Raw genomic sequence first — 144,179 nt, 5'->3', positions numbered from 1 at the left:
AGAATAGCATCCCACCCATTTCACTGCAGATGTTTCCATTCACTGTACAAATGTTCAATGAATTTTTCAATCCCACCAGAATTCCTGGCCTCAGCCATGTCAAGAGACAAAGGACTCCACAGGTTTTTGTCAACTGTACAAAACCCAGTTCTTTTTAAGCGTTTTCAATGTACTGCAATTCACCTTCTCTGCTCCTTTTTAGTATTTACTCCTGTGCTCTCTCATCTGAACAATCTCTTTCAAGAAATTATTCTTTTGAGCACTTTTGCAGGCCTCTAATTATTTCTGTTGTCTGTCTCCCAGCGGTTTCCATTTATTCTGTGTCCTTCTTGCCCAGGAGTGACCAATATCATGGGACACTGATATAATATCTTATATTTTCAATATCATGTTCCACACTAGTTGGTGGTTTTTTCCTACCACTTCACTGGTGTTTTTTTAGCCACTGCTGCAGCTTGAACAGTGATACCATTGAACTGTTCAGTTACAGACCTCTTTTTTTCCCCTTTTAGTGATAACTTAGACAGATATGGGCTGTCCAAATATTCTTTTGAAGAGTCCCTTGGTGTTGTCAGCCGGGAATTTCCACCCCTGCCCTTCAAGTTTTCCCTTTTACTGTGCAGGGTTCCATTAAAACCATTCAGCCACCTCCAGCTTAGCCCAAAAGTCACTTTCCCTGCTTCATTATTCATTTTTCCTGCCTTATTATTCACTTTTCCTGCCTTATTTTTCACCTTTCCAACCCAATGGTAAATATATTTAAGCAACTGGGCACAGCAGTGAATTTTCACCATGGTAAAAGAGGAATATTTCCTTCCATCTTGGGGTGCATGTGGGGATAGGAGGGACTTTTTACTCCCATCTAAACCACATCAGTGCTTTTCCAGTCAGTCCTTGGCTGCCTCAGTACCCCCTTACCAGGGACTTTGTCCCAAGACTTTCTGCACATCTGTATAAATTATGTCAACCAGTTCTCCTTTAGTCACTGGTTTGTTGACCTGCTCCCAAGTGGTTGTTATAGACATGAATTTTAGAGAGGCAGGAGCTGCACTGGTTCATCTGTGTCATGTCCCACCGTTGCTCCTGAAATCCATTTCCAATAACCACCTCCTCCAGCCTGCCCAGGGCTTAATTAAGCCTTGCTGATTTGCACTGTGCAGGATGAACATCTCCAAAGGGGCAGCCTTTGCAGGCTTCCCATGGAGCAGCAGGTTTCAGCAGGATTATCACTTTTTTTTCTCCCTGTCAATAACTCAGCCACGTCTTTCACAAATCCCAGGTTTGTGCTTTTGCTGCTCCTTGCAGCTCAAAGCTCCATCCCTGCCTCAGTGCTCCCTTCCAAGGGTTAACAGGTACATAAGGCTTTTGTTTCTCTGCAATATTATTCTTTCTCTTAAGTGTCCTTCTAACTTTCCTCAAGTGTGACAACTGTTTTCTTCACTGGTTCTCACAAATCAATAAATTCTCTGCAAGCTGTTTGCGTCTTCCCGTGCTCTTCACATTCCCCATTAGCCTTCCTGATTTCCAGCTTGTATTTTAGCCACTGTTGTTTATATTCTACCCTGCTGACGTCACTGGGGTTGTTTTTTCCACTTTCTGGTGGTATTTGTACCGTGAAAAGCACAGCCTGACGGGATTACTGCCCCTTTTTTAAAGTGCTGCTGAAGTCTGAGGGCTGAATGGCTGATGGTGTTAATCCAAATTGTCTGCCACAATCCACGGCAGAGAGGAGCACCAGGAAAATTTGGTGGCTTGTTATTAATTAGATCAGCCCTCCCTTTACCACATAACCTGTGGGAGTCAGATTTCTTCCATCCTGGAGCCACAATAACAGCAGTAACCTCAGGGTTAAAGCTTTCTCCAGCTCCACAGAGCCCCATGATAAGGCTTCAGCATATCCTTATATCATTTTATGCAAGCCAGACAAGGTGATTTATAAGTTATTCTCCCCGAGCTTCAATTAATTTCACTTAGGACATTTTCACAGTTGTACAATAAATGTTTAAATTAAGACATTTTGCTGCTCCCCACCCTGCTGTGGAATGGAACTGCATATTAACTGGTTATTGGGTGCCATTCATGGCCTGTGCAATTACAGATAAGAACATCGATCTGGCAGAAAAACAAATTGGCTCTTAAAAGAGGCTGGTTTGGATCTGACAGGTTAAGATGATTAGGCATCTCTCTAATGGATTCTGTGGGTTACTCCTGGATGCTTGCAGGAAGCAGACACCCACCCCACTCCTGGGTACCAGACACTTCCCTGCCCCTCACGCAGGAAACCCGACTGGAAAATTACCTGCGAGGTTTCAGGCTCCTTAAATTAACCTTCCTGGTCATCCTGCTGCAATGGAGGTTTAGAGTACTGGGTAGATAAAGCAAAATTTAAAGGGAAAGGAATTGAGTTTTCTGCAGATGTGACATAACCCAGGGAAGCCTCTCTGATTTCCAAGTAAAACCCTGGAGAGCTGCTGAAAACTCCGACTCTCAGGCTGGAGAAACCCATCAGTTAATCTGATCCAAGAGGTTGTCCCAGACCTGGCCCCTCCAGGTTTTCACAGCAGTAAACCCTGGAGATAACCTTGGGATTAATTCCAAATAAAGGAGGACACCAGACTCTGGGATCTTTACTCCCTAATAAAGTATGAAGTAACCAAAATGCTCAGAACTTCTGGGGACCTGAACTATCATCATTCTCCCAGATCATAACAAAAAAATCACATATCTATGGCAATATATGTGTGTGTGCATATATACATACATATTTTAAAAAGTAGAAAAGTGAGATTCTTCAGTTTTTAAGGACAACAGAGACTTTAAAGTTCCCTTTAGGAGAAGCTCTGTAATGCAGAAGCTCCAGCGTGGCCACCAGCAGCTGCACCTTTGGCAGCCATAGCGAGGCATTGTTCTCGTTCCTCAGCTGTATTTGGATTTAACCAGACTAAACTATACCCACACTGAGCCTGCACTGGCCAAAGATGTGACCACAACAAAGATGGGGCTGAAAATAACCAATCTATAGTTCTGCCCAGCTCCTGGGTAGGACAATCAATTCCACGCATTTCTTGTCTCCAGAAAGGTCACCAGTCATGTTATTAATGTGCTACAAGCACAGGCTACAGATTTCCTTTGCAACTGCTGGCTGGGCTAGTTTTTCATTTTCCCACAAAGCAGAGATGTCTTCTCCCTGGTAAATGTTCTGTCATGGAGCTGAGAGGCTTTTGCTGTAAGGGCTTGAAAAATGAGATGAAGTCACCCTGGGGAGCTCAGTAATGTCATTCACAAGACCTGAGGATGGTGCTTAGATCCACATTTCTGGTGGTGATCCCATCACTATCAAGAGCTCCACTTCAGCCTGGACAGAATTATACACACAGACGGCTCTCTATCAAAGGCAGAATTGGCCCAGATTGGAAATTATATCACATGGAGCACTGACTTTCTTGATCACGGCACTAGACCTTAATTTGATAACTTAATCTTACACAGGGAGATATCCTGTTCCCAACCCAGTGCCACTATCCCTGCTATGCTTTCTCTCTGCCCACCCACCCACCTCTCCCTCCAGCCTCCGTGGGATTAGCAATACAGTCAGCAAAAAGGCTGCTATTTTGATTTTGATGATAGTCATAATGAAGCATGACTCGTCAGAGGGGAGCGTGAATTCCCGTGACACCAGATATGCAGCAGCCTCACCACAGCACATCAGGAATCAAATTCCTCACGGGGGGAAAACCTCGTGGAGAACCACCAAAACAAATCAGAAATCAAATATCATCAAATTGCTGCTTTCCACTGCCCGAAGTTCAGAGCTGGGTTTGTAATATTTCCATTTTATTTGCAAGGTGGCTCGCTAGATTTCCTTCAAGTATTAACTTCTCCTATATATATATATATATATAAAACCACATAAGGCTTGAATTCTTTTCCCCCACGTTCATATTTTTAAAATGAGAAATGCACTCAATGTTTTCTGTTAGGGAAAACACGAGATGAAAACAAACGAGGGAATATGAAAAATAATAATTCTCCATCTCCTCTCTCATTTTATGAACAATCTTGCTCAGAGCTTTGGAAAACCTAATGAAGTTGCAAAGACAAAGAGGTTCTGATTTTTTTTCTCTCCAGATTCCTCCCCTGTGTTGTGGGCCATCTGTAGCTACAATGAAAGACATTTTCCACTCAGTTAATCCGGAGACTAAACCTTCCAAAACTCTCTACATGTTTTGTGTTAAGAATACATAGTGAGATCCTGTTATCGGTGCAGCTTGAGATACTGCAGTGACATAAAATCTTGCAGATAATACAAGCTGAGCTGCATTCAGAAAGCACCTGATAAAACCAGCAGAAATTCAGAAAATCCACTTTTTTAACCGAATGACCTCCTTCTCCCTCCCCAAATCTATGTCTAGTCCTTGACTTTTTATGAGCAGCTTGGCTTTAGGTTTGATCCAAAGCCCCTTGAAATCATTTGAAAGATCCCTATTGACCCCAACAAGCCTGACATCAATCCTGGAGACTACAAAGGAGCTGTTGCATCTTTAAAAACACAAAGATGAAGATTTGTGCCAAAAACATTTCTCATTTCCTACGTACAGCTGCCACTCGGCCCCTGATTTTTCCATGGTGCTCTGGAAACCAACTGCAGCATTTGGCCATAAATCCCTGCCTTGTCCTCAGTGGTAAACTCGTGTTTGATCAGCCTCTGGCTCTGCTCTGGTAAAACCAGTGGCAGGTTTTCCAAAGAGGTAAATGGGAGGAGGATCAAACCTTTAATGAGCACCATTTGTTAAGTCCTCCAGCTTTGCAGTGCTGTGTGTGCCACCCTAAAGAAATGGCTGCTCTTGCTGCAGCAAAGCGAACAAAACAGTTCTAGTGCAGAATAGCCAAGAGGAAAAGCAGATTATAAACTCTACCAGTGAAATGTGACTGTGAGAGAACCCACAAACAGACCCAGGATGGGTTGTGGCAATTTTGGGCAGATTCATTAAAATATGATATTACACTATATTACAAGTTTGGGATTGTGCTGAGCTGGACTTCAAACTGTTTTAATCCCCCCATAGGGCTACACCAGGTCATATATCCACCTGAAAACCCCGTGACACCAGGTAGGAGCCCCTCTGATGGACATCACCTTCACTGAGCTGCCTCACAGCCCTCGCTGCCAGGAGCAGGGTTATCCCTTCCTTAGCTCGAGTCCAAATTGGGCCTGATAGTTACCCAAGTTATTTATTTTTTTTAATTGAGCTGGTCCATTTATATAAGTAGATTCAGCACTCCCTAAAGCAGGAGTATTGATCAAACCTGACCTATTTTCTTGGTCTACCCACCGCTCACGTCCCTCAGCACGAGCCTCCCCTGCCCTGCTCCATCAATACCCTTCATTTGCTCCAGCAATGACAAGATGCATGCTCAGACTTTGAGGCCTGTTCAGCCATTGATCTTATTAATAAAATTGTCAATGGGAATAGGTGGGTGAATTATTATCAATTGCAGGGACAGCTTTTGGAACACAGACACTCAACCTGGACCGTGCTCCGAGGGCTGAAAGCAGCCACTTGTTTTTTCAAAGGTCACAGAGCAGCCAGTGATCCCTCCCTCTGGCTGCAATTCTGCATATTCAGATGAAGAGTGGAGAAGTTAAACATCATGATTTCATTTACCTGCAGAGAACTCTGCACTGCTTAACTCTGTGGTACTTGAGCATTTCAAAAGAGTTTAAAAAAAACCCATCCCCGACATCTCGATGAAGAAAAAGACTATTAATTTTAACAGAACTGGGCACTAATACACCAAGAGACTCAATAATTCCACTGAAAATTCAGATTCTCCTAAAATATGTGATAGAGATGTAGTGTTTTGCTCCTTATTCTATCCAATGCCCTTTTTTGGAGGGAAACATTGGGAAAAAGCAAGGCTGTTCAGGGACAGAGCTGTACAGCTTCTTCTCCCTGTTCCAGGCCCCATGGTCATCCCAGCCTTCTTTAATATATTTCTGTCTTGAAAAGCAGCCCCCGTGTTCTGAGGGATGGAGCTCAACATTCTGTGTGACACTCTTTCTTCCGAAATAATATTGCAGAAATTTGGTATTTATCAGAAGAGATTAATTGAATCCCAACAGTACTGTACATCAAATGGAGGAACAGGGCCCCTATTTATCTCTTAAAGTTCTGAAAATGAAAAACATCTAATCACTAGTTCCCTTTGATGAATGCCTCATTGTTCTCCTCCACGGAGAGGCATTTCATATGGCACTGGCAATACAGTGCTGCTGGGGAAGGGGGGTTGCAAAATTGCTTGGAAAAGTATAATTACATTTACATCCAAGCAGAAAGTATAAGTTTCCATGATACAGTATTTTTTTTTTTCTCTCTGGGTTTTTTGTTGTTTTGTGGTTTTTTTTTTTCCTTTTTTTTTTTTTTCTCTTCCCTCCCAAGTTAAAAAAAAAAATGTTCCTAAGGCGGAGCAAGCGGAAACTAATACAATTAAATACTTTGCTTTGCCTGCCAAGGACATTTGACTGCTACTGTGCTACATCAGGTATGTAATGAAAGGCAAATGGCAACGAATCTTAATGTGGTGGGGAGCTTGGGTAACTGTAGTTTTATGTCAGGGATAGCTTGCTGGAGAAAAGCTGCATTGTACCCAGGATTAGCAGAACTGCAGGATTTCATTAATGACCGACCAGCTTTTTAGCAAAACAAAGATAGTTAGGGAGTAAAAAGAGAACATGACTAGAATGTGTGCCACTAATTGGAAATGTATATTATCTTCCCTTAGCCAGGGAGGAGGCGCTGGGCTGCTCTGCATTGTCATCTGGAGAATGTCAGCTCCTACAAAGGTTTTTCCCAGGTTGGGCTGCTGGAGGATAAGGCAGCAACAGTTGGAAACGATGAAGGAGACACATTGAACAGGAAACACGCTGGAGTCAGGTGGGAAATGGGTTCCCATCCCTCAAATCCCCACCTCCTCCTCACCCAAGAAGAAAGGGGCAACCTCAGCAGGTTTCCACACACACGGGTTGGATTTCTGCCTTTTAAAAACCCATCCCTCTCTTTCCAAACTGCAAATTACGTTTGCAAAAAGCCAAGCAGGCCTTTCAGAGCAGAGCAGCAGATTTGCTCCTGCACGGCCACGTTTTTCTCCTCAGGCTCATCAGCGGCACTTTCTCACAGGCAGCTCCACTTCCAGTAAATCATCGTTTTCATGTGCAAAACAAAACTTCACTGGAAAACTACAACTCTTTCCATGTCTAGCACAGCACAAAGTCGATTGAAACCAGCAGGAGTTGCTGCACTGCTCGTTCTGTCCCCAGCTTTGTGCTGGTCACATTGCTCGGTCCTTAATTCTGCTGCCACCGAATTCGAGGGTTTTTAGGGTTTTTTTTTTAATACCCACAGAACATACAAGATGTCTGCAGTCATATCCAGCAACTGGTTACCCAGGACAGTGAGAAAAATAAAGGGGAAGGCTAAAAAAACTCCCCTTTTTTATGCACACCCTGAGATTATTAATGGGACAGACCCTCCCTGTACACTAAGCTCCCGTTGCAGGGCTTGGGGCTGTGATATTTACACCCACTCAGATGCTTTTCTACATGGTCAAAGTGGTGTAAAATAGCTCAAGTCAAATGACAATTAAGCTTATTACTTGAGACAGCTTTTTTTTTTTTTTTAAAAAAAAAAACAACCAACAAAAACCTGCTTGCCCTTGACCACTAGGCATAAGGGAGGGGGAAGGGAGAGAGGGAGGGAGGGGAGAGAGAGACTCCTTAAGACAATTTTGAAACAGTCCAGTACTTTCCTGCTCACTTTGCAAAGTTGAAATATGATTACAACCTTTTTGCATACAGAGAGAGAGAGAGAGAGAGAGAGAGAGAGAAGCCATTTAAATGAAAAATTAGCTGCCTTAACAGGTCAAGCACACAGTTACATTAATGTTGTGTAGAACAATAAATCAACTTCGATCCCCAATTGAAAAAATGCTAATTTGAGCCCAGTGATTCACTGATTGTACTTCCCAGCGATGGAAATCTTTTCTTTTTTTTCTTTTTTTTTCCTTTTTTTCTCTTTTTTTTTTTCATTTAATGCGAGGCAGTGATTTGACGGCCCCTCCTAATGGCGCTCGCAGACTATCAGCATTTCAGTGGAATTCTGATCATGGTTTTAATATTCCATGCAGCTTTGCCCCCTCTGATTTCATGCTGAAACATTAACAAGAGCTGACACTGGAGATTAGAAGCAGACAGCTGGAATGCCAGGTCTTTGTTGCAGCATGGACATGAGCCAACATCGTTCAACCGCAGCCAAGAGGGACCTGGGAAAGTCTTCTTAAGAAGGGGAGGTAGAAAGGGGGAGACAAGGTAGTTTACTGAAGGGCATATACAAGTAGATAATTGCAGAGTCCTTTCATCTCTTAAAGCCAAATTCTAATCAATCCCGGTTTATTAAGGGGAGAGAGGGGTCGTTAAAGGTGAATTTTTTGCGCCGGAAAAAGTAAAAAAAAATAAAATTAATTTTAAAAGAAGTCACCGTTTAAAATCACTGAGCATAAAAGTTTGCACAGAAAGGTGCCTCTAATTTGTCTGGCTAAAGGTTATTTGCAGTGGTCCTGGTTGAAAATGCAGTGCTGGTCTCCCTTTAAAAAAAAAAAAAAAAGGAAAAATAAAAAAAGAAGATTTAATCCACTTAGTTCCAGGTGAATAAATTGAGAAATAAAACTGGATTTATGTGCTGGTGCAGTGTGTGAACTGTAAATTCCCAGGCAAAAAGGAGGAGGTAGTATAACATAACATTCTTGTGTCTAATAAATTGTTTCCCGAGAAGAGAAACCTAATAAAGATACATAATTTCATCCAAACCATGAAGCAACTCTTATTCTTCATACATTCTTCAGGGAGAAACTTAGGGAGAAGACAACAGATGCTCTATGGCAATGCTGTGTGGGTTTTGTGGGTTATTTTGGGTTGGTTTGGGGGGTTCTTTTAAATAAGCACTTCTGAAGTTCTAATTATATGATGGATGGATGTATATAGTGTGCAGATACATAGATATATATATATATAAATAGTGCAGATATTCAGACAAACTCTGGCTGTGATAAATTCAAATGAATCAGTCAAGAAAGGAATTTCAGAGGAAGGCAGGAGTGGGGGAGGCTCCTGGGGAAGCAAAAATACACCTGGGAAGGTGTGGGAGGGAGGTGTGGGTTCCAGCAGGGTTTTTGTCTTGACCAAATGTGTCACCTTGGGCAAGTCACTTCATTTCTGCATCTCCCCTTCCAACTTTCTTCTCTTAAGCACAGGAACTGTCTCATTTTCTACAGGCTGGCTTGGCTTCCCTCAGCTCCAGCCCACAGGAACACTGATTATTTCCCAAAAAACCTTCTCTCTCTTCCCCTACATGATGAAACTCAGTCAGGCCGTGTGCCATGCTCGGTGCTGCCCAAACACACAGGAGCTTGCAGCTTAAAACTGTAAAAATTAGGGGCAGATGCAGATGAAGAGCCTGGTCCTGCAGCAAACACATCCTGCCACTGGCTCCCTCCACTCCAGTGCTCCAGGAAAGGGGGTTCACCAGCTTGGGGATCTTTCCAGCCTGGGGACTGCAGTGATTCATGTGCTGACTGGCCTTTTATTTACCTATTTAATAATTCCCATCTGCCCCTCTCCTCCTTCCCTTCCTCTTCAACCTCAAAGAGATGCAGAATAATAAACAAAGAGCAAATATTTGCACTTAATAATCAGAAGGTGATCTACAGGCTCAAAATATTAGTGAAGAATGTGTGAATGGAAATCATTCTGTTTAATGCATTTCCCTTTTATACCTCCTTCCACCAAAGGCATGAAACTACTTCCTGAAAATGATTTACAATTACCTTCTGCCTCCTTTGATTTCTGTACGAGCCCAGAACAACTCTCTGAACTCTGGAGAGTCAGCTCAGATTTAAAAAAATCTCATTGTTAATTATTAATCCTCAGCACAGCACCTGGCAGGTCAGGATTTCCAGCAGAATTGGGGCTGCTGAGCAGAGGGGGAAACCAAGGCACGGGGAGAATCAAGGGGAGCCTCCCCAGCAAGGATGCAGTTTGTGCTCCAGGGGATGCTGGAACATCCAGGATCAACCTGGGAAAAGCAACCTGCAGGTCAGGGAGAGCAGGACAGCTACACACAGAAAAGAAGGTGAATTTTTATGGCTCATATCTAAGTAAAGCTGGGCAGCAGAGAGCCCAGAGGTGAGGCTGGGCCAGGTCATTCACACCTGCTGCTGCTCTGGAGTCCCTCACCAACTGCAGGAGGCAGTTTATTGATCCACTGCTGAGTTTCTTCCCCTGGGTGATCACCCTCACTTTAGGGGAAAGAAAAAAAAAAAAGTGCACTTTATTTCCATTTTGAATTTGCCTGGCTGGGTAATAGGCTTTTATGCTTATCTCTAGTAGATTAAATGGCCTTTTGGTATCTCATGAATGTACCAGTGCAGTGCCAGCACGGAGTAATCAAGCCATCTCTCTCTAGCCTTTTTCCTAAATAGACAGCTCTGTGGGTCTATCACTGAGAGACACTTGCTTTACCCCTCAAACTGCTTCTGTGGCTCTTCAGAAAAACAGAGTTCATATCAGAATCACACCCTGTAATAGGGTGGAAATTCCCTTCCTCTTGCTGTGCTCTGCCTCCTGTCTGCCTCCTTCATGTGTCATCCTGCACTGAGGCACTGCCTGGTGTGACCTCTGCACCCTTTCCAAGCTCTCCCAAAATTTTGTGCCCCTTTGGAAAACCTTGTCTGTGGGAAGTTAGTGCTGCACTGACTCCTGTGGGCTGTGGGCCACAGTCCCTGACCAGGCACAGGGATACACAGGAAATCCATCAGTCAGATTTCTAAGCCAGCAAATGCCCACTTAACAGCAATATGAACATTTAATATTTGTATACAATTTAATCAAAAGTTCAGGTGTGACTGCTCCAGACCTTGCTGTCACACCTGACCTTCCCAGCTCCATTTCTTGCCTCCCTGTAGCACCTTTCTGTGTCTGTCTGATCTCACCTCCCTCCTGCATCATCCTTTGCACATCCAATGTTCCTTGTGGTGCCCAGACCCCTGTTTTGGGATCTTCTGGGGAAATGTTTTGCCATGCAAATGCAAACACTGTCATTGTGTAGTGCCTCCTGTTGTTTCTGCTTTCCTCCTGCTAATTGATTTGTTCTTGTCTAGACTCGAGCTCATTACAAGGAGCACTAAGGCTCAGCATCATTTATTTCATGGCTAAGTCAATCTGTGAATCAAGTGGTGGGGCTCTAGATTGGATAAGGAACCTGTTCCTGCAGATCTAAATGGCCTGGGAAGGGAAAATAAAAGCTGAACTAGGTAATGAACGGAAATGGGATGGCCATCATTGAATCCACGAATACCATTGACCTTTCTCAGATTTACATCATTATCTAAAGTTCACCAGAGACCTTCCATGCTTGTTATCATTATCCCTCATTAGAAGTCACTCTAGAAGCATTAACAAGCTTCTGAAATGCTTGGCTAATTGCTTTAATAAGGCAATATCAATACTAAGCAATAGTTCCCATGATTAGATATAGGCGGGGACCCTCGAGGCTTTGCCTCCTTGGGTTTAAATGCTGGGTTGGGGGCCTGGGGGAGAAAAGAAAAAGACTTTCCTTTGAGAATAAAGCACTCAGAGTGGAGGTAAAATGCTCTGCTGTTGCAGATTGCAGCTGTATTTTAAACAACAGGGGCTACACCGTTTCAGTCAATAGAGGATGGGAACATTGTCTGGGAGATGCTGCACGGTCCTTCAGCTTTGGCACATGAAAGCACTCCAAATTTAGGCTGGGAAGGCTGGTGAGCTTCCAAAGCAAGCCATTGCTCAGACAATTTTACAAAATAGATAAACCACACACTCACATTTCTCTGGGCTTGATGCTCAGCCAGCACATCAAGCAGCACAGCTCAGTTTTACTCCAGCAGAACCTCCCTGATTCGTTCCAGGTAAGCCCAAGAGTCCTTATGGTTTCTCTTAAAGATGGAGCACATGTGCAAACACATCCATGTCAGCACATCAAGCTGCTGTCAGGCAGTTGAGCTCAGAGCCCAGGACTAAGCCAAACCAGATCTGGGAGCACAGGAACCCCACAGATGAGCCTGGGGAAGTTCCCCCCTGGATCCTGCTACTGTCCTGCTGGGCTGCATGTGGGAACAGATCGTGCTTCCCAGGAGCTGCCAGTCCTGCTCCTCTCACCTGTGCTCAGTTTAGACATAAACACTGGATAACAAACATTTCTCCCCCTGTGCTCCACTCCCCACACTGTGTCCCTAATTCCCATGAATGCTCACAGGGGAGGACACAGTCCTGTCACCAGGAGGATGAACCACTTCTGTGCTACCTGTCACCTTCTGCCTCCCCAAATGGAAGGATGAAACAAGTAGCAGGAACCAGTGAACCAACATTATTTGTCTGCAGGCTCCTCATCCCCCCTCATTTGCTGATCTGCATTCAGGGCACAAACTCGGAATTGGTTTAAATGGGGGAAAAGGGAAAAAATACACATGCAACAGCCATCAATAAATATTTAATGAGCTTCGATGGCTCTAAATTTGCTCAGATCGATCTCAGCAGGGAAAGGCTGACTGTCCAAACTTTACAGTAACTTCAGGAAAACTGCATGAGGGTGCACAAATCCACAGTTTCCGTGGACTAGGAAAACTCCCAGGTCTGCTGTGACATTTAGGAGCTGTGAGCAAAAGCAAAGGATAAAATAATGGAAGGTTTTCCTTCTGTGGAACCATGACTAAGCTTACCAGACCTCATGGGTCATTCTACCAGCCCCCAGTCCACTTGTCAGTCTGATTATAAGTCCCCAGTTTTGGGAGGGATGTCTCTATAAGCACACGAGGAGTTTTGAAAAGCCAGGAATTATTTAGAAACACACAAGAAAAAGGAAAAAAAAAAAAACTAAAGAAAGGAGTTTCTTTTAGGCATCTCCACGGGCTCAAATAAATTTTGTTAATTATCTTGTAGGGTTGAATATTAATATCTCTTTTTTTTAGAGTATAAAGGCAGAGAACAGCAGAAATTACATGACTAATCCAGAGCCTCATCATGATCCAGAATGTTAACAAATATCCAAAATATTAACATCAGTCTCCAACAACCACAGGGCCTACTGGTAAAACCAGGCAAGGGGAAATATCCTTTTCCTCTTGATGTTCTCTACTTCTCATAACCCCATAAAATCCCTGTGTGCTTGGTTTCCTCTCCAAAACAGGCCAGGGCTAGAATTACCTTACAGATAACTGAATACATCACTAGGTCATCGATTTACCTGGAATTATTAACTTAAATGAAGCAATATTACAGCAGGAACTGACATTTTGTCAAGGATCAAAGGTGATCTGAGCAGATGATGCAGCTGTGGAGCCAAGGATGGGTCTGAACAGGGAGAGCAAGACAAAACATGGGCATTTTGGGGGGATGGACAAGCTCAGGGCCAGGGGTCTCCTGCAGGAATGAGGAATCCCATGGGAAGTGCCCAGCTATTTTTGCAAAAGCATTAAAACTTGGATTTGGAGTCCTCTCTCGCTGAAGATCTCACTTTCCATGGTGAAAGAAGTGGAGAAGTGAACCAGTGACATGGAGAGCACACCAATAGCTCATGTTCCTCTTCCTTCCACGTGCATCATGTTATTAGCTTTGATGGCATGACCTTGTCTTCTGGGAGAGAAAGGAGGGCAGGATCAGGCCATGGGGGAGCAGGAGAGACACAGCAACCCCTCCTATTTAATGGCAGCAGTGAGTCAGCTTCATTATGGGGACAAAACTACCTTATTTCAGGAAATTAAAAGACTTCCACCAGCTGGATATTTAGTGGTTTATATCCTCCTTCAGTGCTAAATGAGATGTTGCTCTGAGAAGTAGCAAAGAAGGTGAGATACCTCCAGGACAGGCAGGGCTGCTTCTAAAATGGGTTATAAAAGGGGTGATGAGCATCAGCTCTGCTGGGCAGCTCTCACTGCTCCTCCTTCCCACAGGCAGCAGGGAATGCTGGGGCTTCCCTATGGATTCCAGCTGTCCCCAAGGCTCTGGATGGCGGGAGGACACACTTCTCCCCTCTCAGTGGGGCCAAACCTCCAGCTTTTCCAGCAGCACCAACAACTTCTGCAATGAATTCCGCGTTTTCCGAGACACGAGCCTGCAGCACATATAAAATAGGAACAATGGGGCCCTCCCAAAATAGCCTGGATTTCATAACAACCTCAGGACCCAGCTATTGTCAAAGAGGGCCATTGTATAGGGCCATGGCAGAGCATTTGGCTCCAGCACTCAGGTTTTGAGGGCCATGCCTATTGCATTAGAAAAAATGCCACGGCATCAGTTTTCACTCTGGGATGGTGTTTACTCGGCAGATAATAGCAGATAATTCCTGCAGCCCTCCTGACAGCTCCAGCTGACCAACACATCCCAGGGCAGGCTTTGTACCCATTGCAAAGAAGAGATTTCATTATTTTCGTTCCTGTTTGTTTTTATCCATCGAATGTCTGATGGGAATTTTAGGGGAAGAAGGAGCTGTAAAGGAGATGATGGACCTAAGGGACCTAAGAGCATCTTTAATATTGATCAACTTTATAAAAATCAAAAAAAGTTGGCTTTTAAACATAAAGAAATTAGTTAAAGTCTTCTTTTTTTGAGTTTTGGTGTTGTTTTTTTTTTGGCAAGAGATCCTCTATTAATATCTTCATTTCAGCTTCTACAACTTTATATTAACATTCCTGAGGTCAAGTGGTCAGAAGCTGTAAAACAGTGAGCAATTCCCTCCCAGACAACGGATCTGCTTGGAATTCAGCCTGGCAGGATTTGAAAGGTACCAGGGAGGAAGAGCATCACTTTTAAGGGAATCCTGCTGGAATGGGATGAGCTCAGAGGAAAAGGTGTCACCGAATGTGATTATCCACAAAAACCAGTGCCTTCCACTGGGAAAAAAAAGCAGAAGCCTGGAACTGCATCCAAAGCCATCAAAAGACTCAGTGACCACAGATTTTAGTGACTTGGGATTAACCCCTATGTTTTTAATTATCAGCAGCAAAAGAACATCATTTTACCTTCCCAATAATCCTAAATCTTTCTTGCAGCTATTTAACAAAGCAAAAATAGTCGCCAGGACCTTTTTTTTGTTTCTGGATCATCCCACCCCACAGTCCATGAAGTGGATTATTGCTGACCTTGTTTGTGCAGCTCCATTCTGGAAGCGAAATAGTTACCAAAGTATTTAAACTATTGTGTGTGGGGAGGATCAAACCAGCATTTTTGTTCATCAATTCAGATTAAAAATTTAATTTCATGGTACAATGAACCCATACAGAGTTATATCTATTAAGGTCACCTATTTCTTGTACTTCAGCTTACTTTAGGTATTGATGACTGCAAAACTCTTTAGAAGATAAGAATCACAGCTTCAGCCTCCTCAGCTCTCACAGTTTTAATGTTTAGACACAATTTTCCTGACTCTCAAATACCTTGAACTTTATGTTTGAGAGTGAGGGGAAGAAAAATGGAACTCACACTCTCTCTCTCTCTCTCTCTCAGTTGCTGCCTGGAATTTTTAAATAACAGAGATCTGGCTTTAATTGAGGCTTTCATTGTTTGAAAAGGAGCTGCAAGTATTTCTAAACTAAAATATTTGCATAGTTTCTTGTTCACTCTGCTAAATGCTGAGAAGTGCTGGACATCTCACTGAGCTGTCCCTTCAAGAGAACACAATTACTATCCTGTTACTGTAAGAGAAAAGATTTGAAGAAAGGTCTTCTGAATACATATTTAACATCTAAATGTTTTCCTTGCTGTCTTTGGGCCAAGTCCTTATTCGATTGTTACTCAAACAAAACTCCCATTCATGTCAAAGCAAGCCAGCCTTTCATTAGCTCAGGAATTTAGCAAATTTGTGGTTAGGGCATCCAGAAATTGGTAGCATTTAATTGATCGAATAAAATAATTTTTAAAAAGGGGGATTTTCACCACTGAAACAAAGATGTGTGGCCATTTGGAAACACTTCAGAATAAACCCACTGGTTTAGCCAATCTTTTTTGTTGTTGTTGTTTTGTTTTAATCACTGGCTCTTGAGTGCTTGTTCCTGGTACTGTCACACTCATTTCCTGGGAGGAGTGGAGTTGTCCCAGTGATCTGTGAGTCAGGAGGTGATTTTTGGTACTCAGGAGGGGATTTTGTTCTTGAGGAACAGGTCCTTGTGCTGTCCTGATAGTGAAATGGAATCAAGCCCAGGGAAGTGTGGTATTGGAGGCAAATATTACTATCATCTTTGTGCCATAAAGAGCATCCCACATAACCTGCCTGTTAATTTAGCTATAAATCCAGATTTTACTAGGATTTAATTTTGGGCATCCCTGCCTGACAAATCCCTGCTGTCTCGTTCTCTTCCTCATTATCCTTTAGGTGTGAACAGATACTTGGTTCAATAGGGTTTTTTTTCCCCCCAATAATTTCCCATTGGCTGGCACTGAAATGACTAGTCCACAATTCTCCACTTCCTGGACTTCACACCTCCCCTTCACAACTCTTTTTTGGAGCTCAGCATCACGCGTGTCCTTTCGGAGACGTTCCTTCCCCCACCCTCCTGCTGCTCTCAGAGCTCCCTGTTAACAGCTCAGAGGCTGCACCCAGCAGCCTGTAACTGTTAGAGGATGAAGTTCATCAGCCCAATCACCATTTCAGATGTCTCATTTTCCAACATCATTCAAAAAAAAAAAAATAAAACAAAAAAAGGCTCTGTGTTCAGATTTTTCACCATCATCACTCTTCCTTCACTGCACAAATCAACTTTTCCCTCGGCCTTTCTCTGGTTTCTAATGAGTTTGCAGTCAAATTTTGTGTTGAACTGCAAACAGAAAATAAGGGGAAATAAAAGGATGACTTGACTAGACAGATACAAGTGGCTCAGCAGCCAGTGGAAGAGAGAGAACAAGGAATTAAAAGGGCAGGAGCAGTCAGCCAGGTTTACCTTCAAGTACCAGGGTCTGAAACTTTTATCTATGGGGCAGTCAGCATCTTGCAACTGAGTTGATCAGGAATCAACAGCAGAGAGGGAAAGTGAGAACAACCCAACCCAAACCCCACTTTGAGTAATAACCTGAGGCTGCAAACTGGCAACAACAGCCAATACCATGGGAGGGGGAAAACAAGCTCACTTGGTTTCATAAAGCCTGTTACTTGAGAAATAAATAAATAAATAAATAGGTGACTATTTAGAAAACACTTGACTTCCACTGCAAGGCAAACAAAAGGTGGTGTTTTCCATGGGTTTAGATGAAATTTCAACCATCCCTGTGTCTGAGATGCTGTGCTGCACTAGTATGTGTGTGTTCATACGTGTCTTGTGCTGCTCAGTTCTGGCAGGAGGGAAAACACGACGCAGACCCCGGCGAGGTTGTGGAGCTGCTGGACCTGCATTTTCTCTTGTAAATCAGAAGTGACTCCACTGAAATCACGCTCTCAGACCCAGTGGCATTAATCTCCACCTCTAATTGCTGTCATTCCACCCTGGCTGTGACTCCCTGCTCCAGAGCGGGGCAGACCTTTCTCCTCCGCACACCTACGGACTCCCCTCCCCGTCCATATGCCAGGACCTGTCCTGTGAGCAGATACACCAGCAAACTTGATTCTGCAGTGGATTCAGAGCAGAAACATATGGTTGTTTCTTATCTAATCTGTGCCAGCATATGTGTCTTTTATCCTCTGGCCTCGGAGCTGGAGCGTGTTCGTGCCATGCGCGGCATTTCCTTCGAGAACGTCTCTGAAAGAGCCCCCTTGTCTGCAAACTGGGGGGAGATATTTTCACTGCTCGGCTGGAGCAGCCTCCATTCTTCCCTTCCAAAGGGGAATCTACAGAGATAGCGTTCTCCAGCAGCTGGAATGACTCATGGCAAGGGATGGAGCCACGTCGTCTGGGCATGGGCAGCTCTTCATGGTCCTCCCCTGGGCTCGGTAACAGGATTAGCCACGCTGCTGTATATCAAGTTCATCCTGGGAATGGGGAACCCAGAGATGAGTTCATCCAGGGATGCCAGAGGGAATGAATAAAAGCCCCCAAGAAAGGTACAAAGTGCCTGGGATTCGCAGGGAGGATGAATTCATCCGCCCCTGGGAGATATGTTAATGTTCTTTTGAACTGTGCTGCAGCCAGGTAAAACGAGAAGGACAGCAACAGTGTGTTCAGGAAGGATGTGAGACACAAGCAGGAGGGCTTTTTTTCAAGGAAGATTGGAAGGCCAGGGTGGAGCTCCACAGGTACATGCCTTTGGAAGGACTCTGGACTCTCGGGCCTGTCCTTACTGTGGCTGCAGATTTCCCTGTCCAACATTGACACTACACCTCTGCTTTTCAGCTTCCCTGCCTCTCAAACAGGTCAAGGAGGAGCAGAGGATATTCCCTGTCTCCCAAATCCTTTAACTACACCCATCCCTCGCCCCCTCACTCAAGGAACGATTCCTGACACTTCCCACCATCTGGGGGATGTTGCAGGATAAAATGCAATAATGGAAGATGCTGGGAATCAAAGGGAGCAGAGAGCTCTGGAAACTTGCTTTGCAATCTGATCTGAGTGCTTGGAAGGACAGTGCCCCTAAGATTTAAGGAGTCCCTTGAAGAGTAAGAACCAATAAGTTCACTGCTGTCAATCCCAAAGTTATTAAACACAGGGGCTGTGTGACGTGACCAGCAAGGAGCAAGATAGAAGGCAGGTTTTGTAGAGAAATAAGTCACCCTGTACCATGCCTTTGCCTCCTGTTCATCACCTGCATTGCTCTCAGCCCAGTCTGTCAAGGACTGGGATGGATTTACAGCAGGGATTAATTTAGGTCCCATCTCACAAAGTGCTCACTCCCTAAAGCTCCTTCATTTTCCTGGGAGTGTTGAGCTCATAAGCTGTTCCTCCCTTGGTGTTCAGAATATGGGTAGGAAGAGTCAGTGGGGCTAAAAAAAAAGAAATACAGATTTAACCTGGCTCTAATCACAGCAATTTGACATCTTGTGTTAGCAATAAATCTCTCCTGTATTGTCTCCCGAAATCAGAGGAAACACAGAAGAAAGAATTTGTAGGAAAGAAACGGAACAAAGGAGGAGCAGCTTTGCTTTCCTCAGTGTTCTCACACATGGACATCACTTCAGCCAGCTCAGACTGTAAAATATATATGTAAAATACATATATCTCTACCTGCAGTCTTCTGCCATCACACAGTGAAGGAAAAGGTGGTGCCAGATGGCAGTTTATCCCATCACAGGACAGAATAAATCACCCTCTGGAAGTGCTCATCTCTCTCCACCAAGACAACTCACTGCTGAACAGGTGGTTAACTAAGACAAGGTCCAGAGCTCTTGGGCAGACAGACCTCTCTGAAATGTGTCCCCTTCCCTGTGACACTGTCAGGTTGTCCTGAAGCTTCCCCCTCCTCAGGTACAGGCTCTGCAGCTCTACATCTGCTAAATGTTTAGTGGGTATTCAGTTACACAGAAGGAAAGGGGTGAACAGGCATCAATCTTCGTGAAAAAGGTGGCAGGAGGTGACATCTGCCCCCTTACTGCTGGAGGCTGGGGTGGTGTAGCTGAATGTAGGGAATGAGACAAAAACATGGATGTTTCAACCCTCATGGAAAAATGACCCTGCAGGAAGAGGGAGATTGAGTTGCATTCAACTGGCAGTTCACTATGGAAGGCCATACACAGGGCTGAAGCATTAGGAAAAGGAATAAAACCAATTATCTGGGGCTGGATAGCGAATTCCCAAACAAATCCAACCAGACTTCATAAGAATTGGGCAATTGCAAGACTGAAATGTGGTTCCAGCCTGCAGTGACCATCTAGAAATGAGCTGTCCCACCAGTGAGCTGCAACCCCTGGGCACACAGGAATTCCAGCTTTCCCTGTGGCACAGGATGGGTTAAGCCCAAGCACTGGACAGTGACCATGGAAATACCAGGTGCTGGGTTGTTTTGGCACAAACTGTCCAGGCCTGAAGCAAAACATCTTAAGATGCCAGTCTAAGGAGAGGTGATTCTGATTTTTTTCAATGCTCAAGTGGGTGGTGAATGCCTGGAACCTGCTTCAAACACTGAGCTGCTGAGGGCTGGTCAGGGACAGGACAGCACCCGGGGCACAAATAACACAGACCCTTCCACCTGCTCTCCCAAACATCCAGGAGGGATAATTAGGAAACCAGTACCTGGACATCACAAGGTGCAGCCTGGCTGACAAGGCAAAAAAAAGAATCAAACCAGGTAATGAAGGATTTGGACTCAGACTGAGAAAAAAGGGCTGGATTCAAACCAGAGGTGCCTAAAGCAGGACGTAAAGAGGTTCTGCTTTTATAGACCCTATTCCAGAGGCTACACCAGCCTCCAACCAGCAGGAAATCCAGATTAAATCCCATCCTCACCAGTGTTGCACGAGAAAGGTGATTTCAGGGAGAGACTCCTCAAATCTGGAGGCAAACCAAAGGATGCAGGGGCTGAGCTGGGCGTGGAGATGTGTTTGGGTCTGGTTTTCCCCTTCCTTCATGCAGGGACTGGGGAGATATTTGTATTTCTTGCTGCCTGGCCATGGCCATGACCTTGCAGGGCTCTCAGGAAGGAGCTGTGCCCAGAACATCAGAAGGACTCATAAAGCAAAGTGGAGCAGTCGATACGGGGAGAGGATGGAGACCTGAGCGAGGCAAATGGTGTTGACAGGACTGGGGGGGAAGGATTATTTCTTAGGTGATAAAAAGGTGTGCTAAGGCTAGAATCCAAGGCAGCAGGGATGGGACAGAGACAACCAAAATCATGGCAAACAGGCCACGAATGAATCAGCAACTGCTACAAAACCTTGTGCTCAGGTTTTATCCCCTCTCAGCCAGGTGTTTGAAGCGAAGAGTCTGCAGGGGTTTGAGTTCAATAAGACTTTGCTGTGACTAAAAATCGTCCCTGTGACTCCCCTGATGAGGAATGACAAGAGGGATACACCCTCTGCTCTGCTGAACAAGCTTCAGTTGCTCTTAGACAACAAAATAACGAAGGTCAGGATTTTTATTAGCCTGCTCTCAACCTGTCTCAAAGTGACTAATGAAAGATCCCTCGAGCTTCACCTTGACCTTGGCTTGTCCTGCACATTCTTTAATTGTGGGTAATTATTTTCTACCCTTTGGGTTACACTGAGTCTCGTGAAGGAAAGCTCTAAGAAAGGAGAGGACTGATTTCCAGCTTGATTAATGAAGAGAACCAAACTGATTCGTAATAACACGGAGCTTCCTCCTACATGTTATTTAGGTTTTATTCTTCAATTATGTCCCTCTGCTGCTGGTAGGCATGTAAATTTGAAGTAGGACATCCATCTAATTCCTGTGATAAATTCAGGTATCTCAACTTCAATACAGTGATATGTCCCTGAGCACCTCCTTGCAGCTCAGGAATTTTTACTGTTCTGCAGGAGGGGTAATAATAAGAAATATTAGATATTAGGCCATGATACTTTCAGAAGAAAACCAGTACTTTAGCACTGCTTCAAATCTTCCATCCTGCAGCTGAGAGAACAGAATAAAACACTACTTTAAAAATCTCTTTTTCTCTCTTGCTGATTTTGCTTCACCAGGGGAAAAAGGGAGCACAACTCACAATACTCTACTTGCAGTTTTTAACAGGCTTCCTCTTAAAGTATTCATGTAATACCTCTTTTCATAATTTTTTTAAAGGAAAAGAGTGAAAAACTGAGCAGAGGTAGGATATTTGAAATGATAGTTTGAACGAAAACAGCACTGAATCTTGTTGTTCCTGTCCTGCAGACACAGCAAGGCAGGAAAGGCATTTTGTCTGGAAAAACCTGTAAAGAATACATGCCTTTTTTTATAAAATAACAAGTCTGTGGGTTGCTTTGGGTGAGGAGGGAATAGGAGAAAGAACACAACTTTCCTTGAAGGTTAGAAAACACATCTCTACTCCTCGAGCTGTGCTTGCATATCACCTGTCTGCGCATCCGTCTCCGCTGTACACTGGATTATCCTGACCTTTTCCTCGCTCTGCAGGCTGATTATCCAGCAGCTCCCTTCCTCCCGTGATTGCAGCCCCCTCCTCGTGTGGGGAAGGGCTGGGACAGCCACTCACTCAAAGTGCAGAACCACGAAAAGGTCAGAGCAGCACCAGCCACACTTCAGGGGCTGCGTCAGCCACCACGTTTTGGTGCCTCATCATCATAAGAGAGGCTGTGATGAGCTCAGGAATCAGCACCAGAGGAAGGACTGGCCTAGGCAACCAAAAATCCAACACCTGCTGCCCTCCTGAATTCCTTCAGAGCTTTAGTTGCCTGAATCCAGATCACACCTCTGGTTTGTGCTGAGGATGTGACTCCCCAGTAATAAAATGGGAAGCAAAACTGAGAAAACTCTACTAGGTGTGTTCAAAATTATAAATTTTCCTCTGACAGGAAAAGAAAGGAAAGCAGAGCTCAGTGATGGCTTAATCACAGGCTGGCTTGTCCCAGCAGAACAGGGTGGGGATTTTTTCCACAAATTACTGAAATATTCCCAAATCTTCGTTCGCAAAGCCCAGCCATGATGATGATGAACTGAAATATTACTGTGATTCAAGCACAGGTTGTTGGGAAATTAGAAAGTCCCTCTGCAGGCTGAGCTCAAGACACTGGGATATGGCTGGACACTTTAATTATGACCTGTGGAGTGGGGTGTGCAGGACCCTACACCAGGCACAAGGAACACAGGGGTCACAAAACAGTTCCCAGCAAACGAGTACGTCTTCAAAGGAATGTCAGGAGTTACCTACTAAGGAGGCTGATGAGATTCAAGCAAGTTCTTGGGCTGAAAAACACCAGTATCACCTGAATATATCTATAATTTGGCAGTATTCCACATTACAGCCCTGCCTTTCTCATCCTCTGTGCCTTTTTTACAGCTGCCTTGTCCCCTACCACGGTTCCCTCCTCTTCATCCCCTCATCCTTTGTTGGCAAAGCTTCCCACTGCTGTGTCCTCTTTCCCTTCTCCTCACCACAGGATGGTTTGGGTTGGAAGGGATCTTAAAGATCATCCCATTCCACCCCCTGCCAAGGGCAGGGACACCTTCCACTAGCCCAGGTTGCTCCAAGCCCCGTCCAACCTGGCCTTGGACACTTCCAGGGATGGGGAGTCCACAGATTGTTCCACAACCTCCCATCCACCCTCAGACACCACATCCTGAGGGAAGGATCTGCCTGTTACTTTGTGCCCTGAACTGGCTCTGATCCTCAGTGCTGATCCTAAACATCGTGGAACAACACACAACCAACAAAATGCTCCAAGCCTTTCCCACGTCAAAGAAAAAAAACAAATTAGAGGAAAAGAAAGAGAAGTGGAAAGTACAAAGGGGATTTCATGGGATTTGAGCACCAAACTCCAGCAGGCTCTTCTGAAAATCCCAGCTTAAAGCAGTGGACTTGGGCTCTTGCATTTCTTTCTCCTGATGTCAATAATAATGACTGCTGAATTAAAGATCTCACATATTGCTCCAGGTTTTGTTTGTTCATTTATTTTCTGCGTTTTATGCTCAAAAAGTTAATAAAGGGAAAATTCCCCTGAAAAAGAAAGGAGGAAAGAAAAGATAAAAATCGGAAAGAAAAGACAATTTTCATCCCATTTAAATCCACAGCTGACAATTGAAGAGGAAAGCTGTTTTAAATGAAGGATCTACTGGAAAGGTTTTGTTTCTGTGTTCCCAGTTATGACCTGTGTGTATTCCAGAAACAGGTTCAAGTGCAGGGCTCTGGCAAAAGCCAAGCTTAAAATTCAGCACAGGCTTCAAGTCCACTCACCCCAACGTGACTTTTTTATTTGCTAAAATTTAAGCCTGAGCCACGGTCAGCAGAGCTGAAATCAAGTGTGTAGCAGAGCATCTGCTGAAGTGCTTTGCCTGGTCAGAGGATTCATTGCTCAGCGTGGTGCAGAAGGAGGCTGGGGAGACACTAAACCTGCTGCAAGACTGAAATCTTCCTCACAAAAAGTTCTGGAGGCTTCCTTGAATTTTAAATCAAATCGGTGCCGGGTCCACCCAAGAAAGGACTATGAGCTGTACTCTGAGTTTCATCCCAGTGAGACATCCAGGAGCTGAGAACTCCCTGCTCTGTTTGGAGACCCTGATTCATCCTGAGGTGTCCAGCTCACCCCTTGCCCTTCACTGCACACTCATTTTTCACTTCTGAATTGCAAGCAGGACAAAAACCAAATATGCCATAAAACCACACGAGAGGCCTGGAGTTCGGCGTGTCAGGCTTTGATGAGAAGGAAAGGCCTTCCAGAAAACCAGCAGGGAATTTCCCTGTGGGATTTTTTTTCTCAGTCCACTTGAAGAGACTCAAGACCTCAAGAGGAAGTCCATAGTCCAGCAGTTAAACCACAAGCCTGGCCATCAGCTCAACCCTAACCTTGCCCTTCCTGAATTACTCCTTGAGACCTCAAGCAGATCCCTCCAGTCAGACCTTTCCAGCTCACAGCCCCCAAATCCCTCTTAGCTGAGGAGGGGACTCTCCAAGTGCCAGCACAGCATCAGGAATGTCCAGGCACTCCTTTGCCTGAGGTTTTCAAGGGAGGGTCTCACCCTTTGTGCTGTGCAAACCCCTGAATGCTTAAAAAAATGCAGACAGGGGTCCGAATGATATAAAAACTGAGTGTGTTATTAGGGCTGTCAATTTAGCCCAGAATGTTATGGCATGTGTGTCACTAAGAGAGACAGAAGCTATTATTGAAATGAGATTAGAATCGTTTTGAAACATCAACAGTGGCATTATAGTTGGTAACATTTCCATCTAAAATAGATGACACTGATGCTATACAATCAACAATGCCACTGGGAATACGATATAGAACTGAAGACTAGATTGTTTTACTCTATATTGATTTTCCCTTAGTAGTTTTTGATTAACTGTCAAATCAATTAGCTTTCCCCACCCAAACATCACATCCCATCGCTGGATTTTTTGGTGTCCCCCCCTCAGAAACTCCCTGTTCCACAGCAAACAGGGCAGAGGAGCCTGGGCTCCAGTGGTCAGAAGTGCTCTGAAGCAGAGGTTGTGCAGGCACAGATAAGTCCCCACAGCAAGTCTGCTTCTCCTCATCGTGCTGGAGCCCAGCCATGTTTTTATTGAATCAGGTTCTGAAGCTGTCTAAGGCACTAAGAGATCTGATTAAAGCCTTGCCATGATGTCCTTTTAAAATAAAATGCGTGGCATTTTCACGGTGACATAATGTTCTCTTGGCTCAGCAGAGACACTGTGTCTACAAGTCTTTGACCAGCTTGGCCTTCCCATATTACAGAGAGAACACATCCATCAATCTATCCATCCATACATCCACCTATCCATCCATCCATTACAGCTTCCCAGTCTCTGTACAGCCAAACACCTTGGTAGTTTTATTTTTATCCCACAACAGCCCTAAAATGATGTTATCAAAGATGGGGCATTAAGGGGAACCAGTGAGACACCAGGGAGTCCCAAACCCCACCTTGTTTACTGAGGGCCTCCCAATTACAAACCTTTCACCTAGAATGGAATGATTAGGAAAATTAAGGGATACATGAGCATGGAAAAGAGGGTTTCAATCTGCAAAACAGAAGCTGAGAGCTCATTCAGCTGCTGCAATAGCTTCACACCTCTGAGGCAGTGACTGGTACTGCAGCACCAGAAAGCTCAGATCCAGCCTGAGTCTAGATCCCAACTTTTCAGAAGTTCAGACACTTGCTGGGCCCTGTTTTTTGCTGCACTTTTTATTCATTAACTGCCACGTCCCCTCTACACCTTCCCTTGGCTTTTCTAACTCAAATGGTGTTCGTTGCAGGCATTAAAAAATCCCCTGGGGATGCTGTAGGATCAACCACATCTACCAAGGCTGACAAACTGGACAATATATATGACTCTTTGCATTGCCCTGATGCTTATAGGGCCCAGCTGGGACCCCTTTTCTGTGGGTTTGTACACACGTGTGGCTGTGCCAGCTCCAGCTGTGACATTCTGGCAGCCTGAATGGGGATGGCAAGGAAAGGCAGGGAAAACTCCCAGTCACACAGCAGGTGAGTGTTTGGGACAGACCCTGGGTGTCCCCATTCCCAGTCACACAGCAGGTGAGTGTTTGGGACAGACCCTGGGCGTCCCCATTCCTATTCCTGTGTCCCGTTGTGACAAAGGCTTTGGGGCAACACACCATAAATAAACACCTCTAATAAAGACTTACAATGAAACCAAGCTCAGCCAAACAACCTCACAGGACTTCACTTCCCTCCTGCTTCTCCCCAGACCCCCTAACAAGGGGAAAGGGTCTTTATCTCAGCCAAGGCTGCCCCAGTGTTAGGTGTGGGAGCCACAGTGGAACCAGCTGCTGCTGCCACGCCGCCAGCCAAGACTCTCATTTGTTTTGGCTAGCGCTGAGGAATCAGCTTTTAGGCATCTTTGAGAACAAAATGGTGCATGGAATGGGTCCAAGCTGCAAAAGATAAGAAGCAATAAGAGCTGCAACAGATTATTTGTCTGGTGAGACAGAAGGAGAATTCTATCGGGGAAAAACGCGAGCGGATCCCGGTCCGGAGCCGCCGACAGGAGTTCTGTTTGTGTGGCTCCTCTGGGGCTGCACAACAGGTGCTGAAGCTGCAGCTATTTCTGGAGAATAACAAATTGCTGCTGCCGAGGAGGAATGGGAGAGAAAAGCGGTTTCTGCACAACTGCTGGGAGGAGGAAGGCTCTGCAGTGACATAGCAACGCTCCGGCCGCCGCGCCGGGGCTGCAGGGGAGGGATGGGAGCCCCGGGCCAGAATAAACACAAGGAACAGCAACTTAAAATAACTGGTTTGCCCTCCTGTGATGTTGGGAAGGGAAGCTGGGTTGAAGATTAGCCACAGCATTCCCTACCTGGTCCTCAGCAAGGCAATTAACCTCTCTGGAACCGGGTCCAGGGTAAATCTTACCACCTCCTCACACGTTTCAAATACACCAGGCTCATTTTCTCCGTGGCCTTTACACAGGAGGGGAGGAGAGAGTGGAGCATAAGTGAGAGGGTTTTGCACCCAAAGGGATAATATAACCAACCAGATCACAGATCCACAGAATGGTTTGGGTTGGAAGGGATCATAAAGCTCGTCCAGTTCCACCCCTTCCACCAGCCCAGGTTGCTCCAAGCCCCATCCAACCTGGCCTTGGACACTTCCAGGGCTGGGGCAGCCACAGCTTCTCTGGGCAACCTGTGCCAGGGCCTCCCCACCCTCCCAATAAGCAGTTTCTTCCTAATATCTGATCTAAGTCTACCCTCCTTCAGCTTAAAGCCCTCCCCTCTTTTCTTGCCACTCCCTTGTAAATCTGATCTGAAGGAGAAGAAGAAAAAAAAGGGAATTGAGCAACCAGATATATGCTCCATAAGCAATGAGTAGACAGGCATAAATTCTAGGTTGTGCTCTCACCTGACATACCCTCCTCTTGCTGAAATAGCCTTAAAGGACCTAAAGTAATTTTGATTATGTAGGGTCTATCTCCCTTTCTTAGTCAAATGTAAACTTCAAAGGTAAGTTTAAAACTTAAAACTACTGGTCTGCTTTTTAAGGAAACAATTTAAAAAAAAAATAAGATTTAACACCATGTTCATTAAAAGTGGGATAATCTTCTGAATTCCCTTTCAGATCCAGGTTCATTCAAAGCCAGCCCTGAACTGGGAAATGAATCCCAGAGAGATGGCTCAGAACAGGCACCAAACAACACCCACCTTCAGCCTAAACAACTGAATTTGATATATTTTGTGCTAAAAACAAAAAGGAAAATGCAATAGCAGTGTCCATCTTGGTTCTTGAGCTCCATGAGAGGATGCAACAAGACACTGCTCCTCCCTATGAACCCTGACTCCCTTAGTGTACAGCATTTTTAAACATTTAGGATGTTAAAGTCTTTATGATAAACACGTCCCTGCAGCCAAAGGGGTTTTCAATCTCACTTGATTTACAGGCATTTCATTGCATTTGGGCATAACTTATTTTAATGGCACGGTGGAAATTGCAGCGGGGGCTTAATTAGAGCGACTAAGTTAGTTAGATTTCTGTGCATTTGGAAAACAGGCTGCTTCTTTTTAATAGGATAATCTAAATGGATCACCCCGACCTGCAGAGTGGCTCTGTAGGTACCAGGAGCACTTCTGCCTGGAGCCTGAATGGAGGGAACCCTCTGGAAATGAGACAAAGACAGTTTCTCCCTGCAGCCCGTCCTTAGGGTCACATCCTGCCAAGTGCTGGGCACTTCACTTCCCACACGAGTAGTGGGAGGTCTGGGCAGCTCAAAACCTGGCAGGGCTGAGCCCTGAGAACAAACCCCTCTGCTTTCACTGCCAAGTTATTAATAGATGCTCAGCTTGCCAGCAGGACCCACTGTTTGGGATTTTTAAGACTCACAGTCATGGTCTTAAACTAAATTACGAACCATTTGGCCTCAGCCAAATTTGACTTGCTTCAATACCATCAAGGCTGGTTTGAATTTTTCTCAACTTGCAGTCACAGCCTACAAATAATTTGAAACACATTGTGAAGGTCAACAAACCTGTCCCTGGCTCTCCCTCTTGCCCTGTTCCTCAAGGTAAGTTCTTTTGCTCTTAGATCTAGTCATCCTGGGTTCCTGCTACACATAAAGGAGAGGAACAGCCATAATTTGGGGTACAACCCATACAACCCACTTTCACATGCACTTTAGGATAAAATGAATCACATCCTACAAGTACCATTTATTTATTCATTTCACAACCAGAACAGAGAAACAAATAAAGGATTGACCAAACATCACTCCTCCTGCCCTCTGCCACCATCCACTGACCTTCCTAAGCCTCAGTGGACCCAATCTTATTCTTATTTGTATCAAGAAAACTATCTGACTTCCAACAGTTACTTGATTTAAAGAAAGAGAGGGAAAATTATACCTGCTTTCTGCACAAGGGCTTTTCCAGGGGTTCCCTACCTTACACTGGAACTAGGAAATGTTCCACCTGGGCTCTGGTTAAAAGCTGGGGAGCATCTTTGATCCCCTTTGAAATTTCCACAGAAGGATTTCATTTAATTTTCCAGGCTCCTTCGCCTTTCTCCTGCAATAATAGCTGATATCATTTAGTGCAAAGCACAACAACAGCCATTAAAAATGGTTATTAGTCTGGAACTGCCTTCTTAATAGGAAACACACATGCCACACTCTGGGAGTTCAATGTTTTTTAATAGACTTCGAGGTAAATGCCACTGTGACCCTTATTTTTCAGGAGGGAGGCAGAGGGAGGGAACATGTTTCTTGGGCTGAGATTTTGCCCTCAGGCAGAGCCTTGGGCGAGAGGTGGAGCAGCTCCACGTGCCCCTCACTGCTGCCCTGGGGAGGGACCCTGGCTCTGAAAGTCCCCTCTGAGGATCTGCTCCTCTGCAGGACTCGTTTGTGCTGGAGGGGAGGAAGATGCATTAGCACTTGAGCATCCTCCCTCCCCAGCATCCAGCTGGTGCAGGGCAGCAGAGCCGTGTGCTGACAGCCTTCTCCTCCCTCTGCTCGCCCTCTCCCTGCTTCCTCTCCTTCCCACAGGCAGGACCAGACCTTTGCAGGACTGGGGTGCCCACCGAGGCGACCCTGGCACAGCTCAGATAGGCAAGGAATTTGCAGGTTCTTGCCCTGATCCCAGTCTTGACTTAATGCTCTGGCCACATGCCCCTTCTAGAGCAAGGGGAACTAAAAATTCCTGCCTTGGGGAAGAGTGAAATAGTATATTCAACCTTCAACAGACCTAAATATTTCGGTGGGATGTGCAACTACACATCTAATATTTAGGAGCAGCATCAGGATTTTCTTTATTTACCTTCCCTTCTCTCCTCCCACACCTGAACCTTGTGTTTAAAAGCAGAACTTGGCACCTCTTAACTGAAAATAGTAACAGCACCATCCCCACTGCAGGATAAGGACAAGAGAGGACCTGGGGGCTGCTTGACCTCACAAAGAAAGTCTGAACCCACAGCATACCCACTGCTTTCAGCTCTTTACCTCACCTAATAAAGATGTCCCCAATCCTTACAAGCCTATTTCCCTAACAGGGCATTATATTTGCACTGTCAGGGAATCTCTAATGCCTATCTGATGTTTGCACTGGGGTTTTGTTGTTGTTTTTTTGCTCCTTTCATCACCTTATAAAGGGCCACACGACGGTTGCGTGACGTTGAGACTTTTGACAGATGTAACATATGTGCAACAATATTTATCATTTATTTAGCATGCTGGGTATAGAGGCTGGCAAGGCTCTGCCATGCCTGACTTAAAGGCTGCTGGCATTTCCATTAGACAAAATCCCATCATGCAGGGGGTTAAGAATTCAGGCATTTCAAATCGCATCAGGCTGAATCATGATTCAAATCAGAAAAGCCAGTTTTTGGTTCACTAAGGGCTGACAAAGTGGGGATAGGGGGAGGGTCAGGAGGAGCAGGAACGGATGGCAGGTCACGAATATGTTCCCCTTTTTCAACGGCTGACCAGGCTAACGCTGTCTAGCTCATGTTTTCAAATAATTGGGGGCGAGGGGGGGCTCTGCCCGATTCAGATGTAGCTCTCAGATACACGGCATTTCACGGTGGGATTTTCAAAGGCAGCCGTCTCCTGGCCTGGCTGTCTTGCTGCTACAGACAATTTCGGTGGAAGCAGACATAAGCCAGTAGTCATCCCCTTTGAAATCCCACTGCAAAGTGTCTGACAGTTGCATTTTAAGGACCACATGCCTGCCAGACACAGAAAGCCTCCTGCTACGCACCGAGGTCCTGCAGCTCTGGGGAACAGAGAGGAATATCTGTGCTGACTGTGCTGATGGCCAGACCACGACAGCCAGAGCCCCAGGTCGAGCTCAGGAGCTCAGCAGCCAAACCCCCTGTGCTGTTCTCAGTGTCTGTCAGGTGTGACAAACAGTAGGAACACTTCGGTGCTGGAAAGGTTTGCTCTGTGCAAACCATCCTCACGACCAAGATGTGGCTTATGGGTTTAACAATCATTTTGATTTTTTTTCTCGTTTTTCGCCTTCTCAAGGAGATGGGAATTAAAAAAAAACCACCCAAACAAGCACAGACTGCCAGTTTATCCTGACCCTGACTTGCCTGAAGAAGAGTCCTTTAACTTCTGCCCAGTTGCAGCTCTCTCTGTTCTCATGGAGCAGCAACATACCACACATTTCATAATTAGGGCGAGAGTGAGAGATAAGGCCATCGGTCTGTGCACATGAAAGGAATGTGCTGGGTGTGGGGAGATGGTGCTGAAAGGAAGAAGAGTTTTATATGGGCTGGAAAAGGCTCTGGGAGAGCAGGGTTAGGGAAGGGGGAGCTGTGTGTGCCAGTGGGAAGGCTCACGTGTGTCGGGAAAATGTGCTGTTTCCCTCCAAGTCCTGCCTCACAAGGCTTGAAAAAAAAAATAAAAAAGGCTGGTAAAAATACTTCAGTCCAGATTTATAAGCACTTGGGAGGGAGGTTTGGCATCCAGGTAAAAGGAGCAAGGGCTCTGCAGTGCTGCTCACCCCGGAGGGACACAGCCCTGAGGTCCCGCAGACCTGGTTTGGGGAGAAGGGAAGTGTTGGGTTATTATTCCCCCTACGACCATTCTGCACAAATCCACCTCAAGGTAATATTTACGAAGCCCACTCTGCTTTTTTGGAGGGCCTTTGTGTTTGTTTGTTTTGAATAGCCTTGGGTTTGGCAGCAGAGCCAAGGAAACCACACGTTTTTATGAGCTCCCAAAGCAAAAAGAGACCTCAGCGCTCGGAGCACAAAAGCACAGGACTGTGTCAGAGGGAGAAAACATCCTTATTTGCTGAATAAAACCAGGGGGGGAAAAGCCAGAATATATGAAACTGCAGCAAAATGCAGAACCTGCTAATTCTGGTCTCCAATCTGGTCTCTGCTACCTACGACTGCCGTGACCTTTGGCGAGTCGCTTGGTGTCTTTGTGCCAGTCTTGCTCCTCAGACCTTGGGTTTGCTTCCTCCCGTTAAAACTCTGGGCTCTGAGCCCACAGCACTGGGCCTACTGCACTTCTGACCTTCCTGGGCACTCACAGCTGCTTCTGAAACACCAATAAATGCCTGAATTCGATATTTCACTTCCAGCTCCCTGGCCAAAGGGGAGGTTGAGGTACACCCAAGTATCACCCTGATATTAATCCTGTTCAGATTCCTGGGTGTGAGGACATACACGTTAACCACCAGCCTAAAAACCTCCCCATTCCATTTATTGATATTTTTTTCCCTCGTTTTAGTATTAAAATTCAGGTTGGCTGTGCCAGAGGGGCTGGCCCAGGGCATCAGGTGCAGGAGCTCCTTTGTCTGGGATGAAAGGAACTCTCCTGGTTTTCCACCACTGCAGCGTCCAAGGCTTCGCTGCAAAGAGCCTCCCGGAGATTTCTGCCAGTGATAAACTGGGCAGAGATGACCTAAAAGCAGCCTGCTGCTCCTTTTGGTTTTTAATATCTATTCAAATGCCGTGTTTCTACCTGCCAGCCGTGGTGCTGGGTGTTTGCTCCTCTGGGCTGAAGCAACCCTGGAGCAGCAGCAGCAGCCTCACTACAAAGAGCTCTCACCAAAGCCTCCCATTTTCCTAACAAAAGCAGCACATGAACCCCCCCCTGTATAAATGGTGTGGAGCATTTTCCTCAAATCAATCAGGCTCCATTATTCGGTTTAAGCCCAATCTCATTGTCTCCTTCTTCCTCCGGAGGCCGATTTCTGCCAGGTAGAAAATTAAGTTTCCTTTACTTTTCTTCCCCACACAATTTTTCAGTGTTTCAGCACCGTTGTTCGGTGTGGGAAACCGACTTCCTGTCTCAATAAACAAGTGCACACAAGGCTTTTCTGGACAGATAATGGGGTCCTTTTTTTTTTTCTTTTTTTTTTCCCCCCTCTCTCTTTTTTTTTTTTTTTTTATTTTATACAAAAATCATTCCACACTTAACACATCAATGAAGCCACTTAAGCTCTACTGCATCTGAATTAAAGGGGGAATTGTGTGATCAAAGAGTGTGAAGGAACCACACATGGAGTTCTTCAGACACTTTACTTTTGTTACATTTGATACATAACAAACCCAATAAATATGCTTATCCCAGTAGCCTGTTTCATTATCTCATATCCTTATGTTTAAGAGCATTTCCTTTAAGAGCTGTTCTTTCCCCTTTGTTTTTCAGCATCATAGTTTTGAGGCAGTTTATTTTAAATGAAGATGCTAAAAAGACAGAGAAAAGCATTTATTTTTTTTTTCTCTGGATATGCTCAAAGAAGACCAAAAATCCCTCTATGCTGAGTCTTTCACTGGGCTTCAACTAAGCAGAATATATTTATTCCATGGCAGAATACAGATACAAGTGCAATAACCTCAGTTACAGGTTATTAGAGACAAGACTTGCACAAGGAATGTTTCCTAAAATTCTTCACAATAATTCTCCACATATTCAGCCCTTTCCCTACACCAGAGATCAAATCATTTGGAAAAACAAAGGTTTCATGTACCTGATGCCTTAGTTCTGGAAATAATTGCTTATTCACAGCTAAATTATTAAAAATAATGAAGATTAGAGTCTGCCCCTTTTTTTCCTGTTGTTTCACATGGAAGGAACCGGTTTCTCTGTCCAACAAAGAAGCTGCAAGGTCTGATTTTTTTTTGGAATTGCTCATCATTTGTAGCCAACAGTGATGTGTGGCTGGTCAAAGAGTTGTCAGGACTGAGCCAAAGAGGGACCTTGTTCAACCCCTACAGGGAGCAAAAGCTTTGGGGTGTGATTTACCCCCACAGATGGACAAACCCACTGCTCCTGTGAGGAACCTGCATTTACACAAGGAGTTTCATTGGGGTTTTTGCTGGAAACTGTGCCCAGAACTGTATATAACACAGCCCACCACAAATAACCACTGCTAAGCACCCACCACACCTTATTTGGAAGTAAATGACAGGTCCTTTCAGCAGAGTTGCTCATGAAAAGGCATTTTAAAACATCATTTTTGAAATTGCCTTTGTATCTTTTTGTTTTTCCCCCTCATTTTCCCCAAGTCCTGCCAGAAAGGCTCAAGGCAGGAGATTTTATATCCACCAAAACAGTGAGATCTGAACCCCTTTGCTGCCACACAAGACTGGATCCCTTCTTTTTTAAAACTGAAGCAGAAATCATCCTGCCCTAAAATCCTAGATTGGATGCATCTAAATGCTTCTCACAGACTCACGTGCAGCAAAAGCAGTAGGGAAAAAAAGCACCTGAACCACCAGAAAAACAAACAAAAAACAAAAAAAATGTATTTTCTGCTCTGTTTAATCCCTATCAGTAAATATCTTTACAAATGTGTTGGTGTTTTTTTTTTTTTTAATGAGCAAGGCTTGGTTATAAATGCCTTTGTTTCATGGCTTCCCAAATCAAAACAACTAAACAAAACAATCCCCTGCCAGCAGAACTTTAAGTAGGACAAATCTTCACCTCCTCACTCCCACCCATGTCAACCAGGACTCAGCTGAGGTAAGAATTGCAATATTTGACCTCTTGTCCCTCAGCTACCATCTATAAATGCTTTTTGCAGCTCTAACTCGCTGGTAAGAGGGTTCTTACCGCTGATTTAACAACATTTTTATGGTGTGTGCCATGAAAAACAGCCCCTGAAAACAAGGAAACCTGTGACAACAGCAGTTTTCATTGAGAGGGGGGCTAAAAATGCTTTTAACACTCGTGGTTGAGGAGGAAAATCTTGTCAATAGAACCCAAAGAGAACCAAGAATTTCCAAGGCTACAAGGCAATGAGAAGTTTTAGGTGTTACTTTGCTCATCTCATCATTTTAAGGCTCGTGGTGTTGGGCACCTGTCACCTGAGTCTGGAATTGCTTCAGTTCCCAATATTGCACCAGGATCTCGCTGCCACAAAGGGCACAAAGAAAGGGCTTGGCCAGGAGGAAAGGGAGGATCAAACCCAGCAGCCTGGCAGATGAAAACCACGACTCCAAAGCAGGAAGAATTAAGGAAAGTCAGAGCCAGAGTCAATGTGTTGGTGTGAAGTGAGTAGAGAGCAGCACAGTCCTTAGGGACATGGACAACATCCCCTTCCCTGATGGAAAACCCTATTCCACACTGGATATAAATCCCTCGTGGCTCTGTGGCACAACCATCCCATGGCAGTAGCTGAAAATCAGCCCTAAAATCCAGAGGTCATGACGTCAGTGACTAAAATGATGGAGCTGCACACCAGAGAGAAACACTGAAAACAGACAAGTCATGTTTCTTGTTGCACATCAGAGAGGAACACTGAAACCAGACAAAAATCCGTGTTTCTTGATGCAAATGATCCCAACAAGCTCCTGGATTTCCATGGTGGTACCACTGGGCTGTTTCCACAGCATCCAACAGAAAAAGCCCCTGTCGCCACAGCATCCTTCCTCTATGCCTTTCAACTGTCCAGCTACATCCTTCAAGTGCTTTCACCCCATTGTAACTAATTAAAAATAAAATAATAAAAATAAAATAATTAAAAATGAAATAATTAAAAATGAAATAATTAAAAATGAAATAATTAAAAATAAAATAATTAAAAATAAAATAATTAAGAATAAAATAATTAAAAATAAAATAATTTAAAATAAAATAATTTAAAATAAAATAATTGAAAATAAAATAATTGAAAATAAAATAATTAAAAATAAAATAATTAAAAATAAAATAATTAAAAATAAAATAATTAAAAATAAAATAATTGAAAATAAAATAATTAAAAATAAAATAATTGAAAATAAAATAATTAAAAATAAAATAATTGAAAATAAAATAATTGAAAATAAAATAATTGAAAATAAAATAATTAAAAATAAAATAATTAAGAATAAAATAATTCCAAATAAAATAATTAAAATAATTCAAATAAATTCCAAATAACTGTAAAAGGTTTCCTGGCCTCCAGAGGAAGATCACGGCTGTCACCTTTGAAATAGGATGTAGAAAATGTGGTATTTGAGACCCTCCCTCAGATCTAGACCTTAACCTTCAGTGCAGCCCCTGAAAAAGCAAATCTATGTGCAAAAAGAGTACAGAAATGTCTATTTGACACACACGTGGAGCAAGGAGACAAGTGCCACGAGCCCTCCTCAAGCTGTTCCACAACTCCAACCCCACTTGCAGAAAAGCATCGGTCACTGCAAGGAAAGCTTTGCAGCCCAGGATATAACTCATCATGAGCTAAAGTGGGAATCTGAGCCGTGACATTTTAATTTCAGACATATTCCAAGGTAGGAGAGTCGCTGTGTTCTGACTGAACTTTGGAGAAGCACAGTCTGTGCCATGATTTTGGTCTACTCGCAGCATTCCTTGGATTTTCACTGCAGTAGGAGGAAAGAGAGAGAAGGGAAAGCTAAAAAAAAGAAAATAAGGGAAGAAAGGGGCAGAGAGAGAGAGAAAAAAAGAGTTGGGTTTACAGGAGGTGTTTTATTGTGTCGATACCCAAAGGCTGGATTCAATAAAACCTCCATCTGGCTCTCACAGAGAGCAACCTCCTCTCAGACCTCACAGCACCTCCACAGGCAATTTTGGGAGGCTTTTTGGGAGCCTCTGCCTGGGCTTCCCTCCCACCACAGCAGCACAGGGGGTTTTGCTGGGTCAGGCCCCCAGAGAGCACCCCTTGGACTTGCACCTACTCTGGGGGGTGAGGGTGACCCCAAACCCAGGGGATGTGCCAAGAGCTCTTGGACAACTGGAGAATCAGTGATTCCCCGTGGGCCAGAGGGCAAACAGAGCTGAAGCAGCTGCTGAAACACCTCCTGGAGAGTTCACTGAGAGAGGTGCTCCTGGTTCCTCTTAGAGAGGGGGCCAGACAAGCTCTTATGAGGCTTCTCTCATGGCCTGACCATCCACAAATACATTTCCATCCACCCAAGTGATGCCTTTTTGGTGGTTGAATCAGAGCACAGGGTTAAAAACGCTCAGAGATACACAAAACTCAGCCCTGCTGCCCTTATTTTCTGATCTATCACCTACTCAGGTACCAGGAATATAAGCATAAAATAAGAGCCTGGAAAGCCAGAGAGATAAAGGATCACACATCAACAGACAGAACCAATTAATTAGATATAGCTGATAGATGTTCAGCCCTTTCCCAAGTAAAACAAATATCAATTCCCAGGGACTTGGGGTTTTTTCTCCTGTATTGTAAGATTTGATCAATTAATCTTGGTTAAAATACCTTTTTTAGGAAAATCAATCAGCACTTTAATTTTTGAGTAAGTTAATTCCTTCTTTGTTAGCTGCCATATAGCCTTTTCTCCTCCCCAAAGTTCATTTTCTGGCTGGCATTTTGGCTCCCATTTTGTTTCACAGCAAAGACACACAGACAGACAACAACAGAAAAACCTATTCCCTTCTTACCAGATAACACTCGTGTCTTGTTACAGAATTTTTCAGGCTGTAAATCAACTTGAAAAGCTAATTTAAGGATATTCACTTGCACTATTCGGGGCTGTATAAACATTCCAAATTCCAATTTTTCATAAAGACGCACGCCAGCCTTTAAAAGGGATTTAAAAAGAGCCATTTTGCAAGCTAAGAAGCTCCAGATCTAGCATTTTATTTTTCTTTGGCGAGATTATCATGCAATATTAATATAGAGAAGAAAATATTTCCAGTGCCTCTATGTATTTATGAGGTCCTGAGGGACAGCAGAGTTCCTTGAGCCGAGGGGAAGGCTGGAAGAGACTGCAGGAATAAGAACCCACTGTTGAAACATCAAATACGAGGCAGAAATTGCAGTGTAGGAACGAATTCTGCCAGAGTGCTGTGGTGTTGGTTTTCACTGTATCTGCTGGTTTAATTGTTTCTGCCTGTTCATTTCTTTGTCTGCCCAAACCACTCGCCTAAGGGAGGTTTAAAAAATCAAAAGGTAGGACGGAGGTTGGACAGGAAATGAACGCCGGTGTCGCGGCGTTATTAAAGGAGAAAGTTCACAAGTGGCTCTAAGAATGGGTGTATTTATCCACATTTTGGGGTCATCTCCCTCTCTCCCTGCCCTGCTCTTTTTGTTGGCTCTGAAGAACCCCAGAATTCACGGGGTGAGCAGCCCTGTAGCTCTGGAAGGGTCTGGATGTGTCCCGGGAGCCTTTCCCAAGGATGACAAAAACATGACAAGACCTTTGCAGCTGCTTTGGTGCCACCTCAACCCCGGGTTTTTCCCCCGTGGATCCCTTCCCACGTGGGAATTGGTGTGGACAGAAAGCTCAGGAGCAACACCCAGGTTTCTATTTTCAGTGGGGCAGAGTGAGCCAAGTGAGCTCCCGAAGTTCAGGGCTGGTACAACACCCAGGACACGCTCCATGAAAATAAACAGAGCTGGCCTTACAATCTAGGGGAGGAATTCTTTTTCCCCCCTTTTTTAAGTGCACTCTATCTTTCTCTCCTCCACTATCTCTCTTTCTCCTTTTTTTTTTTTTTTCTTCTCTCTGATCTCCCTGGGCAAAAGATTCAACAATCAGAGATTCAAACCCCAAAGCAAGGAGGATACGTACTTAAAATGCCACATGGCCAATAAAACCTATTTTACAACATATCTCACCTTTAACAAGCAAACTGACCACTGTAAGCAAAAAAAACTGACCCAAAATCCTTTTATAAAACAGCCCCCAAACACCCAAACCCTCAATTAGAGCTATTTAAGCAATTATGAGAAAAATACCTAGATTTTCAAAATACCACAATCCTGGGAGTTTCAGGGCTCACTAACCAAAAGGTATGAGGCCACAGATCTCAGGAATTAATTTGGGTTAATTCAAATGGCAAAGATGAGGTAGGCAAAATAACAAGCAATTACCTTTTCCTGCCTTTGAAGAACAATAAATTTGGGACTGGTCCAACTTCAGAAAGAGTGATTACAGATTTTTCTGCTCAGAGAAACCTCTGCCTCCTTAACACATACAACACATGTGTCCACACTACATATGTACTTTTTATGTACATACACTTATCTGTATTCCATAACACCCTGCACTTGCAGGATTAATTAAAGATAAAATTCAATTATTTATTACATACCCTGCTAATTATTTTTGAAGCTCCATAAAGGGAGCAGGAAAGCTAACCAACACAAGCCATAATTAAGCAGAAAGGCAGCATTTGTGTGGTCACTTGGCCAATTCAACATGCAAAACGTTTATCATTTAACCATTTCCTTTATATTGTGCACCAGGGTGGAAGGGTTTGAAAGCTGGGCAGAATGACAAATTCGACTTGGAGCTATTTTTTTTTTGAGGAGGAAATATCTATTTCTACGAGTATCGACAATCACTTTAGCGGATAATAAGCAACCTTAAATAAAACATGTAGCTAAATAGGCATTAAAGGCCTTTTACATACTTGGAAGAAAAGAAAACAGTTTTTTTCCTCTTTTTTTTTTTTTTTTTCTTTCCCCCTTTTTTTTTTTTTCCCTGCTGCAGACTGCAGGCATTTTGGTCTATCTCTGTCAAGTGCAATTCTTTCTTGATGAATGACAAGGTACGATAATAGGCTGCCGTTACCAGGGCAACCAGACAGCAGAGCTGTGTGCCTTGAATTTTGTCATCTGAAAATGAAACCAGAAGCAAAAGAAAAGCTGCGAATCGAGCGACAGATTAACTCGTGGAAGGGGAGGGGAGGGGTGGGGGGGACTGGCGGGGGGAGAGAGAGAGCAGGAGGAGGAGGAGGAGGAAGGAGAGAGCAAGGAGGGGGAGAGGGGGCTGCATTATGAGCAATTAAAATTACACATATACCACACACACCAGTAGCTGGGCTGCAATTTCTGAGAGCATTTATCAATAAGCTTTTAGGCCTTTTTTTTTCTCCCCACACCACCAGTCTCTTTGTTCCAGAAATGCAGAGAAGGCTTTAAAAAGTACCTTTCGGGGCGGGCTCTCCAGCTCACACACACCTTTCCAAGAGGTGGCTCTGCAACCTTGCTCTCCACACTCCTCACCCAGCTGCTCCCAGTTCCTCCCAGTCCCACTCAGCCCCTAAAAAGCTGCACCTGAGGGTGGTGTGGGACTTTACCAGCCCTGGAGTTGTTCAACCCATGGCTAAATAATGACACCCTGAACCCAAGGATTCCCCAGGGTTTGGCCAGTTGGGCTGGGAAAGTCTCTGCTTTGGTCCCTGGGAAGTCTTCATGGATCAGACCCATCCAAAGGGGAACTGGTTTTGTTTTACAGGTGCAAAGTTCGGGGACATTCAGCAAAAAGTTGAAAGCAGCCAGTTCACAAACTCCAACCTGTGACCATAATTTAAACACCAGCTTTCCCATGTAAAGACATGTATGGGTTATGAATTTTTATTTCAAGATCTGGGCTTAGTTCAGCTTGGACCTCGTGGAGATGAGCTAAAACTGTCTTCCCCTTTGTACCCCCAAAATTCAAATAAGTAGAATCAAATCACTCATAAACCTCGGGTTTATATAAAACACACAACCTGCAAAGCTCAGACTGGAGGTGCACAGTGTAACACAAGCACTGGCCTTCCCAAACACACAATAATGTTCATAGCTGGGACAAAAACTCTGCCTGCTCAAGCCCTATTAACTAAACCTGTAGCAAATTTCCTCAGCCACATAACCTAAAACCTCAATATTCCTGTTTCTCTCCCTTCCATACCCTCCCCAGATTTTTACAAATGTCTTCCCTTCCCAACCTCTTGGGTTATAGCAGATTAAACCTCGCTCCTACAATTTTGTGGAAGAACTGTTGATAAAATAAACCCTCTGTAATTTCTCTGCAGCCCCTCAGGCAAAACTCCCCGTGATCCTTGCACAGTGTGGGTGAATCATTAGGCTCCCATACCTCAGGAACTGGCATTTCTGCCAAGTTTAAAGAGGAGGAAACACAGAGAAAAGCTGCCTGAGTCAGACCCTTGAAGAGTCCAAGGGGCTCTTTCCTTGTACTTCAGCTGGGTTTAGACCAGGCTTTAACAGCACTTGAAACAGGACCTTGCACTCCTGGCTCACAGCTCCAGGCCTCAAAAAGCCAAATTTCTTCCCCACCAGCTCCCTCCCAGCATCCCCATTCAAAATGCAGTTCACTCAATTAAACAAGAATGCCAAGCAATAAATGTTGCCTAACCAAAATTACTCCACCTTTGCACGGGGAAAATTACACTCTTGAGCACGTCAGCCATAAAGATGTCATGCCCTTGAAATAAAAATTCATAACCTGTGCATGTCTTTACAAGGGAAAACCAGTTACCTGATTTTTAAGGTATCTGGAGGAAGTGATCATCCCTAATGTTTCTCCACAGACACCCAGGATAATGGACCATAGAAGAATGACTTAATTTTTTTGGCATCTTGACCGGCTTGGAATATATTCCATGGAAAAATGAAGTGATTTTTCTCAATATCATCACTTGCATGATTGACTTTTTTGCCATGACAAGTCCAGGACGTTTCAGTTGCCCTGATTTATTGTTCCTTGACTGGGATCCCGTGACTGTGTCTACGTGGCACCGAGCAGAGGAACCCCTGCTAGCTCTGGCATCAGCACCAGTCCAGTTGCATCAGCAGCCTCATTCCACATGGACTAATTAGCTCTGGGTTTTGGGAGAGAAAATTGCATTTCATACACTTGGGAGAAGTTTTGGAGCCAGGTCAGTGTGATCTCCATGTTACATGCACAGGTACAGGGAAGCCAACAACTTTTGGGGCCGAAGGAGTAATCTGGCTGCTTCTCCAGTCTCCAAGTGGTCACTGGGGCAATTACAAGCTTGTCTTTATTGCAAGTTGCTTTCCAAGCCCTTCATTTGAAAGCTGGAATGTTCCTCCTGCACGTCTTTTCCATTCAGTTTTCAAGAGGTAGCAGGAACCTTCATTAAAATTTGTCTGTAACCGACCACGGTTAGGAAACGTGAAGGTGTTACTCCTGATGATGGGATGTTGTAACTCCCAAATCAGTTTTGTCCAGTGTAAAAAGCAGTATTTAGGTCTTTTTAATTCCCTGCTCTTCCCATCCTTTCTGCATTCTCCTGTTTCTGCACTGTGAGAAAGGATGCAAATGTTTTACTTTATCTGACCCGCTAATTCACAGTAAAACACAGCCCTTCTCCAGCTACTACACACCAATTCTATTTTCACCTTATCACACACCACATGTGCCTTTTGTCATATGTGGGGTCCCACAACTGAATGGCAGAACTTTGCACACCATTTGAGAAAGGCTCCTTTAAACCTTGGGCAGTCCCTCTACCTGCTCTGGCCAAAGGGAAAAGCAATCACGTTAAAAGAAAACATCTACACATCAGTCATTTTGACTAATTCTAAACTGCTTTCCCTAAGCCCACAGTTGGGTGAGGCAGCACAGAGTGCAGCCATCATGCCTGGGTGTTATTTTAAAGATGGGAGTTGAATTAAGGCCCTCGGAGCTGTGTCTTAACCCACCCTCCTGCTTTTTAATCTTCCTTCTGTGCACCTCTGGGTTGGCTCAAGCTGAAGCTGAATTATGGCTCCCCTTATCCCTGATAAGGCCAGGGAGCTGTGGCAGAGGGAGCTGGAGTTTGCTCAGCCTCCTGCATCCATCAGCAGCGTGTCAGGGCAGCTCTTCCAGTCGTGGAATCCTTATTAGCAGGGATGATGGAAGAGGCTCCGTGGAAAAGAGCGGGGTTTTCAAACCCCTGGGCTGAGCACGGGAGAGGTGACAGCCCCACTAATCACCTTCAGATTTGTGAGCTCAGCAGATTGTTCCTGGAAGTCGTGGAGAGAAAATAAATATGGAAAACCACAATGTCATTGCTAAGAGTCACTTTTCAGAGCCTGACCACATTTTAAGTATCTGCTAAGTGATGTCCTTTCTCCTCCCCTGCTCCTGGCCAAACCCAATGTTGTATCAATCTCCTGACAAAGACAAGTTTGACGTTGGGATTGCAGACACCAAAACAAATAATACCACCTACAACCCCTGTGAGTCACAGAACTCATGTGATTTAAAAAAATAAATAAATTTAAAAAAAAAAAAAAAAAAAAAAAAAAAAAAAAAAAAAGAAAGAAAGCTCCAGCTAATTCTTAATATGGGAGACTCAAAAAAGGGAAATAATTCAGCAAGGCTTTCCCCCTTTGTGAATGATTTGGTGTTCAAAGGAAAGAGAATGATTTATAAATGTGAAATAACCCAAACAACACGTCTTTATATAATAAATGAAGTTTTTATCTGGACCCAAAACCACCCTTCATGGTCTGACCTTGTGGACAATGTCTGGGAGAAGGTGCACAGCTTCCTTGGATTTCCATGGAGTTTGATGCTCCTGCATTCCTGTGCTGTGGATCTGAAGCAGTTCCAGCCCTAGTTTATTGATCCCAACATGTAAGAGTGGCTTCCAGAGCACAGCCAGCTCTGTTTGGCCAGCTCTGGACACAGGCAAGAGCAGCTTTGGTCTCTGCACCTGCCTGTGTAGGTAAATCCTATTTGTGGAGAGCCAGGTACATCCCTTGGCTCAGCAAACAACTCCAGCTGTCCTTCCTGAAAACTCTCCCTGGGACAAATGCAACTTTTATTGGGGAAAATGGTCCTTTTGAAGAGAAGGATAACACTAAGCTTATATACATGGCATCTGGATCCTTAGGTTCTGGGGACATTAAAATGTATTTAAATACTGGTATTAAATGAAAGCTTCTTACTCAGAGTGCAGTTGTCCAATAAATTATTTCGGAAATGGCTTTGGACTTTTGCAATAATAGGTTTTTGGCAAGCAACAGGACTCTTAAAAGAACCACTTTATCATTATGAGAAGATCATAAATGAGAGTTAACTCGTAGATATGGTCGTTTGCAAACCCATCAGAGGTAATAACAAAATATGAGCCACTTCTAAATGGACTGCAGAGGAGGAAGCTGGGGAAAAAAAACCTGTCACCAACCCACAGCAGGCCAACAAATGCAGGCAAAATGTATTACACCCTGCAGTCCAGCAGATCCTCTGTCTGTCAGAGAGACTGGATTGGCACAATGCAGTTTTTTCCTTTGGGAAGGATCACAGAGCTGTCTGGTGGGCCCCATCTCCAGTGGACATGGAGAACAATGTACTCCCAGCTCTGCTTCTTCCTTTGATGTGTCTGAAGGCAATTTTCAAGTTTCACTTTCAGCCTTCTGTTCTCTTGAATAAAAGAATAAACAGTTCTCTGGGATTTTTTTTCCAGCCTCCCCCCCTAAAAAAAAAAGTCATTACTCATAAATCTCTAACCACTGTTGCTGTTTTTCCTGCAGAATGATTCTTCATATCCTTACAGAAGCACAGACCCAAGAGGAGATTGTCCTGCACCAGAGGCTCTAGATGGTGGAGGGGCAAGTTTATTAGTCATGCACAACATCCCCAATGATGGCATTGCTGACTCATGCTGAGATAGCTGCCACCACATATGCAGGGTAAGAATATAGTCATTATTAGGCTTTTACACAGGATAAAGTGGTTCTAAAATCTCTCCTCTCTCTGCGAGCAGTGACAGCACCCAGGGAACGGCTGGAGCTGTGTCAGGGAAGTTCAGGTTGGATATTAAGGAAGGTTCTTCCCCCAGAGGGTGGCTGGGCACTGAACAGGCTCCACAGGGCAGTGGTGATGACCCCAAACCTGCCAGAGCCCAAGAGGATTTGGACAACACTCTCAAGGACAGGGTGGGATTGTTGGGGTGTCAGTGCAGGGCCAGGAGTTGGACTGGATGATCCTTGTGGGTCCTTCCAGCTCAGGGTATTCTATGATTCAAGAGCAAAGCAATGCCCAGCAAAATGTGAGCCAAAATCAGTCCATTATCCATGGAAATGACACTACTCTGAAAACCCCCCCTCAGATGCTCTGGAGGTGCAGTGATGGAGAACTGAGGGCCTCGAGCCGCGGTGACAAAGGACACCAAATATTTGCAGTGTGACAAGAAGCAGCTTAGTCAATTAACTTATCTGGTTTCATAACAGTTGGAGAGTCTCCTGCATCTCCACTGGCAAGTGGGAGGGGGGTTAAAATATCTGTCACACTTTGATAAGTAGGGCACTCCATTATGAAAGATTAAGGCCAGGGATGCGGATGCAGCTGAGTGTAAATGAGACTCCCAAGAGGGAAGATCAAAGTTGGTAGGAAAACCATAGTAAAGCATGAAAACCAAACTTCCTACCAGGAACTGAAGCATGAAAGGGCCATGGTAGCTTCCAGCTTCAAGGCCAGAGGCTGAAGACCTTACTGAAAGCGGTTGGAGGCTCCCTGTGCCAAGCTTAGATAGTCCTCACTGAAAACAGGCAGGAAAAGAGGGGTTTCTGCATGGCCAATAAAAAGAACCAACTTTGCAGGCTGGGGAATCGTGCTAACAAACCAAGACAAGATACAGCTTTGATACTTCTTGGCATTTTTCTCCTACAAATATGAAGACCACAAGACTTTATAAAAAGCCCGGAGGGTTCTTGTCTGTTTGTAGTCATGTAAACCACTGCTCACCAGAGAGTCCTTCTGGCCAAAGAATTAAAGCTGTTTCCTTCCTGGCCCCATTTGTGAAAGATTTTTACCTCTGCTGCTTCAGTACATCACAACTGGCTGGGACTTCACAGGATGTGAGAGGTACTGGAGAGCTCTTCCTCAACAAAGTCACGCACTGTCAGCTGGTGCAGCAGAAGGTGCACCAGTCTGAGTTCCATATTCTTCTTTATTGCAGTAGCTCTGCACACTCACTACCCCACTGTCAGAGCCTACAGCTGCCTGACGAAACCCCTTTTTTCACTGCTTTTAATATAGCCACGTTGTTCCCTCAGCCATTTCCCTCACTCTGGGAATGACTTAATGTCAGATTGGGGGTAAATAATCCAATTTCCCTGCACCTGTAAAAGAGGAGTTTAATAATAATTGTACTTACCCTGCAAGCTGCAACTCAGCCATTAGATCCATCTTATCTGAGCATCTGATAATCTATTGCTCTTTCCCACATTGTAACCATTAAGTTTGTGGAAATATGGTATGTAAGGAGTAGGAGTGAGGTCTGTGCTCATGTTCTGGTCAGAGGGAGCAATAAAAGGAACACTGAGGAGCTGGTTTGGCAACAGTTCTTCTCACTTTTCAGATCTCAGCCTCCTTTAATTAACTTCTCTAAAGTATGAGAGGAAAGAAGGGTGGAATATTAAGCTCTGCTCATGGGGGCTCATGTGCTCTGACTGCAGCAGAGCTTCTCTCCAGGGCTATTTCCAGCAGCTGCTGCTCATTGCAGCTTTCAGAGGAGGGGGAACAGGGGAGGGATCTCCCACTAAACATGCCAGCACTACTGCATGCACTGTCACTTCTAAATTTGGGGTTAAAAGGGACAGTTTCACGTGCAGTGGAGCATGTTAAGCAGCCTAAGGGGAAGCACAACTGCAACCTGCACCAGGGCTGGGCAGCTGGAGGTGAGGAAGGAAACTCTGCCCTCCACTGTAGTTGCACTGCAGGGACTTCCATCCCCATGGTCACCTCCTGGAGGGGCACTTGGAGTGCCTGGGCAGTGACCCTGCACTGGGTGAGCTCCACAGAGGGGCTGATGCTGTGCAGCACCTTCCCTTCTTCAGCTGGGCTCAGAGTTGGTACCACGAGACAGATCCCTCGCTGGTTTATTTTCCCCCTTTCCCACCTTTTTCTCCTCTGGTTACCCATTCCATCCTCATTTTTCTGATCAAGTCACTGCCTCTCTTGATCTCATGATACCACTTTTACACTGGGGGACAGGTGTGACATTCCCCATCCTCACACCTCAGCTCTGTCCATCACAAGCTGGAACCAACCTCAGCCCCGAGGGGTTTCCCTTGGGCCACTGTAACTCTGCAGCAATAAACTGGGCAGAATTAGCCAGGGCTGAAGTGCCAGGGCAATGGATTACATGGAATGCACTTCCCTGGGATGTGGCTGAGTGAGAGCTCTGTGTTCTTATCCAGGGAACTGGGCCAGTCTGATTTTTGTGCTGCTGCATTTCCACCCCCCGGTTACCTGTTAGCAGTGACACAGCCTGAGCCATACTCCCATCACATCTTCCCCTCTGGCAGCACAGCCAAACTCTGGGATGGATTTCCAGCCCACTGACCATTCCCAGGTGGCCTGAGCTTGTTCCCATCAGTTTTATCCATTCCTGCAGAAAGCAATTCTTAACTGGGAGCACAGAAGGATTTCACCAGCGACTTCCAGGGGAGCAGGAATGATTTACATCAGCTGGGGACTGAACCAGATTATGTTTAGCTTTAGTCCCCTGTTTTAGAAACAATAATGTTATGAATAATCCTTTTATGTTCATACATCTTGTATAAATATCTGAAACATGTATAAAACTGGGCAGAGGAGGGAGTTCATTAAGGTGGTCCAGGGGAATATTGCTCTGAGAAATAAAGGGCTGCTTAGGAGAGTTAAAATTACTTTATCCCATTACTTTTACTTAAGAAAGAAATCGGGGGGGGGGGGGGGGGGAACTAAATATAATGAACTTTTTCCAAACAGTGGTAGGTATTAGTTTGTGGCAGCATGTTCCTGGGAGCATTAGTGTGTTGGTTCAGCTGTCCTAAAATATGCACAATAGTGGTCCTTCCATATTTTACTGCAAAACTCCCAAACAACCAAGTCCAAAGCCTGGAATCAATAGCAATTTTTCAATAGAGTTCAATGGACTTGAGGGCAGGCCCTGTGTGCTCATTATTTAAAGTAAATGAAGGGGAGAAATGGCGAGTGGAAATGTGACAGGGGCAGTGATTTTTAGAAAATCCCCCTAATTTTTGAGGCCTCTCTAAGCCAACTTTTTTAAGACAAAACAGGGCATGCATTGAATTTTCAGCTCAATTCCATCATGTCACACTGATTTCATCTGGTCACCGCATGTTATTGGTGGGAGTGTAACTTGATGCAGCTCAATACAGCTTGTGGCACACTGTGATTTATTACAATTTAAATGATAAAGCACCCAAGAATGTTCAGGCAATTGGATTACTCCATTGACTGAATGTTCAGACAGCTATTTTTAGAAAAGAGATGTCAGTTTGTGCAATATTAGATGGCCTGATCCATTTTTACTGAGGGGGGGCAGGGGAAAATTCCCTTATCCCATAATATTGCAGGATGTTCCCTCTGTGATCTGTTCTTTCCAAGTGGGTTGTGAAGATCTGGAGGTGACAGGATTTTATACATCAAAGGTGGGACCAAGTTCTCAAAACACTTCACTAGGTCTTATTCTGAAAGAAATAAAGACTGATTGGTGGGAAAAATCAACCCCAAATCCGAATTTTAAGTTTGAGGGGACTCAGGACATAGGTTCTGGTGTTCCTACATTTTCTAGGGATGAGTCAGTAATGATAATTTCTGAGGAGCAGGAACAGGACTAGAACTTGCCTAGAACACGTGGATGCCAAGTTCTGGATTCACACCATCCCATTCTCATAAATCATCAGGTGGATCCTCAAAGCTGGAAAGTGTTTGGATCCACAGCTCCAGACAGACAGACAGGAAGTGGAAAAAACCAGGTTCCTGTCTTTCGTTGTACAAATATTTCAGAAGAGGCTACAGTGCCAAAACCAAAATAACCATGAAACTGGAATAATTCATGAATAACATGGCACAACAATAAAAGGCTGGGCATCAGTGCAGTGGATTCTTTAATTCAGCCAAGAAGAGAAAGTGCTAAAATCAACACAAAGGGATCCCACTAGACCATCAGTAGATGAAAGGCTTGTTGCAATCTCTGGTTTGCTCAGCTGGGTCACTTTAGGAACACTGAGTGGTCAGGTGTGGCCTAATTCTCCATTTCTTGTGTTCCTAAGCATGGGACAGGGGCTGTGGATGTGTGAAGGTAGGAAAGGAATTTGGTATGTGTGTTTGGAAAGACAGTTTTAATTATTATGGCCACCATATATCACATTAGTTCATGTCTTTGGTACACTAATCAGAGAAAGGCTTTTGATGGCTCCAAAAATTTGTTCCTGTCTTGACAACAAACTCCTCATTTTACATGAAAGCATCAGCAGCTTCTGGGAAATAGATTAAATTTTGTTCCAAACTTCCTCTTGATATGGATAAAAAATGTCTAGGAGAACAGGCTTGACTAATCTCAGCAGGAATGAGACCTCCTGCTGATGAGCTCCTGGTTCAGTGTTTTAACATCTGATCTTACTGTCTCTGGGTCAAAATGATGCCTGGTGCAATCCTGACAATGACATTCGGGTCAGCTTAACAAAGGCTTTCTCCCACTGCACGTGTGGTTTTTGTATCAAGCCAAGCCCAGGTCTCAGGAAAGAGGCAAAGCTCTGAAGGCAGCAGGTAGAGGAAAAAACCAAAGCTCAGAAATTAACTCATGAAAAAGAGAAAAGAGCATCTTTATGTGCTCATTCTTTTAAACATCTTTACTTCTGCATCTCTGCCAGCAGCAAAGATGTTTGGGTTTATAGAAAAAAAACCATGGAGGCTCCAACAATGCTGAAGATTATATTATATTATTATCCTGTTACCTTTGTCTTCTGTTTTAGCAGCAAGCAGGGACAGGCTGAAGTCCACCTGAAGGGATATTCTGGCTCGAGAGATGTAAAAACAGGGGGTAGGCTGGTACAAAAATCAGAAAAGTTCCCTCATGGAACATCCCTCCTGATTAACCCCCAGTTGCAGCTTCCAAGGCTCTCTGGGCTGGGCAATCCTGGAGCAGGAGGGAAGATTTAAATTAAGGTAACTCTGCCTCCCAAAGCAAACCCCCCATGTTTTATTTCTCAGCTGCCACTCACCCAGGGTATCCCCTGGCACTGCATTACTTCTCCCAGATTAATCTTGTTGTTATATTTATCTAAAGAAAGGGCTGGCTGTCAGTCTACCCTGTGAGGCAGAATTTAATGACAGCAGAGAATATGTGCAGAGTCACTGAGGGGCTTATCCTGATCTATTTAAAAAATAAAAATAAAAAAAAAAATAAAAAGCAGGGCTTTAAAAAAGCAGCTCTTTAGTCCTGAGGTCAAAACAAACTGAGCATCTCCAAGAAGTTAAAGCCTTGATTAAGCAAAGATTTGCCTGTGCAACTCTTCTGTGTGACTTTACTTCTTGGGGCTGACGTGAATTAACACAGGGAAACCTTTTCAGGAGTAAAAGCTGCTCAAGCTGCCACGCTGAGCACACTCCAAACATCCCAAACTGCTTCCTGGGGAGAGGTAAAGCTGGGTGGGAGTCAACAAGTGCACTAAGAGCTGCTGAAGGCACAGCTTTATCCCCCCACTGCTGTATTCCCTACATTGGAGGTGTTTCCATAGGCACAGATGGAGGAAACATTTCCAAAGGAAGGGTGCATTAGAGGAGTGATTGCAGCCCTGTGATTTATAGCTGCAGTAATGGACTGGAGTCTCAGAAAGCTGAAATCCAATTATCAGCCCTGCCATCTCAGGCAAAATGCCTGAGCCAAACTTTCTAATCAGTGCTTTTAGGCTGGGTTGGTTTTTCAGAGGTGCTGGAGGCACCTCCTCACCCCACAAGAATAACACATCCCTGGCCTTCTGCTGAGCAAAGCCTCAGGATGGAAAGCCAGTCTCCCCTCCCCTGTCCCAGAGGAAAAAAATAAACTAATTAAAACCAAACAAAAACCCCTTTCCAAATCAGATTATATTTGATACCACTGTGCTCGATATATATTTTCAACAGCTGGGTTGAAAAGGAACAGTCTCACTCTGTGTTATCAGGAAAATCCAGGTGTGCAAAGGAGGACACAGAGGTTAAAAATCTTGAAAATGATGGTTCTCTGCCTGTGGTTTCCCCTCCTGTGAACAAGGACCAGGAATGTTTCCATACCCACCTCACCAAGGCACCTGTGGGAGTTAATTCAGGCCTCTGCAGAAAGTGCCTTGAGATCCACAGATGGAAGTTGCTGTAGAAGTGATGCATTACTAAATAATGAGGTACCATCATATGTGAACAAAACACACTCAGATATTGCTCCATATGTTTTATAACAGCGAGCCCTGTGTTGTTTTCCAACAGAGTCATGCATTCCAACCTGGAAAGGAGCAAACACATCCCAGAATATTTTGTCTCTTTATTTAGGAGGTGAGGAGATGGTTCCAACAACACTGTTGTCTTTTTTTTTGGGGGGGGGGATTGAAACCAAAAATAGGATATTTTTTAATTTTTTTTTTTTTTTTTTTTTAAAGAGTGGAGGAAAAAAAAAAAAGCAGGGAAGGTTTCACACAGAGTGTGCCAAAGGAACAAAACTTCTCCCTGGACATCTGTCCCTGAACACCAGAGGAGACCTTGGGTTTTCTATCTCAACTGAAAAGATAAATGTGGAAACACACCTCCCCCACTGTCCCACTGCAGCTTCATGTTTGGGCTTGGGAGAGATCCCTCAGGAGGAATAACTGCTGGGATAACAGCTTTGGGGCTGCCACTGGGGTCTCCTCTTCCCTGCCTCCAGCTCCCAGGGAATTCCCACCAACTCCCCATGTCCTCTCTGCAAGTCCAACAGACAGAGGTTGTGCTGGAGGGGCTGGAATTTGGGGAAAACTCTTCCTAAAATATTCCTAAAATAGACAGGGAGGAAAGAAAACTGCAGCAATTTCATTTTCCTTCTTAATATCAGTTTTTATGCCACGACTGTAAGAAAAAAAAAAAGCATTTGGCTGCCTGAGGAATCTGGGGACTTCAGTTCCTCATTGAACCTTTTGGCAATTGAACCAAAATGTCGTGGTTTTGCTGGGTTTTGATCACTATTTTTAAATTTCCTATTCACATATTCCAAAAGGAACTGAATGCTGACATAAAGACAGCAAGCAGAACGCCACTAATTCAAACCCAGGGCTTCCCTCCTGCTCCAATTATGTTGCAGCATCTTTCAAAATCCACATTACACCCCAAAACTGAACGTGGGACATTGGATCACGTGAAAAAGAGCAAAGGGGGATGAAGAAGAGCAGGAATTAAAAAGCTGCACTGTTATTTCTGAATTACCTATGAAACATGGGAGAGAGAAGTCCAGATTTCATGGGATTTTAGCCTATTTGGGCCACCAACAGTGAGAGGCAACACATCTTTAAAATCAGCTTTCCCTGGCAGGTATTAGTGGAGTGAAAACACAATTAAATTTGGAGGCAAATTTTGTGTGTGAGGTGCTCCGTGAGCCCACCAACCCTCTTCCCAAGCTGGCATTTTTTTCCCACTCCCTCCAAGCCCCAGGAAGAGCCCAGTCCCAACCACTCCATCCTCTCCTCCCAGGGAATGAGGAGCTCCAAAAGGCCTGGTGGAAAGGGGAGAGGGAGGTGAGCAAATGAGACAAACACACTGCAAGTAACTGATTGACAGAGTCACCATTTACTGGATTCCTTGGGAATAACCAAGGATACTCTTTGCAGGTTCAGACATGATACAAACACAGCAAAACCAAAGCCCACTGATTGATTTTTGATCCTTTTTCCCCCTTTTTTTGTCCTTTCTGGAGGAGGTGGAATCCAGGTGAGTCTCGGACTTGATTCAGAAACGAGTTCATGCACTGGGAGGACTCTTCTCAATCCTCAGCATTTCTGATGCTTCACAGCATTTCTTGCATAATTCATCTTAAAAGTGAAGTTACCAGCAGGGCAGTCAAGTGAGAAGTGTATAATGGCCTGTGATCACCAGACACAGCTTCCAGGGAACAGAAGCCAGAGGTTCAGCTTCTTGGAGCAGCCAGAGGGAGCAGTTTGGAGACTTCTCTCAGGAGCTGACTGAGCTTATCCTCCTCTTTGGCACACAGGACACCAAAGGGCATCCCTTCTGTCCATCTTCCAGAGGAACACAACAGCAAATAGCACCAGGTTGTGGTCAGTGGTGCTGGTTGAGGGTCAGCAGCAAGGAATAAACTGTGCCAGGGTTAATCTACTCCTTGTGTCTCAGAAGCCCAAGCCATCCTCCAGCACTTGCTGCTGCAGTTACCCCTTATTTAAAGGATGGCACATATTGCACAGCAAAGCCCGTGTTCAGCCTTTTATCCCCCCCACCCCCTTAAAGAACATACATTTATATCCAATATACCATCAGCCCACTGCTGAGACACCGCTGTGGGTGGAGCTCTGTGAGCACAACACAGACACAAGAGCCAGCAAAGAAATGATTCTGAAAGTGTCAGACATTTCAGCCCAGGAGATTAGAGATTCACTGACTGCAGTGTGGGAAGAGCTGTTAAATAAAAACAATTGCAGCAGTCCCAGCCCTCCACAGTCACCATGTAAATCAGAGGCTCATCTTTCATCTTTTAATTGGTTTTAATGCCCTCTCATATCCAATACAGTTGCCAGAGCATTGGGTGAATGACAGAAAAACAGAAGGGCAAAAAGGCACGACTTGCTCATAGAAATAACATATTCTTTCATGGTTCCATCTGGGGTACATGAGAGGGTCTCCTGACATAGCAGGAGCCATATTCAGGTTATTAACCTTATTCCCAAGCAGGAAAGTTCCACAGAGGAAGAATATATGCCATTAAGTAGAGCCCTGTAAACCAGGAGACATGAATTACTGCTTTGCTAATAATGTGCTTCCTTGGGCAAATCACTTTTAGGTGCCTTTTCCCCTCCTGTTCCTTCCATCTCCCTCGAATAAATGAGTCTCCACCTCTTTCTGAGCAGGGAGAAGTCTCTCTCCATGTGCTGGGACACTGCAATTTCAGGGTGAGCCTGTAAGTTCTCCCTTCCATGTACAACAAAAAACAAAATCACAAACTGGAACATCTTACCCCACAGCTTTACTTGTCTGGGTAGTCCAGGGAGTCAAATGCACCATAACTGTAACACAGGAGCAAAGTTCAGTTTGGGGCCAGAGGAAAAGCAACAACTAGTGCTGAATCTAAGACTGATGCACATCCCCTTCCATCATTTAAAGGGTAAGGCAGCATGCTGGCATTTTGCTTAAAACAGGAGATTTTTAACTGACTGGCAAGGTCAAATTTTCAGACAAATTCCTTTGTTTGGCAGGGGAAAAAGTAACCCAAAATATATCCAATACAGAGGCAATAAATTAGAGTTTGCAAATGCACCTCGTGAACTTGTGGATACATTTACACCAAAGGAGCATAATGAGATACTCTGAATAATACAAGGGGATATTCTGAGTAATATTTGATGCACCTCATTATTGGGAACGTGCCTCACAGAGTTTTCCAGATGCAGTCTCAATGCCCTGCAGGTACCTGTCCCTGTTCCCCTGTATGGGATCTGTAGGTTGCCAACCTGGATTGAGCTCAGGAACATAATCAGTCACTCATTCCAGGTAAAAAACTCATGAAATCAGAAGAAAAAAGATGTGCATGGCACAAGAGTTGTAGCTGTCCCACTGAAGACCTAAAACAACTCCACCGGTGGGAATGGAGCTCTTCCCAGTTTGATCCACCAACAAGTGGGACCAGGCTTTGGCCTGGAAATGAGAGCCCACATCAAACCAGAGGTCCCAAACCTCCCCTGGACTCTGCCACACATTCCTCAAATGTGAAAACAGGCAATCCAGGTCCTCAACTAACTCCAGAAAAAGATCTGGGACCCCAGCATTCATTCAGCAGCTCCAAATCCCAAGGATTCAGCCCCATCACAGTCATCCCAAGAAAGGCTCCTGGCTGATAATTCCATCCTTTAAATGGATCACTTCGAACAGATCTGCCTTTCCCCAAGCTCTGAGCTTTTTCTCTGCTATCCACCAACACTGAAAATTCCAGCTCTGCATATTCATTTCCTCTAAAATACCTGATCCCCTTCCATGGAAAATATTCCCTTGGGGAACAGCCCAATTAAATGTACAACTCTCTGTAACCTTTGGTGTTGCTGTATCAGGTGGGGAAGCAGCAGCAACACTGGGAAATGCAGGATCTTCGGGAAACGTAGCATATTATTAGATTTGATGAGATCCATTTTCTTGATGGCTTCTGAAAGATCTTTGTGCTAATTAGCTAAGAATACCACTGAATTATTTAATTATCTCTACTTTTGTGCAATAAAATATGTTGTCATATCACACACTCTATCTTGCTGTTGCTCTTCATAGTTAATGATGCCTTTATAGTTAGTGATTTCCTTTGTTCTCCCTCTGCAAGTGGTTTTTGGTGGTGCTGGGGAATGGAGGGGGGAGCGGAGAGGGGAGGAAAAGGCAAAAATATATCAGGTTTTAAATGGATTTTTATGTGTGGGAAAATCTTTAGCTCCAGTTCCCTATAAAATACACGAAGCGGGTTTCAAAGCTACAGCAGACCCATAGAGTTCTTGCTAATCCAACCAGGAAGCAAAAAAAAAAGGGAGAAACCATCACTTTGGGGGGAAAAAAAAAATAAATAAAAATTTAAAATCAGCAAGGAATGTTTTTTAACAAGGAAGAGGTAAATTATGATAATTACTCTGACTGGTAGGGTCCTTAAGCATTACTAATTAGCATTTATTGCCTGGATTATTGGAACAATGTGTGTGTTCCCAAGAGTGAAGAAGAACTGGGATGCTCTTTCCTTCTGAGCCCTGGGAAAAAGGCAGGGCAGCAGGAATGCGGCACAGTTGGCAGAGAGAGGCTCCTCTTCCCAGCTCCAGCCTCGTGAGGAGCTGCGACTGTACCTTTGGGAAACCCACGTCCTGAACTCCTCAACTCTGCCTCTCCTCCCACCTCCCTCCCGGAGAAGCGAAGGAAAAAAAAAATCAGGGAGGGTGGCACGAAAAGGAAAAGTGGCCATTAAAAATCCTCAAAATCACTTGGCAGCGCTCGGAGGCGCAGATTAACACCGAGTTAATGCTCGGGGTATTACAGCGCCTTCTATTATTGCAGGGATTGTGCCCAAACGTGCTGGGAATAAGCATTTCACCGCTTTGAGGCAGCACGGCCAAATCCTTCCTCACGGAGAAATTCAAGGGTTAACAAATTCCATAAAAAAATAGGTCTATTCTGGTATTTTCAGCTGGCATTTCGATCGAGTTTGATGCGACTCTGGGAAGGGGCTGCAATCAGATTCCATCGTAAACTGCATTTTAATATCGAGCATTTACAATGGGAATCAAGTTTTGAATCAGAAATCGATTAGAAATTAATCAATCATCTAATCAGCACGAGCCACTACACAGCACCTCAACTGTAATTTGGTATCTGGCCCAATAAATTCTTAAGTACCTTGGAAATGATTCAGGGAAGAAAGGCAAGAAAAGTATTCTCCTTTTCTTATGTTTTTTTTTTTTTTTCCTGCAACTTTAGGTCCTGTTAAAACCCTCGAAATAAAAGAGCAACAATGGAAAACTGCAGAATGCCTCGGACCTCTTTTACCTTTTACTGCCACCAAAGCCCGTGCCTTTCAACTTGGGAAGGCAAGTTCCAACTCAGCTACAACGAGGTCAAAGTCACCAAGCTACAGTTGCTGCTCAGACATAACTCCTGGATGCCAGAGTTTTGCAGAATTTAAGGGATTTTTTTAATATAAAAAACCCCCCATATTAAAAAATAAAAAAAAGTCTCATCTGTTTATCTTTCTCCTTCTAAATTACTTGCAGCACATAGTGCACGGAATACTTGGGAATACCTTATATTAAATATCATGGTAGCATATTAAATATACCTCTAACTGAAATTAGTCCCAGTCTGGTGGTTTTTATTTTAGTGCTGAATAAGATCTTCAATCTTTACTAAGCCTGACTTACTCATTCTATTTATTGATTAAATTAATGCCTAACATTTATTTGCTCTTCCATTTTCATTGTAAGATTAAAAAATCTCTTTTAGTCCACAGATTTCTTTTATTCCAGTTAAAAAGTACAATTACAGAGACCGATGAAATAATTATTGGAGGAACTATGTACCACTAAGAGAAAAGAAGCCTTAGAGCTATAGGTATAATACAAAAATAAATCCAAACTGCAACATCCCCCCTTTTGTCTGCAGGAGGTAAAAAAAAAAAAAATCAAAAAACCAACAAAAACGCTGCAGGAATCTTTCTGGATTGATTCCCGTTCGCTCAAAAAGAAATTATTCCAGCTGGATATTTATAATGAAATTGAGCTTTAATACCGCTGACATTTCTTCAGCTGAGAATCCCCCTGAACCTGCCTGCCCTGTGCATGGAATTATGGAGTTGGAAGGCTGGGAAAGGGAAGGGGGTGGGAGGGCGGGGGGGCTGCATTCTATTCCAGCCGCTTTTCTTCCCGCAAGAACCTCGCCTTTCCCACTGGAAAAGCAGAACTCAGAATCCGCTCTCCCTCCTTATTTTAATCCCCGCCAATTGCGGGTGTTCTTTATTTTTATTTTTTTTGGGGGGGGGCGTTTGGGGTGTCCCCCACTCCCCCTTCTCCCAGCGCCCCCGCTCCCTCCAAGCCTCCCTCTGTCCCTTTAAAGCTCCAGCCCCTCTAATTGCTGTGTCTGGGCCAGTCTAGACCGGGAGCGAGCGGAGCGGCTCCCAATTAAGGCTGCGCGCAGGGGCGCGGAGCTGCGCGGGCTCCCCCCTTCCCCGCCGCCCCCCGCCCATTGTTTTGGCCGCAAAACCCCCGCCCCGCACCGCGCACACAAAGCCACCCTCGCCCGGGGGAGAACGGGGGGCGCCCCCAAAAAGAACACCCCCCCAAAACCCCCCCCCCACCCCCCCCAAAAAAAAAAACCCCGCGGGATGCGGGAGGACACGCGGGGCGACCCGTCCCCATCGCCCCCCCCCGGCAGACAAAGCGCTCGCCCCCCTTCCCTCCTCGGGCGATTAAAAACCTTCAGAAGGAAAGAAAGAAAAAAAAAAGGCAAAAAACCAACACCAAACCCCCAAAAAAACACTTTTTTTTTTTGCGGGCGGTAAAAGGCTGGACAAAGGTGCGGGGCTCTGGCGCACCGTGATCCGATTTCTAACGCCAAGCAGGTAACAGAAAATAAAGGCAGCTCGGAATGTCTCTTTTAAATTCGAGAACCTTTGGGATAATATATAAATTCAAACCCACAATGCTTTCTTGGCCCTTTTTTTTTTTTTTCTCGTGGAGGTAAAACAGTGAAATTACAGTGGCAGTAAAAAGCAGCTAAAATTTGAAAAGAAGTCAAAAAATCGAACAGGCAACCTTTTCCAGTTCAATAACTATTAAACAAGGGGAAGAACCATCAAACGTAACCTAAAGCTCTTAAATACCCAAATGTTACACCGTCAATTTTTGGTGCATCGTGTTTTAAGTTAAAGCATTTGCATTCAAATATCAAACAGTAATTTCGGTGCCATAACAAGGTACAGTAACTCCATTATAAATTGCCTTGCAGAACAGAGATAAGAAATACAGTTCCAACCATAATTAATTTTACAGCAACATAAAAAAAAAAATCTAATAAAGGAAAAACAGCAGCAGGAAACATTTCGAACATTTCTGATTCGTCATTTACACATCATTTTGCCTGGAAAAGGAGGAGAGCTCGAAGTTCTAGAAAAGGACTCAAACAAAACTTCAGCATTTCTTTTCAGCAGCAACCAACCATTAGGACATGCAACCATTTTATTCTTGTAGTTTATTCTTCACCTCTAAGATCCACCCCGCCTCCTGGCTTTATTTATTATTATTATTATTATTACTATTATTATTATTTTTCGCTTTTTATGTTTTTTACTCCTTTAATTTTTTTTTCCCCCCGTGTGTCCATAGAGCACATTTCCAAGATTAATCGTTCAGTTTTAAACTTGGAAGCATGAGGCATGCTGGGATTTCAGCTGAGGTCAAGCACCAATGTACCGAGCTGTTACTGTTACGCTCTCAGGGTACTCTGTGTTGCTCTCAAGAAGGGGGGGAAGTCAAAAACAAAAATAAAAAATGAGAGAGATGCTCTATGCAGTGGCCTGCAGTTCTCCCTCCACATGAAAACACAGTATTAATACACCTATATATGTAAATATATATATATAGAGGGGTTTATTTACCTACATACATATTCATACACATGTAGCATCCATATGTGTATCTCTCCCCACACCTCAATAGCTGTATTTACATGATCCATATCATGTCTATCTTATCTACACACGCATATATAATAATCACTGTATGTGTACACACACACACATCCCCATATCTGTATCAGCTGCAAAATTATCTAGTGAACACACACACACACACACACACATAAAAAAAATCTCTGTCACACAAACGCTGGCTTTAATTTGATTTTTTTTTACAGTAAATGGCCATAACCACTGCCCTGCTATCAGCAGATCGAGGCTAAGGAGGAGAGATACACTTATTTTTCCCTTAAAAGGTCTATAAACACGATTGTATGTGTGTGTATACGACTCTATATATACACACACGCGCGCACGCACACATACACGGAGAGACAGGATATATTTATAAAATAAAATAAAGATGTCAAAGCACAACTCACAGCTCCCAAGAGCCTAACCCGTGGATTTAAAAGCTAAACATCACAAGTTAGGGTCTCAGGGATTGAGAGGGGCGCCACAAACTACTCCTTGCAAAAATAAAATTTGAAAGGTAATAAAAAAGAAAAGCGGGGGGTCAAAAAAAAAATAACAGTAATTTTTAAAAATAAAGGATAAAAAGGAGAAAGAGGAAAAGAATAGCAGGCAAGTTCAATTCATGGCTCAAGATTACAAAACAGGACACACAGGTGGAAGGAAAGAGCTTCTCTAAGGACCCTCTGTTGAGAGAATACATTCCGTTTTTAATCGTTTCTACGAAAAAAACCAAAACATGACATGGCGCGGCAGGTTCCTTACAGCTCCCAACAAGGTCGCTTGCGACAAATACACGAAAAAGCCTCCGCATTTAAATAACGAAGAGGAAGTTTGGGGCAGTGACGGAATTATTTTCATTGTTTCAACGAGAAGGAATGCAGAAATAAGAGCAGGAATCTGCAGGCTCGCTCCCGGCCCCTGGCACAAAGCGTGCAAAGCAGCAGCAAAGGCGCTGCCTCCCCGCCCCCTCCGCCAGCCCCGGGGATGGAGAGGAGGAAAAAAAAAAAGGGAAAAAAAAAAAAAAAAAAAAAGGAGAAAACCCGAGTCGCCACAAAAAAAATCAGGTAGAAAAACTCACCATTTGGAAGCTGGGGGAAGAGGCTCCGATCCTCCAGCGCCGAAGAGCAAAAGGGGGGACCCGGCCCGGCGGTGCGGGGCGGTGCGGGGGGGGTGGGAATGGGGCAGTGCCCGCAGCGGGGTCGGTGCCCGGCGGGGTTTGACACCCGAGCGGGTGCGGAGCGTGCGGTGTGTGCGCGGCCGGGGGAGGGAGCGAGGGAGGGCGGCTGTGCGCAGCTGGGCGAGCCGCTGGCAGCTTTAAAACATCTCTCTCTCTCTCTCTCTCTTTCTTTTTTTTTTTTTTTAATATATATATATGGGAAAAAAAAAAAAAGGAGGGGGGAGGATATATCAAGGAAAAGAGGGGGGGAAAATAATAATAAAAAAAAAAGCGGGTGGCGGGGTGGGAGGTTGGGGGGGGGGGGAAGGAAAAGGAACCAAATTCCTCCGCAGCTCTCTCCTCTCTCTCGCCTGCCGCCCTCCGCGCTCCCACCAACGCTGCTGCTGCCGCTGCTGCTGTTGTTATTATTATTATGATGAAGAGACGGGGGCTGGGGGGCTGCGGGAGCCGGGGCCAGCCCGGTGCCGGAGCGAGCCCCAGACTGTCAGCGGGGAGGAGGAGGAGGAGGAGGGAGGGAGGGAGGGAGGAAGGGCGCGGGCAGCAGCGCCGCAGCCCCGGCCGCCCTCCCCTGCCAGCCGCCGGCCGGGGCTTCAAAGGAAAACCTGGAGAAAAACCCGCTTCGCCGGGAGAGGAGGGTCCGCAGCCCCGCGCACACACACACACACACACACACACACAAAGGGACTCCATCCTGCACCGACTCCTCTCTCCGAGCACCTTGTGCACCCCCAGCCAATGGAAATTTACGCCGGCCATAACCCAGAGCAGGATTTCGTCCCCAGCTTGCCACCTCCTTCCCTCCGCTCTTCTCTCCCCTTCCCTCCCTCCCATTCCTCCCTCTCTTTCCCCCCCCCCTTCCACCCCCACCCCCCCGCCCAAATAAATAATACGGATCCGCACCCTCCACCCAGCTCTGGAACCGCTTTAGGCCCAGCGGCATAAGCGGGGAGAAGAAGCCGAAACGTACCGGAGGGCCCGAGGTTAAAAATGCAAAATATCCGGCGCTGCCGAAGGCAGGTCCCCCCCGGCCCCGGCCCCGCCGCCGCCCGGCCGGGGGCAGCGGTAACAGGCACCATTACGGAACCATCATCATCATCATCATCATCATTCACTCCGTCCTTTTCTCACCTCAGGAGTCTGAGCCCATTCACCAAAGTCCTTCCTCGTCCAGGAGCTCAAATATTTTCTTTTTTTTTTTCCTATATATTTTTTTTAGGGTTTTTTTTCCTTTTTTTTTTTCTCCTTCTGCATCAGCCAGTCCCGACATCATTAAACTATAGTCCTCCTCTTCCTCCTCCTTCCTTCTCCCCCTCTCTGTCTCCCCCTCTCCTTTTTTTTTTTTTTATTTCAAAAAGGGGGAGTGGGGGGGGGTGGCTGGGAGTGGGGGGGGGGGGAGCAGACATAGCTGCATGAAGTGGCTGCCTTTTCGAAAGCACATTTAATCTTTCCTGGCTCCCCTAGGCTTCGATGAAGTAGAAGGGAAAGGAGAGGAGAGGGGGAAAGAAAAAATCCAGGCAAGGGAGGCTGTTGAGGGACAGCAAGCATCAGGCTCAAATCAACGACCAGATGAAAATGTACTAGACCACACTGCCCCCTCTCTTCCTCTCGCTCTGTCTCCGTCTCTCTCACACACTCTCACTCCTGGAAAGCTTCAGTGTCTGGTTACAGACTCTTTTGGATCCTTCCCCCCCCTCCCCACCCTCGCCCTTTGCCAACTATCCTAGAGATTCCTTGCATGCCTACTTAAATCTTTAACAGAATAAGGACTCGGCTCCCCCCGCCGCCAGCCCCGCACACACACACACTCACTCACACGCTCGCACACACCATTCCCGGTCACCCCTCCCCAATAATCTCTTAAGATCCCGGGAGAAACCCGCCGGCGCATCCCCGTCCCCGCCGCATCCCCGCCGGGTACCAGCCCCGGGACCCTCCGGGCAGCCGCTCCCGCCCCACGCCGCCTTCCTAAGGGGGTGCCGGGGGCCGGAGGGGGGAAGGAGAGGGGGAAGCGGAGGGGCTGCAGCCCTTCGCCTTGCGTCCCTCCGGCTGGCTCTGGATTTTAAAACAATAAAATCCAGCGCTGCTGCTCTCCCGGGTGCCCCCCGCTCCCCCCCTCCGCCGCGCCGCAGCCGCCCGTGGAAATCGCACGCCCCACGTCTGCAGTGAGGCAGGGCAGACTGCCTGGCTCATGCCCGTGATGACTTTAGAGCTGACAACCTCCTCTCCTCGACCCCCCCCCTTCCCCTCCACACCCACCCCTCCGCTCAATGGCAGCACTGCTGCCTCTCGCACCAGACTATATTTGCAATATGTGCTAATTTACCAGCTATATGCCCTTGGATTTTAAAATGAACTCATCAGTCAATGTTTCTAGTAGCGATGCTCGCTCTCCCTCTCCCTCACACACACCCTCCACTGCAGACATGTTACTCATTCTCCAAGCATTTCCTCTCCCAATGTCCGTCAGCCGCATATACACTTCATTGATCAAACCAAATCCCCTGATAACAATAAATAATAATACAGACAGTTAACATCAGCGGGGAGCAGAGCGGGGAGGCGGGGGGGGGGGGGAGACAAAGATGACGACTAAATCTGCATTGTGCCTTAGGAGGCTGATCCCTGCGTTTTCCAGGGATGCTCCACACAATGCGGGGCGCAGGTACCCCCGAGGGCGAGCACACACCTCGTCCTGGGGGCCTTCCTGAGACCCCCCCCTGTTTGCCCAAGCGTTCAGGCTGGTGATTTCTAATCCCTGAATCCACACAGGCTCCAAAAGGTGCTTGTGTAGGAACAGAAGGTGCTTCTGGCTGCGAAGCACCTACCACAAAATCCAGCAATAAATAAAGGCAGTTTCTTTGTTGCGCTGTGCACTGCAGAGACGCCGAGCAATTAAAGGTATCCGGGCACGCAAAGACCCTGGGATGGGTCCAAAGGATTTTTAGGAACACCTTCTCAGCTCCCACTGGAATCTGTTTCCTTTGTACCGAAGACAGAGAGCACCTATGCAAGAAACCAGGTTAGGAAGACGGGCTATTAAACATCCCTCTGCTACACGTGCCGGGTGTTTCAAGGGCTTTAGGGCTTCTGGGGCTTTATTTCCTAGTTTTCTGGGGCTGAAACAGGGGAGGCAGGAGACTGGGATTGCCCCTTGGGATTTTGGCTGGTTAGACACCTTGTGTGGGTCTGGCAAAGGGAAAGTGGCTGCAGTGTAAGCGTTCGGGAAGTTGGGGAGGGTGGGGCTATCTAGAAATCTTTGACTCACTGGGGTAACTCCCTGAGCACAGGAATCAAATTATTGCTCAAAGCAAACTGCATTTTATGAGCAGCAGCCTCAGAGTGAAATTCTGCCTGCACACAGCTAAAATAAACACGTGGAAATAAATATACAATACATAATTAAATTATTGGGTGCAATGCAGAAGTCCCTGGGTGATGGAAGAGGTGGGATTATGCAGCAAAGTCAGTCTGGGAATCCACAGATACAAATTTTCTTATTTATACCAGCATAATCCTGATTGGCATCAGCCTAGATAGGGGAAGAATCCAACCCTGTGTACTGAAGGATCTAATCTTTGGGAAAAGTAGACTGGATTAGAGACTGTATCTGCCAACCATCCTTTCACTCCCTTTAGATTCCCTCACCAGCACAGCAAGATTTTGCCATCACACAGAACATTCTGCATCCATTGTCTCCTTCCACTTCCCTTATCTTCCTTCCCCCAAAAAATGTTTGATTTTTTTTTCAAAGTTTTGTAGCAAACACATAATTTCTTTATACAATTTTACCAAGCCTTCGGAGGATACTTATTTCAAGCAGTTAACACCTGACCCCAATTTTTGTGGGTAATTAGTGAGCTAGATAACCACACAAAGTGGGTAATTATTTAGTACCCAAGGGTACTGTACAAGAGGGTAGAGGCTGGCAGTGTTAACAAAAGCACATCTCTAATTATTGTATCCATACTGGTGATGTTTTAAGAATAGTTACTCCATCTAATGATCCATGATAAATCAGTAAACTATTTTGCTTCCCTTAGCATGTATCCCAGGGATGACCAGGATGTGAGGGCAAAGCAAATGCAAGCCCCGACTTCAATATGTTCAAGAGAAGCACGAGGCATCCACTTGGAGAAGGAAGTAAGACTGGAAGTGCCTGCCCTAAAACAGCCTAACAACCATCCCTAACAGGTAACAGGTTGGTTGGGATGGCTTGAAAAGCCATGTAGGAAGCTTGTAGGGCATGGCTCGGGGTCTGCTTCCTGCTTAGGGTAACGTGGCCACGCTGATGGATCTTTGTATACAACCATTACCTTCATCCTGTTTTAACAGAGTTCACTCTTGCTCCCTGAAAATCAATTTAAAGCTGCACAAATGAGGTGTCTCGTGTTTGGGGCAGCCTAGAAATGCCAGAGAGTAGCACTGGGGGGGGAAAAGAAAAATCCTATTTGATGAATTTCAATCCTCTGTCGCCTCCAACATTTATGTTGCAACAACCACATTTCTCCCATGGAAAATATTACATCCTTAGTTGGGTTTTTTCCTCAAATTTAAGAAGGAAGAAATGTGAACTATATTGAAATAGAAACCAAATAAGAAAGATTCAGCTGTCAAATACATATGAATCTCTCCAAGGTGGGTGCCAAGAGGATGGTGCCAGACTCTTTTTGGGGGTTCCCAACAACAGGATGAGGAGCAACGGCCCTAAAGGAAAACATAACAAGTTCCAGCCCAACATGGGGAAGAATTTAGGGTGGCAGAGCACTGGAACAGCTGCCCAGGGAGGGCATGGAGTCTCCCTCTCTGGAGACATCCCAACCCCACCTGGACACGTTCCTGTGTCACCTGCTCCAGGTGACCCTGCCTGGGCAGAGGGGTTGGACTGAGTGACCCCAGAGGTCCCTTCCAACCCCAACTGTTCTGTGACTGTGTGAAAAAAATTTGGTTTAGATCAGCAGAACCACAGGATAAGAAGTGTTCTGCTGGAAACAGAGCAGCACACACTCACTTTTAGGGCATCTTCAAACCAAGACATTACGCTCAGAGGAAAAGCACTTTCCTTTTTTTAATTGCTTTTATGAATCATCACTGACATCCAGACACTTCATTTACTAGAGTCCAGTAACCCTGTTTTTCAAAGGCTCAAATTCCAAAACCTTGAGGGCCAAAAAAAAAACAACAAAAAAAAAACCAGAGGTATCATTCTAGTTTGATCACAGCAATGAACTCAGCTTGGTGCTTTGGGATCATCCAAGCCAGGCACTCCAGAAGAAAACACAACTGCCACCATCACCTGGCCCTGTGACCACCAGGAATGTAAAATCTAAACAGAGAAAGTTTGAGGGGTTTCCACAACTCCTCATATTTCTCTATTGTTCTGTGCTTGGGGTTGTTTTTTTTTTTCTTTTGAGTGAAATAACCACAACTGAAAGAGGCCCGAAAATTGTTCTTATGTTTAAAAAGGGGCCAAGTCTCTGCAGCTCATTTATAAATAAATAGAAATAAATTGGCCTCCCCCTCAGTGATCCTCTCAGGGACCTGGTTTGCAGCAAAAGTTCTTGCAGAAATGGAGTGAGAGGAAGTTTGCAGAGAGAAGCTGGAAAACAGAAAGGAAGAATGAATTTAATCACAGAGGTGGGATCAAAGCAAGAAGAGACCTTGGTAGGTGCACAGTTAGAGCAGAAAGTAGAGAAAATACAAACTATTTCTTTCTTTTTTTTTTCTCAGATCAATTGGAATTAGCAATTCATAGGAGAAGGAATGTTCAGCCAGGGAGGAAGCTTTAGGGACTTAAGCATTAACTATAAAACCTTAAGGCCTTTCTGAGACAAGTCAATAACTTCACTCTGGGCAAACTACACAGAGATTACTTAGGAAATATCTCCAAAATAACACTTATAGCTCAGCCATAGGGACAGAATACATGGGAATAGTTTACAAATTAATAAAATGTCTTCAGAGGAGTAAAAAGCATTTACTAATACAAACAAAGGGTTCTAGTGATGTGAGGAATGGCACAAATTCACAGTATGGGGCACAGCCATGGAAAGCAAAACTGGGCAAAGGCATCATGACTTGGATATTTCCAGAACATCATTCTACAAAATGAGGAGCTCGACAACCAAAAGCTTCTAATTTAAACTTGACTGTTTTGTAGACTACTGGCCAATTCCACATCAAGTCAGTGATAAAATCACTTCTTACCTTGCTTGCCCATAATACAGAACCAGCACAACAATGCTCACCGTGTCCTGGGAGGGACTGAGGTCCTTGGAAGAAAGCTGCTGTGTCCAGAGTGCTTTTGTCATCCCCATCTGATGCCCTGTCAGTCAACAGAGAGGATGCAGTGTGGTTGAAGATGGTGTAAATTCCATTTCACCACCACCAATTCCTTTTATCCTGACTCCCCCACCAGCTTTCACCTCCCAGCCCAACAGGGTATTGCCTCACCCAAGCACTATCCTGACAACAACACAGCTTAAAAAGTGGTGGTTGTATTTTCTCCCCATTCCCCAGCTCTGAAAACAGGTTCTCTTTGAGCTCCAACTCTATCAGTCCCTGGATAATGGAGAGCAATTGAAATAATAAGGTGAAAAAGCCATAAACCAGTTGATTTCCAAGGGAAAAAGCAAAGTGAGGCTGTGCTGTTCCCCTCCTGGGAAAGGCCCTGGGACACTGCCCCGTTACTGAAACCCAAGGTTGGGGAGAAGGGAGAAGTTCAACAAAGGGTCAGCCTTTGGAATATCCCAGAGGAATTCCAAAAGAAAGGTTACAGAGATTAATTCATCCCCTATCAGAGCACGAGAAGTGGGAACTCTGTCCCTGAGTTCTGTGTGTTTTGTCTGTGGGGAGTCACCAATCTGCCCCAGTCCGTGAGTTCTCCCAAACACAACGGATTTAAGGGAACTCAAACTCAAGGTGAAACTCCCAGTTATGTGCCTGAAGTCATGCAAAAAAGCACTACATCTCCTCCTGAACGATCTTCCAACTCCACAGCACGGAAAGCACCTGAAAACCCCTCATATTTCACATTTCCACCCAAAGTTTCAAAGAAGACTCGATTCATGCAGAGCACAATGAAAGCTCCAAGAACCTCACTCTGATTTCAGATAAATCTAACCTGGTTTGGTGACATAACTTCTTAAGATCTGATATTTTGAAATATATCAGTTATTAAGAGATGGAGTTCTATGAACACATTAACCTAAAAGGCTGCTACAAAAAAAAAACCTGTCTGGTCAACATTTAATGGTTTTTTTAAACTTCACTTGGAATATCAATAGAATCATTGCACGAAAAATATGGTGTCTCTCAATGAACTCTTTCTTTTTTTTTTTTTTTTCTGAAAAAGCCAGTGAAAATAATACCTGTTGAGGCTGTTCAATTAGAGCCCAAACTGCTGAACCCAAATTCAACTTCAGAAACACGCAGAAAGGTTGGGGACATTTTGGGAATCTGAGCTGGCAGGAAAAGTAGAAAATTAAATTAAAGTTAGATATCCATGAGACTAAAAGCAGCACTAGAATGAACTGTATTTCAATAGGAAAGGAGTGCTGGGGTCACCTGTAAAGGAGAGACTCTAAATCACAGATTGGGGGCCTGCAGTCCACAGATCTTTTCCCATCTCCTCCAGGAATTCACTGTGGACTATTTTCAGTTCTTCCCTACAGAAAAAACAACACAAATTGATAACATGGCACCTAAGAAAGGAGTTGGGCCTCTGAGCCTTAATTAATGTTTGTAAAGAGCCCTGAAAGACTACAGGGACCTGAAGAACCTCAAAGCACAGTAATTCCTAAACATCCCCTGACCTCTTGTCAGACTTCACCCTTCTCACCAGCACTGATTTCTTTTTAAAGAGAGGGTGGAATTATTTAAAAGATAAAACAAAGATACGTTTCCTTGGTTTTCTAGTACTAAATTAATTAACACATGAAGGTTTATTTCTCGCATTAAATAAATACATGTCTTAGGCACTGCAAAGGTGGGACACCGAAATATTCCCTCCAGCTGGTTGGTGGGTGCAAGGCACTGTTCCCTGCCCAGGGAGAGGCAGGAGCTGGCTCAGCAGCAGGCAGAGGAATCCCAGATGAGCTGTGCTGACAGTGGGGAGGATCCAAAGCCCTGCCCCTGTTCCAGCCCTGCTGCTCCACGTGCTCCCTGGCTCGGGCAAACCTCTCCATCCCTGCTCCCTCTCCTGCCTGCCTGATGCACTCAGACTGAGGACAGGGAGTCTCTCCTCGCAGGGTGACTCCAGGATGCCAAGACATTTATTTAGGTGTTGCTGTCAAAGCAATAACAGGCCTGGGCACCTCGACCCGAGCCCGTCACAGCAGCTCCTGCTCAGCTGCTCCACTGGTGCTGAGAGCAGACTAAACAGCACAGAGCCAGGCATCCAGGGGGATGTGACAGACAGAATGAGTGTCAGGAGGCGAGGGAGACACAGCAGCCTCCGAGGACTCACATTTGGCCCATCAGAGGCTGCTCAGTCCCTGCGTGCCAGGAACAGCAGCAGGAGCAGGCGCAGCAGCTCCCGGTGCCATCCACACTTCTGCATCACTTCCCGCTGCACTGCAGGCTCTGCTGCACCCTACACCCAGAGCTGCTGGTTTCTATAATGCAAAAGGACAGCAGAACACTTTAATGAGACAGAAAATGGTGAAAACAAACAGAAAAAACTGAATATCCTACTTACTGTAATAATAAGTAGCATTAACAGGTTACTTAACTTACTGTGATCATATAAAACACTAACAGGTTACCTAACTTGCTATGCTAATAAATAACATTAATTACGATTTCTCAAGTGTAATAAAAACCTTTTCAAGATGATTTTACTTACAAAAATACTGTCAGATTATAGACATTGCCAATTTTAACTCTGTAGAACCAATGAATGGCTGTCAGCACAAAGGCAGTCCATCAGAAATATTTCTTCACAGAGATTTCTTCACCTGCAATTCCAACATGACTGTCCCTGAACAACTCACACAAGACCAGCTCCTCTGTCTTTACAACACTCCTTCTGAGGAACAAGGACCTCTATTTTGTAGGCAGGGAATAAAACAAAAGAAAAATAAGTGACTCATCCAAGACCCCAGAGGGAGTCCAGGGCACAACTTCAGGGTCTGCACCAATGGTTTAATAAAGAAAAATAAATTGTTTCACTCTAAGGGTAGAGGCTTTGCCCCATTAATAATAAAACAGGACAAGCCCCAGGAGCTGTACACAAACCAGAATCCCTGGCAGTGGAGACAATATTAAAATGGCAAAGCTAATTCACCTGGTGTCTCTAAGAAATCCCACCTCGTGTTTCCCAGGAACAACTTCCATCAGCCACCAGAGCAAACACCAATTCCCTGGGACCAAACAGAACCATGATCCCAACCCTGGTGCCCAGAGAAACCCTTCCCAACATAATCCACACCTGGGATGGTTCAGTAACAGCCCCTAATTCTCATTATCTGACCCACACAGGTGGTCTCCTGCTTCCCTCTCCAACGGATTGTCCACACGGACCCAAGTGCAGCAGCAGGTCCCAAGTGACCATTCGATCCCTTTCTTGCTTAACTGCCATTTTTAATTACTTGCCTGGCAACAACAAAAAGCCAATCTAGCAACGGAAATCCATTCCTTCAACAGCTTCTGCCTCTTTCCTCAGACACCAACTATTGCTCCATAAGCCATTCCTGATTAACGTGGGGCCCTCGTGGGAAAGCCACTGCCTGTCTCCTGGTCTCATTTCCTACGACTTCTCTCCTCCAACTGACAACCCCAGTCCCTAAAAAGCAAGGGCAAAAGATCCTTCATTTTATTGTTATGAGATGACAGTGTTTTTCCCCCTCTCTCTTTTCTTTCAGGAAGATATATTAGCACTACATTTGCTCCTCCATGTGGTGGGATTTCTTAAATAAAAACGTATGTTATATATGTATGAGCTCAGAACCAGAGCTGCATTAGCCTGTTAACTATCCACGTTTGCTTCAGACTTGGCCAGCCACCTAGAAAACCTGCCAAGACCTTTCTGGCAGCCTTTTCCCAACAGTTCCAGGAAAACATGGAATATTCAAAGAATTCGAGGGCCTCCCTGCTTCGTTTGTCACCACTCTCCTTGCCCACTTAAAACCAAATCACAGGCAGATTGCTCTAATGCCCTATTAAAGATTTAAAAGTGGTCTTCTCCAGAGCAGGGTATCTGAGGACACATCTGGGCTAATATATAATGCAAACCCCTCGTTCAGATGTGATGCAATGTGGCACCAGGCAGTGAGGGAGCTGCTTTACAAACTTGGAGCTTCCCCAGTGAATTCCATCCTTCCTGGAGCTTCTAAACCTCCCTCGGACACCCAGGGAAAGGAGAGACTCGTTTTGTCCTTGTTGTTACTCCAGCAATGGCTTCCAATGGACAGAGGGGAGGTTTAGATGGGATACTGGGAAGAAATTCTCCCCTGGGAGGGTGGGGAGGCCCTGGCACAGGTTGGGTAGAGGGCCCTTGTGGATTTATTAGATGCTGTAATAAACTAAATATCAAAATAAATAAGGAATTATAAATATATTTATAATATCATATGCCATAAATGATATATTGTTATATTATACATTCCTAAAAATAAAAATAAATATAATATTGCTGATCAGTAACTTCCATCCTAAAACCTACAAACAGACCTGATTCACAGTCTAATTACATCATTATCAACACAGGAAGTAGTGGACACTGATTGTATTTTGTCCACTAACACCTCCTCTAGTTTAACTTCTCATTCACTAATTATTCCCACATTCAAATGAGGGGAAGTACGGGACTGAACTGTCTTAGGGCTCTTATAAAATAAGTTCTTCTTTCACATTTCAAAAGCCATTGGAAGGGCACTTTCTCAAATCAGCTCAAACCACAAGATCTGTAGCAGAGAGCAATCGAGTCTTGCCTTCTTCCCTTCCCATTTCCTTCCCTGTTTTTCCTTCTCTTCCTCTTTCTTTTTTTAAAATCCCATCCTCCAAATCCAACAACCTCCTTTATGAAAGGAAATGGGAAGCCAAGGGGAAGCTGTGGCAGCTGACAGGCTGCAAACACCACTGTTGCAAACCACTCTCTGATGCCACAACTGCTATTTGTTGTCAGAGGAGATGAGAGGCCACTTCAAACACAAGAAAAACAAACTTTTCAATAAACCCACCCCAGTGCCATTAATCCCAGAATGGGTTTGACCTGCTGTTTACAGCAATTCCTTAAATCTCACTTAAGCCAAGGAATACAAAGGGCCTGCCTACACTCTGCAGGGGCTGCAGTGACCCCAAATCCAGCACCGAGCACAGATCTCCAGCCAGGATCATCTGGGAGTGAAGATCAGCTCTGACCTCACACAGGGCAGTGGGTGTGAAGGCAGAGCCAGGTGTGACCCCCTCACTGCTTCTGGGACTTTTATTACTCCTGGCAATAGCAGGGTTCCAAGAAATGGGGAGGGAAAAGGTCACAGCATATGTTTAGATGCAGCCCTCAATCCAACTGACCTGGCTTTTGTACCCAGCCCTCCAACAACACACTGGGGTAAATCACTCACCTTCCTCTGCTTTCCTTTCTGGACAGGGACACTCAATCCTTTCCCCTGGAAAGGAGTTATTCAGTGCTCCATGCTTTTGAATAACTATTACTAACACTGCAGTATTGCACTTTTTCAATATATGAACCCAAGTGAAGGACAAACATCTATCAACCCTTCCCTTTTCTTTGCCAGTGGCAAACTATGTGCTTAATCCTGTGCAGGGGACATATATAGACTGGGCCAGAATCCAGCCTTCTCCAACATACCTCCTCTAATAGTGACAAGTATTAGCAGCTTGGGACAGGCCAGAGCTGTCCTTCCCTCTGGTTCTTCCCTGGGCTTGAAGTGCTGCTCCTCATCCTAAACCTTAAAACACCAACTCTGAACTCCATTCTGAAGTTTGCATAATGAAGTACCATAATTCTAGGGATGGTTATTAAAAACACAAGTATCTAATCTGTTCTAGGCTTGCAAACTTCCCATTAACTTCTAAAAGCAATTAGGCTCCTTTCCTAATTAAATACTGGTGGGAAAGAATTGCTTTATGAAACATTTTCAATTTGTCACCATTTAATTTCACTACACGTCTCCTTGCACTCACTTTGTGGAACTATGAGATCCTCAGTCTTCCCTTTCATTTTAACATCCATTTGGTTTTCCTTTCTAATGGGAACATTTCCCTGTAGCAGTTTCAGATTTCTCCCTGCTTTGGACCCTTTTTTGCTGGCACTTTTTTGAGCCACTCTTTGTCTTCTCAGATTGGGCAGAACAGCTGCTGTGCTCTGTCTTTGGGCCCAAAAAAAATATAGACAGTGCTCAGAGGATTTTCACATTAGTGTTGAGCAGGGGTTTATCCACTCCAATTTTATAACAGGAGCAAGACCTTAAATGTTCATAAAAACTTGCATTCATGGCTTGAGTTATATCTCCACTCCATCTAGGAATAACAAGGCCCACTCACCCATCAAGAAGTCAATGAGTAAACAAAACAAAAAGAATAAATCTGTCTTTCCTGACCGTTTGCCTGCCTGGTTGTGGCTATTCTGGACATCAGCAGTTGCAAGAATTAAAAAAAAATGCCCCATTCACAAAAATACTCTCACACTACAATTGCTGGGCACGACATTAATGCATCACTGTTAATTATAAATGACTCGAGCCTGACATTTGGTTAATACATCATGAGAGCCAGAATGAAATCTGTGTGTCACACCTGGAACAGGGATGAGATGAGGGAAATCACCAGGAAGGAAAAGTGGCAGCAGGGTGAGTCAAAGCTGATGCAAATCCCTCCTCAGTGACCCAACAGAGAGCCCCAAACCCCAACATGAGGCTGCCCTGACATGGGAACCTTCCAGATGATCCTTAAGGTCCCTTCCAAGCCAAACCACTCTATGATTCTGTAAGAACACAGGTGGAAAACAGAAATTACAGACTCAGTATTAGCTACACCCACCCTGCTCCTCAACAGGGCTCTTCCAAGGGGTCTCGAGTGCAGGTGGTGGGAAGGAGGAGCCACTGCATAAAACACAGAAGAATTTCAATTTCTTTCCATATCTGCCCCAGAAACCTGATTCTTGAACTTATTTAACCAAGAAACAGGGCCATGACATTGCACAAAGAGGCTCATTTCACCCTATAGCCTGTACAGATTATTTGCTGGGGGAGAATACATTTTATATTTTGAATATATAAATCTAAATATATGCAAGTGGGACTGCCTGGAGCATCAGAGGAGTCAGGGCAACTAGAATTTTGTATTCTTTACAGAACAAAAGAAAAAAAATAAAAAGGAAGGGGGGGCTTGTTCCCAAATAAAACATTTTGGATCTTCCTCTGCTATGGGAAATTTCCAAACATCAGATTTCCTTTCTGTTCCAGTTTAGACTGGAAGCTTTTCTCACCAGGTTAAATCCTGCTAGTCCAACCCCACACATTATATGAGTTTGTCTCTGGCTGAAGTCTGAGGGGGTACAGAACTCAGCTCAAAAACTCCCACTGGAAATGCTGAACTTCACCTGGTTTCACACCTGAACTGCCGAGCTCTGAGAAGGGAAAAGCAGGAACAAAAAAGTCAAAAAGAGGGATGTGTGATCAGATCTCTGCTCCAGCCTCACACTGCTCATTTCCAACAGAAGAGTTCCAGATATTGAGCTGCCCTATAGCAGCTAATACTTTTATTTTCCAATTCCAATCGATACCTCCATCTCACTGGAGGGACATCTGCCTCCCTTATAGGTTATGCTTTTTAACCCTCACATACACAGAAACATCCTCCTTCCTCAGGAATTTCCAAAAGCAGCACTTCTGAGCTCGGGGCTTTGAATCTGTGTAATGAAATTGTCTTATTTTTAACTGTCTGAGCAGCTTTCAAGCAGAAGCGTGTCAGAATCCATATTAATTTGTGCAGTACCCCATCATCATCACAATTTAGCTCACAAGGTTGCTGTGCTTGGAATTCCAGTTATGACACGAATTCTATACATTTTACAGAGATTTATAAATGGCATCAATAGAACACTTAGGGCCTTATTCATTAAACAATGAGTCATTCTGGCATTCCACTCTATTCCATCCCAGTTCTTACAAAACTTTTATGTACAAATTCGACTGTACTTCAAGCATCTGATTTTGAAGTGTTGCAGCATAGTTTCAGCTGGGTGTGGAAATAGATGGAAGGCACTGTTTAAAAAAAAAAAAAAAACCCAAAAAAAATACAATAAAAAATGCCTCTAACAGTGAAAGTTTCATCTTCCACAAGTGTCACAATCATGTGAAAACACAGAAGCAAAAGAAAATCTGCCATGGGCACCATTGCAAGTGTTTTCTTGCTGCCCAGCAAACCAAAGTATTTTGGAATAGAGCACTTTGGTAATAATTCCTGGCAGATAATTTCAGTGGTACACTACAAGAGGCTTAAAGGCTTCCCTTAATTTGCAGTTTACAACTGTGGCACCAGCAAACTAATGATGGGGCAGGACCACAACATGAATTTTTCCCGAATAATCTCCCTAATGACACAGAGCTTTCAGATGGACTGGCTCTATTTTGTGTGTGTGTGTGATTTAAATGAGGATTGAGTTGAAAATGAAAGCTGAAAATTAAAGTAAGACCTGTCAGCTGTCCCTCAGGAATGCACCTCCATCCCAAACAGGGGGTAGCACAACGCCTGCACAGCCAATATAGGACCTTTTTTTGGTCCATACTGACTGAATCCAGGCAGAGCACATCAGAACAGCAGTGAAATCATGATGCTGTGGGGTTTAGACTTCTCTAACAGCTGGAATATAAAATCTTTAGGGACACACTGGTTACCAGCCAGGGGGAATCCGAACTGTTCTCATTCCATCCAGGTAAACTGGGATATGCTACAAACTGCTCTGCATTTTATGGTTTGGAGACCTCAGCACATGTGACTATTTTACCTTCTCCTTGTCCTTTCAACCTCCTTCCTGACTGCTGGGATTTCTGGAGTTCCTGTAAAGCTGGATGGAGCAGAACAGTCTTGGAAGTCACAGCTCTCCCACCAGATCTGACTGGGATGAGAAAAGAGTCTCAGCAGTTGTTGGGATGAGAGGATGCACAGACACACAACTGTACATAAGGCAATCGAGCACATTATCTGCCCTTGCCTTGGAAACCACTCCAAGATCTCATCATTCCTTGGATGTCTCCAGTTTTCTTCATTATGTATATAAACATCAGTGCCTGGTTTTTGTCTTTATCCTTAATAAGTCACAGTAAATTTGGACTCCATCTCACTGCATCTGCCTGTACATCAGAACCCCATCTCCCAAGCAATTCCTCTGCCAAGAAAAGCACAGTGCTCTCCACAGCCCTGGTCCATGAGGGAGAACAGGGATGTGTGCTGAAGGGAATTGTACCATCCCCTTCTCATTAATTCCCTCTCCACGCTGCTCTTAAACTCCACTTCATGTGAAGGGACAAAAACAAGACCCAAGTTTGCACATTTTGCTATCGCAGGACAAACACTTTGCTGGGAGGGGGATTGTTTCTTTTGCACGTCACGTTCCAGTGGAAATGTTCCCTGAAAAACAGTTGCTATCTCTCTGGCTATTCACAGGCTCAGCTGAATAAAAACTGGGCATGGCACAGAAATGGGAAAGGAGGAAAACAGGACACTTTTTCCCGTTCACTGCTCGAGCTGAGAGAAACAAAACTGGCAATTAAAGACACTGTTCAGGGCGAGCCACCTTCCCTTTGCTTCCTCCTCTTCCAATTTACAGCTCATGAGTTGTTCCTTTCCTCGTTGCAAAAGGTCCATAACTGTAACACTGCCACATTCTCCTGGAAATCCACTTAAATGGCATATGATAGAAGCCATATGATAGGAGCTTAATTACACAGAGGGCATATGGAAGGCATATGACATAAGGACATATGGAAGGCATATGATAGAAGGGCATCCGAGGACATATGATGGGAGTCTAATTAATTGACAATACATTCCTCTCATCAGGGGGAGAGCTGGAATGCTATTTTGTTCAGAAGAAAAATATGCACACTGAATTATGTTTCCCACTGACCATTCTCCTCTTTAATTGTTGTTCTTTGGGGCAAGATAGATCATTTAATTTACATATCATACCATCGACATAGTTAGCATGAAGTTATGTTTAATGGCCACAAACTGCATTAGGACAAACCAGCACTATTTTTGAAGCTTATAGCTGTGCAAAGCAAACCTAAAATGCTCCCACCAAAACAAGAAGAGACTGTTCTTATTTGGGATTATTACCAGTCCTTGGTAAAGGTGCTCCCAGAGAAGCACCAAACAGGGTAACAAAACCAACCCTTATGGAACAGCTCTGCTCTGGATGGGAGTCAGTGCAGTTCGTGGATTTACAGCTGAAAATTTGCACACTTCCATCTGCAAAAAGATTTATGGGGGGGGAGGAAATAAGGTACTGCCTAAAACATGCCAAAAGGATTCCTTGTTTTTAACTACCTGCCTGTCCTTAATGCATGAAACACAGAAGCAGGGTTGTGTTAGCCCAGAAACTTTCCTTGTCCTGAGGAACTGCAGAGTTATAAACCATGGCAGTGACATCTATAACCTCTTTGAAAACAAGATGAAATAAAACCCCACTAATCCACTCTTTGGATAAGAAGTGAGCCCTGTGTAATGCTCGAGAACCCTCCAGCTTCTCTTTGCATTCAGTAACCAAGGATCTGCAGATATTCAAGTTTTTAAGTGCCATTTTACCAGAAAAAAAAACCAAAACACAACGTTTTTCTGGGTTACTTAGATACCTTGAAATATCATTATCATGTTCACACTTTTAGGTTAGCCTAGTGAAATCAAGCCAGTGACAACTCTTTACTTTTATTCACTAGCTTAGAAAGTTTACCCACAGGCAGACAGTGCCTCTTATTTCTGGGAACTCGAAAACTCTTGCCAGAATTAGTCATATACGGAGTCAAAAGATCTAAGGTTCAGGTTCTGGACCCTGATCAGGTCTTCTGGTCACCACTTTCAGGCTGCCAAGGGACCTGAACCCTGAACACTCCCAACATTAAGATGTTCACTTTTGTGTTCCAACTTCATGAGATAAAACCCCAGAGTTCTGGAGGGTTTTTTAGGTCACAAATATTAAGGCAAATAAACACATAGATTTCAACAGCATTTAGGCACAGCTGGTATATTCCCTGCATTTTAGACAGGGGGGTCTTTTGTCCTACAGCTTCTCCACAAAACTTGGGGTGGTCCCACAGCTCCTGAACTCGACCTGCTGGGAGGGAGAACCAAACCAGCTCTACTGGGGGCACCCAGAAGCATCAACCTTTGAAATCCCCAATATAACTGTACAAACCTAGGGAAAAACCCTCAAGAATCCCCATTTTAGCTGAGTGTAATCACTTGTGGGTATCCCTAAGAACAGCTCTCCTGAGGGCTGTGGAGATTTAGGTACTTTCACAAAACCCCTTTATCCAGAAGCATCAGCACCACGGGGTTTAACTCCCACTGTGGAATTAACTGAGACTAATGGAAAGGGAACAGATACAACACAGGATGTTTTTACCTTTGGAGATTCCTGACTGCTGACCATGGAGGCAATAACACTGATATGTTTTTGGGGATGTTACACATTACCTGGAAGGCTAATAAAGTCACACAAGCACTACTGGTCCGCTGGATTTGCTAAAAACTCAATAACACTGCACCAACAAGTGAAAAAACGCCGAGAGAACCAACACTTCTGGAGTTCTAGAGAGGCAGAAGAAAATAAAAGGAGTTTCCAGCTCGTCTTACCTGCTCTTTGCTGTTCCACATGTCCAGAGCTGAGGAATTACAGTCGCTCCTCACGCCGTTGTGTGCAAGACCCAAGGAAAGCTAGGAGGTTGTACAGTTATCTCCCTTGGTGTAATTCTAAACTATACAACCTACTACCTCAACCTGGATGCATGCAGTCAAAAATGCTGAATTCTACCCACCACTCCACGGCAGACACATTGTGCCAGGGGTTTCCACTTAAATAAAAAAAAAAATGAAAATAAAAAAAGAAAAAAAAAAGGCCTCCGGGTTCTCGGCGTGCTGATTTAGAAGTAAAAAATATGCTTTGTTTGGACAAACAGCAGCTCCCCTACGTGTGTGATTAGATAAGACACAGCAAGGCAGGGTTATTCCTGCTAGGTACAGATCAATTTTCACACAAGAAGGAATTTTGTCCCTGGACAAAAAAAAAAGTAGTTTTCCCCCCTTCCGCAGCAGATGCATCTGCACTACAGCACAGAACATATACATACATTTATTTTTTGGTGGTTTTTTTTTTTAAAGCACTTAAGAAGGCTCAGGATGAAATGTGTCCTGACATGTCTCTTCCTTTTTGAACACACATAACGTTGACCTTGGAACAGGCGCCTGGGCTCCCGGATGTTTAAAGGACGATTGCAGGAGTGGGATTGGGAGGAGAACTGCAAAAGGGGGCAGAAAGTTTGGAGCGAATTTTACCCTTGTTAAAATTAACCATTTTAGAAAAGGCAACCCCGAGCCTCTGCCAGCAGCCAGACAGTGTTCCCTCAGCAAGGAACATGTTTTTAACTTGCATTAGTGCACAGTCAAACAAGCAGGATGTTATCCTTGTGACTCACTCCCAGCACCCACCAAGGTGCTACTTAAAGCCCTGTGCTGCCTTTTTTATTATGGCTCACAAACAGGGATTAAAAGGCTCACAAACAGGGATTAGCATCCTAAAATATGCTGCTGGAACTGGCTGAGTGCTGAGATGCTGCCTCTCAGGTGAGGGCACCCTCAGGCACAGCAGCTCCGGGCTGGAAGGGGATTCCAGGGGAATCAAAGCCCAGGAAAGGGTGCTGAGCTCTGCTCAGTGCACGTGGGCTTGGTTGGTCCTGTTCTCTCAGGATAAAGGAGCACTGCTGCTTGTGAAAAAGGCACCTTTACATTCCAGGACTGAACAGAAACAAAGGAGGAAGATGAGAAATAGCATCACCCTGCAGAGTTCAGCTCGCAACAGCAGAAGGATATTTGGGAAAAAACCCACAAAACAATCTTTCTGCAAGGTTTAAATGTCCATGATGTTGACAGGATCCACATTTCTAATGACTCCATACTTGGTAAAGTTTACTTTGACCTAATAGTGGAAATACAACATATTATTGTAGTTAACAGCAGAGTCACTGTGAACTATTTTATTAGTCAGAACAGTGATCCAAGCACAACTCTGGATAAGGAAACCACGGCTCTCTGGCCCTGTACTCTGACCAGGAGCTTTACTGTTGTCTAAAACCACCCAAATCCTCGATGCAACACCATCAGTTTTGTGCACTGAACATTTGTTCTCTGACATGAGATCCAATTATGCAACTAAAGCAGCTCTATGGAACCTGTGTGCTCACTTGGGGTGATGGAAGACCCCAAATCCCACCAATCCCTATGTGACATAGGAGACAAACTCCACTTTAGACTTTAAAAACCATCTTGTTTCACATTTTGCAGCCATAAACTGAACCCTTGCAGCATCACATGGCTAAACCCCTCACGTTTTCCACAACTTATCCTTGCAGGCATTTTTCTGCACCTCAGTCTTGTAACAACTAACATTACATCATTCAAAGCATTGTAAAATTATTGATTAAACTGATCAGATAGAGATGTATAGATATATTCAGATGGACTTATATGTTATATATAATTATATATAATACATATAATATATTATATAATTATATAATATATATTCTGTATATAATATATATAATATATTGTATAATTATATAATATATTATATATATTATGAATAATATATTATATATAATATATTATATATAATATATTATATATATTATACATATATATTATTATATAATATAAATATAAATTGATGTAATATTATATCACAGAATCAACTAGGTTGGAAAAGACCTCTGAGATCATCAAGTCCAACCTATGACCTAACACGACCTTTCTATTTATATAATATTATTTAAATTATATATATTTAGACAATTTGCATATAGATATATAAATTGATTATAAAAGAAGTTTCTGACTGCCATTCCTTCCGTGCCTTCATGTCATTCCTCAGTGCCTGGGCCTGTGGTAACTCCCTGTGTCCACAGCAAACCCCCTCCTGGGAGCAGAGCAGGGCACAGCCCCAGTGTCTGGTGAGACACTTCCCTTTGGTGGCACGAAGCTCCATGTTTGTTTTCCGGTCATTTTTGCCAATTATGGCCTTACCCAATTAGCACAATCACACCTAATTGGTTAATTAGGGTAAAGCAGTGATCTAATGACAATGTTCAATCACAATACGTATCGATGGCATGGAAGTTCCTGTGGAATGGTGGGACAGGGAGAAGAGCAGAGCACGTTCTCCTGCATCAGCCTCTTGCCTGGGAACCCTTTTAGGCCTCTTGCTTTTTCAGAATCCCAGAAATGATTTCCCACTTCTGTGGACAGAAGGAAATCTCAGTGCCAGCCCAGCCAGGCTTACTTGCAAGCAGCAGTGTAATTAAAAAAATCCTGTCTGGTTATTTGGTGTAACCCTCTGATTCCCGAAATGCTGAAGGAAACGTGAAGACAATTTCCTTGGATGCTTATTTTCATTGTCATTGGAGCAGTGCTCCCCAGACAGATCCATGCCACTGCCCTCAGAGGACACCCTGAGATCAAGGTGTAACCTTTACTCTGGACAAGGAAGTTATGCAGCAGCATCACTTGTTTTACTGCTTGTTCCCTTCAGCCAAGAGAAGAATTCCCAAACCTGCTTTCCCCATCTCACTTTGGTGTAAACCCAAATTTGTTATTTAATTTCCCCAAGAACAAGGAGAGAATTCCAATCCAGAACTGATTTTGAGGATTGACTGGCTGGAACATCCCACTCTTTTTGAACATACTTCACACCAATTTAGTCACAATACAAAGAAAAACAGGGTTTGAGAGGGCAGAATATTCCCAAATAATGACACAGAAAACAGTGCCTCAATGTATTAGTCCCCTATATCACACTTTATATGCATTTTCAGACCTCCTATTGATATGGACAAGATGAACAAGACCACAAGGATTCCAGCAATGGCCACTCACTACAGATGTGTTCAGGAAGCTGAATTTTTGTTATTATCATCAGCTGAGCTTTGGCTCTGAATCTTTAGGGCTGTGAACGATGCAGAAGAAGGAAGAACCCACCTTCACTCTCAGATCCCAGGCAGGGCTTGCTGAGGAAGGGAGTGGGAAGCAGAAAATACTCATGAAGCAACTGTGTTTCCTTAAGCCATTGAGTGAAAAATAAATACCCAAACCCACAAATGATACTGTTCCAGTTTGAGGTCTAAAATCTTGTTTGCCAAATTTCAGCCTGGAGTGATCTTTTTTTATTTTTTTTTTTCCCCAGCTGATTTTCCTAAAGCTCAGGCAGAAGGGATTTTACACTGGAAACGCTGACACGATTCCTTCTGGTCACCTCACCCCTTCACCTTCGCTTGAAGAAACTTTTTTATTAGAACTTGGTTGTGAGGAGGAACCTCAAGAGGTTCAAAGGTTTACTGCAGCTCAGAGAGCTCTCCTAGAAGTCTGGCAAGCACACTAAACAGGGCTGGAACCTCAGGAGTCTGCAAAACAGGGCAAGAAGCCTCATCTGGGCTCAGCCGAAACCGAGAGCGAGCAAATATTTTGAAAGCTATCCAAAGTTTTTCAACACATCACAAAAACCCTCCCTGCCTCAACTTTTAGCAAGAATTACAGCAATTTGAAGATTTACTCAATATTACATTTCAGTGCCTGGTGCTTTCTAGGGGAAGGGTTGCCATGCTCTCAGCCCTGAACCAAAAGGAGCTTTTGGGAGCAGCTGGGGCATCAGGGATGCTGGTGGCACAAGGACTAAGTGCTGATGACTCTAAATAACCCCAAAACCTATTTTTTAGCTTAGTCTGGGCCTGCTGTGTAGTGAGAAATGCTTTTGGAGTGAAGCTCGGTGAGCCCAGGTTGAAAGCTCTTGTTTGAGACCCTGCAGGACCCAAAGCCAAAGGTGGTTTCACCTGCACACTTAAAATAAAGGAACTCACAGGTGATTTCCAAGTTGGTGCCACTTCCAGGGTGGACTGGTGAGGCTGGATTTCATCATGTACAACCAAAGGTTCCCACAGTCCACCTGCAGCACATCTCTCCACCTTCAGATTGCTGTGGTTACTCATGTAATGCTCCCAAATTATGGAGACTCCCTGGCTCAAGGGCAGGTATCTTACTTAGTCTTGGATTCCTCCCCTGAGAACATCCTCTCCTCATTTTCTCCCTTGCTGATTAGAAGCAAATAAACAAAACAGGGGGGGAGAGAAAAAAAATCAGATTACTGAAATAACCAGAATACTGAAATTTATCTGCCTTTTAAGAGTTTAACCAGATTTGATTATCTGAATAAGAGTATTTGGATACGGTTCAAATTCCAGGGTACACAATTACATTCTGCTTATCATGAATCCCATTTGCCACTGCATATGGTTATTCTAATTACCAGAATGCTATTGTGTGCTCCTCTGCTGACAAGGGCTCACTGTGCTCCACACCAGGCTGGGAAAAGGGGGAGCACCCAAAATATATTCATTTTCATCCCCCACACAACATCCTGGCCTGCAAAAACCTCCCAGGTGCTTTCAGTGGGAGCTGTCAGCAACAGGTCTTATCATTTGGAGGGGGAAAAGGGATGATTTACAAAATCTGGGGGGAAAAAAAAACAAGAAAAAAGAGGAGTCTGCTTTGGGAAAGCTTTGGTTTGCTTCCTCAGGGAAGAGCTGCTGGGAACCACAGTGGGGTTGGATCAAGGGTTGGACTTGATGATCTCAGAGGTCCCTTCCAACCCAGCTGATTCTATAAATTTAAAGCTCCTTATCCACAAAGTGAGAGGGAAAAAAACCCACAAACCTCACAAGAAACAAACAGGTAGAAACTCCACAGGCTCCAATTAGTTTTTTCCACCCTACAAGGAAGACACATTTCAAGGTTCTTCACATCATTTTGTCAGACCCCGGTTTCACTCCAAAACGTAACGAAGTGCAGTGAAACACAACCAAGAGAAAAGAAACACAAATTAAGGCTGAAAACACAACCTGGTTCCTTTTCAAAAGGCTGAGCTGAAAAACAAAAGGGGGGGGGGAGAATATTGGAGGCTGCAGTTCAAAAGAACAAGGGGGCAGTTCAGCGAGAGAGACGAGCTAAAATAAATTTTAAAAATTCAGTAAAACGCATCCAACACGTTCTATTGAATTTATTGAATTCCCTACACCGTGCTGGTGGTGCTGTGCCCTCTTTGGCATCCTCCCAGCAGCACCTCTTGCTGCAGAGGACAACAGCCTTCAAGAGGCTTCCCTGGGCATTTTTAAACTGTCCCATAAAGCACAGGCCAGAAAAATGCTCAGGCTCAGGATGTAACTCAGTGGTTCTCCTCAGAGCAGCACAGGCCCTGCATCTCACCCCATCTCTGATGGCACCTCTCTGAAGTTTCGTGTTTAAATCAAGTCTCTCACCAGAGAGGGGAAAAAAATGGGTATTTATTAGCAAGTCCCAACATATTCAGTGAGAAACTGCACTAAAATATTTTACAGAGGAAAAAAAAAAATAAGTATTGATTTTCTGATCCAAAAAAACATGCTTTCAAACCAAACTGTGGTACCTCATTTTGGGGCCAATCGTGCCCAGTTCCCCTGCCATGGGCTCTTGGCACTCTCCAAGCAGTGCCACCTGAAGTGCCATCCTCTGGGAATATCTGTGACAAATTCCAGGCTGTTCTCAGCATATTTTGCCATGTCTCCAAATGGCTTTACAGAGAAGAGACCACCATACAGAAATATGGATTATATTGGGAACTGGGTTTGGCCACCTCGTTTCTCCTTGGAGGGCAGACTAAATGAGCCCATTCTTCCTTCAGAGCCAGAACACAGGCCTCTAATATTCACTGTGTATCTAATATAGTGAATAGCTAACACAGCAAATTAGATATTTAAATAAAAAACTCAAAACCGACACAGAATATTAACAGACCCTCAGGAAAAAAAAAAACCAACCCAAATTTTTTACTCTCAAAACTAGATGCAATCTCATCCTGCTTCTATCCCAGCCCAATAATTCCCTCCTCATCCCACTATGGACCAAACAACATCCACCAGCAAAGCCCAAGTGGAGATCCCAGAGCAGATCTTGACTCCAGGCCCCTATTCTGGGTAATATCCCACAACCAGGTTTCCATGTGGCCCCTCAGCACCCAAACCTGAAAGATATTTATCCTATATATACATATAGGAGGGGAATATTGACCACCAGCCTCTATACCCCAATTGACAGTCACACAGACGCCAAACTGTGGGATTTGTTCCCTTTTTTAAAGCCACTTTCAATCACAGGGAGAAAGAAGAGTAATTAGACTTCTCTGACATCATTTTATGCTTCTATAGTAAATAGAAAACACATAGAAAACCCTGGAAATTCAGCAAGGAGGAAAAAAAAAAAACCCTCTTTTTTTGGACGGCAGCAACGTGCGTCAAAGCGGCCAAGTTGGAACCCAGAGAAATTTAAAAGTGGAAATGCAGAGCAAATCTTTGGGAGAATTAACACTGAAAAGCTGCTGGAAAGAAACAGTCAGACTTTATTTTGAGTTTACAGCCTAATTATTTTCATATAGAAACTGTATGTTGGGGTTTAAAAAAAAAAAATGACTCCTTCGAAAATAATTGTTCCACTTTCACAACTTTAAAGGTTAGTTTTGTGCAGAAGGTTTCATACTGCCTGCTTCCATGGTGGGGTTTTTTCCTGCTCTGTGACTTCTTTTGGAGTTTACAGCACGACTATTTTCCCTTAAAAGCTATTTTAAAAGACATAAATACCACGAAATTGGAAGGAATGGGATTCTACAATAAACTCATTTTTGAGAGAGAATAGGAGTTGCAGGGCCAATCCCCTCCTGTGTCCCAGAGCTGCAGTGTGCCCAGGGATTCCTGGGCATAAAGGAACAGAAGTGACTGTTCCTGTCCCAAACAAATTGCTGCCACTCAGCAAAGAAAGAACAGACCCATGTTACTTTATAAATGAAACAACCTTATCTGCTTCCCAACGAGCTCGGAATTCACCATCCAGGAACGTTCCCCACCATGTCCCCACTGCCAGACCCCGGCAGAAGGAAGCTGGGGTTTAATTTCTTCAGCCTGATGTCAAATTTAACTCCCCCATCCCATCTCACCCAGGCACAAACGAGCTGCTGTTGTTTTTATTTTTGCACGAGTGTATTTTAACACCACCCAAAGCCGAGATGGCGATTGCAGAGCGAGGGTCGCAGCTCCAGTTTGATACTCCTTAAAAAGAAAATTAATTAAAAAAAACCCAACAGAACAAACAAACAAGGGAGGAGGGGGGAAAAAAAGGCATTAGAGGAAAGACAGAAACAGCAAAGCAGAACATTGTCAGGTTAAATGCAGCAACACAACCCTGTGCACTTGCCAGACAGACACATACCTATAGATACAAGCTTGTGTGGAATATGACCACAAGTTCGGATCTACGGGTTTGTGGCCCCAGGCAGGGTTTCTCTGCTGTCATTTGCAAGGTTTGGGGCTCGATTTTTTGGAGGAAAAAACCCACTCCTGCAAAATGAAATATCTGAGCTGTTAGTGAGGAGGAGCCTTCGTTCCCTCAGCACCTTGAAACCCCTCCAGTGGAGGATGGGGGGGCACAATCACTTATTGACTTTGCTACAACACAAGCTACGGTTTCCTGCACCCCCCTGGAACCTTTTGAAAGGAAAAAAATCAGCAAAACCAAAATGAATTTCAAACCAAACACAACCAAGCAGATGCGTGGCTCTTTCTCGTAAGTGCTTTGCTGGACAGAGTTGCACAGAACTGAGGAATCAACAACCAACGTTGGAGGTACAGCCCTGACAGTGCAGCAAGTTATAAACCAGCAAAGTTTTTGTATGTAAACAGAGTGACAATGCACAGCCACCCCCCCCACCCTGCAAAAAAAGTTGTCCTGTTTCCATTCTGGCAGCCTGGTTGAAGCAGAAAGAAGAAACAACTGCCTAGGAGTTGTTTTAACTTTCAGAGAAGTCATTACTGGTCTGAGGTTCTATTTTAATTCTATTTTTAGAGAACAAAAAAAATCCCTTCACTCTGTATAAGTTTCCCCTCACTCCAGCTCTCTGCATTTCTTCCTAAAATGACACAGACAAATGTAAAACTTCTTTAGGATATCTCAAATGATTCTTGAAAAACAGTGGTGGAACAAAGTTTTGCCACTGCAAGTAAGAAGTGTCCCCTCCTTCCCCTGAAGTTTCCAAGTTTTCTTTCCTGTGTAACTATTATTTCTCATTTTATTGGTGGGCAACTGGTGGGGAATTAGGCTGAAAAGCAGCCTGGCTGTGAGCTCCTCATAGAGGAAATCAGTGAGATCAACTGTTGCTTAAAGTGTCACAAACTTTTCACGTTCTACCTCTTCTCCTTCTTCAGGAGACAAACTGTATTAATGCAAGTCAATGTTATTCTCTATAAAATGAAACAGTCCACACTTGGAAAAGAATTTTGTTATTTGGAGGCTTTTAGAAAATTCCCCCACTTCTTGTGGAGGTTCTTAAAATAAATCACTTCAACCTTTCCAGCCTGGCAAATACGCAATTCTAAAACACAATTTTCCTTTATTTGGAATTACTGCTTGGGCTGGGCTACAAGGAACTCCCAGCAATGGATGTTAAACTTTCACCATCTGTCCAAAGGTTGCCTAAATTGATCCCCTAATTTAGATTCCTATGACACTTACCTTAAAAGTGTCCAGCTCTCAGCACTCAAAATCCACGTTGCAGGGGATGAGCATCTTTGAAAAACCGGGATAACTTCCGTGTTGGAGGCAAAATGGGATTGAGGAGCCCCCCAGAAGTCAGGGAGCTCTGGAGGCAGCGGGGCAGGGAGCACGTGGCCCTGCAGGAACAGCCACATCCTGCCCAACCACACGTATCGTGCCCTGGGAGCTGCAAACGGAACACAACAAATGTGACCCCACCAAAAATAACCCAGGCCCCTCATCTACAAAGCTCATTTAGTCCCGGGAACCTGAGGTTAAAAAGGCAGGTTTTGTCCTTTGCCCTGGCTAATGGGCACAACTGTCAGGAGCCAGGAATTCTGCTGCTGCAGGTACCAGGATTTCTTACAGTGGCAAGGAATTGTTCTTTAGGCAAAACTGCATAAGACAGTGTATTTTCCCTTATGTTCACCACATTCATTTTGACCCTAATATCCTTTACATTAAGGTATGTATATTTTGCTTATTTTTATAGGTATATAAACTAATTTCCATGTCTCTCTGCTGGCAAAGAAATACTTAATTTTTTTTCATATAAGATAGGAAAAAGTCATGATCTCACTGCAATGCTGGGGGGAGGTTATGGGTTTACTCAGTGTTTCTAGTTCCAAAACCTGTTGTTTGTTTTTTTTCACCCTTTAATCCCATTTTCTAACCACTGGGACAGCTCAAGCCCGTGAAGGAAACCAAGCTGCAACATTTGGGTGGCCTGTCCATCCCTCCTTGTGGTCCAGGACACGTGTCCTCAGTCCTGCCTGGGCTGCAGGGAAGCTCCAGGCACCCAAAGCCAGACCTTGGAAGAGGTTTGAGGGCAGCTGGGAGGTGCTGACCCACCCAGCAACCCCCCCTTTAATTCTTTGCCTAAAGGAGGGTTGATCTCTGCCTCATCTCCCACCCCCTTCGCCACCTGATTGGCTTTTCCAAAACAAAAGGAGTGTTGGGATCCACCAGCAGAGCTCCACTGGGTGAAAAAGGGGGAGAAAAAGTGGAAAGCAGCCCTAGCTATGCCTAGAAAAGCTCCAGGTATGCCAAATAAATCCCTGCAGCAGGTCCCACCATAAATCTGAGGGAGCCCTCCTGCATTCCTGCCCCGGGCGAGGGCGGGTCGCTGGCACAGGGCTGGCATTCAGTGGCACCTGTATGTTATAAATTACCCTGGAACCAACCTGCTCCTGCTCATACACTCTAAGAAACAAACTCCTGGACAGCTCTTGAGCCATTTGGTAAATTCTTGAGCGATTTGACAAAAGCAGCAGCAAATGAATCTTTTTGTTTGTTGAAAGACACAGATTTTTAATTTATTTTTTTCCTGTGTGAACCCTGGTTTTTAAACATGAATTCCACTTATATCCAATATATTCAGAGAGCCATAGATTATACAAGATCTGGGGTTTGCAACGTTTCCCTCCACTGATTAATCACACAGCTATTGTACCTTCTGAAAACTTGATGAACACACACACAGTGGCAGAAAATCCATGACAGGCAAACAAATCAATCACCACCACACTGGATTTGTCTCAAATGCTAAAATTGCAAACAAAAAGTTTCAACCTGTACATTAAGGAGCACGGGATTAAAATTAAGGCTTGTGATGTTCCTTACACTGAGCATAATTTGCTTCATTATTCATTTTATAATATATTAATGAACTCAGGACCAACAAGGTACCAGAACACGGGACAGCCCCAAAAAAAGTAATATACACTTTTGTCAGTAATAAACCAGCATAAAACTGGCTTGTTAGAGATTTATAGCCAAAGGAATATAGAAGGAAATATTGCAGAAATCAAGTCCCTAAAGACCCAGCACTGGGGCTGGTCTGTGGGTGGTATTCTTGCAAACCACAAAGCATAAATGCCCTGTCCAGGAAAATCGATCATTATGGAATGCATTGTGTGCCTGAGCAAAAAGCTGTTTGCAGCCATTTCATACTCCTGCCACAAAAATAAGACAAATAAGAAACACCACTGCTAAATAATTCCCATTCTTTTCCCTCACCTCTTCCCCGCAGTCTAATCAGGCCCATAAATATATATATATATATATACATATAAGCACACATGCACTCTATCTTAGAATCCCAATTCTTTAAGGATTTCTGTGCTTCAAATAATTTTAAGGAATTAGAAGGAAAAGGGAGATACTGACTGGGGAATGGATGAGAAACCAAATTACCTCAGCAGCAGCAGCATCCTGCAAGATTTCTTCTCGCCCGTGCGCTGCCATATTGTTTGTTAGGCCCAACTCTTCAAGGAATGTATCCTGGAAGACAAAATATTTAGGGATATTTCCATGGCATATTTTCAACAAATGAGTTCTATCTTTCTACAGGAACGACAGAAGCTTCAGGAGCGAAAGGAACAGGCAACGTCCTAAGAGAGAAATTACTTCCCCCCTCCCAATATCTTCATTTTTCAGTTTGTTTTTTTTTTTAATGATATTTTTTTCCACGTTACACCTTTGGATCAACCCACTCCCGCCCTCCCCCCCCCCTTCCTCCGGCACGACGAGTGAAATCCGTGGAAATAAAACATCCCTTGCAACACAAACATTTCAGAAGTTTGCCAGTCCTGTTCCCACCAAAGCCACCAAGAGAAATAAAAGCACCGTGGAGGTTGTAACAGCAGTTAGTAACACACACCAACTCCTCCAACTGATCAGCTATCACATCCAGATCCTTCCCCAATTAAAGTTTGATAAAACAGAATCAAATAGGAGCATCGTTACCTGCTCTGGAGAAGGTTCACCAAGCAAGCTTTTTAAGCTTTTTGACTCTTTTAACACTGACACAAGGAATAATTATTTCTCTCTGCCGACGCGATTGTTAAAAGAAGAGAAACCCCGGATTGTGGTGGCTTCGTGGATGCTATTCTTTTTGCACCACAGCAGGATTCTTGGCTGCCAGTCCAAGCTGCTTTCACTTGCCAAGTTTTAAGATGCCGGTTTTGCCTTTCATTTTATTGTTCCTTTCGCAACGTTAAAGACCGACTTAAAAAACCATGCACAGCTGCTATCGGGGAGGGGGGGGGGAATTATTTGAATTTTGCACAAGAATGGAGATGAGGAAGGCAAGGAGAGAGCGCTGTGATGTAACCACAACGACACCCACAGAAATATTCCCAATATTGGGGGGGACGGGCTGGCGCTCGCAATCCTGGCGTCTCCCTACGGCACGGATGGGATCTGGGATGAGAGAAGGGAATAATAAACCCACAGCCAGAGCCACGATCAACCACGTTAGAGGTGGAGGTTGAGACTTCTCCCCCCCCCCTCCTCGCCACCCCACCACCACCACCTCATTTTTTTTTTATTTATTTTTTTTTTTTATCCACTTAAGACCGTTCTTCCTCGTGGAGGATTCCTTCCAGGGGGTGTGCAGAGGTTGGGGAGCAGCCCTGCTAACAAAAGGATTCCCCCCCTGCCCACGTCCTGCCACCCCACCCTCCGGCAGGATTCACCCATGGCCAGACACCACGGCCTTTCTTTGACGCGACGCCACGGGAAGAGACTCGGCACCAGCCCAGTTCAGCTGCTCCTCCATCCATCAAACACGTCCCTTCCTCGTAAGCCACCCATTTTATTTTTTTTATAGCATAAAAAGCAGGAATAGATTATTTTTTTTATTATTATTATTATCTTATTTTTTCTTTTAATTACTATTAAAAATCCCCAACTTCTCCGTCCGGGAGTCGATTTATTTTATTTTTACTTGACTGAGCCGGGACCGGTGCCAAGGCTCAAAATGCATTTAAAACGAACAAAACAGCAACAAAAAGTTGTTTGTGATCCTTCTCAGGCTTTAACTATTAAAAGCATTACAGGGGGGCTTATGCTCCATATATAGAATAATACGACTCCTCTGCCAGACACACGCCGAGTCAGCCCGAACAACTACTTCTTGATGCAGATGTTGGAAGCACTTTATACTTCACATGCATGTAAAGAAAATTCCCACTGGGCCACGGCTCCTTGCAGCCAGGAATGTCCCCAGGGAAGCGGGAATGGCCGGGCACAACTCTATTTCCCAATCCATAGGTGACTGTTCATCCAGCCAGCAAATGGGAGCTGTTTCAAACATACAATAACCAAGGGGTGAAAACAGCCCTGGCACCAGCTGTTGTGTGTGCAGAGGTTCACGGGTGACTTTACAGCAGGAGATGAATCCACACACTCTCCCCCCCCACCAAAAAAACCCCCCAGTTTCATATTTGAGGAGAAAAAAAAATCAAACCCCGACTGCAGACGAAGTTTCTATGAAAACCAACAGCCTCGAACAAAAGCAGCGTGAATTAATAAGGGGAGGGGGGGGGAAGAAAAACAGAAGCTTTGTTCTAAAGTGGAAGCATAAGATGTGAAATTTCAAAATCAGATGGCTCGGGCTGTGATTTCTTTCATTTCAATGAATTGATCTGTTGCTAAACTGCTGCTCTGGTGCCAAGAAAACTTTTAACTCTTTCGGCTCGAAACGCCCCCCGTGTTTTGCTGGTTTTCTCTCTCTCTCTCCTCTCAAGAATTAATTCAGAAAGGAGAAATTAAAAAGGAAGTGGGGAAGTAAAAAAAAATAGGAGAGGATAAAAAGGATGGGGGAATTAAACCTGGAATTAAACCCACGAGCAGAACACAAAAGAGCCCCGGTCTGGAGCGTTGTGGTGCTTCGGGAGAACTTCTACTGTATAAACAACGTGGTTCTGGCTCTCACAACGTTGCTAAAAACTTGGAAAGGAGACAGAAAGGCCTCCAGCCTTCCCAATTCCACCTCCAGCAAGAACTCCGGGGCAATCCCACCAAAAGCAGGGCTATCAGCAAGGAAAACCACCAGCTCCCTGACCTGTTCCAGGGCAAATATTCACTTACCGAGAATGCCTTAAGCATTTCCAACAGAACCCCCTTCCCTACACGTGTGAAAAAGAACACAAAAAAAAAATAATAATTTAAAAAAAAAAAAAAAGCAAACTGAAAAGCTTTCAAAACCAACCCAAAATAGAGCTGCTTTGGTAAAATTTGGGTGAAAGTTCCTAGTGCTTTTCCGTTTTTTTTGGTTTGGGGTTTGGTTTTGCCCACTTAAAAAAAAAAACAAACGAATGAAAACAGACGTGTCGTAATTAGAGATAATTCCAGGGGAAAAATATTTATGTGTAGAATAAAACACAAAAAAAAAAAAAAAGGAAAAGAAGAAAAATGTATTTATATATCTGTATACCTCCCTCTTTCCAGTTCTGCTGCAGTTCCCCCTGAACTGCTGCTGCTTGCTCCAATCTGCTGCCTGCTTAACAACGGAATGACAGGCAACATCTGTTTGTACAGAAGCCAAGATCGAGCCTTCAAAATTTTTTTGGCTCAGTTTCTTTTTTTTTATTTTTCTTTTTCTACCCCCTCCCCCTGGAAAGCTTGGAAAAGGGTTAAAAAAAAAAAGAAAAATAGAAGTAAAAGAAAAAGTCAAAGCACCCAGCAAGGTTTTGAAGCAACTCGAGTGAGGCAGCAACTCTTTTTCCCCTTGAGTTATTTCAAGGTACAGGACTCGAGGAGAACTCTTTGCTTCTCTCCACCCTCCTCCCCTGCTCTCCCCACCCTACAGCCTCTCTCTTGCCCCATGCTATTAATAAAGAATCACACAAACTGGGGGGAAAAAAACCAGAATCCAACGTACCTTGATCCCTAAAAGGCCACTCCCTCCTACAGGGAGGGAGGGGGTTCTTCAGGAGGCAACTAAAAAAAATGGCACGGGGAGGGGAATATGGGATTCGGGGACAGTCTTGCCACAGTCCTCTCACCCTGGTGGTTTGGGTTTTTTTCCCCTCTCCTCCATTTTACAGACTAGGAGATACATGGTGCATATTTGCAAAATTAAAAAGAGCCGTTTCGAAATGAGCAAAGAGGTGGATTACGGTGATTGTTATTTAAAAATAAATAAAAATTAAATAAATAAATAAAAAAAAATCAGCCCAGCTCCAAATACAATTCAAATGACTAACAATGTCAGGCTACTGCCAATTCTGTGGCAAGTCGGGAGAAAGCACAATAATTCCACATGCTGAGATGTGAACAACTGGAAAGAAACCAACTCTCTGGAAGTCACAATGAAAACTATTACAGTGCCCCCACCCCCAGCCTGAGTCTCCCCCTGTACCCTCCTCTCTCCGGGGGGGAAAGAAGGAAAAAAAAAAAAATTTAAGCCACTAATTTAACAAAAGGAAAAAGGGGAAGGAAAAAACAACAACAGGACCATCAAGAGAAGCTGTTTAAAAACTCCGGGAACGTTTTATTCGCTGGCGATTTGGGACAACGCTCCTGCACACACACACACGACCCCCCCTCAACGAAAAAATGAGGAAAAAAAATAAAATAACCAGACAAGTTGCTAAGGAGACTTGTGTAAACTCGGAATAGAGGCACATTTCTGGCCTTTCCCCCCATATTCCATCTCGTATTCCGATCACGCACCACTGCGGCACGATTGCACCAATGCACTGCATTAATCTTGGCCTTAAACGGGCTGACTGGCAAAGCAAACTGTGTGTATGGATCATCTTTCAAACTTAACAAGTTAAAGGCAGAGAGGGTGGTGGTGGGTGGGGAGGGCTGGGGAGGAGGGGGGGGGAGGGCGGGAACCTTGCTGCTGAATATAAAATATAGGAGCCGAGCTTAGTAAGGGAATTTTAAAGAGGAAGTGTGATCCAGGCTGAGATAGCAGAGCTGCAAGGCTCCCCCAGCTCTTGCTGCGTCTCCCTCTCCCACTTCTCCTGACAAAATCCCCGTCCCCTGGCAGATGTCTGAATCCCTGCCAGATCCAACAATGTGGGACCCACTCGCTGCCACCACACGCTCGGGGCTCATTCTCTCAGCACAGTGGGGTCATACACACATATTGAACGACCTTTTTTCTTCCCCCCCTCCCCTCTTCAGTCCCTGGTGTGCATGTTCCCAACCCAGACATTTAGATATAATATTTTCACCTGTATTTAGATATAATATTTTCACCTTCTGCTTACAGGGAGATTAAATCAAAGCCTGAACTATTTGTGCACAGTGTCTGTTGACCTTGTCCAAGACACAATTAAATTTAGTGGGTTTGTTTTTTTTTTTTTTTCCTGTCTCTTGATTTGGGTGCAGGAAATCCACCTCTTTCTTTAAGCCCTCTTCCCATCTCTCACAACCCCAAATCCTCTCCTGCTGATGGACAGCTCAGTGTGATCACTCAACACCTGCTTTTTTGCTCCTTTTGTGCCCTGCATTTCACGAGAGGGGGATTTCCATCCTCACATGAGGAATCCAGTAATCTACAGGAAAAGCCAATTTCATGGGCTGTGCCTTGGAGCTGCTCCCAGAGCATTCCCCTGCTTTCAGCTCCCACTCAGCAACCTGGGCTGGTGGAAGGTGGCCCTACCCATGGCAAGGGGTCGGATGGAGATGGTCTTCAAGGTCCTTTCAAACCCAAACCATTCCAGGATCTTGTGACTGAGGGGTTTTGCTCAATATATTCCAGAAGGGGAAGCCAAAGTGCCCCAAAGAGCATCATCTCCAGGAAAAGGGCAGGAGAAGCGATTCCTTGCCCCTGTCACTGCCAGGCCATGGTGCCACCCCATCCAGGAGGAGCATTCCCATGTGCTGGGAATGCACCAAACCCTCATTCCCTGCCCCAGCACTCCCGTGAGGGGCTGGAGCCCTGTGCTCAGGAAGGGGTGAGGGTGCTGAGCAGCCACACGTCCCACGGGCTTTGTCTCAGCTGAAACCCAAGATGCAAATGGGGAACTGTGACTAATGCTCTTGACAAGGCATAAAGAGGGGACAATGTAAGAATTCTGAAAAAAAAAAAAAAAGAAAAGTTAAGAGTTGGACTCTGAGCATCGTGTGGAGAAAGGAGAGACTGGGCAGCAGGAACAACTCTACTGGTTTCCTCCACTTAATCTAATGACAGTCTCACTCATCAGACTTTTATCACAGCCAGTTCTGGCAGGGTCCCTTCCTTTCAGCTCCAAATGACACATTACGGACATAGGAGAAACCCAGAAAGCTCTGATTGCTAAATTCCAGCTCCAAAGCAAGTGAATTTGTGCCACTGCACGAGTTAGAGAATGAAATGTGTATTTTAAAAATGCCCCTTGGGGTGTTAGTGCTCAAGTGGCTACTAAGTGGATATTAAGCCCCCCTGAACCTCACTCCCTGAAATTCAGAGGAGTCTAGTGTTGCCTCCCCTCATGATTTCTCATTTCTCTTCCACAGATCTACCGGAAAGTGGAAAATTTGACTCACCTGACTGCTTGTCTTTGTTTGGGAAGGGCCACCTAAAACAAAAATACCAAATCAATAAGTTAAAACCATTCCTTTAAGGTTTGGGGGTTGCCCTAACAAGTAGAAATCATCATCATCAAAAAAAAAAAAAATTTCTCACATTCTAGGGGGTTTTTAAGTTAAACAAAAGCACACAAAATAAACATTCCCTTTTCCCTTGCTTGCTCAGTTCCTTTGTACAGAGCGATGCTCCAAGCCCAAAAAGGAGGAGTCTGAGCACCCCAAAGGTTCAGGTCCACACACTTACAAACAGCTGAAATGAGGTTTAAGGTGTTGTTGCAGCTTCTGAAGGAGGTTTTCACTTCTACAGCAGGGCCAGGAGATGGGATCATGCCACAGCTCCTCATGCCAGTGAAAAAACAGTCATTTTACCTTAAAATCAGTGAAAATGGTACAGACCTAAGCAACCACTGAGCTGGCTCAGGGCTGCTCACACACTCCTGCCCCCTGGGTGAGCTGCCTGCAGACATTCAGACCTTCAGCCCGTCCAGGTGAGCTGGGAAGATGTTCTTTGCCTTTGCCTCCAGCGAGCCATCTGTGGTTCTCCTTTGAAAACTCTCCCCCTGCCCAGCAGATCCCTCCAGCTCTGCTGAGGCTGCTCCAGCCCTTCACCAGCAAGGAGAGGATTGAGCCCTGAGCAACCCCACTGAAAGGAACAGCTCAATAACAGCAAAGATCTGCACCTCTGCTCTCAAAATCCATCCTGACCACAGGGACACATTTGTGTCTGCACAGCCTGGACACAGCCTGAGTGTCCTTCCAAGGAAAACAGAATCCACAGGTCTCAGACCACTAAGCCATCAGTAAGGCAGGGCATTTCAAGGCAGCAATATGGAGAGAAAGCTGAGAAGTAGCAAGAAAAATCACTTTAAAATGAAAGAGAATAAGTTTAGATTGGATATTAGGAAGGAATTCTTCCCTAAGAGGGTGGGGAGGCCCTGGCACAGGTTGCCCAGAGAAGCTGTGGCTGCCCCATCCCTGGAAGTGTCCAAGGCCAGGTTGGATGGGGCTTGGAGCAACCTGGGCCGGTGGAAGGTGTCCCTGCCCATGGCAGGGGGTGGGACTGGATGAGCTTTAAATTCCCTTCCAACCCAAACCACTGAGTGATTCCACGATGAAAAGCTGAAGAGGCAAAAATACACTAAAAACCCCTGCAGATGCAGCACCAGGTACTTTTTCATGCATTCCCAGTATTGGGCCCTAACATTCTCAGAGGAATTTCTAGTGCTGAGGTTGACTAAGTGGGGCCACATTTTTTGTTTTGGTTGCAAATTGGAAGCCACTATTTTTATCCACAAGTCCCCCAAAGCATCTGTTTCTCTCTAGCTATTTAAGATTTCCTTTTATAAGACCTAGTTAGAGGTGTATCATTATTTTTAAACGTTACTCTTTGCAGTCACACTTTTTTATCATCGTGACACGTGTCATTATCTGAGCATTTGAACTGGGTAATTTGAAGATGAGGACATAAAATCCTTGCAGGGGGTCTGAGAGCTGCTTCCCCTCGAGCAAATATTTTGGGATAATTCCTCCAATCTGGTACAAGCAACCCCTTCCTGCTTTTAAAGTCATCTAGAGAAAGGAACTGTTTGGGAGCATCCATTCAGAATAGGCTGAATCACCAGCAGAAAAGGAGAATACCCCACTTGTTTCTAACTTCTAGCCAAGGCACAACCCCCTAGAAAAACCTGTGCAAACATCATTTGCTTTCGCTGGAAACTGTATTCACAGCAAATTCTGTTTCTTCCAAGGAGTAAAAAATGGGAATATATCAAACTGTGCCATGGTTGGACTGCAAGGCAGAAGACACTATGTCTTATTTAATGAGCTCCAGAGTCACACTTACAGCAGGTCTGAGACAACAGTAGTTTTGGACCACTTAAGGGTTCATCTAATGTGATGTAAATGCAGCTCAGGTCATTTAATTCAGGAGGCCACTTCCATTCTGCAGTTTCTTTGACAGACCTACCTTGCACCTGCTAATGGCTGTGGGGGTTTTTTATTGCCTCACCACTGCTGGCCCCAAGTGACAGGAAAGTAAATGAAAACTACTCCAATCTCCTCCTAGAGCAGGCAAAACACACCTCCCTGCTCCCTGACAGGCCAGGGACATCATCATGTTGCAGGCACCAGCAGTGGGATGCTACCACAACATGGACAAAGTCTCACCAAAAGTCCAAAAGAGACCAAAAGCCTCAAGCTCTGGGTCCAATGTGAGAGCCAGACCCAGGCAGGAGTGGTGTTTGGAACTGCACCTCGAGGGGAGCAATGAAACCAGACACAAGATATGTAGAATTTCAGTTCCTGCCAAGCAACAGCCCAAATCTGACCCAAGACTGTGCTGGGCTTGATGCTGTACTTGGAATAAAAGAGCAGGTCAAGTGCATCAAGTGGGGAACAGAGTCACACGTTAGGAATGGGCTGGGTTACATTTTTCACACCTGTCAAGGCTTTCCAGCAAGAAATTTTGTCCTCTATGTGGGCATCCACATGAAATCCCACAGAGAAAAAAAGTCTGCCCTCTTCCACCTTGAAACCAAAGCTGCAACAAAGAGACCAAGCTGAGCAAAGGCAAATTTTAGCCAGAAGAGCAGCGGATCAGTGGGAATGGGAACGACCTCAGTGGGTGGGGAGGTGTGTCAGCCCCTGGACAACCACGTTCATCAGGACTCAGCACCTCCTGGGGAACACCAAGGGTGCACATTTCTCTCCCCCAGGCTGCCCATCCCTACCCAGAGCTGCCCCTGCCTGCTGTGTGCCCTCTGGGGAGAACATGTGCACACACCTACACATTCCTGCTGCATTATTCCATGGAAGGCTCATTCCCTTAGCCACTGGTGCAGGGAGCTCTGAGCTAAGCAGCCCTCTGAGAGCCAAGGCAAAGACAAAAATGCTTGGCTGGCATCTCATCAGGTATAAATCACGTGGGAAAGGTGTTTTGGTGTCATGTTCCTGTGAGTCCAACCTTCAATCAGGGAACACAATGACCCAAAACAGGACAACTGATTCTGTAAACTATTCTAGACATGCAAAGCCACAAGCAGGTGCAAATGAATTTAGGAGAAAATGGATATTGGCACACCTAATGAAAGCTCCCAGTAACTGTCCTTCCCTCTCCCCTTCCCTCCTAACACCAAGCTGGCAAGTGCCCATGTCAGGTACCAGGGAGACAAACCTTCATCCCAGTCTTCTCCATCAGATTGTGACTGTCCTTTGCAAAGAACTTCTTCAAATAAGTGGATTCCAATGATCTGAACTTACTAAAATAAGATTCTTCACCCTCCTTTTAGCACTGCTGGTGGACATTTACTCCTTGGGCATCCAATCAAACCCAGAGAAAAAGGTACCCTACCTTCGTTTCCTGGTGTTGCTGCCCCTCAGTCCCTCTGCTCCAGGCTGTTCCTCACTGTCACCAGGCTGAGTAAATAGCATTAATCATCATGCCCTTCAAACTTGTCTGAGCTTTTGTGCCCTTACTTTCAAACTTCAAAGGGTTTCTCTCTCGTGGGCACACGGGGCCAAAGCATTATTTCAACCCTAGAGTTAAGACTCTCAGAAAATTGCTTGCAACCACCAACGAGGAGCTTTCAGTACTGCAAGTTCACTGCTGAAATGGGGAGAGCAGAGCACGAGGTTTTCCAGGCAGGGGATGGAGCCCAGGGAGAGGCAGCGATTTTCAGGAGCTCGCAGAGGAAGTGCACAGCCGAGCCTGGAATTTATCTCACATCTCTTGGTCCCAGTCCAAATGCTTCAACCACAACATCATCCTTCAGGCCTGGGACACCAACTAAACCTTTAACCCTCGTATTGTAACACCCTGAAGCATTTCTAATAGGTTTTGAAGCAGAGGTGGCCTCCAGCCCCAAGGCAGGATCCTGATCTGACTGCCCAGTGTTCAAAGACAAGCCCAAGTTTGGGGCCTGTCTGTTGGGTGACAGCCCACGCTGGTTTTAATCTCTGATTTGGGCATTTCACACCCTGGACACGACACAACACTGCACATATTTCTGCCTCAGCTGTGCTCTGACAGTTTGCTGGGCTCTGAAAACGGGGAGGGAGAATTTTTTCCAGACTCAGTATCTTACTGAGAGTGTGCCCCTCGCCACTCCTTCCCTCTACAACCTCAAAAGGGAAAAAAATGGAACAATCAGAACTTTAGGAAAACCGTAAAGCAGCGAGCAGAATTCCAAAATAATTTGGAAAGAGAATGATGAAGCACAAACCAACGAGTCTCCTTGGAGAAGGTTTGTGGGGAGGAAAGAGGGAGGTCTCCTACTGCCCAAAACACTGCTTTTAGTAGGTATAAAAACACTGTCACCCCATTTCCCTTCAACACAGACCCAGACAGAAAATAAAGTGAAATATGTTGATTATCATAGGAAGAGTGATGGCTGGGGAGGGAAGGAAGGAGGAGTAAGAGACATGTGTCTACATGCTCACCACGAAAGCAAGGAGGGTTGAAGTGCAGCAGATGTAGATCTGAAAGCAGCCAGTCTTACTGGGGCAGGACACGACCCTCAGGGCCACTTGTCCACCTCCTCTTCAGCCTGAGAGTGGAGAAAGGCCAAGTGACACCAGAGGGGTCACAGCTCAGCACATCCCACAGATCACTGATGGGGAAACACCTGCCTCTTTCAGACCACTCAGAGGGAAACTGTTCCACCCCTTCAGCTTTTCTGGCTGCACATCCCCTCAGAACAGAGTGTTTGATCTCATCTCCACTTCCCAAATCTGGGTCACCTCAACCCGTGGCTGTGCTGCCAGTGACACCTCTAAGATTTGCCACAGCCCTGCCTGAAGTAAGTTTGGGGGCATTAAACAGCAAACAAGCACCTAATGAGCAAATAGAGGGGCTTCTTATGGCCCAGTCATGGAAGGGGATGGATCACCCACCTTCAGTGATGGCTCACTTACAACCAAAAGCCAAAAAAATTCACCTTTCCAGCTCTGGACACAGCCCCAGCAGAATGCATCATTCCTTCCCACCGTGCTGTTCCAGTCTGGCTGCTAAACTTGTCTCTGGTAAGAGGAAACAGGGATGGAACAGGCTGGGAAAGTGGTTCACACGCTGCTGTCACAGTTCCTGGAGATATCCTGGTGTCTCTGAGGTACCTGCACATCTAAGATCAGCACAACTGAACTGAAAAAATGAAAGGTGAAACCAGCCCTCACAATTCAACAAACGCAGCCTCTTCCCTTTCCTTGCTCATGTGGGATTGTCCCCTGAAAGGATGAACACATAGAAGAGGCTCTTATTTGTCACAGCAACATCCCCTGCTGCAAACTGGAAGAGGGAGAAGAGCTTCAGACCTGCTTTAGATTAGGAAGAGACAGGAGAAATAAAAAGAGCATCTGACACCAAAATAAAACTATTTTGGTCACTGCCATATCCCTTATTCTAAATGAAGCAATTGTGGGCTACGTTTGTTTTGCATTCATAATTAGCAGACAGAACAGATGGCAAAGGCGTCACTTAAAGCCACACGTCCGACAAAATAACCCAGGCTGCCAGTGCAGTTTTTCACCAGGAACAAGGAATACTTTCCCTTCTTCTTCTTCCCAGAGAAAGGAGGCCAGCAAACGTCTGCATGGAGCAGGGGATTCACCGCAGCCAGGAATCCATTGTGCTCTGGAGTGTGGTGATTGCTGGCTGAGCCAGGGAGAAAAGGGCAACGGCAAAGGGACTGCTAAGGGAACAAAAAATAGGAATGGAAACCAGGGATACACTGCCAGCAACACAATGAGGGGCTCAAACAAACATATAGTCTCTCCTCCCTTTGGTCTCGTGGTTCAGGCATAGGCTGGAACCCGGGACATCTGTGTTACATTTAAAAGACAGATGAACCACAGACTTTTATCAGTGAAGGCATTTGTTGTCCCACACTCACACCTGACCCCTTGTGTGTTAAAGGTGCTTATCCTCTTCATACCTTTCTCCCTAAAAGGGTACTGGAAAACTCACTAACAAACTCTCCATCCCTGGAAGTGTCCAAGGCCAGGCTGGATGGGGCTTGGAGCAACCTGGACTAGTGGAAGATGTCCCTGCCCATGGCAGGGGGTGGAACAAGATGATCTTTAAGTCCCTTCCAACCCAAGCCATCCTGTGATTCTATAAGACAAGCAAGGCACAAAGTTTAATGCATCACTCACTGCATGTGGACAGTTCACAGCCACAGCCAGGACAGACTATTCCACCAGCAATGTGGAGTGTAAAACACACATGTGGCACTCACAGCCTCAAGAACAGGGAAGGAACGGGATAAAAAAACCCCAAACCACATTCTACTTGCTAAGAACATCGAGGTCTTGGGCTGTTGGGTAGTACTGCCCTTGTGACTGAGAACACAGGTATGTGAACACCTCAGAGGAAGAACTTCCCTGGGAATCTCTCCTGACAGCCCATCTTGTGCAACAAAAACCTCCTCCAGAGCCCCAACGATTTAATCCCGGTGAACATCCCTGCTTCTTGGAAAGAAAAAGGAGACACGGATACTGACACAGTTTCATTCCTTTTATAGCCTTGTGAGGTCCTCAGACAGCCTTGCTGATGGGCCACAAGAGGATTTTGGCACCCTGTTCCCTGAGCACCATGGATAAGCTGTTCCCAGCACGCGTGACTGAGCAGTGTCAGGACACAGACCGATGGGCAACATAATAAACATCAGGAGCTCTGCCTCACTCCTGCTGCAAACAGCTCGTAATCATGAGCTTCCAAAGCCACTGCAGCTTGAAACCTCCTCTCTGATGCTATTAAGATGCTAATAATTGTGAGTCTTGTCCAGCTCTTGCAGCCACGAGCCTCTCTCAGATGCTCCAAGTGTGCTAATAACCGTGTGCCTCAATAGCTGCTGCTGAGTAGAACTCTGCCCTGTGATGTTGTAAATCGACTAATAATGATGCTCAGCTGCTCCTCAGCAAAAGAACAGCCTGGAGAAAGAGCATGGATCTCTAGGAAAGAGCATAGGCTTAGGGAGAAAGGACAGGGGCCTTGGAAAGAGCACAGACCTAGAGACAGGGAGGTGAATCCCCAGGAAAGCACACGGAGCCAGGACAGACCTCAGCAGCACCCAAAGCTACCATCTCCACCTCTTCCTCCTGGCCAAAGCCCCTTCCAAAAAATAAAAGCCTCTCTGGGGGAGAATACATTGAATAAACCCCATCTATCTATGGGATACCATCTTCCAAACTTCCTGGATGCCTTGTTCCTGTCTCCTCCCTGTTGTGTAGTGGAGCCTTCACTTTATTTTCACTCCTTTCTGCAGTTACCTGAACATTCACGAGCAAAGAGCACTGGGCCAGAAACAGGCTCATCCAAAGCATCACTGGGACTTCCCTCCAGCTTCAGCCTCAAATGACATTTGCTTTTTGTTACCTCCACCAGCTCTAATCTCCCTGCTTTTCCCAGCTGCTCCATAATCCAAGAGAAGTACCCCTATGCCAAGCCATCAGGACACACAGCCCAGGGGTGTAGCTTAATACCCTCCAAATTTAGAGCTGGACATTGGTCCACTGGCATAACTTTTAAACATTCAGCAACTGCTCTATATCAGGAAACTGCTCCACAGATACCCCTAAAACTGTTTTGCATCTACTGGGAATTCCCTTTAGATTTGAAAGGGAGGGAATAGCTGCTGTCAGTGCACTGCCCTCACCATTTCTGCCTCTCCAGGAAAACTTCACAGGGGCTACAACTCTTGCAGGTACAATTCACATGGTGATAAATGTGCCCCAATGGTTTCAGGCTCATTCCACAAAATGGCTCGGGCTCCTTACACAGAAATCTGGGGATCTGAGGTGCCCAAGAGAGCAATTCTCAAGATATCAGACTCAAGTCTTGGCTACCCAGTGTGCTGGAACACACATCCTGCTTATCCCCCTGCAGAAAATGTATTTAAATTACACTAAGTCCCACCACCCTCCATTTCTGCAGCAGAGCAGTGGGGAAGAGACCAAGGAAATAAAGAAGAACGTGTCACCCATCTGAGCTCTCCAAACCTTGCAGGTCAGTGCTTCAACCACCTGGCTAAACTTCCTGCTAAAGTTGTGGGGAAAGAAAGATGGAATTCATATTGAAGTGGAATTCCCACATTTTCAGTGGAAAAGACGGAGTTAGTGCAGAGCACAGCTCCCTGATGTGCTGCCTGTGGCAAAGGGGAAACCTGGGCTCTGATCCCTGCTTCAAGGACAATATATTCTGCATTAAAGAGCCAGCAATTAAAATGCACAACCAGTCCTCAAAGCTGCAATCTCATTATAAATAGTCACTGAAATAAAACAATTCACCAGCCAAATCATTCCTACAACCCCTGGAGGAGGCAGGGAGGTGAATACCCACCCCAAGCCCTTGCCTCTGTCAATACTCAGCTATTCATGCAAAGCAGAACAGCACTAATGCAGGCTGGAATTCAGCACACATTCCTGCAGGCTGGATGGGGTTCAAATTTCCTGGAGGTAGGGAGGTAACTGAGCTGGGGTGTCCCACATCTGAGGTGACCACAGGAACCTCGGAGACACACGATGAAAAGAAGCTGCTGCTGCCTCCCACTCCTCCTTCCCCTGGCTAAACCCAGCCTTTAAAACTCTGCATTTTCACAGAATCACAGGGAATGGGTTGGGTTGGAAGGGACCTTAAGGATCATCTTATTCCACCCCCTGCCATGGGCAGGGACACCTTCCACTAGCCCAGGTTGCTCCAGCCTGGCCTTGGACACTTCCAGGGATGGGGCAGCCACAGCTTCTCTGGGCAGCCTGTGCCAGGGCCTCCCCACCCTCACAGGGAACAATTTCTTCACATGATCTAATTCCTAAAATCTCACCTGCTTAGAGTGCTGATAACAGCAAGGTTGAGGGTTTATCCCTGTATTCATTCACTTAAGAGCTGGACTCAATGATCCTTGTGGGTCCCTCCCAACTCAGAATATTCTGTGATTCTATAATCTAAAATCTAACCCTAATATCTAATCTAAAACTACGCTCCTTCAGTTTGAAGCCATTCCCCCTTGCCCTATCCCTGCCTTGTTTTGCTTTGTGAAAGCTCAAGGCAAATATGTTTAGCACAAGGAAAAACATTTTGTGAGGGTAAAAGATTTCCTTTTGGAGGGGGGGAATGGAGATTTCTCTCCATTAACTTTCTGATTCTCCCACTGATCTCCCTTACTCCCTCCCCCCCTAAAAATAGCCCATTATTCACACCACCCAGGAACAGATTAATCCCACTGAAGTCAAGGGTAGCTCTAAGACTTCTGAAAACTTGGTTCACTTCTAATTTAGGCACCAATGAATTCAGCAGATTAACAGGTGTCAACATATTCATGCCCAGGGCTTAATCAAAGCAAAAGGCATTTGGGTCCAGATTTCAGCAGGAGCAGAACAAAGCTGGGATGGTTATTCCATGAGCACACACGTTATTCACTGGTTCACAAGCCACACTATCATGTTATCTCCACCCATATGTGTTATTCCCTGTGCTGCATATGTGCAGTCAATATTTAATCTTGCAATGGCACTTGGGGACATCGATGAGACACGTGTTATATCTTTTAGAACACAGAGGAGGAGAGAAAATGCGGGATATCCGTGCACACAGAGGGGTTTCAAACCCCCAGAGGTGAAGCCCTTCACCTTTGTGCACAGAGCTCCTGGGAGTCTTAAGCACTCTCCTACCACATCTTCATGGTGGGAATTTTACCTGGGATGTGCAACACCTCTCACTTCCACAGCATTAATTTCTGCCCATAGGCAAGATCCTCAGAAGTGCCATAAAATATGCACTTACCTCATTCCTACTGTCTAATCATAATTTCAAGAGAATGAGGTAACCAAGCTCACCACCAATAAATTTATCATCATTGTCCAACCCAAGTTTCCTCCTTTTCTCTCTCTCTTTTTTTCATTATTAAATTAAACCTGTTCCCATCTCTGCTCTCCTGTTAATGCATTTATGGCACTTTGAATAACGATGCCCTGGGTGGGAGGCTGTCTGAATTCCACCTTGAATTCCAAATATCCTGCTGGAAAGGCACTAACTTGAGATGAGGTGCCTGCAGCCACTTCCCAGTTCCCAAAAGAAAGGACATGTCCCACTGTGTGCAGTGCAGAGGCTTCTGGAAACTTCTCCACAAGGCACCTTCCTGACATGGGTCAGGGGGGTTGAAGTCTCCCAGCTGTGCTTTTCCCACTATTTATTTCTAAGCTCAGACAACCAGGCTGAGACACCTTAGGAATAGCTGAGCCCTCCTCACAGCCCCTTAAAAATCAAGATTTTTATCGAATTTTCCGTTTCTGAGCATTCTGGGAAAGCCTCAGAACTGCAGAATACCCGTGGGTTTGACAACAAGACTCTGCTATTGCTTGGGGCTTGCAAAACATGGGTAAACAAGTCCCTTGATCCCAACATTAAGACATAATTTCTGATTAACAAGTTGAAGGTTCCTTTGGCTTCCTCTCATCCTGTTGCTACAAATTCCTGCCCAAATTTCTCAGGAGGGCGGAACTTGAATCCATTCAGATGTACCCATGCAGCAATAAATAAAATAATAATTAATAGGTTACTCAGATAAAGGCTTTCCATCTTCCAGCAGAGGAAAGTATTAGTTAATTAATCATCAAGTTGGCATTAACTTATCTTTTGGCACCTACAACAAAATGTAAATCTGAAACGAGTAGGGGGGTGGGTGGCGTGTGGAAACAAAGGAATAAGAAGCCAACAATAGTTTTGGAAATGGATGACAAAATTCAAATGTTCTGCCTCACTGCTGCTAAATTAAGAGCTGTGTTATCAGTGCACAGATTAAAAAAAGAGAGATTTCCCTCTGAACCTGAAGCCACACTCCAGAGCTGCCCAGGACACGACAGCAGCACTGGAGACAAGAGGATTCACTCACCCTGAAAATGACTGGGACTGAAACAGGATCTGCTCAGTTCTTGATTTCCCCAGACACGGTTCTCTGGAGCAAAAGAAGAAAGAAGGGTGTTAATTCCTCCAACCCACCTTTGACTTCAGCCCTTTTTGCCCCAAATGCCCTTTTGCATACCAAGTGTAAAAGCTCACTGGTGAGATCCTGGCTTTGGGTGAACACCGTTCTGGGAATTATTTTCATGTGAAAAGGATGAGAAAAATTGTTTTCCCACCTTCCACCAGAGCTGCTGAACAGAGATGAAAGATCCTCAGACAGAATTGCCTTCCCTCCAATTGATTTTTTTGGCTTCCTTTGAGTAAAATTCACTTTTTCAGGGAGAGGCCAGTTCCACAAACACGTGCATAATGCTCAATGCATGCACCAATTAATGCTTTGTAAAACACAGTTAAAATTAAAACCATTACAGCTGGCACTTCTACCCCAAACCCAGATGAGAGGCAGCAAGGGAAATGATTACACACGTTTCTTCCTAAACTCCAATTAATAAACATTTGCTTCAGTTTCATGACAAACGTTTTGCAACCACCTGTGGGTGTTTATTTGATCAAAGGAACTGCATTCCTTCCTGCCCAGGCACAGGCAGATCCCTGCCTGGTGAAGGAGGCAGAGGATGGGTGTGCTCCTTGCTCCTCCAAAAAGCCATTTTACTGCCAAATTAATTGGGAATCAGGGAAGATAGAAAGGTTCCCTTGATCTATCTTTGCTCCTGCCCTTAATTCAATAAATTCTAACTAGAATTAGCCTCCCAGGAGTCTCTGTTATCACCCAAGACTCTCTGGAGTCTCTAAACCCAGTGCTGGCAGAAGGGATGAAGGCACCTGACCCAGGGCAGCTCCAGAAATCAATGTGTTCCACAAAGCCAGGTGCAATACCCAAAAATCAATGTATTTCTAATCAATGAGTCTCTTCAGGCACAGCACAGAGCCCAACAGCTTCTCAGAGAGCCCCTACAACCCACCCAAAGGGAAACCTGACCCTTCCATAGGCCTTTCTGCCACCAAAACGATACAAACCCCAACAATCCAGCACCGAGCGCACAAAAGCCACCAACACCTGGTCTCAGCTGCATCCAAGTCCATCCAGAGGCTGCATTTTTTACCCCCAACAAGCCCAGCCACGAGGACTCACAAATCACCAGCAAAGGGATGTAAAACACCCCCGGCCCTCTGAAGAAAAAGAAGACGCGTTTTTAGACGTCGGGTGGTTTCGTGTTTTGTTTTTTTTTTCTCCCCTGAATCTTGCACTCCTTCTTTTCATTTCGAGAACCAAGTCAGATTTTTTTTTCTCTCTTTTTTTTTTCTCTCTCTTTTTTTTTTCTCTCTTTTTTTCTCTTTTTTTTTCCCCTGTTATTTTTTTTTTTCTGGTTATTTGACGAGCGGAGCCTTTAGATCTGCGAGTCGCTCCGCAAGCCAAAACACGCTCCCCCTTCATTCACAACACCGAGGCTGCTCGGCGTTAAACAGCCGATTATCATGAATGAAGTGGGTGTAACTTCCTTGAAATCCTCCAAAGACCTGTCAAAGCAGAGCTACTGCAGCTCAGCTTTCTCTCCTCCAAGCGCCCAGATCGTCGGGTTAATTGTTCCAGGGCTGATCCCCAAATGTGCTCTCCCTGCCTTCAGAGCACGAGGAGGTTTCGTTTTCCGAGGAGGGAAGGGGAAGGAGTAGGGAATGGAGACTCAGGATAAGGGTGGAAAGTGGGGCTCTGTCCCAGCCATCAAATTCAGATTTTTTTTTTGGGACCTAAATTCATCTTCATCCATTGAAAAGTGTGGCAAAGAAAACCGTACAAATCAAAGCCCTGGCCTGTTTTGATGGATAATCAGGAGCCTCTGGCTCTTCTTCCAAGAGGAATCATTTAACCCTAAAGGGAAGAGGACTGATTTTATGGTAATGCCCTGCTCAGGGACTTGATAAATTTAAATTTGACTCCAGGTTTGCCATTCTCCACCCCTTTTCCAACCTTTCGGGTTATCACTTCAAAACCATGCTGATATTTGCAAACTGTGATGGTCTTGGAGCCCAAAGACTGAAAAACCACAGTAATAAATAAACATAAATTCAATCCATGCCTATGAACTTGTTTAATAGAAAGATCTTTCCTTTAAAATGACCATCACCTTGAAAAAAAAAAAAAAAAGACCTGCAGGATCCCAGCTATTCATCTTATCCCACTTCAGGACACCAATGGATGGATCTTGGCCAGCAATAAGTTGGGATCACACCACTGGCTTTGATAGACCCACCAAATATTTGATCCATGTCTGACCCCTGGACTTTTACAGCCTGGCAAGTTAGGGATGGCTGCAGAAAACCCACTGAGGAAAAACAAAAGCACAGGGACTAACACACTCAACAAGGGTCAGTCTCAGGAAACACTGGGAAAAGTGGCAGCAGCGAAAACTATTAATTTTTTTTTGTATTTCAACTCAGATTTTCTGCTAAATCTCATTATCTCCCCCACAACCCAAACAACAACAACAACAACAAATCTTGACGGCAGTTTCACAACAACAGTTTTTACACATCTTTTAGCAGCTCTAACACTAACATAGGCTGATGCTTTGGGGGAAAAAAGAAATATAAATATTTGTCCAGCATTTTGGAAATCTCAAAACGGGTAACACACTGCAGCCAATTCCAGAGCCAGCACTGCTTCCCACCTGCTCCTGAATGCTTTAGCACAAATGGGGGATGCCATTTGGCTGGATGCTGTCCTGGAGGTGCCCACAGCACCACCTTCCAAAAATCCACCTCTCTTCCTCTCTTATCAGCGAATGGGAATCACAAAATCACGTCCCCCAGGGATTATTCTGCTCCCATCAAAGCCAGCAAGAATTTTGACACTGATTGAAAAAGCAGCCAGAGCTGGCTGCCACACCAGCAGATCTGACAGGTTGCATTTTCATTCTCATTACTATTATGGGCATGAGGATTCATTTCTATTTATCTTTAGCTGGCATTCAGTCCTGGATTTAAACTGCATCTGTGGCTGCATTGCTGTGAAATGTATCACTACTGTGACTCACACTGCAAAGGACACGTTTGTAAACTGACCCACCATTGACAAAATCCTCTCTTTCTTCATTTGTAGGAGGCGAGATGAGGCATAGGTTCCTTGTCTGATTCATTTCCTGGGGAAATTTTTACTCTCTGCATCTTTTTCAGCCCTTATTCAGTCAGCAAGTAGTGAAGTGATTAATACCAAATCCATGCTTGACACAGAGTGGAAGGATTCATTCAAATTCTTTTAAAATCAGCGCTTAATTAATTGCTTAGAAAAACAACCCATTGCCAAAAACGTGGGGGGTTGTTTTTTGGCTTTTTTTTTCTTTCTTTCTTTTTTTTTTTCCCTTTTTTTTTTTTTTTCCAGTTGAGAAAGCTTTTTCAGTTGAGAAACTAATTACAGGCAACGGCACACAGCAAAATGCATGAAGGACAAAACCTGGCACCTTTTGAAAAAAATCAGCCCCTCGGAAAGGAAGAATTAGGAACCTGGACAGAGCTCCAGGCAGCTAATTCACTTACATCCAGCTCTGGTCCTGTATCCCAACACTGCAGAAATCCTGGGAGAGCTGAGTTATCTAAAGCCTCACACAAACACAGACAATGATCAGCAAATTAAAACTGCCAGAAAATAAAAGATAAGCCGAAGAGAGCCCTGTGGAAACTGCTGCAAGTTTCTTGACAATCTTTATCTACCTGATTATTCATATCAAGACAGTACTAACCAAGTCCAGATCGGGATGGGGTTGGGAACACTCCCTGGGGCTTGGAAGGCTGTGCAGAACTTGGCACTCAGGATCAGGCTTATTTCTCCATCCTATCGGGGTGGGCAGTGTGAGCCTACAGAATTCGGGAGAAAAATGAGCGTGTCCTTTCCCTTCATTTCTTCTCCCCCTCTCTCTCTCTCTCTGTCTCCACACTCTTCTCCTCTCGCCTTTTTCACTGCGAGCACTGAATGATGGGATTTTTGACATCAGAGGAAAGTCATCCCTTCTCCACTCCCCCAGCTCCTGGCTGCTTCCTCCTTAGACACGTCTGTCGTTTGCATACTATATCCCCACTCAAAGCACGGGATCAGCTGATCCCACCACGGCATCATCCAGCTAAGCATCCTAAATCCTGCCCAAAGTAGACCAGACTGGCTGGTTCGCTCGCCCTGCCAGCCTGCCCCCAGCGAGCCTTTAAAGTACATTCTGTGGCCGCTACAGAGCTGGCACCGACTATAGCAAAGTCATTGTTTAGTCAAGGTAAAGTGACCTCTATTTACTCAGACAACTCGGCCGCCTACAGGGAATAACTGGCTCGCAGATAAGTGAAAATGCGCTGGGAAAGTTTCCCTCTGGCTGGGCCGGGGCTGGCGACAATCAGCTAAATGTTCGGGCAGTTCGTGCCCTCTCTCCTGCAGTTTCTTCAGCCCTTTGATTTATTATCTGCAGCCAGACAGCAAATGACCCCGAGTCTGCGGTGAGCCAAAGACAGATGAGGCTTGTTCAACTAAGTGTATTTTTCTGATCCCAATAAATACTCCGTTAATTATCGCGGGCTGCCAGGCACCTGCCATAAGTTGTTTATTCGCGTATTAAAGGATGGCTTTAACCAAATCGGGTCTTTTTGCTGCTCGTTTCCCCCCCCCCCAAATAATTAATTCCCGCTGCAGGGGAGGGGATGCTGAGCAGGGGAGGGTGAGGACGGGGCTGGTGGGACCCGAGCATCACCCCAGGACCGCCTCTGCCGTGACTCAGCCGGGCTCTGAGTCACGGAGCTTCTCCCGCTTCCTCCTTTCTCCGGGGGGCGGAGGTCGGAATTTCCTGCTGGCCCGTTGTCCTTGTAAATCACAACTTCCTGCTGCAGCAAACGCTGCTGGGAGGTCAGCGAGTGGTTGAGCTGGAGCTGCTGCCCAGTTCCACCTGCTCTGGAGGAGTTCCCGCTGTCCCAGGCACTGTCCTCTTGCTCCACATCCTAGTTCGATTCGCCCTGGCACCTTCAGAGACCTGACAACCTGACTGGAGCTCCATACTCTCCATCCAGCAACCCAATTCTCCTCTTACAAACACGTGAACTGATAGAACCCAGGTGGTTTCTCTGCCTTTCTTCAAGGCAGCACCATAAATGAGAAGGGAAGCCCTGAACACACCTGCATGGCATCACTTATTCCTGTGAATCTCAAGGTGAAAACCAAGACATTTGGTGGAGGTTCTGGGATAAATCCAACCCTGTAAAAGTCTCCCCAGCTCTCCTTCCAAAGAGTTGGACTTCATTACAGTTGCAGCTGGAAAGATTTCACTATCACCAAAGAATCAACAACACACACAAGATCTGTGCCATGATAACCCTGAGAAAAGCCATGAATAATTAGGAAGGGAAGGAAACATTTTAGCCTGGTGAAGGTTGCCTTGCAGAGCAGATCCAACCTATTCCCTGGGCAAAATCAGTGTTTGGAGTAAGAAACTGGTGGAAAGGAAAAGAGGGATGCTGGCAGAGATGGTGCTGAGCAGAATTCCTGGTCATACTCCAGGGATGGAGTGACAGGACTAATTTTAATTTACACCAAAAACATGTGCAGAGTGAAAAATGAGCTCAGCACACCGTGACAGACAGCACTGATTTACTCCCAGGCTCACCTGGTACACAGCCACCTTGTACAGCCTTAATCACTTTGGAGTAACTCTTAAATACCACACAGTGACAAATAATATTACACAACAACATTAACAGCACCTTCCACAATAGGATTATAATCCCTTCAGCTATGCTGGTGTAGTTACATGACTTGCCAAAAAGTGGGTGGGACTTTTCAGCCTCTCTATATTCATACACCTTTACACTGCTTTCATTTCATCCCTTCTAGGATGAAGATTATTGGGAAAAGAATCCCAATATTCCCACAAAGGCCCATGCAGGGAGATCCCCACTCCAGACCAGGACTGCTAAAAGCATTTATGACACTGATACTGAAAGGGGAGTTTCTGGACAGTCAACCCAGAATGGATTTTGACACATTCTTTTAAAAAGGTATGTTTTTTGAGAGAGATCAAGTGGTTTCAACTTGACTTTCCCATCTTATCTGAAAGATGATGGCTCTTGGAGCATCTTTTGGAGCATAGCATATCTAGGCATCAAAGACTTCTATAAAAATTCTCCTGGGAGACTTTTCTGTCTACAGAGAGAGGTATAACCACATACAATGACAAGGAAATTAAAACTGAGCAGCTTTTGACCAAAAGCAAGACACTCATTTTTATCAGCCCCTGGAAGCGCTTCTGAAGGCCAGTGGGTGGGTTTCCATCACTCAATGTCTCCAAATCAAGGCTAGATTATTTTTTTATCTAGACAGATGCAGTTCAGACAGGGAAGTCCTTTGACCAGCATTGCCCAGGAGGTCAGGGCAGACCCTGCTGAGGGGCCTGGCTGCCTCCAGCACCTCCCCAGCCTGCCCAGCTCCCCTCCCGCCTGCCCAGCGCTGCTCTCGCAGCACAAGCCTTGTTGTTCACAGTCAGGCTGTTTCCCCACGGATGACCAGACCTGACCCTGCTTAGATTACAAAAGTTAAAGGGTTCAGAAGTGAGGAAAACAGGAAATCCAAACAGTGAAAATCTCAGCAATAACGTTTCCTAACAAAGACCTTCAGATCTCACTCTCGGCCAACAGCTGTCTTGGTGACGTCCAAAAAGGACCATGTTTAGAGTGGTGAAGACTGTCTTTCTGCCATTGATTTTTACCCTGTTTATTTTTTCTATACTGTGACATTTTCCTCCTTTTTAAAGCCTTGGTCATAAATGAGGGCACTAATCCAGACCTAAGAAAACATACACGAACACACGTCCCCCGTGTGCGCTCCGATCCCGTGGGCTCGCAGGATGGAATTCTCCCTACAGAAACCCAAACCTGTGCTCCACTTCAACCCCCCTCTGGGCCCACAGACGCCGCAGAGCCTTTTCATTTCAAAACATCTGGAATGAGATGACCCGTAGCTTAATTTATTGCACCACCAAAGTCTGGGGCTGCAGAGCAACTCAAGACACGATCCTGCGAGGGAAGCGCCAGCGAAAACTGGGAGAGGGAGGAGAGCTCAATTTTGGAGGAAAATATCATGTTTGTTTGGTTTTGCCGTTTCTGCATTTTAAACCTCGCCCAAATATCCTGACCTAATATCATATACGAGCATGGCTGTGATACTGGGATGCTCTGTGGGCCAAGTCTGTGGGTGGCATAAATTGGCGGCGCTCCTGTGCCATTGGGTCACCAGTGAAGACCTTGCCCTAGTTCTTTGCAGAGAGCGTTACGGGAATTTAGGGAGGCCGAAGAGGCATTCTGAGGGTCTGGTTGGTTTGCGTTCAAATTTTAAATTTCGTCCGCCCGTTTTTTCGGAGGTGAAATTTGACTTTTCCTCCCCGGCAGGGCAGGTTTTTTGCCATTACACTGCCATCTAGTGCTGCGAGCTCGCAAGGCAAAAAGAGCCGCCGCAGGTTGGATGGGTGACCAACAGCGAGTGCCCGAGTCCAGCCCTGAAAGGGAAAGGGGGGGGGTGGCCAGAAGCAAATTAAATTCAATTCGACAAATAGAATTGCAAAATGCACCCCCAGTGGTGGCCCTCAACCACTTATGGTGGGACACAGGATAACAAAAGGGGTTGCACAGAAGCTCATCCATTATCCAGCTGTTCTCCATGGTAGGGGACGTTCAGGATGTGCAAATTTGACACTACAAGGCTCCAAGCCCACCTGATCCAAGCTGCTCTTGCTCTACCGACTTATTCCTGCCAAGCAAAGCCTGCACAGAAGGTTTTTCACAAGAACTGTGCTCTTGCAAGGGCCTTAATACCTCTGGCCATGTTTCTTCCAGCTTTACTGGATCCATTCCTCAGTATAACTCCCTCCTGCGTTCAGCTCAGTTGTATCAGAACATCTGGGCCAAATTTATTCTCTTTGTAATGGATTTCAGTGGTTTCCACCGTGGGCCTTGGGTCTCTGTCCACAGCCATTACTGTGATCAGCATCCAAGACAGGATTTACTAAGCAAGCACGTCATCCCACTCACAGAAAATCCTCCTGATACTCCCCACGCTCAAGGCCTGGAGAGCAAACTTAAAACTTAACATATGGAGCCGAGACAAAGTGACCTTTAGGAGTTAAAAACCCCAGTGCTAATGTTTTACTCATCTCGAGGATATTTGTCCTCAGTGGTATGTGTGTCAGAGGGCGTGAAAGTGAGAGTGTCTTGAGGTTAACAATTGTTCATGCTCATAGTGGATGAATCATATGATAACACCACAGCAACATCCTGTATAATTGTCAGAAGCCTCTATTTCTGGCAGCGTGTCCCTGCTCTGTCTCATGAGCAAATGTTATTTGGGCTTTGCTATATAAAACCCAAAACCAAACAAAACCGTGCAACGGGACGCTCTCGTGCAGGCACCAGCCAAAATCACAAGTGCCTAATTGAGCCTTCAGTCCCCCCACTTCAGTGATGAATTGTGTGATGAAGTTAATAGGGCTGAGATGGATGGGGCTGCTCTTCAGCTGATTAGTCCATGAGCAACTCTCCACGTGCGAGGGACAATATTTGTGTTTCCTTAGCCACAACTGAGCCCAGGGGGACAGTCACACACAGAGCTGGGACGAGGCTTGGGAGGCACTGGGTGCTCAGGGATTTGCACCACAGATCACAACATTTATCTCTGCCTGGTTTTTTTTTAATTCTGGATGACTACAAGTCACTCCCCTCCCTCTTTACTCCCTCTTTTCTGTCTGTTCCAGACCTACAACCCGCAGGCTTTGCTGCTCTTTGAGGACACCCAACTTGCTTTGCCAACCTCAACATGGACCTGCTGCTCAGAGATGATCTTTGGGGTCCCTTCCAGCCCAAATCACCTGTGGGAAGCACCAACACGGCAGGCAATGCCAGAGCATCCCAGATTTGGAACAGAATCCCTGGGATGCAGGAAAAACACCAAGTATCTGCACCTCCCCAGCACAAAAAGGCACCAAATCCCACTTGGATCCCAGTTTCAAACACGTCTCTACCCCCTAAACACCACAGCTGTGGCACCAGGGGCTGCACAGACAACATATCTGCATTATACATATTTGTATATATATTATATATGCATATACTTTAAATCCTGTAAAACTGTGCATTCAAAAATTTCTGAACAATTGTTTTCTCTCTCATTAAAAATAACTTTTTGGCTTTGACTGAATAACTCCACTATTATTAGTAGTATTTACTCCTGTATAGCTTTGACTACAGCTTTACTATTATGTTTTCATGTATTAAAGAAAAATCCAATATTGAGAGATAAACCTTTAAATCCATCTCTAGTGAATACATATCACATTTTTTAAACAGACAGTATTTTGATGAAGTGGCAAATTCTGTTCAAATGTATTTTTTTTTCTGAAGGAGGAGAGGGACAGGTAGAGGAAAACCTTCCAGCAGAGAATTTCAAAGTATGGGTCTGTTTCTTAAAATAGCCAAATTTGAAATGCTTTGAAAAAATTATCTTCTGTTTAACTATAAGACCAACATATTTCTAAAATGCCACTAAATTATTACCATTACTGTTTTCTGTTTTCATTGGAAATACATACTTTCAGTGTTTTAAGCACTACTTGTAGTAGGAACTTGCAGGATATTCCCACTAATAAGAATGAGATTTTTAAAACAATCTGGGGGATTAGCCACACATCTTCCATTAAAACTAAAGCACCCTTGGCTGCTTTACAAACCCATGAGATTAATTTGAAGAAAGTCTATTTAAAATTAAGGTAAAAGTGGGCCAATATCAGAGGGTGGGAGCTGAAACCCTTTTCATTGCAGGGGAAGAGGATGGGAATTTCTACATGGGAATTTCTCTGGATTCTGAGTAGAATTAGAATGATTTAATTTTAATTCAAATTATTTAATTTCCTGTCAAAGTAAACAACCAAACAGAAACCAACCAAAAAAACCCCAAGCAAGCTAAAATCAAACAAGCAAATGAGCACGTCAGCAACAGAAAGCAGAGACCCTTTATGAGGTCAGGTTTGCCATTTGGGCTTCAAATCTTTGGATCATTCACTGCCACCTTTCAGATCCCAAATCTTGACCTCAGACTGTGTCTAACACAACCCCAAAATCAGACACCACCCCCTTGGGTTTCAACGAACCAGGACCAGCCAGGCTGAGCATTCCTTGCTCCAAAGTAAGGGGAAAAAAAAATCCTGTCAAATTCAAAAAAAAAAAAAAAGAAAAAAAAAAGAAAAAGAAATCTCTTCCCTGCTGCCTCCTCCTCATTTCCTGGCTGCAGCCAGAGCGGAAATAGCTACATTTCCTGAGCAAGGCTGTTCTCAAGGGAACCTCAGCCTGGCTGCAGCAGCAGGGGCTGGAGGCTGGGGCTGGAATGGGGTGGGTTTCCAGGGGGAGCTGGAATAGCAGCACTGTTCCAGTGGTGTTCGGGCCCAGCAAGGGACACCCGGGATGAGGAGGAGACAGGGGAGGCAGGGGAAGTGGGAGGAGATGTAAGATGAGAATAGAAAAATGTGTTTAAAAGGGGGGAAAAAAGGAAAAGAGTGAGAGAGAGAGGCGGAGGGGAGTTATCAGCAGGCAGAGCCTGTTGTGAGACACGGAGTGTTCAGGGAAGTCAGATGTAAACCCACAGCTCCACATTTTAAAGGGGTCTGGTTTATATTCTCTATATCCTTAGTCTATATTCTGTATATAGGAAATCTACTTGGTCCTAATTCCTATGAAGGGGGTGCTCATATATCCTTATTTTCTATCTTTAGTCCATATTCTGTATACAGGGAACCCATTGGTGCAAATTCCTTTGAAGGAGGTGTTTTTATATCCCTATTCCATATCCTTAGTCCATATTCTGTATATAGGGAATCTGTTGGTGCCAATTCCTTCATAGGGGGTCCTTATCCTTATTCCATATCCTTAGTCTATATTCTGTATATAGGCAATGGATTTGGTCCCCATTCCTTGGAAAGGGTTGTTTATATATCCTTAGCCTATATTCTGTATATAGGGAACCTTTTTGGTCCTAATTCCTTCAAAGGGGGTGTTCATATATCCCTATTCTATACCCTTAATCTATATTCTGGATATAGGGAATCCACTTGGTCCCAATTCCTTTGAAGGGGGTGTTTATATATCCCTGTTCCATATCCTTAGTCTATATTCTGTATATAGGCAATGGATTTAGTCCCCATTCCTTGGAAAGAGTTGTTTATATATCCTTAGCCTATATTCTGTATATAGGGAACCTTTTTGGTCCCAATTCCTTCAAAGGGGCTGTTTATATGCCCTTATTCCATGTCCTTAGTCTATATTCTGGATAAAGGGAATCTATTAGTCTCAATTCCTTACAAGGGGGTGCTCATATATCCCTGTTCTATACCCTTAATCTATATTCTGGATATAGGGAATCCACTTGGTCCCAATTCCTTTGCAGGGGGTGTTTTCCTGCAAACCACAGTCACATTCAACCAACCAAACAAACAAAAAAAAAGGCAATTTATAAAGACAACATGAAAGCTTGGTTGGAGCAGAGGGGGGAGAGATTTAATAGCCCAGAGGGAGGGGGGAAGATGGATGAACACAGATTACTTCTGAGAAACTCTGCAAATAGGTGGAGCAATTCACAATCCAATAAAGCCCACAGGGAAAGCCTCATCCTTCCTTCCCACATTGGAAATCCATTCTTCCTTGGCATCTTGTGGCCAGGCAAGTCTCTAATTATCCAGGAAGGTGTAAAGCCCAAAAGAGCCCAAATACCTTTCAGGTGGTCACCTTGGATTACTCTGGAAGCTAAACAGGATCTGGGTTTTTTCCACATTATCCTTGCAATGTCCATGGGAAAAGAGGCTGAGAGACAAATTGAATCCTATTCATCTTTTAGCTGTGACCCTCTAAAAGTTGGGTTTCCACTCTCAACTAATTGTTTTGGTGCTTTAGATCATAAATAAAGAGATACAGGCAGCTCTGGAGGTAAATCCACCAACCTCAAACAAGAGGGAAATGACAGACCCCATCTTGGTCTAGAGAGCTGGATTTTAGGTGGCTGAACTTAGTCAGGAGAAATCTCATTCAAAGAGGCAGTTTAAGGAAAAATAAATAAAAATTATATATAAATATATATAAGGGCCTAACTCCTACTGTAATTAAATAATAATCTGAAAAAATGGCCATCAGTGACCCAAAGTCACACAGTGAGTCTGTGGCTGTGACCCACAAAGTCCTGAGAGCCAGCCCAGTAAAAACCAGGCTTGGACTTGACCTCTGCATCATCCTACAAACAGGATGGCAGCTGATAAAACTGTGCCTCAACCTGACCAATATCTAACCCAATCAATCTGCTGAGCCTTTACATTTTTCACCCACAAAACATCTTTGCTTTGGTAATTATCAATCACCCTTATGCAGAAAGGTTCCTCCAATTTTTATGTTTTTTTTTTAAACTACTCAATCCTGTGAGAGACAGATGAATTTTAATGATTTAGATTATTAACCTAAAGGTTGATCCAGACTGGGAGGAACAGAATAATTTGTTTAATCATTATTATTATTTATAATTATTTAACATAGGGGAGAAAAATATCACCTTAAATGTCATCGTGATGCTTTTTTAATTGCCTCGGATGAAATTCAGAATAATCATTGCTCGGTAAATGTATACAGATCTAATTTTAAATACCCTAAGATGCTGGATATTTATCTGGAAAATGCAGAGAATGCATATTCATTACTGCATAGGGAGTTACAAAGACAGAAAAGAATTGATCAACCAGTTATTGAAAATTAATTCTTTTCCCAATTCACACAGCTGGGCTGTAATTTGACATGAGGCAGAAAAATCAGCTGAGCCAGGTAATTTTTCTTATTCTTTCTTTCCAGGACTTTAGGATGTGTCCTTTAGGAGGAGACATGTTTTATGGATGCCTAAGAACATGCTTTTGTGGGGTTATAATTTGCAGTATGTGTGTTGTGGAGTTATCTGCACTTGGAATGGTCACACTGAGGGATGCCCAGCACATGGGGAGCTCCAGTCCACGAGGATTGTTGGTACCCAGGCCCATGTGGGGAGTGTAAACACACAGGAAACACGGGAGAATCAGGAGTTTCAAAGGAGTTGTTGTTGTTTTAGTTTGGGTTGGTATTTGTTGGGGTTTTTTTTTGTGTTCCTGTAGCTACTTCAGGGAGATGCACACACACAAAAAAAAGAGAGTTTTGGGATGGCACGGGTTGCCCAGAGAAGCTGTGGCTGCTCCATGCCTGGAAGTGTCCAAGGCCAGGTTGGAGCAACCTGGGCTGGTGGAAGGTGTCCCTGCCCATGGCAGGGGCTTGGAACAGGATGATCTTTAAGGTCCCTTCCAACCCCCAAACCATTCCATGATTTCATGAAGGACAGTTCTGTGCAGGGCCAGCACCTCAAGGGAATGAACTGCATAAAAATGGGATATGGTGATCCATGGGGAGGATCCAGACCTGAGCACCTACAAACACAGCACAACTCAACCCTGGGGTGAGTTACAACCAAATCCAGTGAAACGGGAGCCAGTTCCTCCCAGCTCACCCTGGGATCAGCCTGCAATCCCAGTTTTCCCTGTGGTACCCAACACCCCCTCACCCAGGGGCTGCACATCCATGGCAGCACCTCTGCCCTTGGAGCCCAGGGAAACCTTCTGCAGGAAATAACAACTCCCCAGCTCAAAGCAGCCGGGAAGAGCCCGGCCAAGGCTCCCAGAGCCCAGTGCCAGGGGCAAAAAAACTCCTGGCTTTGCAGGAGCTCCAGCAGGTACATTTTGCCCTGCTCTGCCTCGCTCCTGCTTGGTTTTTCCAAAGCCCTTTGTTTCCTGAGCTGGGTTAGACCCAGGCCTCCCCTGCTTCCCACCCCATCCCCGCTGCTCCCAGTGCGGGGGGACAGGCCCTGCGAGTGCCTGGGCTGGGGGAAACATTTGCATTTTCCTTGGCACAGGTACAGCATTCAGAATTCTTTCAGGCCAGGCCAATTAAAACAAGCTGAAAACTGCTGAGTGAAGCAGTTTCTGCAAGGATCTGCTTACATTCCCCCTCGGAGAAAAGCGGGGGGCCCACTTGCTGTAACTCTCTCCCTCTCTGCACAGCGTGGGGTTTGCCTTTTTTTTTCCCTTTTTGCCCTTTTTTCCCCCCCCTTTTTCTTTTTTTCCCCCTTTTTCTATTTTTTCCCCCTTTTCTTTTTTCCCCCTTTTTCTTTTCTTTCCCCCCTTTTTCTTTTTTTTCTCCTTTTTCTTTTTTTTTTCCCCTTCCCCCCCTCCCCTTTTTTTCTTTTTAAGGTGGAATAACTTGTGCCCTCGACACTCTTAAGAGATGGATGGCAGGACTTGGGACTGTGGCTTCGTTTTCAAACCAGAGCCCAGTCTGGAAAAACAAATTGAGGCATGGGAATAAAAAAAAAAAAGGGGAGGGGGGGAAAAAACCCATAAAAAAGAACAAACCACCAACCCCAAAACTGGTAACTCTCCACAGATTAACACACTTCACCTCCTTCACAAACCTTGCATGGTATTTTCTTAAAAAGGAATAAAGCCACATAATTAGCAATCAGTTGAAGCCTAAGGCTTTTCTACCACCACAGAGACTATTCAATGCCTACTGGCTCTGCTAACACACTCTTATTACTCTTGGGTTTCATTTTGGACAGCCTCTTTCAAACCTCAGTTGTGTTGTAAATGCACACTGACAGGTTCAAAGATACTATTTTTATACCTCTGAGCAAATAAAATGAAGTAAAATTAAAAAGCCCATCCTACTGGTGCTGTTTTATTTTATTTTGATAACCCTCAAGTGCTACGAGAAGGTAAAAGGTTGTAGGAAGGATGAACCATCTTGGAGGGTCCCTGGGAAGGAAGGACACGTATTCCAAAGGGTCAGGTTTCTGCACAGACACCTTTATCCTTGGGAAAAAACCCTGTTAATGGCAGTGCCCTTCCCTCTGCTGCTCTTCCAAACACCTGCATGCCACAACTACCACAGAGAAAACACCTGCAAATGCCCCTGCAACAATCTGAGGGGGGGAAAATGGGCTAATCCAGCAGAACAAACCACAGCACATGGATTTGCATTTGTTTTCATCCCTGAGAATGAGGCTGTGTCACTCTCAGGCTCGGGCTGAGCTGATGTGAAACACGTACTGCATGTGAAATTTGGATCCTTTTGGAGCTGCTCTGGATTTCAAACCACCCCAGGAGCCGGGAGGATCTGAATCAAAAATGTCTTTCCCCTGGAAAGGATCTCACTTGGACAAACACAGCTCCCATCAGTGCTTCAGCACCCAGAGCTGCTTCAGGCCAACTAGAAATCATAACTCACACATGATCTGCTCACCTAATTGTCATGGCATTACTAATATGTTAATGAGAGGCACCGAAGAAACAAAACAGGTGGCAGCTGGAGTAAACAGCAAAGCTCTGAGACAACAGAAATACCAGATTTCTTAGATCATCCCTGGGAGAAGACAATTCTTTTCTCTCTGCTTTCAGAGCCCTGTTCTAGGAACAAGCTGGCCCAAGGGACCAGGAAACTGGGACACCATGACTATTCTGGATCAAAACCCTTTCCTTTTTCAAAGGCTGCCAGGGTGCCCTCTCCAGTGACCTCAAGCAGCTCAACTTGTCACCTGCTACACAGGTGAGTACAAAGGCCATTTATGGATTTAATTAGGGCAGACAAAGAAGAGACATCATCAATCCCTGAAGTACATGGAACATGCCAGGAGCATCCTGTGATCCCAGCTCTGACTGTACAGAGAATGTGGGATTATTGATCTTTAAAAGTGGGAGCAGGTCCCCAACTTTAACAGACAGCAGTGTCTGATGTTCACATGGCAACTTTTATGTTGGACTGTCCTGAAGTACTTGAAAGGACACACAGCTGTAAACCTCTCCTTCCTGTCCTGCTCCACCTCTCCTCTCAAATAACAACTCCCATCCCTCTTATCCAAAAGCAATAATGTCTTTTATCTGTTAGAAATCTCCCTTGCTTTCTTTCCTTCACTGAGGAGCCTCATTTAGTCTCCATTTGGATTCATTTTTCCACAGAAAAAGCACACACAGCAAGCAAATGAAAATATCCTCCATGCAGAGATCTCCTCTCAAGGTGTAGGCAAGGATTGGACTGCACAGGTGATGGTCAGTGGAAATCCAGGTACCACAGGAAAGAATATAAAGGAAATCTTTGCAGCTGAGGCATCTTGGTGGATCCAGGTTCCACCCAGCTGGGACACTTGGCTTTCTAGTGACATTTGCTAAGAGCATCACCCTGTTGGGACTCCCCCAGCTGTGCCCTGCTAGGCAGCCTTTCTTCCTGGTCTTCAGTGGGGGGAGGAGGGAAAAAAGGAGGGAAAAAATGAAAAAGGGGATCAGGAAACACTCACTTGGTCACGTCCTGAGCAATTCCCAAGATGCGAGTGAGCCCAGGCTTCCTGCTGTCCCCTCAAATATGTTATTTTCCACTCCCACCTTTCTCCCTCCTACTTATCTCCCTCCCCCTCCTTGCCTTCTGAGCCTGACTGAGTCAACCAGTGCAGATTAGATGCCAAGCAATGCAGTCTCTGCACAGAGATTCAACTCCCACAGACAGACTGGAGAGATAAAAGCAGTCTAGTCAAACACTGTCCAGAGCCAGCGAGGGCAGAGCCGAGCTCCCAGTGCCTCTCACGGGGTGACGCCTTGAACTGGTGACACTCCAGCAACTGAACTGCGAGTCCCGGGGGCATAAACACTCCCTTCTGGTGCCTGTGCTTAAGTACAAACGAAATGGGTCCCATTTTCCGAAATATCCGCGCTCTGGAGATAAGACTGACTGATGGGAACCCTTTTTCAGGCATCAAAGACCCGCTGCTCGGAGGTGCAAAGACACGGCCACCGCCAAACCGCGGCAGTGCTCGCCAGCCCACCCTCGTGCTGCTCTCCTGTCAATCCACACACCATTATTTTCCCCTCAGATGAATCAGGGAACATCGTGGCATTGGCTGGGGTAAACAGCTCCGTGGCAAAGTGCTTGTCCCATCTGTGTCCCTGCAGCTGACCCCAGCAGCAGAGGGACAGAAAAGCTTTCCCCGTTCATTTGGTCCGGCTCTGGTTACGCGATAAGAACTGCAGTTGACACAGCAATATAAACATCATTACTGACACACACTGGGTACAGGTCAGGCCGCAGTGTCCAGGGGATACTCCATAACAGGAGCTGTCATATTTATCTCTGGCTTCTTCAGAGCCAGTTTGAGTCGTCAGACGGAGCACACAAAAGGACTATTCAGTGCAACCCACGAGCAGAAATAAAACAGATGCGCCGGGGAAGTTTGCAAAGGCCCCGGCACAGAAGGTTGGCAGATCTCCCCTCCAAAAATCAAGGCCTGGGCTCCTTGGCAGCATCAGGAGCCCTGCAGCAGCCCTGGTGCCAGGGGCACTGCTCACGCTGTTTGGATGAAGGACAGTCTGGAGGACAAAGCACTGGGCTTGGCAGTGAACAGGGATGCAGGAACATCACAGATGCAGAACGAAACCAAAGCTCAGAGAACACCAGAGCTTTTAAACACTTCCACCAGGCTTGGCTGGTAAGGTCTATTTTGCTTTTTTTTTCTACTGTTTTGGCAAATTAATTGAGTGGAATGGGAAAGCACATTGCAGCAAAACCTCCCATCTGACCTGCTGGGAGTTTTACTCTATGTAAAGCACCCGAGGGGTCAAGGTGCAAAGAATGTGTACAGAGGTGAGGTTTCAGAGGCTGCAGTGGGGCACAGAGCAATTCTGAAGCTCCAGTAAAAGGGGATGCAGTAATTCAGGTCTCAGACCAGGGATTGATCTAAGCAAGGTCACTTTTCTATCTAGAAAGCATAAGGGAAGAATCAAATGCTTTAAGTGAGGAAAAAAAAAAATCCCAGTTTGAAATGAACTTCCTACCTATTTTAAGACCAATCCAAAATACTTTTTGTTCCTAGCTGGTATTTCAGGAATGAGTACGACCAGAGGCACCTGGTCTGGTTTTACAGACTGAAACGCTTTTGGAAAGGAGTCAGACATGATTTGGACAGAAACAACGGAGCCCCAGACACAGAGGCTGCCCTGGGAGAGCGTGTACCAGCTGTCTGCTCAGCCTCAAACCTCTAATCATGTTCTTGGAGGGAAAGCAAGGGGACCTGTTAGGGGTGGCTGAGCCCCGTGCTCGGGGCCAGGCGGTGGAGCCAGCGAGTGTCAGCCCGGCTCCATCGCCCTGGATGGAAAACCCTGGCACCGGGACAGCAGCAAATGAGTCTCTGAACAGACAGGGCAGAGGGATTGTAAACAGCAGCACGAGCAAAGATGAAATGTTGGAACTCAGGAGAACAGCAGGAGGAAGCTTGGCAGCGCTCGGATCGGCAAAGCACCTGCTGGCACGGGAAGGAGAGGCCTGGAGTTGGCAGGGAATGGCTCCCAGTGCCAGCCAGCAGCAATCAGCTCTGCTCCTCACCAGCCTGGCTCTGCTCAGGCACAGCAGCTCCACGGCCCTGCTCCAGCACTGATGACTCCAGCCCACAAACACAGAGTGCACTGCCTGCCCTGGGGCAGGATGGACAGCACAGGGATCCAGGATAGTGCAGGATGGACAGCACAGGGATCCAGGATAGTGCAGGATGGATAAAAGAGGGATCCAGACCAGTGCAGGATGGATAAAAGAGGGATCCAAACCAGTGCAGGATGGACAGCACAGGGATCCAGGCCAGTGCAGGATGGACAGCACCGGGATCCAGGACAGTGCAGGATGGATAAAAGAGGGATCCAGCCTAGTGCAGGATGGATAGCACGGGGATCCAGGCCAGTGCAGGATGGACAGCATAGGGACCCAGGCTGGTGCAGGATGGATAAAAGGGAGATCCAGGTTGGTTCAGGATAGATAGCACAGGTATCCAGGCTGGTGGTAATAAGAGCACTGCCTCAAAGCAAAACAAATCCTGGGAAATAAATGTATAAAACTACTCCAGTGCCCTCCTTCAGCTCTTTAAATCCTCCCCCGTGCTCACAAGTGACCCAGCAGCACTGAAGAGCTGGCAGACTGCAATGCCTCTCCTCTGCAAATCATTTCACTGAACCTGCTGATCTCCTTTGCAGTGCACTTAGGCCGTGCATTGTCTCACAGGGCTGAGTGGACACCTCCCCTGGGCTTGCATTCCTCCCAGCCAGGGGCAGGCAATGCACTGAGAGCCCTTGTTGAGAGCACAGTTTGCTTGGGCTCCACAGCAGATCATGTAGGATCACAGAATCCTAAAGTGCTTTGGGTTGGTAGGAACTTTAAAGATCATCTTTTTCCAAGCCCCCTGCCATGGGCAGGAACACCTTCCACCAGCCCAGGTTGCTCCAAGCCCCTCTAACCTGGCCTTGGACACTTCCAGGGATGGAACAGCCACAGCTTCCCTGGGCAACCTGTGCCAGGGCCTCCCCACCCTCTAAATTCAGTCCATTCCATCAACTCTGAGTGCCACTAACTCAGGTACTTGTGTTAACACCAAAATTAGGTGAGTGAATCAACCCAGGCTCACACACACAGGGTTCTGATCCCTGCACAGGACCTCTTGTTGCTGCCACTAAGTAGGCAAATGCCAAACATGGCTCATACCAATTCCACCTCTCACTAATATGTTTTGTCAGCTCATCATAATCTTGAAAGAAACCTTTAAGTGCTGGGAGTCATCCTGGGTTCTAATTAGGCTCAGTCAGATTTTGTGGTTTAGTCAAGTTAACCTGGCTCATGCTGCTGCAGCTTTAAACACATGCACTTGAGATCAGCTCTTCCACTCAGGAAAAGATAAGCTCTACAGTTTCCTCCCCTCAGATAAGCTTAAGAAGAAAAGAAAATGAAGTCATGTCCCTGTCACCCAACATCCATGTGGTTTTGTGTCCCATCCCCACAACTGCTCCCAAACCAGGACACCCCACACAGAGACCCTTCTGTGCTTTACTGTCACCCCAAGTCAGAAATCCAAGCACAGGATTCTTCAAGAGGTGAACCAGAGAGAAAAACAATCCATGGGTTTCTGAGCCATCACAAAACGTTTTGATAAGCTGCTGTTCACTGCCACTGTTGCTGTTTGTATTTTCAGAGACGTCACATCGTTCTCAGCACTTTGCAAACAACAACCCAGAACTCACAGACTTTTCCAAGCAGATTATAAAATGCAAAACCCCAAAGGCCATGCAAAAAAGCATAAAATTCCAAACTGACTCAGCCTGCCTGATTACAAAGCACTTTCTGAAACTCCTTTTCCTCTCCCTATAAGAAAAAGAATGGATCTAATACCACTTTTTAAAAAATTACTTAAGCCTTACAACTTTCTGAATTACAATTGTGCCATTTTGATCACCTTTAAAAGCATCTGCAGGGTCTGATGCTCCTCACAGAGCCCTGACAGTGACTCCAGGGAGAAGGCACTGACCTGTTGCAGTGGTGATATGTGTAACACACAGCACTGCTGTTCCCTCTGGATACAACTCGGTAATCCCTCCTTTGCCGTGGCATTCCCTTCTCAGCCAGCTGCCAGAAGGAGATCTGAAATGAAAATAATTAACTTCCATCAGTTAGAGTTTGCTGAGGGTTTTTTTTTTCCTTGCTAAGCATCCAAACCCATGTCTTAGATAAACAAACAGAACAAAACATTTGGCCTGGACCAAATCCTGGCTCCAAACAAATCTGGATAAGATACTTGTGGTTGGGATCTGTCATACTGAATCCAGTGAAGTAAATTTACCTCAGAATGTGTTCATTAGTCTGATATTTGGAGCCCAAAACCAGAGTGCTGCCATGGACATACAAGCTTTTAGGCTTGGACACATCTCACCTTTAGGGACCTGCTTGGGGAAGCTCAAGGTGAGGGACACCCCCAAGGCACTCACAGAATCACCCCTGAGAGGCACCTGGGGGGTTCATCTCTGCCCCTCAGCTAAAATGCCTCAGGGCAAGTCAAGCCAAATGCTCAGAGCCAGCCCAGTGCCTCAGAGCCAGCTTTTCCCATATGCTCCCTTATCCTGGCTGCTCTTTGGCTCACACCCAAAAATCCTGCATCCCAACCCAGCCTGCCCAAGCAGCACCATCTGCAAAGCCATGAGGACACGGGGATATCTTCCATTCCCACACGGCACATCCTTCCTTCCCTCTGACTTCCCAGCGCTGCTCCAGCTTCCAGGAAACACGAGGGATTTGTTGCAGGATTTGAGGGCAGCACACACTGTAAAATCTCAGAGGGTGAGGGGCTGCAGCTCTGAATGAGTTGCCTTGTCTTTGTTGTTTCTACCGAGCTCAAATTTTGCCGAAAAAGGATTAATTAATTAACACTGGACAACCCCACAGTGATTCTTGGAACAGAGGAGCCTGCCACTGTGGTGGCACAACACTCCAGAGCTGGGTTCCAAACATTATTCTGGCAGAAGATGCCCCCACCAGGCCAGGATGTGGGATCCTGGGTGAGCTGGGTGTAGCTCTGGTGGATGGAGATCCTCCAGGTCTGCTCTGGTGCCCCTGGGAGGAGAAGCTCCATCCTGGAGGGCAGATGGTTCCCCTCCTCAGTTGGAGGGGCTGAATGACTTTTCAAACCTTTGATTCCTGACTGATGCATTCACTTCAGGAGACACAAAAGTGCAAAGTCTCAGCATGGAGTGACTCCCTCGCTTTCTGTTTTGTTTTTTTTTTTCCTTTCCCACTCCCTCACCCCAGCCCTTGTCTTTTCTTTTCTCCCTGGACAGTTTTATAATTTTGGCTCATGGCCAGAGTGTCTGTCCTGATTAGTCTGGGCTGGCTGTGAAACACCTGCAGCCCATTAGAGCAGGAGGATGAAAAAAAATCAGTTGTCATAGGTAAAGTAATGCCCACTTATTTCTTTGTTGTAACACACCAGAAGGACAGTCGAGAGGAGAAGCAAAAAAAAAAAAGACACATCTTTAGCATCAGACCTGCCATTGCCTGGGCTCAACTGCACACACTGGGTCATGTTTATATCTGATAAGTGACTCCAATAAATTGTTATCACTTCACACCAGCGAGGGTTCCAGGTTATTAAATAGGACGGGCACTTGCTGCATTTGAATAGTGCCTCGTGCACCCTCTTTTATTTATGTCTGTCTGATGAACTAACTCAGCACGAGGAAGAAACTTCCCTCTGGGCGAGTTATAACTAGATTGCCTCCTGGCACATCCCTCTAATGTCCCAGCTGGCACTGGCTGCACACGCTGCCAGATCCAGCAGAGCCTCCAGAATGGCACAAGGGCTACAAGGGGGGACAGACACGAGCCCCCTGGGCCACTGTCTCAACCAGGAGGGCTGCACACCCAAAACACTGCCCAGAGGAGAGCAGAGGTGCAGAAATGGCACTCAGCGTGCCACTGGAGCTCTGGGGCTGTGCAAACCCTTTATGGTAACCCCAGAAACTGCCCTGATCCAAGCACATGGGGACAGTGGTGAGGCTGTGGGGGCAACTCTTACCCAACCCACAGAACTGCAGTGTAGCTACAGACCAGCTAATTGGACTTCTGGGGATGAGCCCTGCTTCTGCTTGCAAGCTGCTCCCTCAGAAGATGTGTTTGTGCACAAGAGTGGCTGTTACTCAGAAGAGGGGCTTGGTGCCTGCTCAGATGTCGACAGCCAAGAGATCAAAAAGTCCTTCAGATCCCCTCCTGCTCAATTTGCCACGACCAAAACTCACCTGGGCTGAGGGAAAGGCCACACTCAGCCCTCCTGGGGTAGGGGGACACCTCTCTGGAAGTGCCTGTGTGTCACAGGGGGTGCCAGAGGCAGGATCTGAGAGGACAACTGGAGGGTTAAATAATTCATCGTGGCTCACATCTTGAACTGTGACAACAAAGTGGGGAGCTGAAAGGCAGCTCCGAGAGCTGTGCTGCTGAAAGCAAACTCACCCTCTAAGGACTGGATGGTATTTCAATCCCAACAGCCCATCCAGCCAAAATGCCACTGGGGGGATGTCAAGAAACCCTCAGCTCCTTCCAAAACTTTGCTGTGTTCTAATCAAACTGCCTCGTGTAGCTGCAAGGCAGCTGAGACATTTACACCCCAGCAGCTGGCTTTTTTTTTCAGTTCTGCATCAAGTGGAGAGCAGCCATTTAAAAAAAAAAAAAAAGAAAGAAAAAAAGAAAAAAAAAGGGAAAAGAAAAACTTGTGACCACAAGGGACTCTGTCAAATATTCCCACTGCTGTCCTGGAGCGTGGAAAAGCAAGTCTGCTGTTGCACACAGGTCTGACTATTTGCATTTTTAATAATTCAAGAGTTTAATTAGTATCATGGCCTTAATCAGAGGCTGAAAATACAGCTGAAGTCATCAGAGCTTAATTAGTTTAAAAAAAAAAAAAATCTGCAGTGAAAATGTCTCAGCTAACGTGGGGCTCTGTCCTTAGTTTGATGCCTTGGGGTTCAGAGGAACTTTTATCTGTTGCTTCTGATTTCCTGTTCTAGTACACCTCAGAATAACACAAAATCCCCCAGCAATATCGAGACAAATCAGTTCACTTCCCTGTTTATCCCTCTAAACTGTTCCACAACTTTCTTGAACTGGACTCAGAAAAAAAAAATAACCAGTTTGAAGATAATATATGAAATTAAAGCAGGTCTATCCCATGAGCTGCATGTGAATTTTCCCTCTACAGGAAATAAAATGTTTTTTAGAACCTCAATAAGTATCACTGGATCTTCAGTCAGGTCAGCAGGAACACATTCCTGAGGGAAATACCTGTATGGCCAGAAAAATCCTCATTTAGTAGTGGGAGTGCTCCTGTGTGGGAGCTCACACTGGTCCCAGTTGGTCACCCAGCCCAAGCTGGGTGGTGAAGCACTGGAGTTTTGGTGCTGCTTCCCTTCCTGAGTGGTGTCAGGAGGAATTCTCACCAATTTGGGCTGAGCTGATGCACAGCCCTGGCAAGAGCCATCCCTCCCTCCCTGCACAGGTTCATGGTGTTGTACAGGACATCCTGGATGGACCTTTTCAAACAATATGTGGTTCAAATGTGGGATTCATCACCACCCAAGGCTGTGGAGACTAAATATATAAACAGGTTCGAAAATGGACGAGCAAAACTCATGGAAGATAGGTCAGCCCAGCCAATTAAACATGGAAATCCGGATGCAACTTCCAGTTCAGGAAGTCAGTCAGTCTAATGCTCTTCCACCTCTGATTTACTTGCAAAAAGGAAGCCAGAAAAATTCTCACTATGCAAAAACTGTCCCTTGACTCTGAGCATTAGTGAGAATCACAATAAATCCCTTTTTTTTTTTGGCAGGGGGAGGGGGGTGCATTTTCTTTCAGCAATGATATTACAGCATGTGATTTATTTCCCTCTGCAGCTCCTGAACCTCTGTGTAACCTCCCATCTCCCTGTCCCCTTAGGAATAGCACAAATAAATTAGTGAAACCTACTGGAAGGTGATAGCAATCACAGATACCCCTAAATTCCATTTAGCATGGAATTAGGAATCCAATCACTCATGTACATAGAGAAGGTCTGACTGAAAAAGCATTCTGCCTTTGGGAGCACTGGGGCCAGAGGAAGATGCTGGAAACTCAAGATGGAAAAATGTAAGTTGGTTTGTCCACAAGGAAAGTTGCTGTAACCCCAGGACAGTTACTCTTTGATTTATTCCCTGACACATGCCTGTGCACAGCCTGGGTTTATATATATGTATATATATATATATATAAAATACATACAGAACATTTCATACTGAGGGGTTATGTATCCTAAAGGGGACGAGGATCCTGCTGAACTCCTGACCCAAAGAGCAGCTCGTGGCTCTGCTTATCCACTCTCTGCTCCTCATCCTCTTACCTGCTGCAGGAATTTCCCCCCTCTGCCTGGTTCTGAAGGTGTCCAGGGGGTTTGCAGGAGAGCAGAGGACAAGATGACAAATGAGCTAACACACAGCAGAGGAATGTAAGTGAGTCTCAGCTATTTTTAATTAAGAAGCGATGACAGCTGACTAAATTCCCTGACACTGCAGTTAAAGGCTCCCTGACCCAGACATTATTGGACACACTCCTAAGACCAATATATATTGGTCCCGACGGTGCTGCTATTATTGTCCCCGCCGTCTGGGCAGGTGCAGGACTCACAGAAATCTATGGCTGTTATCAGCATGCAAACACTGAGATAAACATGGGGATGCTCAGGAGCAGGAGGAGGCAGCAGGTGAGGGGAGGACAGAGAAGGTCGTTTGCAAGGGAAGCGCTGGAGGAGCCGGTGTTCGGTTCCAATAAATGTTCAAAAGGTTTGGATGAATTTAAACTGCCATTTTCATTTTTGGTTGGTTAAGGCAGTGATAGATGAAGCAGGAGAGAGGCAGGCAGATAGAAAGAACACTTCCTGCTGTAAGGCAGATAAGAGGCAAAGCACGAGAGTGTCTTGGACTGGCTTTTCTCAGCCCGTGGGTCGCAGGGAGAGCTCAACTCAGAAAGCTTTTCCTCCAAACCCGAGAGCCCAGCAAAGTGATCTGGATTTTAAAGGGTAGGGATTCACCTGGCAGAGATGAGAACACAGTCAAGGTGCCCAGCTCCCACTGCCACAACAGACTGGCAAGAAACTCTCTGTTTGAACCTTCAGACAGCCTTGGAAAGACATCAAGAGGAAAATACCAACCACAAAAACACAATACAAACCTCACTTTTGTTCTCAGGGCTCGCACAGCATTGAATCAAGCAGCTGATCCCTTTACCTTGAGCTCACTAGTTGGTTTTAGTAGGACAGATAAAGAAAAGGTTCCCTTCTACCCTTTCCAAAGGATCACGGAGGGGAGGGATAAACCGGTACACGCGGCAAAGTCACCCCGATCACGTACGAGCTTGGCATGGGCGAGACAAATACATTAAGGGACATCATCAGGAACTTTCCAGCCTGGTTGCAGGGTGGGAGGGGGCAGAGCTGCTCCCTGCTGTTGCTAAGACAGTCCCCCCACCCGTGCTCTCTGCCAGCCCAATCCACAGCCTTTCTCCTCCCATTGGCTCAAGAGCCGCATCGAACCACCACGACAGGTTTTCCTCCTCCTCCTCCTCCTCGCCCTGCTGCCTCCTGCCTATGGCCTATTACCAGGGGAGAGCAAACCAGACACGTAATCAATAGTTTGAGGGAAGGAGCAGGGCTGTGTGGTGCTGCATTTGCATTCAGGCCCTGGCTGCCCTGTCTCTGCCTTCGGAGCAGCAGGGATGAGCCGTACCCGTGGAGGGGAGGTTGGATGGCAGGCTGGTAACACAGTGCTGCAGGAGCACGACCCAAGGACCAGCAGCATCCTGTCTGAGCTATCAGGTGCATGGAGAAATCTCATTTCCAGTAACCTGCTTGAACTGGTGTCCCCAGATCAGTGCTCACTAGGGCAGCTCTGACAATAAGAAGTACCACGGCACATACAGCACCATAAGTGATGCCTCTCTAAAGGGTTTCTTAGTCTGAAGGCACCTGGAACCCTCTAGAGCAGGCAGAGAGCATGGAAATGCTCCATAAAGCCAGAGAAAGTGGCCCTGGCTTGAACCAGGATGGCTGGTGACAGTGGTCACAGAAATTTGGGAACAGTGGTTCCTCCCTCTGGTGAAACCCTGGTAGTGGGCAGCGAACACGGCAGTGGGACAGCTCATCACCCCCACCACGGACCAGCTCAGGCTTTGGGACAGGCACAGAGAAGAGATTGATGAGCTGGAACACATTTCCAGCAAAACAGGCTTGAACTGACACCGTGCACCAATGGAACAGCAACTCAAACCAACCAAATATTGCCACTGGCTTTCAAACAAACTGTGAACAAGAAGTTACTCATCGCTGACGGGCACCTCGGGCACCGGGGCACCGAGCGGGCTGTGAGTAACCACAGACTGGCCCCAGGGCTGAAAGCTCTGCACTTTGACTTGCCCAAGCCCAGCAGAGCTGATGAAACCTCCCCAAGGCACTCTGGGCAAACAGCAGCCCCTGGGCTATTTTCTGCCACCACGCAGGTGACTCAGCATCCGGAGCACGGAAGCAGAGCTGCTCTTTCCTTTTCTGTCCAGGACAGCGAGGGATTGGCAGCACAAGGAGCTCAGTCCAGTTTGCAGCCTGGTCCTAAAAGCCATGGGGACAGGCTACAAGAGGTCAATGAACCCAGCAAAGCCATCCACTGGATGGATGCTGTCCCCCAAACTCTGCATCTTCCCACCCTGCTCTCAGTCCTTTACATTGCACAGAGGTTCAGTTAGAAAGAGCTGTAACTTAAACAACTTAAACTGTTGTAAAATAATACAAATTATTAGGCAACACAGAAAAAAATTGTTTTATGGGACTTTCCAATTCCCTACCCCTAATCTATATATTTATTTCAGGGCTGGGGGTTGGTTGGACACAAAACAGTGGGTCACTTATAAAAAATTCGTGTCTGACCTGGATAAATCCATTTTTATGGAATCCATGGGGATGGTTTCTTTAATATAAGATGTTAAAAGGAGGAAAGAGAAGAAAAGAGCGCGCACAAAAATCAGGTTCAAATCCCTGCTTGGCCTCACCCGGCAAAGGACTTTGAATTAGGGCTCCAGTCACTTAAATGGCTTCAAATATTTTGGGATCTCTCTCCCTAGTTCACATGATCTAAGTTTCATCCTGAGGCAGAACAGCAAGAATGTTCTGAGGTCTCAGAAACGTTCATGGCTTCGGACAAATGCATCAGACCCAGTTTCAAAACAAATCTGTTCCCTTTTTGATCTGACGTAATGGTCTAGATGTCTGTGTTTTGATTCCTCCCAATTGTGCTCTCAAACTGGTACAGAGCTCCATGAAAGAAAATTAATGGACTGGAAGGAAACCTACACTTATTTTCTTTTTTTTCTGTCTCTAACCATGTGAATGTTTCCCAGTTACCTTTAAAAAAAAATAAGGCATGAAATTGTGCATCAACCAAGATGATAAAAACAAGCTCAAATAAGAACTTCTACCACGAGTTAAACCTGCTTCAGCCACTCGAGGAGACAGAGCCTTTTTGATCAATAAAAGCCTTTTAAATAAAATGAAAGCTCTTTCAGATTTATTCAAGAAGCAACCAACAGTGGGAAAGATCCAATCCCTGAAAGATCAAAGTCTGATCCCTGGCATCGAACTTTTCTCCTCCCTCTTAGTTCCTACACCACGAGATTTACCTGGACCTACAAGATTTGCTGCAGTTGGAAGAAATAATTAGATCCTTACCATGAACATGTAGGAAATATCCCACAGAAAGTCAGAGCAACAGCAGCAAGATATATATGAATACAAGGAATAATAGGATGGATATTGATAATATGATGATTTCTCCAGGAGTTCAGATCATTAATAAAGCCAAAGCACAGGAATACATCTTGTAACTACTCTATGTCTCTGATGCCAAAGGCTGGTAAAAGGTCTCCAAACTTCAATTTCCCCTTTAAATAGTTCTCTGCAAGAGAATTGGTCCCATTTTCTTATTAAACAGAGGCACAGAAGAGTGTTAAGAATTGCCCAAGGCCACAAAATAAGCAGCAAAAGACAACCAAACCCTGAGTCCTGACCCACAGCCTCTGTCCCAGTGGACAACATTCCTTCCCATGACTACTAAAAATATTGGGGTCTTCTGTGAGACAGACTTTGATGCTGATTTTTGAGGTGAAATGATCAGCCCAGCCTGAGGAGCAGTGTAAGTGAATATAACACCCTCAACTTCCTGAACTCTTGGACAATAAACAGCTTCACAAGTTGTTTCCCACAGAGACACCTGTATTTTAGGGGCAGATAAGAAATGCCACATGGATATACATGGCCCTGTTTTCCTTTTCTCTGGCTGCACACACACACATATATCCATATATGAACAAATATAAGATACATGTGGATAAATATATATATATATATATCAAAGTTATTAAAATTAGAAAGAACTTTGATGTTGGAGTCAGCATGGCCTGAAAAAATGCTAATGACATGTGGGAATGAGCTGCTTGCTCTGTGGCCAGCACAGAAATTCAAATACCTGTTTGGAGGACAGCACAGAGCCAAGACCTTTCCCTCAAGGTGCTTCTTCCCACCCATCACCTGCTGAGGAAAATGAACTTGTATCCACTGGTTAAGCCTTGACCCCCTTCCCTGGGCATGTGCCACCCCACAGAGCTCCCTCAGTGCCACCACAACACCCAAAAATTAGAGTTTTGGGCATTGAAGTGCAGGCTTGTCTAAATTAGCCAGGATGGATACCTTTGCTACCAAAGCCTCTCACAAATGCTGACTCTTAAAGCAAAACAAGCAGAAAAGAATAAGCAAACTAACAAGTCTCTGGGCTCATTTGTTTAGAATGACAGAGCAACAAACCCAGTAATTTTATTTATTTATTACAAACAGCTTTTTATATCTCCTAACCCAAAATAAGCCCTGGCCCAGCTGTGGTGCCATGTTAAACAGTAATTACTCTATATAAAGATGACCAAATGGGAATATTTGTGGGCCAGCAGCGTGGAATTATTTTAGGACTTACACAAACTTTCTCAGGGAGTGGTGAGACGAGCTGTGGGCAACGTGACCTAAGAAACAAGTGGGCACAAGAGGGGTTTTTTCCTTCTTGTTCCAAGCCTCTATTAAAAGCCACCTAGGTGACACTAAATGACTTTCCCGAATTTTGGCTCAGGGGAAAAGGGGAAAAAAAACAAAATGAAGAAGTAGAAGTGAGATTTGTTTACTGCTCTCTAAAAGAGGTTTCACTATGAGACATGGTTTGAGGTTGACTACCTGGAATGTCTGCTAAACCACACCCAAATGTATGGCAGAACACGAGCAACACCCCTGGAATATTTCATTATGCCGAGAGGAAACAGAAAAAATAATTAAAAATATATATAATAAATAAAGCCTCATAAATCAAAGAGTGCCCGAATGGTTTGGGTTGGAAGGGACCTTAAAGAGCATTTTGTTTAAACCCCTCTGCCCTGGGCAGGGACAACTTCCACTAGACCAGGTCGCTCAAAGCTCCATCCAACCCACCTCCAGCTCTTCCCCACCATGAGCTGCTGGGCAACATCCACCACTAAAATGTGGATCATCAGGCATTTTCCAGGCAAGGACTGGCACAAGCACCAACCCAGCCCAAACACAAAGCCAAACCTTCATGGGGAGTGGCCTCGTGCCAAGTTGGACCTTTCTGCTCGACCTCTGCTTGCCCCGATGCTGAACTCCATCAATCCACACTGCAGAGGAATTTTCCATCCTGTTCACACTCAGCTCCTGATCTTTTGGCAATATTTGGGCTCTGTGCTGCTGAGAGCCCATCAATCCAAACTCCCTCATCCCCTCAAACATTCAGGAAGGCGAGTCCTGTACCCTGGGGCACGTCCTGCCTCGTGGGAGGGTGGGAATTCTATGGGGAACCCTGGAAGAAGAGGCTCCCAGCACTTCCAGAGTGGCAGTGCTCAGTTCAAGAAACCTGCAAAAAAAATCAGTGGCACTTTTCCAGCTTCCAAAATATCCCCTCCTCCTTCTGTCACAGTAAAACAGAGTGAAAAAGGAAAGTGGTTTAGCAAGTAGGAACACAGCGATTCAAAATAGAACCAGAGGGGATTAAAGCAAATACCCAGACTGTTCTAACCTGTGTTTTACTGCCCAAATACTGTACCAATTCCTGTTGTTTTCAGGGGCTTCTTCCTGTCTTGGAACTTCTTCTCTGGGATTAAACTTTGCCCGTGCAACACATGACTCATCTGACTGCAGGACCCTGCAGGTTTTGCAGATGCTGCTCATCCCATCCTGCAGTCTCAGAGCCCCAGGCAGCACACTGCACATGGGTTTTTGCTGGAGGGGTAGGGGAAGAAAAAAAAAATGACAGCATCTGCCTAACACTAAATTTCCATCCTTAATTAAGGACTTCAAAAATCAGGCTGATCTTCTGAGTGGGATGGTGGGCAGGAAAAAAAAAAAACCAAAAAAAAAAACAAAAAAGAAATTAAGAAAAAAAAAAGAGAGTTTTTAATGATCTCAGTGAAACTCGTTTTCTGGTTAATATGCATTTTTGCACCCAGGAATTTCACAGAATCACAGAATGATTTGGGTTGGAAGGGTCCTTAAAGATCAGCCAGTTCCAACCACCCAATTCCATGTTAAAAATCTGTTGCTGTGAGCACGTAACAGCAATGGATTTGTGCAATATATCCCAGTCTTCTGTGTAAATATTGTGCTTTTACAGTACTTCTGTATAAATACAGTACAAATGCATCCACGGGGTTAAAAAGTTTCTGAGCTCTTAATTATCAGATCAATTCACAACTGGCAAGACTCTTCTACTAGAAAGGAACAAAAAGCTCATCCCTCCAGTTGACTGGAGGGAACATCTCACCTATAAACAGCTCCTCCTTAGGCTGTTTGCCAGGGGGAAGGAGCACCTGGGATGGGGATGGCAGCTTTTGGTGTGCAGTTCACAGCAGGGATTTCACCACAGACCCTGGAAAAAAAGGGAAATTCACAGTGGAATGAGATGTGACCTGCACATTTTACTGAGTCACAGAGTGCTGGAGAGCCCAGCTCTCTGAAAGCCTCAGCTGGAGTGTCCTCCTTAATCCCTTCCTCTTTGGATATATATGAACTTCCTCTGAACACAATGGAGGTAACACAACACAGAAATTACAGGATAATTAAAGAGAACCACGGAAAACAAACATACATACCCTTTGTTCCACTGGGCTGTGGAAAAAAACACAATGCTGGGCTTTACTCCTTCTCTCTCGATCTGTCACCAACACTCGGCTACAGGGGAGAAAATGAATTTAAATTAAACTCAAACATTCTGTCTAGTTCATTACTAACACCTTCTGTACAGTGCTGAACTCTTATATATTTGTGCCATAACCCCAGACTGTGTGGGCAATAAAGCCACAACAACCATCAGCAGGTACAGACCTGGGTTATAATCTGAATTAAAATATAAGTGATAAAAACAGCAACCAAAAAAAAAATAAAATAAATTAATTCTCTGAGTTCTGCAAAAGTTCCTTGACTTCCCAAGCCCCCAAAATGTTCATTGCAGCCCTTAAATCTGAGAGATGTGTGTGTGTGACAGATGGCTGCTCCTGCAGCACGAGGGATGCACCACCTCTGTACAAATATTGTACTGTGCAAATATTCATCAGTTAATTCTGGAGACAACTGTGTCAGGTGAGATCATTAGCACCACCCCTAATTTCCCTGAGAAGTAGGCTGAGACAGGAGGGTGGAGAGGATTGTCTAAACTAAATCAGTGAGTAACAATGAGAACTCCAAGGCATCCTCCCATCTCAGAGTCCATGCAGGGCTTTTTTGGGCTTTTTTTTCTTTTTTAATTAAAAAAATGGAATCTTTGGCACGGTTTGACCCGACGCCAGCTGAAGTTTGGAGACATAAAAAAGCAAACAAACAATGGATTTCAGCTCACACCATAACTAATGAAGCATTTATGTTACACTAAAACGTGGCTTAGCTTAACTATCCATTTTTAACTATCAGCCCAAGTGAAAACATTAATTCATGCAAATCAATGTTCCCTAAACAATAATTTTCCTCCAGAACATTTCTTCTTTTTTAACATAAACTCTTATCTAGCATAACCCATTTAAAGGATTATATCTGCAGAGTTCAGCAATTAGCTCTGTAAATTGTTTTCCTTGAGTGTATGGAAGGTTCCATTACACAGTGAAATATAAAGTGTATGCTACAGTCAATGAAAACCTCTCTTGGAACGATGATTATCTTTCAAAAAGGCTGGGATAAGGGCCAGATTACCCCAATGAACTCAAGCCAGCTATTAGAGTTCTACTTGTGCATCCAAAGTCCCCTGTTATTCCCTGCAAGTATCCACTTTCAGTCCATCTTCAGGGGTTTTCAAGTGTAATTGTTTGTATGTGATACCCCCAGAGCGTGTTTTCCTAAAACATGGCCAGAAAAATCCACTCTGAGGGAGAAACAACCAAGCAAATAAAGCATAGAAACAAGGAAGGGATGTGCACAAAACACCCAAAGGTTGGGAGATGGCACTGAGGGCACTTCAGATGCCCCTGGGAGTGAGGATGAGGATGGAGAGGCTGCACCTCGTCTGGGCTAATTCAGGGAACACTCATGAGAGTCACAGAGGTTTGTAGGAAAATAGTATTTCGTGGAGAGTGTGTCAAAGATGGCTGGAAGTCACCTGAGTCATCCTTCTACTCCAGACATGGCCACAACCTCAAAGTGGAATCTGCTGGTGGCCACAGGAGCTCTGGAAATCCTCAGGAATGGAGATCCCACAGCCTCGCTGGGCACCTGCTCCAGGCCTGCACCACTCTCCCACTTTGGGGTTTCTCCTCTAATCCCAATTTCCCTTGTTGTAGTGACAGAAGATTTTTTTTTTTCCAGTTGTTGAGGGCAGCTTCATTCAGCTCTTCCTCTCAGCCAGGTGGTTCAGAGGAGATGCCCAGCACGACACCCCCTTTGGGAACCTTCCCACCCTGATCCCAACCCCGACTGCTCCTCCTTGGGACACCAAACTGTGGCTTAAGTATCCATTTTTAACTATCAGCTGAAGTGAAAACACTCATTCATGCAAATCAGTGTTCCCTAAACAATCATTTTCCTCTAGAACATTTCTTCTTTTTCAGCACAAACTCCTTGGCACAAAACACAAGCCCCTCTCCTTGTGTCCCACGGACATCTTTGTCTCAGAGCCATATCCATCCATCCATCCACTGCAGCACTCCAAGTGAACTATTCCACCACACCTGCCATTCCAGAAAACCTTGATTAAAGCCCTTAGAACTAAAATAGTAATTAAATCAAAGTCCTGTTCCATACCTGAGGTGACACTGGGCACACAGAGGGCAAACTGCCCAGCACCGAGTGGGAGCGACGGAGCTGTGAGGACAACAATACAGGAACCCAAACTCCACTTACACGTTACCTTTGAGACTAAACCTCCTTTCAGGATGCCCCAGAGGACAAAATGAGAAGGGAAGCTCCTTGTGGGGAGCAGCCACACGGGGTCAGATGCTCAGCAGCTCAGATTTGGTGACCCCCCTGCTTTCAGCACAGCCCTGCCTGTTTACACCGGCTGACAACGTGACCTATATAAATGAAAACTTGAAGCAGCTAAGGAATATAACCTTGATTCATTCCAAATCCCTTCCATTTAACGCTGTCACTTCTCTTTTCCATGCCAACACGCTCAGGGGACCGACACATTTCGATACTCTCAGCTGGGAATCGTGTTCTTGCAACGCTCGTGGATGATGCACATACTGTCTCTATTTGTGTCCCCCCTTTCAGATGGCATGGTGCCCACAAAACAAGCTGATTAGTACTTGCCCTGGGCTATCAAGGCAAGGCAATGGTATGTTTAGATCAGCAAACTGCATAACAATATAAATGTCATCTATTCTACAAGAAGCTTTGGCAGTACTTGCATCTTGATCTTCGTTGCGTGGATGTGCCAAAAAGAAACATGAAGACTTGCAGAAGAAAGACAGGCATGGGATTTGCCACCCCTCCTGGTTGCCAAAACACACTGTACAGCAGTGGGTGCCTCGTTAGAATCCCCAAGGGCCATCTACTGGATGTCAGATTGGACGTGAACACCTCTGGGACAGATATAAATATATATATATATATATATCTCCTTTTTTGTTCAGCCAGGCTCATGAGCAGAAATCAACCACAAACAGCGTGTCTGGCACAGTTCAAGACATGATCTGTACACTTGCCCAGAAAAGATGGCATCCAGCCTAAAGAGAATAGCCCTGGGTGGTCACTGGCTGGTTGTGCAACATCTCTGCTGACAGGGCAGGCTGCAGCAACCCCCAGCAGCTACAATGGATAATGGGCTCAGGACAGGGAGTTTAGGACACTGGAGCTGGAGTGCAAGCCAGGCCTCTAATGGCCTGGCACTCATTAGCAGCTGGTTCTTCCTGGGGACCTATAGGACATGAAATGATGGTCCCATGCCAGTCCCTGGTGAGCCAATGTCAGCACCATTCTCACAGCGAGCATCCATCTCATGGGCTGGGGGAGGGAGCCAAGGGCTGAGGGGAGGCAAGGCTGATCTATGGCTCATTGTCAGCCAGGGGACGTCCCAGGACAGGGCTGGGGACAACTAGCAGGGTTCAGAATTGTTGCCTGTAAAAGCCTTGCTTAAATCTTCAGCAGATGGGACAAGATGCAGGAACCACAGAACCACAGAATGGTTTGGGTTGGAAGGGACCTTAAGTGATATTCCTCAAACAGAGAAGCTGCTGGTCCAAGGGGGCAAGTTCTCACCTGGGATGGGAAAGGCTCCAGTCCAAGTCTGGGTGAGAAAACAGATCTGAGCCTAAATGTGGCATTTTCATAGAATCCAGCGTGGTTTGGGTTGGGAGGGACCTTAAAGCCCATCCAGTTCCACCCCCTGCCATGGGCAGGGACACCTTCCACTAGCCCAGGTTGCTCAGAGCCCCATCCAGCCTGGCCTTGAACACTTCTAGGGATGGGGCAGAGATACAGAGCAAGAAAGATGCAAAAAAAGAGAGATAAAACTGTCAGACAAAGGTAGGAGAGAGAACTCTGCAGGTAAACAGAGCAAGCCCATGGCACGATGTGCTCTGGGGAGGAACAAACCCACAGCAGCACAAACTGCCTCGGAGGGTCACAGCTAAACAGGACACTGGGGCAAATTCCAGGATCATTTACTGGAATTCACAGGTCTTTCTCTGCAGTTTATGTTTTGTTCACATAAAGGAACCAAGGGCAGTGCCACAGGTAACCCCCTCAGCTTCTCTGTGCCAGTTCTCCCCCCAGCCCGAGGCAGAGCTCTCAGCACCCAGGAATCTTCCAAGCCTTTCCTCCTAGAGCAAACCCAAGAGCTTTCTGCACAGTTTGTACAATTTCACAACCAAATGCTTCATCCTGACTACTTACTAATGACTATTACTTGCTTGATTCAAGTTCTATTTTTACAGCAAACATACAAACCCCTTGAACCAACTGTTCCAACCACAGTTTATGAGCGAGGTTCCTTCTCTGAGATGCTCCTCGTTGCTCTGTTTAACCTCCCTGCATTTCTATTTCAATTTACAAGTCTTGGGTCAATGCTGGAACCACAGACAGTACAACTCCAGAGTGCCTCTCCTAAGCAGATTATGCAAAGTGTCACTTAACATTAAATTCCTATTTGAAAAATTGGTTTTTTTTATTCTTAGCTATGCCCATAAGAAATCAGAAAAAAAAATACTTCATATTTCTAATATTAAAGGGGAGCTCTTAACTTTTCCTTAGTCATGCCCTTCTGCTATGGCACATTCCTCATAAATTCATATTCACAGTACCTTATGTTAACAGCATCTTTTATTTCTGAAAGTAGAAGTGGGCCTGAAAAGCTTTTGTTTGGTTAGCAATATCCAGATGCATTAAACTTCTGTTACATAAGGGGATTTGTGCTTCACATTAAAGTTTTCAGGGGAGAGATATTTAAAAGATTATGAAATATGCTTGTGAGGGGAAAAAAAATAAAAAGAGAAGAAGAATGTTGGAACATATCCATCAATATTTCAGTATAAATTGTTGAAGCACCAGAATTACATGGTGCAATTATCTTGCACAATGTATAGCTCCTAGCACTGATCTTTACATTTAACAGAAAAAGTGGTTTAACACATTGCAAATGAATGTTCATTAAGTTGTTGGGAAAAGCTCTGTCATAATTGAATAAGGAAACTGCTGCACCTTTTGCATCTGCTTAAAAAGTCTTTGCTACTCCGACTGTGTCAGACACAAGTGGCCTTTTATGGGATATTGTTGCCAACATCAATCTTTATACAACATGAGATTTTTTTCTGACTCTTGCCCACGGATCCCATTGGGGCTCTCCCCTGTAACAAAGCCCCTGGGATGCTTGTGGGTCCCTTCCAACTCAGGACATTCCATGATGCTCCAGACGAGCTGGAAAACTGGGGTCAGGCTCCAAGAAAGCACCATGGAAAAAGACTTGGATTTCTCTCAAGGGTTCTGATCTTTTTAAGCAACAACAATTAGAGACAATTTCGTTAATCAGTCACAGAGTCATTTTTTGAACTGTTGTTTTCCCCCCCCCCCTTATATTCTGCCTTTGCCTATCCCTTGACCTACCAAAGGGTTTGGTGAATCAGCCTGGGGTGTGATCACAGCCCATGTCACTGCCAGGCCCATTTCTGGCCTGTATATTTAAGATGACAAACAGGGCAGGTTTTGCAATGGTAATGTGGGACACAAGGAGGGCCCAGACAAAGAACCCCATTGACGTGGCCGTGTTTGGGATCAGGCCCACTGTGAATCTGAAGAGGGAATAAGAAGCAGGATGGCTATTCCCTGGCAGTGAATATGCAAAGTTCTCTGCTCACATACAAAGGGAACAGTTTTGCACTCATGTAGATCATGGGCCATGGATAATCAGCCCACTATTCACTCCCCCAGCTCTGCGGAAGCGCAATCAGGAAAGCATTATGAGCAAAAACCTGCCCTGCAGGGATAGACTTGCTTTAATAATGTTTATGACTTGTCCATATTGTATTTATGTCTGGAAGTTGATTTCTTGGGTTTTCCCACCCTTCCCCCACTCTCAGCCCCAAGGACAGCCTGATGCTCCACCAGGATAAACGGGGGAAGCACCAGTGACTGCTGGACACGGCTCTCCCCTCTGCAGGCTCCAGATCCCAGCCAGAAATAGCACTTGATTTTTTTTTTTTTGTCTGACACACAGGTCAAACCTTACCTTTTTCCTGATCCAAAACCAAGCCCAGGCTTCACAAATTCACAGGTTTGGCCAGAAAGTGCAACACTTCCTCTGCTCAGCTGCTGCCCTCCTGGCTTGGAACCAGCCCAGACTGATGCCCCAAACGGCAACAGCAGAAGAAAATGGTTCAAGGTTTCCCTCCCCCAGTCTCTTGCCAGGCTCACAATTTTCACTGAGCTTTACAAATGTGCCATCAGTACCAGTCCTTTTTTTAAAGCCATCAATCTCAGTCGCCCAAATCCATCAGAGGAAACAAATCCCAGAGAGGAACCAACC

At 45.1% G+C, this 144,179-nt stretch overlaps 1 long non-coding RNA gene across 7 annotated transcripts; it reads right to left on the bottom strand.

The window, feature by feature from the left end:
- Window positions 1-58,159: 58,159 nt before the first annotated feature.
- Window positions 58,160-139,608, bottom strand: LOC135401916 (uncharacterized). 7 transcript variants are annotated; one of them, XR_010424975.1, is made up of 11 exons: window positions 137,827-139,608; window positions 137,499-137,603; window positions 126,596-126,708; window positions 106,124-106,184; window positions 95,202-95,233; window positions 89,127-89,213; window positions 86,910-87,117; window positions 68,554-68,701; window positions 67,653-67,753; window positions 67,457-67,549; window positions 58,160-66,411 (listed from the first exon to the last, which is right to left on the bottom strand). It is a non-coding gene; the product is annotated as an uncharacterized LOC135401916 (long non-coding RNA). The 7 variants fall into 7 exon arrangements; XR_010424977.1 differs by having other exon boundaries at window positions 67,457-67,544; XR_010424973.1 differs by having other exon boundaries at window positions 67,653-68,701.
- Between the last annotated feature and the right edge of the window lie 4,571 nt (window positions 139,609-144,179).

This window comes from Pseudopipra pipra, chromosome 23 (genome assembly GCF_036250125.1).
Source record: "Pseudopipra pipra isolate bDixPip1 chromosome 23, bDixPip1.hap1, whole genome shotgun sequence".
Lineage (NCBI taxonomy): Eukaryota > Metazoa > Chordata > Aves > Passeriformes > Pipridae > Pseudopipra > Pseudopipra pipra.
Note: the sequence above shows the minus strand (reverse complement) of the source record. Positions and strands in the feature narration are given on the sequence as shown.